This window comes from Meleagris gallopavo, chromosome 3 (genome assembly GCF_905368555.1).
Source record: "Meleagris gallopavo chromosome 3, MGAL_WU_HG_1.1, whole genome shotgun sequence".
NCBI classification, from domain to species: domain Eukaryota; kingdom Metazoa; phylum Chordata; class Aves; order Galliformes; family Phasianidae; genus Meleagris; species Meleagris gallopavo.
The window spans coordinates 15,992,816-16,136,994 of record NC_139406.1 but is presented as its reverse complement, the minus strand read 5'-3'; the positions used below and the strand labels follow the sequence as shown (position 1 = coordinate 16,136,994).

Genomic DNA, 144,179 nt, shown 5'->3' with positions numbered 1-144,179 from the left:
ACAAGTAGCACGCAAGGAGAACAAGCCAGCACTTCTCCAGAGGGCCCTTTATGCTCTCTGACCCATTATGGAGTGGAGCCTCATAAGCACTTAGGCCAAAAGACCAGCTGGTACCACTTAGTCCCTGCTTAAATCTGTTGCTCTAGGATGAAGGTGTTTTTAATTCAGTTTGATGGGGATCTATTATGATAGTATTAGATTAATAAGTTTTTATTAATAGAAAATGTACCAACTTTCCTTTTCCTTCTCCCCCTAAAATATATATATATACATACATATATATATTGTAATCATTCACCTTCTCTATTACAACATTAATGATGCACTGGAAAGGACTGCCCTTCTCTGTGGTCATGGAGTTAGTCTGTTTTTAAATCAGTAACTGAGTTAATACGGCAAAGTGGTTTTCACAGGAGCTTGTCAATTTTGACAGTTTCTTACTCTTCCTTTTGTTTGATTTATACAGCCATTTGTCTTTTTGACGTCATAAAATTTTCCCCACTTTTATTCTAAACCAAATTCTGGCTTTTACTTTATGATACCAAGGTGTTTCAGTTAGATTCTCAACTGGTATAAATCAACATCATTCCATAGCTCCATGGCCTTCTCTGGGTTTACCTCCATTATCAGTGCTTTTGTGTTAGAGTTCAGACAAAAATAAACCTGTGTGTTAGATTCACCTTATCAGACAAGTAAATTGTCAATGTCATGATTTATCCTGAATAGCAGACGTGTTTTGAAAAGAAGATTTCTTTAAAATGAGGGGGTTAAAAATGACCTAATATACTGCAGCAAAATACTGAAGACAATCAGTAAGACTGTTATTATTTCTTGAGATGGATGGAAATCTGCTATTTTCTACCTTCTCTTCCAATATCCCAAGAAATAATGATGTGATTTAAGAGCATAAAGCTTGCAGCTCAATTGTCGCAATTTATGTTCCTGTAAACTTAAGGTAAGCCTGAGCAGCCCAATTTTTTTACTGCTTATTGTAAAGGATGGCATCTTGAGGGTCATTGCAATTTACACAATTTCACTTCCAAATTTTTTTTAAGTTTTTCACAGGGAAGTGCTGAGATTAACCTCCAACACAACCTACTTGTCTCAAAACTTGATCTCTATAGAAAGAATGGAATAGATGCTCAAAGAATAAATACCTTCCAGAGCGACACATCTGAAAGACAAACCTCACATCACAAGGAGGTATAATGTATCTGTAAACATATTTCAACTCTGAAGTGGGAATGGCAAGCAAACCCCTTGCTCTAACCTTTTCTCTTTCTTCACTGGATGTAATGTTTTCAGAGTCTGTTGAGGAGTGTGTCTAATTCATTTTTCCAGCTTAGCAAGACTTGCCCCAAGTCATTTCCTATTTGCTCCCTTGCTGTGAGTGGAGTCACATTCCCAGCGAGAAGTCAGCTCTGTTCCAGTGATTATCTCTGCTGCGTGAGCAAGGCCGGACCCGGGCAATGGCCTGAAAGGATGCCTGCTCATGCTGAGAACATAGTTTAACAGTATGTTAATAAACACACAGGGAACGTGTTATGCAAACAAAGGCATACTGCCCCAAGGCAAATCCCTTATCCCCAGAGATGCAAAAAGGAGTAAAGCATTTTGGGGGAAACAGGGAACAGTACTACATTTAAGAAGCAGCCTCATTGTGAATGCATCCAGGTTGGCAGCAGGGAGAGTTAACATTGAAGACACACTGCCTATCATTTTCTTTTGCCTTTCCTTTGAAGTTCATTAGAGTTAGTATTAAGAGGTGTTATATGGATTAAAGGCAGCTAGGTCTGCTCTCATTTCCTGATGAAACAGTTACCATCACAAAGCAGCATACCTTCAACTGGCTACTAATTAAATTCCACTGAAGTCCTTAAAATGTGGTTGATTTCAGCTTCAAAACTTCACTGGTTGCAAGAGAGAGACCTTCCACTTATAGGGTAATACTAAAATAGAGCCTCCCTGTTACTGGAACTTCAAAATCTTTTGTACAATCACATTTTGTTCTAATCTGAACTCCAACAAAGGATCAGTGCCTTCTTAAACTCTCTGTATCCCCACCCCAGAAACCGACATGAATTGGAGGAATTGGCACAGGTCCTTTACACAAGGTACAATGTCACTCCCCAACCGCATGCCAATTTTACATTCCAGCCACAGTAAGACATGCATTAGAAAGCCTCACATTTTAATATGTCACCACAATACAGAAGGTAAATCTTAAAGGCATTAGGAAAAAAAAAAAAAAAGAACTCAGAAGTGATAAGAAATATTCATTCACTGATTGAAGACTATTTCAATAATCAGAAAGAAAAGCATAGGAAGACTCAGTACTTACACATATTCCTTTTATTCTTCCGTTTTCATTAACATCTGTATAATAAAATAGAGTCCTCAGGGAAAAAAAATAACAAACAAACATATATATAAAAATATATTTCCTTTAGTTCTGAAAAGCAATTGAGATCTACATATGATAGCCTCTCAACCTGAAATTTGACGTAAGCTTATGTGAGAGAGGGAACCACAATTTTTTTTTTCTTTTTAGGGGAAAAAACAAAAACAAAACAATCAAACAAACAAAAAACGCACACACACACAAAAACCCTACAAAAATTTGAAAAAAAAATAATAATATGTGGGTTTTGGGACTATTAACATTTAAAAAAATAACAACTTTATATCCCAGTAGTAAATAGTATATTTAGAAACCTACAACAAATTAAACACCTTTTTTTTTTTTTTCATTCTAGAGCTTCATCATTTACTAGCTATTCAAATTGTATCAAATACAACAAATAATCCCGTAGCATTCTAACACAATTTATAGCTCTACAAAGTAAATAGTATGACTTTTTTTTGTTGTCATTGCCTCCTGTTTGCCATTTTAATCAGATTCTGGGGACACAATACTGCATGGAAGCAGATGTAAATATGCCCATGAATTTCCAGCCAGTGGACGCAGCTACAATGCACATATTAAAGCTGAGTTTTACAACCAAATGTGAGATGCAGACTGCTCTGCACTGTTGAAATGGCACATCTCTAAGGGTGGAATTAATTCCATCTAACTTTGGCTGTTCAGAGAGCTAATGCAGGGCCCCTCTATAGTCAAATTAGAGAGTTATGCAGCTCCAGTGGGGGTTTTCCCTGTTTACTTTGGCCTTTAATATTTGACAAATGTTTAGCATACTACTTTAAGTCCAGCTTTTCTCTAAGCAGTATTACAGAATGGGCTGGCAAGGGGGAGATCAAGCAAGATAAAGTTGTGCTGAGGCCCTGCAAGAGAAATATGAGCAGTAAAGCTCTGAGGATGGAAAGCAAAGTGTTCCATCTCTTGATGATGAGAAAAAAGAAAATAGCTGTGCGCTGCAGCACTGAGTCAGTTAATTATCAAATCTCCGTTTACTTATCCTCCTTGGTCCAGCAGTAGCTAGGGACTATGGGGAAAAATGCCCTTCATGAACTGTGAACACAAGAAAGCAATGTGACAGAGTTATAAATCCAGATACTTGAGCAAAGTATGTTTGCTGCCTGCAGGGTACAATGACAAGGGGAAAATTACAGTCTGTATTGGGTTTTGCCGAAACATAAAAAGCACAGATTTTATGTCCTCATGCTCTGGATTGCTCTGCTTGACTGACAAGGTGCACAGACACATCGGTACCAATTCACACATCTTTTTTGCACAGAGGGATCTGAAGCTGCACAGCACCTGTTTCATACCAAAGCTCTTCCCAACCACACCTGCAGGGCTGCAGCACAGCTGCTGACAGGCCAGTGGTAAAAAACCCTGTAATCATTCCTTGCCCAGCACTCACATGCTGACAATTGCAGCATAACTATTACCCAGTCTTGTACAAAACTACAGTGCAAAAGGTTAGGTGTGCTGCACTGCTGGTACAATTTACATTCAGTATTTGGTACCTCCTCCCTTTCTCTGATGTGAGGTGGAAAACAGGGCACTACAGTGCTGGGTGGGCAAAAGCTGAGGGCCTGTTATGAGCCTTAGGGAAGCTGGGGCATCAGATTTACAATGCTGGCAAAGTGGTATTCAGTCAAAAATAGTTGATGGTGAACAGAGGAACAACTACTAAGCCACTCCCATCACTGGGACTCCTACAGGCTCCTGACATGCTCAGCCATGCTGTCCAGGGAGATCTGCATAGGAGCAAGCATGTGGGTTATTCTTTGGCACTGTTGCTAAGTTCCGTGTATCTTGAATGACATTTTTCAAGGGTGCCAGAGAGTGAGCAGAACAAGTGCTTTTTTGGTTTCACCTGTCTCCTCATCTAGTAATAATATCTTAGTGATTATACATGACACATAACATCCTCTATCTGAATTGCTTCACAACCCTGTGGAAAAAAAAGGAATAGCCTCTGTCTTTACAAAATTAAGGGGAAAAGGAAGGCAGTGCAAGGAAAGATGTGCTGTGGTGACAGAGCACAGCTCATGAATATTCAAGACAAAATGACCTGCAGCCAGCCCTGAGTTAACTCTTAGTTTCTCCCATCCTGCCTTCCGTTTCCCATCTTCCTTGCAATCACATTTTCCCTACCACTTCTCTCAACCTGTTTCCCCAGTAAAATTTTACCGTGTTTACATTTCTTATTAATTTCTCTAGAGTTTTATTCCTAAATCACGCAGTCTCAGCTAGTATCTTCCAGATACTATTGCTTTCAGCAGCGCTGTTTCTCTGACTGAGTAAACACATTACATTTTCTCTAGGGGAATGGCATACTCTTTCATTGATGCTCAGGACAGAAACATATGACTGATGATCCTTCCAAGTCCACCAGCCACAGCCTAAGAACATCTTAGAACACATCTCATTGAAATGACAGTCCAAATGTACATTAACTTGAGTTCCTGAAGTCTGGACATCACTGTAGGCAGCTAAATAATCAGGCCTATTACCAGACATACTAAAAGCTCTCAGAATTTCAATCTCTATTTTCTTAGTCTGAGAAAAATAAGAATCAGGCCTCATGCTCTGCAGGGCTTAGAACAAACATAAAGTAAGATGCTAAAAATGTCCTTAAAATAAATGCATCTTTGAGAAAAAAATTCATTGTTCTGAACCAAGAATGCTACCCAGTTTTGCACATAGTCCTTTAATTTCAACCTTAGATGTTGTTAAAACACAGATAGAAATATGGTTTGGAAAATCAGTCCTGAAAACATTTTCTTAAGCCTTTTCCTCCTCTTTGAATAGTCCTCATGAGGAGATTTCTGCTTGTCAAAGAGGCACAGTACAGTCTAAGTTCTCTTGCACTCATGTTAGACTGGCCAGTGTAATCAGCTAACTTGTTATTTAGCTTTTATTTACAGAGGACAGCATCTGGTACTTAATCTCCAGAGCAGAAAGAACCATTTACACAGATCTGAGATCACTTTGTGACAGGTGCCAAAGAGTTATTTCCAGAGCCCTGTGAGCTGACCATATGCTACATCTTCCCCCAGCTGGAATAAAGGCATTCATCCACCATATAACTCACCAGAAGCATAGAATAAATAGATAAATAAATAAAAATTGACAAAAAAAAAACAATATGTAGACATTTGCATATTTATGCCTCAAACAAAATAGGTAAATAACTACATGCAATATAATTGCTATAACAAAACTACTGTTCAATTTTTATGTACCCTCCAGAAAAATGTAATTATCAGGTTTTGCAGCACAATTTAATGCACTGTGCAACAAATTAAAGAGGAGTACCCCAATTCTGATTCTTGTCCCCCCGTGTGTGCTAACTGCCTTATTGCTCAAACAAGCTTGATATCAATCGTGTCTATAGAAAAATGTCTTTGAAAATGCAATTGCAAAAGCTTGAAAGATCAAGAAAAAATTACTGAAAATTCAGTGGAAATAATCAATAATAAAGCCAGTACATATTATTGAATAATCAAAGTACTTTTTAGACTAAAGTTAACCAAGATCACACCCAGAAACTGAACTCTCAGAGGTAGAAGTCTGAATACCAAAATTTTACTTGTGGGAAAGAAAAAAGCCATCAATTTTGCCAGAAAAATTACAAACTGAGCTGAGGTACAGGACTTAATTTTTCTCAGGTAGCAGATGGTCCCAGGATTTGAGTTCAGCCATCCATATTTCTTAATGGAGGGGAAAAAGATGTGACTCTCCTGGTCATCAAATTCCCTCTATAGTATGGAGAGTAGTGGCTGGGCAGCTATTTCTAGTCCTTTTTCAGAGCCACTACAGGAAACATTTCTATGTTTGTTAGAAGAACTGAAGAGAGAAGGCAGCAGAATGTGAAAGATTTAAAGGTCTTGAGGGCAAGACAGAAAAATCCTTCCTCTCGTGATTACACAAAAGGTAACTCACACATGCCATAATCCCCAGATCTAATTTCACAGACTGAGGTAAACTGGAAGTATCCTTTGATCCATGGGTGGCCAGTGGCACTGGGAGGGAGAGGATAAGGAGCTGTTCAGATTCTCCAAATAAGTCAACAAGAGTTTATCCAGAGTCATTCCCTGCAAGGTGTTTGGGGATCTGGACTACATAACCAGCATAATCCTAACGCTGACAGATTCAGCCATCATTAATTCCCAGCCATTTGGGAATAGGTGATTATTTGAGAGTAAGATGTGATCTCGGAGAGGTGCTGTTATAATGTGGAGAGAGCTGCTATTCTTGTGCTGCAGCAGAGCTAATACAATGGCAGAGCAGTGTGACTGTGGTGAAATTCACGGGGGAACAGACTTCTTCCCAGGGCTCAAATTATCAGCATATTTTCATTGCTGCCTCCAGAAAGAGACTTGTAATGCTGTCAGATGCTGTTGAGCTGGGAGTTTTTAAAAAGAGATGGAAGTGTATTCAGTAAAGAAACCAATATTTACACAAGGACAATCCTCTCATGAAATATAAATGCTGGAATTCTGCTGGTTACAGTCCTTATTTTGAGATTTTACATGAGGGCAGTAAACTGGAGAAGATTTAATGCTCCCTCCCCACTCACCATTTTGATTATCATACATGAATTTTAAAGAGAATGGGTAAAATCCAATCAAAGCTGCATTAAAAGATGCTTGTACTTTACACTGCTGTCCTTGGTACACTCATCCTTAGACCGAGCAGAACAGCTTCAACTCAGGCTACCATTTCTGGAAAGGAAGGTGACTTTAATGAAATAAAAGGCTCATCATGCTAAGCCCAGGTTGAGAATAACACCTTATCCTGCTGCCATTACAGACAGAGATAGAAATATATCAAAGTCTCCTAGACACTTAAAAGAGAATGGAAAATAAAAGGGACGTGTCCAAGCAGTGCTGGTGGCAGGTGTTGGAAAGTGAACGTCAGCAGGATCAAATAGGAGAACTTTTCTCTGTTGCTTCTTGAAAGGAAATAAAAAAAAAATAAAATTAAAAATTAAAAAAAAAAAACACCCAAGACCCATAGATTTATGTTAAACACAAAAGAAAATTAGATTAAGACAATACTAAAGGATGAGTCTGGGGGTCCTAGAGCACAGGCTTGCAGAGCTTGGATTACTCACCTCCCAGGACAGTAGAAAGAGCATTTGGCATCAAGTCTTTGCCAGCATTTCCCTACGGACTGCCTGAAAGAGCTTCTGGGTGGGCAGGGAGATACGTCAAAGCAGTTCAAAGTGCACGAGATGCCTTTTATTCTCCCTACCCTGCCACAACTCTTTGTGATACCATGCTGAAGAAGAGCAGACATATACTCCAAAGAGGTTAAGAGTTCACATCAGATGGGCCAGATTTGCTAATCCGCTATGATGTTGAGTGCATAGTTCTAGTTGCTGCTCCGGAGGGAGCTGATTTAGCTTCTGTAGTTAATGAACTGAACTAGGATTCAGGAGAACTGGCTTTATTTCTCAGCTCTGCTGCACACATCCCACATAACTTTAGACAAATCGCTTAGGTCACATGTACATCACACAATAACTGGGCTAGTATCAATCATAGCAGAAAACATTGGTGTTCGTAGAGCACCAAGCTCGGGTTAATATGCCCAACCAGGCCGTGCAGTGCCACAGAAATGCAGCTAACTCCTGTTGTTTCAGGAACAAAAATGATTCATCCAGGTAGAACTAGGTGAAATTACCAGCTTGGTGCCAAGCCAGCTTGGAAATCTTTGTATTGTACTCCACTGATCCATAAAGATACATCTGCACTTCTCCAACATGTAAGAGAAGCAGGTATTGTTTATTATACACATTAATACTGCCTACTTGCATATTATCCTATGAGTCCTTGTGTTCATCTGCTTCCTAACTTTACCCAATTTAACTTGTTTGGCAGAAATTCTACTTGCCAATTATCTGTGCAGTTATTGCTACTTTCCTGGAAAACTTCAGCCAATACTTTTCAGTCATTTTCAAGAAAAAAAAGCAAATAAGAAAATGTATTATCCTCTTCATGACAATCCTTTCTTTGGAACGCTCTCCTGCAGTTGAGCATTAGGTAAAGATTAGAAATTTGTCTGGGAAGAGAAAGGAATGAATAGGGGTTGTGCTTTTGTCTCATATGAAAATTAGCCCAAACATAGCCAAGCTAAAAGTCTTTCAATAAATGCTGTTTGTGCACACCTACAGGAATCTTCTTTGATTTTAGCAGCTGAACTCTCCACAAAGCCCATCTTCATGGGAATGCTGGAGACTTTCACAGTTCATGTGTTTGAAGAAGCCAAGCCTGTGCTCCTAAGCAGAGAACAAGGGAGCATGTTCAAGCCAAGGGTTATAAGTATGGTTTTTCCTTGTAATCACTGTGTTGGTTCAGATGCAAGGACTGGAAATGGGATCATCTTTCCCATGCACTTGCTGCCCCTCCTGCCAGTATCCTAACAGCATGGGGGGATGCCACTGTCCCATCTAATGATTAAGGAGAAAAGAGAGACAGATCTGACATGAAGCTGGTGCAGAATGCAAAGGGGTATAGATGTACAAGAAGGTACAAGGAACAGATGAAATAGGAGCACGATGGTATGGTGAGATGTAACATGAAGGAGACCTAATCCTGAATAATAGTATTACATTTGTTTTATAAACATAAAACTGAGACAGATAGTTTCTTCATATATAAAAGGTTTAAATTCTGCCACTTCCTAACAACTGAGTGTTATTCTTAACAGCTTTAATAGAAAAACACTTAGTATCATTTAGTGCACGCAGTCCACTTGGTTTAAACAAATACAAACAAATAAAAAAGAAAGGAAAAACAAAACACACACAGTTACAGATTTCGTTATCTGGCATCTTTCTAAAACACATGCAGGTCATCAACGGAGTTCAAAGCATTGCTGCCAACACAGATTTTGCCACTGAGCTAACAGAGCTTCTGGTTGCATTAATAGATTGCTGTCCTCCCTGCAGACAGATGCTGAAGGGGGATGTAACACTCCATTTTGGCAGACTGCTCCAGAGCAGAACAGTGACATTCAGGGATCTTCAGCTACAGATATCTGCTCAAATCTGTTCACAAAATACCCAGTTCAGCAAGGGAGTGTGCCACTGCAGGTCATATACATGTAGCTACTAGTTAGAAGCCTGGCTTCTTCTTTCATTAACCCAACGACCATAAGCTTGATCTTGTCTCTTCCTTGCCCTTGGCTCATCAGTCAGTCTCTACATTCATTGTCTGGTCTATTCACAACTGAGTTCTCACTTTCCTTTCACCCTCCTAGCCCACTAAGTTTCAGATTCAAAGGATGTGCAGCCTTGGGTCCCCTCTGATTTTCAGACACAGCACCTTGCCGCTTCATACCAAACAGCCCCATTCTAACCTATATCATCCTGCACCATATGAGCTCTTTGAGTGGATTTCTGCTTCTTTGTTCCTTGCCTTGGTCTCACAACTTGCTCGTTTTCTTCAATTTCCTGGTCAGACTTGTTTCACCTTCTTCTGTCACCTCTCCCAAATCTGCCCCCTACCCTTCCAACCTGTGCAGCTCCGTCATAAGCTCCATGCACCTTCCTCCCCCATGCCCAAGATCTTCTTCATCACACCATCCCTGTCGCTGTTTTCCAGCCCAGTCTAACTTTTTGCTTTACTCCTACCCCACCTCCAGCTAGTTTGCACAAGCCACAGTTCTCACAACTTCATAACAAGGCTAGATTTCAGTGTAGTGTCAAAAACATGATAGGCATCATACCAGACACCAAGGCTGTATTCCCTGTGAATTTCAAAGCCTGAAGTCTTTGTACTTTGAGATGTCTAAAACTGCCTTAAAATGATCCAAACAAAAGGTTTTTAGCAAGCTTCTTTCTCCAAACCAGATGAGCCATCTGAACACCACTAAGTCTGGCCTCTTCCTAAAAGACAACAAACTGAAATCATTGCAATGTTCACTGGCTTCTGCTAAATGACAGACTAGGGAAAAGGACTGGTCAACCCTAAAATTGAGTAACGCTATTAAGCACACTCTAAAAGCCACCGCAGATAGATTGGTAGAACCTAAGCTAAAGTATATTTAAGTCAATAGAAAAAACGAGAAGTAGCTATCCACTCAATTTAAATGTGTTTTGAATGTAGGTTGAGAACAAGCTACATCAAAGCAGACTAAATTTCATGTGTACCTCTGCACTTTGTCAGTACTACTGACAGGTTTGAAGTGTAAGTGGTTATGTACGCTAAGCCAGAGAACAGAAATAACCACTTAGGTGATGTGATTCATATAATTTATTTGACCAGTCACTATTTAACACCATCCTAAAATTGCGAATAGTTCTGTATTTAAAACAAAACAACAACAACAACAAAACTGAAAAATTGGAAATAAAAATCATTTGAAGCCCAGAAATAAAAATTTGGCTGACAAAAAAAAAAAAAAAAAAAAAAATTGCAGAAGAAATAATCTTTTCAGAAAACAAAAAGAAATACTAAATATGCAATTTGTTTCAAATGAGTCACTGAGATACATTATTAATGGTGTTAACTTTGGCTACTTAGCGCTTTTGATATTCTTTATGTTGTTTCAATTATTGTGGTTTATCTATTACAGTAATTGCATTTTAACTGTCTTTGGAGAAGCACCGTCTTGATAGGGAGGCACTAAATATCTTAATCATTATTGTAAACATAATTGTTTTGTTTTTAAACAATGAATTATTAGTGGATATGCATATACATACACACACACACACACACACACACACACACACACACACACAGTTTTCTATGACTATAGAAGAAAAATCACAATCAGAACCCCAAGATTATATTTCCAGCTCTGCCGCTGATTGCATCTGTGACTTTGAAAAGTCACTTAGTCTCGCCTCCTCCTTATCTCCATTTATTCATCTGTGAAAGGATTATCATAACACTGTCCAATCTCCCTGGATTAGCAGGAGAATTAGCTAATGTCTTTAAAGCATTTTGATCTCCTCAAATGAAAAGTGAAAAAAGGTTTAATCTTTAGATTATTAATGATATAACAGAAAAAGTGGTATAATCAACTGAGCCAGAAAGAGTTCCTGTAGTATTAATATTTTTTATCTATAATTGGTGCATTTATGTTGATCATAAACTCAAACATTAAATCTTTCATAGATTTATAAATAGCTAACACTAATAAAGACAAGTATATATTCCAGGAAGAAACAAGCAGGAAAACCCACCACCACCAAAAAAAAATAAGCCTTCCAAAGTTTCCAAGCTGAAAAATTTGTATGTCTGAATCATTTTCCTTTAAAAAAAGAAAGGAAAAAAACCTATCTTTCTTTAGAATGACCAAAGACAAAAGTTGTTTCAGTAGATTCACAACATGAGAATACAGAAAGGAAGGGGAAAAGTGCTGCAGACTAATGCTCAGATAAAAGTTCTAAGCTCTTAAATCAAAGCCACTTTGAATGTTACAAAAAAAATAAAATAAAATAATTTTGAAACTGCCAGGTTGGGCAGAAAAGGGAGGCTTAGAAAAAATTCAATAAAAATCTTAAGTTTAAACTGTTCTGATTGCATTTAAACCAAATACTATTGTTCTGTGTTCTTTACATCAGGCCTTGACCTCAGGAACAGGATTACTTTTTCCTCAGCAGCTTATTAGAAAACCTTAACATTCACAGAAAGGAGCAGTAAGTACACACCCCAGATCCCACCTGCTCTCTGGATACCGGTTGTGGTTTTCACTAATAAGAAATCCCCTCATTTTCTCTAACTTGAGCTGCTAGTATTCTGTCTCCATATTCCTCCCCAACTTCTTACATGTCTCTTCATTGTCACAATTATCAAGCACAGCTAAAATACAGGAAAATCCCTATCACTCCAAGCAAAATGAATTCATCTCTACCTTGAAAAGGTTCTTACTTCACTAGACTCATTCTTCTTCTTACAGAGCCTACACTTGAAGTTGTGATGCTCTCAGAAGTTTGTTCAGAAAACGCTGACTTGTCATTCACAGCTGTGTGGTTTTGGTTATCCTCCCCTTTTGATCTTTACCTTGCCATGCTTCACTCTCACACATTAATACTGATGCCTGTTGACAGTCAAATTGCTGTTCATATTCCTATTAATTAAAAACTTATACAGCTGATAATTTGTTAACACTAGGAATATTGCAGCTATTATTAATGACATTTGGCTTCACATCCTTTTTTCTCTCCAGTGCCATTTGCAACATTATTAATAACTGTAACAGGACAACATGAAGACATTTCACCAAATGAAATACTGCTTTTATGTAGGCTGCCTTTCTTGTGGAAAAAAATAATCCAAACACAGTAAACAAGAAATTAATACTTTACACTTATAGAATCCCCAGTGCAAAATTTTAACGTTATTATGTTTTTTGTTGTTGTTGTTTTTGTTTGTTTGTTTTGTTTTTGTTTTTTAAAATCAGGACACCAGAGTTTGGTAGATAACACCATCACAATTAATTTTGTATTGAGAGCTCAGACACTAAGATAGCGATAAAAATTTTAGAGAGGACTCTGAATACTTCAAGTGAGCCAGCTAAAGCTTACATTCCAAATGTGACAAGCCCTAGGTATCAGTCATGGTCAATAAAAACTGCAGTAGATAAACACCTCAGAAAGTCAGACCCCAGATTATTTGAGCTAGGCATCCAAAGACCCAGGGACCCAAAATCAATGACAGTTTTCAGCAACTTGCCTGAGGTAATGGAGCAAAACCTTGGCAGAGCTAGGAGTATATCCCAGTCTTCTGCTGCTCAAATTGCTGCTGTAGCTACTGTGATATCTTCTCTCCTAACAAGAGCCATGCTTAATGTGTAGTGCTTGCCCACAAATCCAGAGTCAGAGCACTCTGCACACACAGGCAGAGGGATCTCACCTCCTCTGATCCCTGCAGCTGACTCCTATTAATTTCCATCAACAGCTTAGACACATTGGTATTTAGGGCCAGAAGTGGCACGTGCCATATGTGCTGCCCAGAGCCTCATGCTCACCATGATTTCTCTCAGTCAGCATCCTTTTTAGATGGCACCCATTGTCCCAATTCCCCTCTCATGGAAAGACGAATTGAAGTTCAGTTCTCCGAGACCCTACTTTTGCAGCATCCACATCAGTTACTATCTTGTGTCACGCTGTTGGCACACTTCTTTTCCTGCTACTAGTCAGTCTGCGACACAGATTTTGCCACCCACAAGCTGCTGAAACCTCACACCTTCCCAGAATTGGCCACCTCATCACCTAATCATTCGCTTCCCCGAGACCCTCCTTTCATCTCAGTGGCTCACTAAAGTCTGCCCAGGCCTCTCCTCAGTTTAGGAACACCCAAGAAGGTTTTTTCAGGATAAACTAAATTGTAAATCTGCAGTACCTCAGTCTTCTTTCTCCACAGTCTTAAACCTACGATTAATGCAGAATGTGTCTTATACTTTCCCTTCTTTCACAGAAGGATGAAATACTTCAGATTACAATTACCATGGGGTAAGAGTGTGCATGCAAAAATGTTTCCATGGAGCTGCAGAAACACTGCAGATTCACAGCTTTTCCTCTGTAGAAACTTACTTGGGTGTCCATACCCACAGCTTATTTGCACAAGTTTTCAGAGAGCCCTAAGGCTGGCACCAAGATAATCAAACCTCCCTTCTTATTATCATGAATGGAAATTGCATATGTTGGAGTCTCTGGGTTTCTTCTTGCCTTTGAATAGCTCCCATTAACATTTATGGGGGGTAGGCATAGTGAGGCAAAGAAGAGAATAGGCCCCCACTGAGAAGAGAGCAGACTCAGGCAAATCTATTCTTACCACACTGTGTGCTTCAGTCTTCACTAATCTTAGCAAAGTATCCTCAGTAAGAGTTCTGATGGTTTTTTTCCTTTTTATCTCCATGGAAATTGCTTTTTTTTTTTTTTTTTTTTTTTTTTTTTTTTTTTTTAGTAAGAAAGGTGACAAATAATAAGCTTATGCTCCTATAAATCTGCAGGGTCAAATTATCTCATTTAAATATCTATTCAGCTCTAAAAACAAATGTCGAAGTCGAAAATTCACAGGCATATTCTCTGCAGGAATAAATAGGAGCTTCTCCTTGTCCCTGTTCAGGCTACTTCAGGGTTTGCTTATTCCCTCATCTATGTCTGAGTTCTCCTGTAAGCATTTTTACCTGTTAAACGGAGGTCTCTCCCTTTCCAACAGGCTTTCACAACATGAGCAGTTTCTCAAAATTTCTGCAGCTCTACCAACAGCACAGCCTCACCACAGGGAGGATGAGCACAGACTGGGCATTGACAGGATTTTCACTGTTGCTTGCTCTAAGCAAGATTAAAATGCCAGCAGCTAGTCCCTGTTAGACCCTCTGACTGTTGTTGTCACTGAGAGAGGTGAATCTGTGCTGCGCAAATGGTGGGAAATCTAAAGAAAAATGTTAGTGCCAGCAGATGCGCAAAGGCTTAACTGAAGTGCTGATAGAGAATACTTTAGACAGCAAGAACTGATAGCTGTGCTACAGAGAAAAGTCTTCAGAGCTTGCCTTTTATTCTTCAGAAGTATCCATGAAAATTTTCATTTAGCTAAGTCTAAATTTAAAGTTTTGATTTTTACAAGGTTTATAGTTCTCTGTAGTCTGCAAGCAAGTAATGCTGGTGTGACTACATTAATATCAAATGCAAAAGCAAACAGTTTCTCCTCTCTAGTTCACGCTCACAATTATGAAAAAAGCCTGCATGAACTAGAACGATTTTTTTCCTCTTTTAATTCAAAAGTCCCACATTCCTTTCACAAAATATCAGCTCTCAAATGGAAAAACATCCAGGGTCTCTTCTGATTCTGATGACATTTCATTTCTTACCAACTTGGGAGACAAGCAAACAGGGATAATTACTCTTTGCTAGAAATTAGTCAACTTTCAATGATGTTGCACTAGAAAGAATTGGCATCACAAGGTACAACCACCATAAGACAAAGGATAAGCATTGGACCTCGGATACTATTATGCATATCCTTTCCCCCAAATACAAGCTCTCGGGATAGGTCCCGGAGCCTTCCAAATACAACAGATATGACCCACATTTGTCCAAGCTCTTGTAATAAAACTTCAGAAGGATGCATGGGAGACTTCTTCCCAAAAAGGAACACTGTTCTGTTCATTTTGAGCAAAGAATTACAACCCCAAAACACACAGCTTGGTCAGATTGCTTTTTCAATGAGAGGACATCATATGATCATAAAATCATTTGAGTGGGAAGGGACCCCTAAAGGCCATCTAATCCAACTCCCCTTCAATGAACAGGGACACCTTTAGTGAGATGAGGTTGCTCAGAGCCCTCCCTATCCAGCCTGACCTTAGACGTCTCCAGGGATGGGGCACCCACCACCGCTCTGAGCAACCTGTTCCAGTGACATCCAAGAAGACAGAAGTGCTTTTGATGATGCAGGTGTTACAAGGTATTTCAGATGAAGTTAGCTACATTTGTGCTATGTCCTTAAAACTTATTCATTCTTCAGAGATCCTTTCAGCCTACCAGTCACTGCTGTGGAAATGAAAAGCTCTCACAGTGCAGCACTACCCCGCTCAGCAGAACAGGTGATGATGCCTAAAGCTGTGACTGAGCAAAACAGAACTGAGCAAGTTTTAGAAGCAACATTTGGTACACAGGCTCCTCATTAGCAATATTTAGTCTCCTGACACAGCTGGGTGATAAATATTTTCTCATTATCTAGAATGTGGGGTTCACCACAAACCACAGTTTTGGTGATAGAGATGAAAACCCATAACAGCTAGTTCTGTGATGCATTCTCCCATCTAGAGAAGGAAATAGAGCTTTGTGTCTGGTTAACAGGGATATTGAAACCAACTGAGGACATACACTTATTAATCAAGCAACTCGCTCCAGCCTGCAACAAACAATGATTTTATGTCATCACAAGCATCCCCTGTTGTCCTGGCGCTTCTCTTGTTTCTCGTTATACGAGTGCTTTCACTGGCAGCTGCAGTTTTGCTAAACAAACAGATGCCCACACCAAGAGGCATTCTTCAAAGTGCCTCCTGTTCCCCTTCAAAATATGCGGCTTTTTTTCCCCCCCCCTACATACCATAAACCTCATAGCCATTTTTCTTTTTATGAAGTTCTCACAAGCATTCTAGGCTGCTACATCTCCCAGTTTCTGGATTGCATGTCAGCATAACTGAGAAGAGATTCAGGGCTTTTGTCTTCAGCAACCAAGACCTTAACCTGTAAGTGGCAAATAGAAGTTGCTGTGTGGAAGGAACTTTAATTAGACCCCAAAACAGAGTGGTAGTACTGACAATGACAGATACCCTTGAGATGGATAGGTGATCAATAGATAGATAGTCTAGTTCTTTTGTTTTTAAATCATTATTGATAGTACATCTTAAATTAATCCATCATTCTGTAAATCTTCAGCTCTTTTAAAACAAAAGCATTGTGGAAGCTTAATTTGTCTTTCCTTTTTTTTTTTTTTTTTTTTTCCCATTGCTGCTTGATGCATTAAAACAGGGGAAAAATCATGCTCAGAACAAACTAGTTGTACTCAAACATTTGTAATTAAACACAATAACCAATTACAGAAGCACCTGGAATAGCTCATGATTTACTCTCTCACATCAGAGGTTTCCTAATCAATTTAAAATAACCAGACACTGCTACAGAAAATAAGCGAGATCACAGCATTTTCTAATGAGTCTCAAAAATGGATTTCGCTGCATGAAAATGTTCATTGTCAGGAAAAAGCCTGTGTTCCTAGAATCTTCAGGGTCATTTCCATTTGCATTTGATTGGGAAAAAAAAAAATCCTATTTGTTCTTTTCTTCCTTCTCATATCCTCTACAACTCTACTTTATCTTCCCCCTCTCTGTCCCTTCAGCAAGTTGGTATTATTGCATCAATTTGGTACACTAGCTGCTAAAAATATATCCAAATAAGACCCTTTGTGCTGAAGTGGATACTAGCTGCTTCAACTATTACTTAATTTCTTTATGTTACTCCAGTTTCCTTCAATATAAATCTGTAGATGTATGACTTTTGGAAAATTATATGGCAGAAGATAGAGCAGCAGAGTCTGAAGCTCCAAGCTTTATGCCATGAATAATACCACTTATACATTTGTAAAATGTAAAGCTTTCCTGAGCTCTTCTCCTCCCCCGGGACACGAACTCTTGTTGAACAAGCTGTTCAAAGCTCACCACTCTGATAAAAACTTACCCCAACAGAAGAGTGACAGTGCCTTTTTCTTTTTTCCCCTCATTATTATTATTAAATCACCATCTGAGGTTGCCAGTTGCTTGCTCTTCCTGCAACAACAAAAATTTTTTAAAAAGAAATAATAATAAAAAAAAAAAAAAATCAGGTATCCATTTGACCTACTTGTCCCTAAACCAGCAACTTGCTTCAGAGCAAGATGAGATCTGATGATAATGAACTTATCTTGAAAAAGGAATTGCAAACTATGTCCCAGACCCTGCAATCAATTATTCATGTAAGTAACTTTGAACTCAGCAGGAGTACCCACAGGCATAAACTTTCTTACAGGGGAACAGTTGGCAGGATCAAGACCCACCTCAGGAGAAAGACACACAGCACAACATATGAACCCTCTGTGACTCTTTTTATTTTATTATTTCTTCCCCTTTTTGTCCTTGTTATTGTTCAATTTCATTTGCTAGTGCATTTCCCACTTCCAGCTGGGACTAGAAGTGAAGATGCCAAAATACGAAGACAAAAGCTGCTGTTATGCTCAGCTGGAAGAGAAAGAACTAGAAATCTCTCCAAAAATAAATAAATAAATAAATAGATAAATAAATAAATAAATAAATAAAAAAGCATAGAGATTTCCAGACCAATTTTATACTCCCCAAGGGCACCAGAATAGTTCAAAGAAACTTTGTAAAACTTGTAATGGAAAGCAGAAGAAGAAAGTTAAGTTACCAATGCAATGAAATTGCCTCATCAAACCTCCATCAGCCAGATGTATATAATTTTTCTTCTTCATAAAGAAATTGACAGTCCCTACCCAGATGATGCTGGAGAGCCCTCTAGGTGCAGAAATACCCACGTCCACATGCCTTGTAGCCCTCATGACTACCACCAAAAGAACAGAATAAACCTTTTGTTATGCTCATTCTCACAGAAATAAAAGGATCTGAAATACTCCAGGTGGAGAAAACCCTAGAAAACTCTGCTGCTTTAGAAGTAGTGTTATTTTGTCTTGGAGCTCAAATAAATTTGAGAGTGGATAATACTGGCTGGTGATAAAGCTTAAATCATAACAGCCATCATTCCCTGTGAGCATCTCTTATTCCAAAACACGCATACATGGATCTAAAATGTAAAATACTGAGCTAGAGGAATTAATCTCTCACCTTCAGGTGAAAGGCAATATACAAAAGCAAAGAAGGGTAAAAATTTTAAGAAATGACAACTTTGTAGGATAAAGCTATAAAACAAATAAAGAGTGTTAGGATTGCAGATATTCCAGAAGAGTATAAAGGGAAAGACATCTCCAGCTAGAGATAGACCTTGAAACAGACCTTGAGATTTACGGCACTAAGAAAGAAGCAGGGAGAGCACCTATGAACTCCTGCAAATCGAATGACTTAAGATAACTAGGGTACTTGAAGTACAACTGCACAAGACTCACTCAGTAGAGCTAGAACACATGGTCAGCCAGCAAAGAAGCCCATATTTCTGTACAGAAGTGTTTCAAGAGTGATGAAAAGCAAATATAAACTCTTCATAAAACCATCCACAGCAAAATACCTCATGAAATGCCAAGCTATTCTGTGCAAGCTGTGTGGTAGACATTAAGAGTTTCCTAGATCCAACTCTGACAAAAGCTCCTCTTAAATGAACTCAATTATTCATGCAGCCCTTGGGTAAATGAGCAGAAGAATTCCAGCTGAGATTAAGGTATAGGATATGGGTATTTTGCATGGTGTGATCCTACAGACAAAATACTGTCCTGTTCTGATGTCCACACTACAGGGGGGGATGATAATAAATTTACAAAGATTATGAGAAGAGCTGCTTGGATGATTAAATGCACTGAAACACATGCCCTATGGTGACATTTCCTAGCCTAATGACAAGAAGATTGAGGTGTGATTTGATCAAAGGTAGGGCAGCACTACCTGAGGACTCTTTGTAAATGTCTCTTCATTATCTAAACTTAGCAAACAAAGAATAAGAAAAGCTGAAGTCTGAAAGTTGAAACTAGGCAAAATTCAAGCCAGCTGTAAGGCAGACATTTTTTTTTATAGTGAGGATAATTAACCATAGGAGTATTAGAAGTGTTACAGGATAAAATGTCCATCAATGAAAATGTTTCAGTAAGAATGGGATGTCATAAAAGATATTTATTTTTGTATATGTATTGGAAACTCAAGTACTATTTAAGTCAGTTAGGAAAATCCTACGGCCTGCATGATCAATCAGTCAAAACTCACAATATGCAGCTCACTGCCATCTATGAAGTGGGCTTGTTTTCCTTTCATTCAGTGTTATTTTCATTTGTTGAACATGTCCCTAAAGGCTGACAGTGGTTAGGTTTTATACAGTGCTTACTGGCACAGTCCCACATCTCCTAATTATCAGAATTATAGAAAACAAGGAGATGCTCCTTCCCACCATCACCCAGACTCATAAATTACTCATAACTACATATTATTCTCATTTTGGTTCTTTTCCTGGATTGAAGTAAGAAGAAATACCCCAAAACACTCCACATCTTTGAAACTGCAGCACCAATAGTTGTCCTTGGGATCGTGGCAGTTATGGCAACAAATGGTTCACTGGTCAAGGAGAAATTAACAGTTCAAACATTTATAGGACCATATGAGCCAAATAAAGCCACAGTCAGTCCTGGCAAGAACCAGATAGACACAAGCAGTCTTACAAATTCTATTAGCAGAAAGCTATTCATCTCTACTGGGAGAACTTATTTAAGTCTCTGAGAACAAATTACCTTCAAATGTCCCAGTAGTTAGCTAAAACTGCACGTGATGCAGCAACAAAGCGAGTTTCAAGATTAGACTTCGGAACACCAGTTTGAAGATCATGTGTTTGGAAGGTGATTTTCCCAGGCTAGCAGGGAAGCTGAGCACCTTCTTATGGCTGTGGCCTTGGTGTCTTTGAGCACTGATGAGTGGGACGTTATTGAACTAACCAGCTTTGCACCCATGGCAACTACAGTACCCTAAAATATGAAAAATGCTCGTATGACAGAATTATAGTATACTCTCCAGAAACAGTATAAAAAAAAAAAAAAAAAGACATTCTATTTGAAACATTTACATTTAAACCAAGATCATATCAAAAAAACTACAAACTAAAAATTCAGGTACGGATGGGATAATAGTTTTAAAAATATGGCATAAAATGAGTAGACTATGCCATATTTTGTCCTAAAATCTGTATAGATCAAAGAGAGACAGATAGACATAGTCTTAGTGTGTGGCATAAAACAAACAAAAAAGTAGGTATGGTCAAATTTGCTTAATTCCTTCATGTTCTTTTTGTATTAAAAAAAAAAACACCTAGAAAGAGCACCTGGGAAGCCAACTGAACTTCATAGAAATGAGCCTAACTGTGACAAAAATTTTAAGTCCCAAAGCAGCAAAGTATTTCCAGTAGAGCTTTATTTAAACTAAAGCTAAATAACCCACTGGTTCTCAGATAAGCTTAATGAGGCCAAAAGAGTAGTATCTCACCTCTGACCCAGCAAGAGGTAACAATATCTGTTACTCACACTAAAGAAAAGATCCTGCTGACTCTGCATGTTGGAAGCCTATTTCATTGATAAATTATGACATAACCATTCTTGCCAGAGCCTTACTCCTCAGTTGCAAGAAGTTATTCCTCAAATTATTCACGTAAATCAGGCCAGATTCATTACATGTCAGCTTTGCACAGACCACCCCGGGCCACTCATTGGTACAAGTACAAGGTACAGCACTCTCAAGATCTCTTTTTTGCTGGAAACTTTCCTTAGATCAGGCTGCGATGTTCCCATCACTTCTTAATAGCATGCACTTTGGTGGCCACTACTGATAAGAGTGGATTAAACTGCTTTACACCTCCTCCTCTTGGCTGCATGCTCACTTGCCACGTTATGAGGAAGCGTAAGGCACAACTGCTTCAGCCCCACTGGTGCAGAGTCAGCATTAATACCACTAAAATGAGCAGCTGTGGGGCTTGGAGAGCGCAATGCAGAGTTAAAGCTGGCCATATTACATAACAGCAGCAGCAGACTGCTTACTTGGATCTGGCATAGGCTCAGTTCTTGGGCTTACAAAGCTCGTGTCCAAATCGTTGAACAGCTTGGGTTCTCACCTGCAGACTGAATTGGAAAAGGAACAAACTTGTGTTGGGATTTCCAATAGCTATTCTGACTGTCAGGTGCATTTGTACAGCTAGGAACTACAATTTCTGGAAATTTAAAACACGTGCCTCATTTATCATGCAAACTACAGATAAAAGAGCTTTATCTCCACAAAATTACATAAAATTCTATTAAAGTGAAACTGTTGCCCAGACAGATCACATGTTTAGGCAACTCTAATACTGTGCAACACAAACCCAGGCAGCCTTTTCTATATTGTACTCTGGTTTTGTTTCAAATCTGTTTTGCAAAGTGATTTTGCTGTTTGTGTGGGTATTCCTCTCTAAGACTTTGCCCTCACCATAAACATGAACTTATTAGCATCATCTAGAAATATCTGACAAAAGGGAAAATACTACAAGAATCTCAAACTCCCGTCTATAATCACAAACTGAAGAACAGCAGTTCAGATTCCCAGGTCCAAGGCAGCATCATGGTGCTTTTGTAACTACTTAGCAGGGTGGTCTTCTGAACTATTCAAAAATAATAATAATAATAATAATAATAAAATCTGAGAAGGTATTTTATGAAGCTTTTAGATTTTGCAGATAACAAATGGCTTTTCTTGGCACCCTATGCTGACTGCTGCTTTCTAAGAAACTGATCCTGTTAAGACTCTTCCCCCAACATTAGGCAAGTATTGCAGCTTCAGACATGGTTTCAGCATAGTGTAAAGATACTTAACCTATTTTCTACCCAACTAATAGGAATAGCAGAGGTAATAGACTTGTCAAATTAACATCCAGGACAGCATATGATACTCATTCACAGAGAAGTGACTCCAATTCAAACTAGTTATTTTGTGATAATATATCAGATGGGCTCAATACAACTGTGCTAGCAGACTTCAAGAAATCCTAAATAAAGTCTGACTATAAATCCACATACCTTCATTTGCTCTTGTCCCTGTACTCCTTATGGACTTCAGCACATGTATTCATATATGAGCCAGTCTACACAACGAGCTGGATAAACACAGCAGGATACACTTTAGCACAGTATGCTTTCCACCTGCTTTGTGTTCCAGATACTCAGTTTGCTCAGGTGGCAATAGTCTGTATTAAACACACCTGCATGCACTCACAATCTGCATAGCTGCAGGGTGCTACAGAACCACCAGGAGTTTTAACCTCCAGTGGCTCTGCTGCACCTTTCCACCTCTGCCACTGGTGCCTCTTCCATCTCCCTTCAGCTCCTTTCTGTTATTTTTTTCATTTGAAACCCCTGGGAGCAGTGAAAATCCAAGTGTTGTGCAAACACTTTTCACCTTCCCTCATTTCTGATGCATAATATTTTGGCACCTAGGATTTGCTTGATTCAAAGTACTTGAACAAATAATGTGGGGAAAAAAAGCACACAAACAGAAATGAAATTGCTTCCTGGCTGGAAGTCCTGCAGTTTGTGAATCACTGCAAACTGACAGATGTGTACAGAACTATCACAGTTTGCACAGAAGCATTTATCTGGAAGTAGATGTTTTCTTTAGAACGGTATTCACAAACTTGTAACACACCTATGCAGTTTCCTTAGAAATTCTTCCTTTTCTGCTATTTTTATCCACGCTACTTTAGTTTATGTAAAAAAATTCTTTTAAACAACTCGGTTTGTAAAAACAGGGGGAACTTAAATCAGTGAGAGATGTGAGGGTGCTCCACTGATTCTCCCAAAAATCAAAATCTGAACTTAAAGCTTTGTTTTGAATAAGCTAAGCCAAACTACTTTCTAAGATACAGAAAACTTGGTATAAATTTGAACTTGTCAAGTGCAATCACCAAGGCAGAAGAGAAATAAAAGGAGGCTGTAATCAAATTTCCATCCCATTTGCTGCAGCCTTAGAAGTAGGACTGTCACTCTAGGCTTGCTTCTAGTCCTGCAGCTCAAAGATGCAGACTACGCCCTCCCTCCTTCAGAGAACATGCCCTTTTTTTTCGTCCACACCTGGTTCTCTTCAGGGATGTCCCAGCTCTTTGCACCCAGCCCATACTGCAGTCTCCTCTCCCCACATAGTCTCAGTTGTTCACAGGAAAGAAGCAAGCTCCAGCTCTCCCTGCAAAGAGCTTCCTCTAGCCTTGTAAGTGCCTTCCTGCAGAACTGTTACCTAACACAAAGCAAACACTCCACAAACTAGCTTTTGTCAGACAGATGATGATGATCCTTGTGGGCATAAAGATTCTGAGGAACTGTTGTGGTGATGGTTAAGAAGAGGAGCGAGAAACATTATAAATGCTGGCAGATTAATTTCTTTTTTTTTTTTAATTCCTCTGTTGTTTACCCAGATGAGGCTGTCATCTAATAATACTGGGGCAACAGCCAGCTCCCACAAATAAAAAAATTCAGATAGTTCAGGGGCACAACGGTTGTGCACCTCTAGTGAGCTTGATGCTTCTCCCACCATAAAAAAGAGCATGAATATTTTGTGATGAAGCTACAGTGAACTGAGAAAATTCATGGTACCTGTAAAGTGCTGGGATATCACGGTGATATTACTTGTGTGAATAATTCAACAGATAGATTAATTTTCTTTTTCGCAATTGAAATTCCTGCTTAGCACACACTTCCTTTTATTTCAGTTGATAACGTTCAAATCACCTCTTTTAGCAGTCTCCTATCCTTAACCTCTCCACTTAAATTTATAGTTGGAAATGACAGAGCTGTATAAATAGATATTGCTTTGTTCAACTTACTCCATGCTGCAATCCAACTGGCAGGTTAGGGCCTGACTCCTCAGAGTCCCCAGAAGAGGGGAGTGGGGGCAGCATTTCTACTCTTCCCATGAATAGGTGACAGCCGAAAGAGAAGGATAACTGCAAAATAGCATGCTTTAAGCAGGTGCTGCTCCTGCCATGGAAGAAGTGTTTCTTGTTCCTCTCTCCACTGTGGAGCAGACCTCCCTGCTGCAGCGGGTGCAGTGCCCTGAAGAAGTATGTGGATTTGTGTCTTCTCAAGAACAAGGTCTGCTATTTTAATTGCAACTTCATCCTCCTTTCCTACACCACTACTGCTATTGATGGAGTGAACTGGTCCCTACTCCATGGATGTGGAAAAGCCTTGACAGTCATTAAAAGTTTGTCACAGAACTGAATTGCCCTTGGTATGCATCACACTCGCAGTTGTGGAGCAGAAGTGAAGACAGAGTTGTTCTGAGCACGACAGAAGTGTTCCTTAGGTGAAGGTCTTTTGGTCTCAGTGTTTTAAAAAAAGGCTAATTTGCAAGACTACAGATTGTTTATGTCTTGTTATATACAAAAGCTGCTCTGAAAATAATGCTTCTTATTTTATTATGTTGGCCCACAACAGAGGCAGATGTTGGTGGAATGGAAGAAGAGATTGAACCTTCCCACAAATATTCTGTTACATGTCATTGCCATGTGACAGATGGCAGCAGGGGGGCAGTCTGACAGAATGGCATCTGACATGTAAGTGTGTATGAAGTAAAAGGGGTGTAATTGAACTCTGTGCAAAAACAAAACAAAACAAAAAAAATGGCACCCATTGACAGTCATTCATTCATTGATGCTTTCCGCACGTTTATGGAAACTAAACAGTGGATGTGAACACAGTGAGGGAGCAAATGGTGAGTTTCAGCAGCGGTGGCAGCAAAATGAAAGACAAGTCATATTTTGGATAGCCATGCAGATTTTTTTGAGTACAGCATGCAGACTCTCGTTCATCGCTAGCAAAAATGCATAGCTAGTGGTGGTGACTATGTTGAAAAATAGTGTTTTATAGTTGAGAATTTTCTCAATCAGATAGTGTTACTGTGCTCTTTGTAACTATTGCAGTTTCCACAGAAATAAATAGGAGGCATTATTTTCAGAGCAATACCTAGTAAAAGCGTAGGCCTTCTAGGAGAATAAACAATTCCACTCATGCATGCCATATTAGAAAAATAAGTTGGTACAGTTTAACTTGTCTTTAGGTGGAGATGAAAAAAAAACAAATACTAAGGCAGTTTCTTCTTAGTATATTAAGAAGGTTGAGCCCTGGCTTTCTTTGAAAACAGAATTGGTGACAGTTGGTATAAGTTACAGTCATTCAAACCATAACAGAAAGTGTGAATAAAGACAGAAATAGGGGGGGAATGGAGGGCTGGGTTTGTCTGTGTTTTTTTTTCAGATTTGAGAGTATCTATGCAATCAGTATACTATCCTACAATCCCTATCAGTAGGAACTTGCAGATACAAAATAGTGAGATGGATTTGCTTCTTACCAGTGAGTCTGTTTGAGAGACAGCACATATTTCCGAAAAAAAGATCATTGTAAGGTAATATAGAAGGATAGAGAGAAAATGATTTTTTATCTGCTACAATGTGATCATTAATATTATTTTTTTTAACTGTGATTAACAAGACAATAAGACAAGTATGTCTTGCAGCCCAAGAACACTTTCTAATTGATCACAACAATGTGTCAGGAGTATGGGTGTCTAGCAGTGTTTCTACAACCTGCACAGTACCAGGGGACAAATTACTCAGGAGGAAAAAAAGTCTTTGTCTATTTCTCAGCTTTCTAGTCAACCAAACACCCCATTAGAAAGCACCACATTTTCTTTCAGCTTTTGCCCTCTCCATACCACGTCTTTGATCCAACACTGTGGATAACTCAGTGTTTGAAGGTGAAGTGTAGAAAGTTGATGAGTTTATTCTGATTAAAAGACAATAAGGATCTGACTTCAAAGCTTTACATAAACAAAATAAACAGAGTCACTGCTCAAGATGACTGCCACTATGCTGAACTTATGATTCAAAGCAGTGACTTTCAGTATTAAGGAGGAAATAGGATGATGGAGGCCCTTCTGCGTATACCAGACACTTTGAGCTTTTTGTTAACTTTCAGAAGTTAACTTTTTGTTAACTCTCTTCTGTGTGGTCTCAGAAGAGAGAACAAACAAAAATAGTATTATTTCTGCTGCAACTGCATCAGTTACTGCAATTGACAATGAGAGAGGAAAAGAAGAGTGACCTCTTCTGCCCACTGCTCATCAACAGTATAAAGGCTTAGAAAGACTGAGGAAGGGATAACATGAGATACCGCTTTGCTACCATCAGATCCAAAAGAAAGAAAATCATCATAGTATTACATGCCCCATTAAGAAAAAAATATTAAATGTTATTCATAGGTGTATTATATGAACTGTGGTGTGATAAAATCTGTGATAAAATGCAGAGTTGTTACACTATGAAATGAAGAGTATCTTGATCAGCTCACACATGAATTGGCAGATTACAACCAGGGGACTCTGTATGGAGCTAAATATCAACTCCAGTGCATTGTAAACAATTGTGGCAACATTGAAATATCACTGAGTTTACACCAGGTGGATCTCATGAATGCTCACACAGGAACAGAGAGAACATCATATGCAAGTTTGTCAGGAAGTATTGAACCATATGAGGCTGAAGATTACAATTTCCTGGATCACATTATTACCAGAGATGAGAAGTGGTGTCATCACTACGAGCCAGAGTCAAAATGGCAGTTCACAGAGTGGCAACATGTGAATTTCCCCATGGAAGGAAAAGGTCAAGACACAGCTCTCTGTGCATAAAGTGATGTGCACTGTCTTTTGGGATAGGAAAGTTGTGATCCTTCTGGATTTCCTGGAACCTGGACAAACCAGCAGCTCTGACTGCTAACATCATGATGCTGACTAAGCTGAAAGATTCAACTTCCAGAGTGAAGTCAGAGAAGACAACCTTTCTCATGCAACCTTTCTCATGTCCTTCATGTAACTCCAGATCCCACACTAGTTTGAAGACCATAGAGCATATTGTCAGTCTTGGCTGTAGTGTCCTACCACATCCACGCTGTGGTCCAGATTTGGCACCTTCTGACTTCCAGCTGTTTGTGCTGATGAAAGATGGACTGCATGGGCAACATTTTCCTAGCACTGACACTGTAATAGCAGCTGTGAAACAGTCGTTCATCTCCACTAGTGCAGATTTTCATGAGCGTAGCATGCGGATCTTCTTTGCTGGCAAAAGTGTATAGCTAGTGGTGGTGGCTGTGTTGAAAAAATACTCTTTTGTAGCTGAGAACTTGCTCTATCTAACAGTGTTATTGTGCTCTTTTTATCTGATGTAGTTTCCATGGGAATAAATAGAAGGCATTACTTTTGAAACAATCTATGTACATCAGAAAATGAGTGCCTTTATTATTCCAGCTAGTTTCTGTGTCACTGCTGGAAGATACTAATTTGAGATCTAATAAGAAAAATAGGAGAAACAATTCCTTTGCTGAAAGGATGACGAACAAAACTGGTAAAAATTTATTAGAATAAGCAGAAATAACTACTTTTTAGCCTGTTGTTATGGCTAATTCTTTGGGACACTGAACACCCAGCTTCCAGTCTTTGTAGCCCCAAGCAGAAGATATGAGAGAGAAAATTCTCAGCAGGGGAAATGCGATGTGACCTCACTGGGGCTTTCCAACAGAGATGATAACACCAGCTTTTGATCATGACAAGGTACCCTGCAAATATGCTAGTTAGCTAGGATCTGCTAAAAATTCTATGTTTGTGAGTGTGGCTTTCTTGCTTTGGAGTGCCAAGATCACACAGAGTTGTAATTGCAGTACTAGTGGGAGAATTGTACAATATTTACTGGATTCCCATAACACAAAAATCAGGCACAAAGAAAAAAATCTGGAATCCTGGGGTTCCTTTTAAAAAGGATGAAAGAACAGTTTAACGCCCAAATAGCACTAAAAGCAAGAGAAGTTTGGCACCCAAATCTAACTAGGGTAAATGTTTATGTGCAGTCACAGGCTGTTTTAATTGCAAAAAAGTGGGAAGAGTCATAGACGAGCATGAATCACAAATTAAATACTACAAGATTAATTTGCTCCATCTAGAGTTTTTGTTTTAATGTAAATAAACATCTCTTATCCTGCTCAGCCTATTTTAAGACGGAGACTGTGCAGTAAGAAATGCCAGTGTGACAGAGCACTGTTCTGAAGATGCTTATACCTCTGGGAGCGATGCTGCAAATATGCACCATATTTATCAACTCCGACAGGGAGGAGTTGCCAGAGAGCTGGAGACACGGTGGTGGGGTCAGTACAGTGCCCTGCTCTGCCTGCAGGATGCACGGGGAAAGCTGGCAGCACGCGCTCTGTATCACATATGCTCATCTGTAGGAGCTCTTGGTATCTCTACAGTAATGGGTAAATTGTCACGCAAGTTGGGGAAAGGATTTTTGGCCGGCTCTAATACTGCTTTTCTTTAGCAATTTGCCCACAGAGTGAAAGTGGCAACTGGCTGCTTCTAATAGGCAGCTGTTACAACTGGTAGATGTCAACAGGAAAAAGCTTCTTGGGGAGGGAGAGCTGGTGTTCTCTGCCACCCTAAAAGCTGTGCCAAGAGAGCAACTTTCCCATAAAAGGGAATGCCGCAGCTCAGAGATTCTGCAGGAAGATTTTGTGACGTGCCTGGCACGGCATCTGCTAGGGTTCATTCCCAGTTGCAAGACAGTGCTGGTGGCTACCAGCAGGGGCCAAATTCGGCTGGGTGTCTCAGAAACATCAGGGCAGCCCCTTTTAGCTCTTAGCTCAGTTCATGACACAGATAGAGATTCCTTTGCACTTTGAGAAGCAACTACTGAACACGGCAGCAGCATTCACCTCCTTAATTGATGTAAAGTTTTTGTACATGTCATTTTTTCATTTCAAGGTTTTGAATTTCTGAAGAGAGCTCACCTGTCTCCTCACTGTAATATTCCTGAACCTCTTTTTCTATTGATTATTCCTCTATTTCTCACAGGTTTCAAAGAAGAGAAATGCATCATCAGTTTTTCTCTTGTGAAGCTCCCAAGAAAAGAAGTATTTCCTAAATCCTGAACCAAAGAAGCATAAACTAGTGAGTGCAAAGGCAGAAAAAAGCAGTAACATTCTGGAGATAAAATGCAAAGGTAAGAGAAGGCTCCTGCATGTGTTCTCTCCTCCTAACACACATAAGAAAGTCATTGCAGTCTTTAATTGCTGCTAAAGGTGGAGAAAATAGAAAGGTTGAAGAAGAGTATCAAGAAAGAAATAATGGAAACCTGACCAGTGACAGGAGCTGATTACAGTTGGCAGACTGTATAGTTTCAGATTCATGCTGTGATTTTGGAAATAAGTCCTGTCCGGGATGCATTTTTCTGGAATATCCCTAAGGAATATATATCAGTGATTCATCTAAGCAGCCACTGGATATCATTACTGCTCTACCAAAAATGAAGATAAAATAACAATCTGGAAGAAATAAAAGAAACAAGTGTCCCAGATTTTCTCTCAAACTGTAGCAAAGAGATCATAAGGGTGAGTAAGGAAAGGAGGGGGGAAGGAAGAGAGGGCTGAACTTTTCATCTGCACATCCTCAGTTTGCCTTTAAGCTGTGCACATCTAGTTTACTCTTGTCAGAAGCCAACACCACTGTACTTTGTAGCTCTTAAAGAAAGAGATAATTGCCTTTTTCTCCAGTCACATGCTCTCTAATACAGAACTTTACTTTTTTTTTCCTCAGTCCTACACAGTAGGACCTCCATCACTCAAAATAGCATAAGCTTTGCTAGAGATGTTAATGTACTAACCAAAGCAAACACAATGCAGAGGCTCTGACAGGTTTACATTTTGAAGTTCCTTTTAAACTCAGATTTATTTTTTTTTTTTTGTCGTATGAACAGTAGCCAATTATAAATTATAGCTCTCTCTTAATGCCCCATCCCAGAAGTTCCTATGGATGAAGTTTCTATCGAGCGTGTGCTATAGTAGGTCGTTTTTATATCTCCGAATAGTTGTTGAATATTTTCCCTATCGTGTAGTTCAGCTAATACATACTAGTCATTTGGGAGAAAACAGAAAAAGGGAATTAATTCTAGAAAGAAAGAGCTTTATAAGCTTTTTCTTCCTTTTTTTTTTTTTTATTATTCTTATGAGTCAAAGACATGCCAAGAAACATATTTTAAACCGTAGTATCAGATACTCAGCTAGACCTTTAGCAACAGTTCACTAATGTACATCAGGTGCCCCATAGGCTCTATCTAGTTTAGCGACCTGCAAGTTTAAGTAGAAGACTGTTATTGAAATCAGTATTCTTATATATAAATGTATAGCTGCTCCAAGAGAATATAAATACCTACTACAAACCAAATCCAGCCTAGACTCTCTGAACCTTGTAGGAATTAATTGCAAGAATTACACTTTGGAGCTTTTAAAGTAAAAGATAATTGCCTCTTTTTCTGTCACGGGCTTACTAATACAGAACTTCAGTTTTCCAAATCCTCCACAGTGGGACCTCCATAAGTCAAAGTAATGTAAACTGTGTGAGAGATGCTAATGTTAAGCACTACAAAAATATTCAAATGGGCTATACAGTATTTCAAGTGTGAAAAAAAGCCTGTGGGTTCAGGAAATATTTCTTCACCCGATTCAAGGAGAACATGTAAACAGGATTTTTTAACCCTCCGCAGTTCACAAGGGGCTTACTGCAAAGCATCTCAACATCCAATTCAAAGATGCAAACAGTCATCCCAGCCTTGGGGGACTACTCAAGTGCCCAAAGTTCAGCCTGTTTCTAATTAACTTGCAGAGCTACAACCCCAGTCAATAAACCAACATTTTAGTCACAGATAAACTTATCATCCCCTGAGTGTGAACAACTCATCCTTGCCAGGAATCCAAGAGCAGCTGCTGCCTTACTCTGCTTTACCATGGGTGCTTGTTAGTCTACTTATTTTCACCCAACTATATGTGTCCTGTTCTTACAAAAACCCACTCGCATCGCTCTAATTCCTGCTAAAATGTTTCCCACACTGCTAGAAAGTCCACTGAATAAGAGATTAGGAAGAAGATCGGCTTGAGGATGTTTAGCTCTCTCCTTCCAGTACAGTAGCTATTAACAGTAACTAGGTATATCATGCAGTATTGGAATTCCTAAAATAGCTATAGGCTGAAAAGACAGTGAAATGCAGAAAGCAGAGCGTTAACTCCCCTATGAATTACTATCACAGTTTGCTACTAATTGAGAAAGCAAATAAAAAAGGTCCTGACAATATGCTCTTTTCTAGTGGGGGCTATTCTCATTAAAGGCAGAATAAAAGGTTGCCGCTTCCCCTTCCAACTGCAAATCCTTTACTGCAGAGCAAATGTTTCTCTTCTTCTAAGGAGAAAAGACCCAAAATTATACTAATACCAGGCTAGGAAGCCAGCTGTATTATGCAGTCTCAATATTTTTGTTTGACTTCATGGCAACTTGCAGTGAGTTGCCAATGTCCTTAGGGGCTGTACTCCAAATGTTGCCCATAGGTGTAGTTGTGAAACTCTGAATGAAAGGAATCATAAAATATCCTGCCAAGAGTTTGGCTCCTGTTCTTACAAGTTCCCTGAAAGGAACAGGGCTTGGGGGAAAGAGGACCCAGGATGAGTGGGCAACTGTGCATGCAACACTAAAGGGTAAGGAGGATGGGATGCAGGCAACAAGCAAGGGGCCAAGTAAGCTGGAAATTTTCGAAAGGCTGCTGCTTCCAAGGGAAAGCATATTTATTTAAAAATACTGCACAGGCATTCCTAGCCTTTCTGTTGCAATCCCACCTTCATCTGAAATGCAGACATCCACTTAAATTCAAAATACTCCTGTCTTCTTAAGATTGAGATTCAGATTAGCATCTCCCTCTTACAGAAGCAACTTTTACACTTAGAAGAGGTAGAGACAAGAAATTTATTACAGTATTCTGGTCACTGGACTCCAAAAACTGGGATCACAAAGAGGTCTCCAATGTCTAGTCCACTTAGTAGGAGCCAGGCACAAGGAGCTGCAATTTCCACACTTCAGATGAAGGCTCTTGTAAGGAAGGAGATAAGAAGAATTTTGAAAAAGAAGAAAGCAGAAGAAAAATGTTTTGTGGAGAATAACAAGGTAGCCCACATACATTTCATCGTTAAGAGTTCTGTTAGCTCCTTGCCTTCAGCCAAAGATTGGGAACACCAAGTTACGTCACTTATATAAAGTGTCATGCACAAGACCCAGGAAACTGCAGTGTAAAAGGTGTTTGTTTTCTCTGGGATGGCAGTATCACTTGGCAAGTAGGAAAGGGAGCAGTATATCTGCTGATTAGCTCAAGTAAATGCTACTACAGAACTCTAGTTTATTTTGTAAATTCCATATATAGCTAGCTATTCTAGAGAAATATCTTTCACAAATGTCCTGGAGTCTTTTCATCATTTTAATTACTGTGCTGCTATACGGTTTTTCCAAAAAAAGTGAATGTATCATTTAATGTGTTATTTGATGTTATGTTTTTTACAGTAATATAGTCATTTAAGAGGTTCCCCAACCTCTTCTCACCCACACATACACATTTCTATATATATAAGTGTATATGAGCATGCATATGTGCAGGTATATACATGCAATTGTTCATTATTTCCTCAGATTTTCCACTGTACTTAGTGGAACTCAGAGTACTCAAATAATCTAAATAAAAAATGATCATAGCCAAAGTTAGGTTTCCAGTGATTTCAGTCTCAGTGACTGATAATACAGTACATCCCATGGGTAGTTTTGGTGACAGAAGTCTGGAGAAACATGAATTGGGGCAGAGGTAGGAGTAATTAGACCCCAGATAGAAGAGAGAAAAATGACATAAACTATTTTGTAAAGAAAAAACGTAATGTGGATGTAAAACTTTAGCCTAAGGTGCGTAGCGCAGAATTCAGCCTTGGTGTAACCTCTAAGGTCACTGCAATCACACAAGGCTATATGAATCAAAAAGTAGAGAAGATGGGGGAATGAAAAGCACCGCTTTTTAGAAAACTACTCCAAACTGATCTGGTATTGTTTGTGTGGATGAATTAACCTCGTACATGCATATATGAATCAACAGTATTATCAGGAGAAATTAAGATTTGGAATAAGTCATACTCCTGAGAAAGAGGAATTGATGTACTAGGGAGAAGGAGTGACCTGCAGTTCTCAGCATTATTTATCTGAAAAGTGAGAAAGATATGCCTGCACTGAAACTTTTGGTTGGAACCAGATGCAGCAGGGCACTGTGAATAAGAGGATAAGACACTAATGTGAGCTGGAGTGGAACAGGAATGAAGTTTGGATTTCTCCCCCAGATCTAAACTGACCTGCTGCATGAAGTTTAACTCACTTCACCTCTTCATTTTCCTTTTCAGCATTTGCCTTTCAGCTCTTTTTAGGTGACAAATCCTTCAGGCCAGAAAGTGTGTGAGTGAATGCACCAGGATTTTGATGTATTAATTATTTGAATCACATTTTTAGTGCTTTTTATCCCATTGTGCTAGGTGCTGTGCAAGAACAGATTGCAAGGATTGTGAATTCTCTAGAGGTTATTAAAATATAAAGTATGTTCGTGTCAGACTCACATGCAAGTTATTACTGCACAGCAACTAGCCTACATCAGCTGAAGCATAGTCTCTGCTCATACAGGCACACTTTGGAGCAAATGGAAGATAATTCTTTTTAGCTTAGTCCAGAGTGAACAGGAATGACAAAATCACGTTACTTGGTGTTCTCTGCCATCTGAGAGTGCACACAGCATTACTGCAGCTCTGGCAGCAAGGAGAAACTGGTTAAATCATGGTAACTTACACAGAAGGTTTGACCCCTACAAGAGGAGTGAATTGATGGATATAAACAGACAAGGAACTGCCAAGAATGTGAGCTTCGCAAAAATAATAGTATTCATAGGCCAAGTAGAGCACATTGATAGCAAATGCTGCTCTGCAGAAAAGATCTGTGAGTTCCACAACAGATTAAAGGGAAGGTTGGGTTTGTTTTTTTGTTTTTTTTTGTTTTGTTTTGTTTTTCCAGAAAATGAAGCATTTATTTAAAAATACTTATGTGCATTTTGTAAAATACTCCCAAAGCACCCAAAATTTTGACAGAGCTGGCAAAACAGCACTGGCTTCTAATTTTACTGCAGTGTCATCACACGTGGAAAGAAGTAACAACAAATTCTGACTAGTGCCTATGATTAACACCTCCTACAGCAGCAACATCAGAGGACCACTGATAACATTTTTCATCAGTTACAGGGAAGACATCAACATCCAGACTGTGCCCAAATGACCTACAATGAAACTTGGTCACGAACTGATCCCACTGTGTAAAAACTGCTCAGCTGAAGAAATGTACTCTTGATTTTCATTCACCACTAGCTCACTTACCCTAATCATGAGAGATTTTGGTTTCAATGACCATAGTGGTTGTGATGTGTTTATTGCCATCATGTTTTGAATAGAAGATACTTCTGTCCTTTCAGATCTCTTCTATGGCAAGCAGAAATACTAACTGCTTGTGGGAGTGATGATTATAGAAGTTATAACCTGTTGAGGCAATGAAACTCCCAAGGCATTAGCTGCTATTTACACATCTTGTTTGTCTATGCTCACGTTTTTATGCTTCTGTCAGGAATGATCAGTCAGGTTGGTAATGCAGAGGTGAATGACTCCTTACTGTCATGCTTAACAGCAGAGTCCCCTTGTAGTTTTTGCAATGAGTGAGGGCTGAGACCTGAAGATCAAAGGTCTGGTGCAGCTGAACATACCTAAATTATATGTATATAAAATATATCTTCCATTCTTTAGATTATTCACAACACAATTCTGTAATTACCAACTCCATAAAAAACAACAGCTGTTCTTGTGATATTTCACTACCACAGGAATTAGGAGAGGTAAGAAATTCAGAGGTGCGTGACAGCTTTGAAAATATCTATTTCAGTATGAGTTTCACTGAACTAGAGTTTGTTTTTACCATCCATAGACAAAAAAGTAATAGACTGATGCCAGAGCAAACACTAAGGGAGGTCCATGGTGGCCAGGATTATTCAGTTTCAAAGAAATTGCCATTTTTTCAAGAATAAAAGGTGCTAGTTTGAACAGTTCAGAGGTGCACAGAGTAGCAAAGAAATAGCTAGCATGGTAGAAAATTGAATTTCCAGAACATGGTTTAAAAAAAAATCTCATCTAAAATTAAAACTTAACAGAAATTCCAGGTTATTAAGAGAAGAAACCAAAGAAGTAACTCTTTTCAAGGAGAAACCAAAAGTGTTATAATTTCCTAATTACTGTTATTTCCTGACTTTCACTACTGAAATGAGAAAAGGTGCTCAAGAGGCCATGACACTTTGGGAACCAAAAGAACTTGGAGTTTTGAGTGTATTATTTGGGAAACATCTGAAACATTCAGACAGCAAGTATGAGGAATCAGGCAGATTTCATAATACTTCCATGAAAACAGCAAGAGTTGATGAAAATGTGGCTTCTTTGTTCTTTTATGCCTTCCAATTTGAAACCTTTTCACCATAAAATATCAATGGCATAGGAAGGATTACTTCCTCACAAGCCACAAATCAAGTAATCATCTACTTCAATAGTTCTTGAAGGAGGTAGAAAATATTACAAACTCAGCTTAGAATGAAGAATTTAGAGTTGCTGGAATAGTCTCTTTCTTCTGTTTTGTGAACATGATTGCAAGAAGGATGTCAACTAAGAATGAAACTATTGAGAGAAGGAAAACAAATATGCAACATAGAGTTGTGAGCCATCACTGGGATACATCCTGCAAACCATCATCACTTTGCCAGTGGTCCAGCAGACCACAGGTATGAACAGGAGAGGATCAGAAAGAGGCTGAAGTTTATGTTTTCTTTGTATTTGCAGTGGATTAGGAATAGAAACATAGACAGGGTCAGGTTCAGTGCTGTGAGAAGCATGTTTAGATTGAGAAATAGTAAGTGACAACATCTTATCTTGGCTTCTTACAACTGTCTGGCTAATCTTCGATTATTGCACATGGATCTACAAAACTGGATTTAGAGACTTAGAGAATATGCAGCATTCAATCTTGGGTGGGAAAAAAACTGAGAATAAATGAAAAAAATATATGGTTTAGGCTATCCAGGAGCTCATTATCTTCTTGATCCTTAATTTAAGACTCTGAAATTAAAAAGCTGTGAACGTAAAATGAACAAACAGAAAAGGACACAGCTATGCACCATATGGTTTACCTGTGGAACTCATTAACACAAAAGGTCAAAAGTGTTAAAATGTAGATTTTTAAAGATTTTCATGGTGACCATGTATAGCACCAGTAATGACGTGATACCAAGTTAATAGTTTATTCTATCTCAAAATTTTTAACATCAGCTGATTGCTTACCAAGTTAACACAATTTTCTCCCCTTCTCTTGCAGTGCAATGATATTGTACCTCTATTTTGGAGGGGATTATTTTTTTTTTTCCTAGAACCAACAACCAAACATCTGAAAATAGTGAGAAGTTCTGTTAGACTGAGGTTTCTCCTTTGCAAAGTCAAAAAAGATTCCTACACATTTTTTGAAAATAAAAAGGGCTGTGAAAATTCTGAAGTGTCTGATTCATGTGAGAATTGACAAAGTGATACATTCAGATTGTTTCATAGATACTGCAGTTGCTCATGAACTGTAGGTGGCTTTTCATCAGCTTCAGGAAGTTTCTTCTTAGTCCTTAAAGCCTACAAAGAAATCTTCTCTTTTTGAAAGCATGATTTCTGTGGAATAGCCTAGACAAAAACATTATGCTCCTAGATCATGCTGCATTTTGATTTTTTGTTCTGATGGCTGAGATTCGTGGATATTTTGGCCACAACCTGTAGTGTTTGGTCATACCATAGAGACTGTTGAGGCAGAAGTTGCCACTTTGGATCTTCATTCTGGCTAACTCAAAGTTGTGTCTATACAAGGGCAGGAATAGTTGCTTCACAAACAGCCACAAACAAGATAGGTTTGAAATTGCATGTTTTACATTGAGTATGTACTCTGATTTTCAATTATTAGACTGGTTCAGGAGCTGGAAAAAAAAAGGTTTTATCTAGTTTCCAGAGCTTTATTCATATGTATTAAGTGTAACAACTCTAACCGCTCTTTGTTACACTCATAAACATTCAGTTCTCCTTTCAATCTTCTTAAATTCTCTACTTCATGACAGGACAGTACATTTCAGCCACTGCTGATTTTGATTAATTTTCATAAGCCAAGTTGAGCATTGCTCTCAGCTAATGTGTCAGCTACTGGACATTTCATGGGCTAATGGCCTGATCTGGTCTGGGAATTCTAATATCATTACAGCTGTCAACAGAGGAGGGTCGAAGAGGGAGGGCGTCACCTTGACAATGTCTCTCAAAAATGAAAACAAGTCTTCTTCACACAGCTATAGATATAAAACGGTCACCCACAAATTCATATCATTAATGAGAAGATGTATTTAAAAAACCAACAATAACAACAAAACCAGTACACACTTTGGAGAATACAACAGACCCTGTATTAATCTTTCCTTCTTGAAAAAAATACAGAAGTCCAAATAGGATATAAATAGTCCTGTTCTGAGAGAAAGAACAAAAAGAAAATAAAAGCCTAAAGCAGCCTTATTAAGGCTAACTATAATGAGACACATCCAGGAATGAATAATGCCCAAGGAGACCTCAGAGTCAGAGTGGACACTGAATCAAATGTTGACAATGCAATATGGCAGGGAAAAAGGGAGCCTGCAAATGTGGTCTGTCATGAGGGAGAGAAGGACTGTATCCACGAGGGACTCCTGGGAATAGTCTGCAAATGCTCACCGAGCTCCCGAGCCATCAATGCCAAAAAAATCATAATGAGGGAACTAGAGGAAGTTCAAAGAAGAGCACACAGTTCAGAATGATCTGTGTGCTGAAATTAACCAGCTGTATGGAAAGACGGAAACATCTGGAGAAGTGCAGGGCTACCAAGTGGCATAAGTTGAGTCCCTAAGAATACAGAAGGCAGAATCCAGCCTCTTCACACAGCTTTGGCTTTTGTAGGCATCATGCAGAGCCCTTACAAGTCTGATTTTGTGCTGAGGAAGGACTCTGTCAACAGAGCTACTGTAGGGAATAGCTTGGAGGCTGCCTTAAGGAGCCCGGACCCAGAGTCAGGGATAACAGCTGTGCTGTGGAGATGGTGCTGCAGCACCACAGGAATTACAGTGCAAGCAGAAAGACAGTTACCTGAACTTCTGGTGCTCGGTGTACTTAAATTACACTGAAAGCCTTGAGATGGTCCAGGAAGGGGAGGACACAAAGGTGGCTGAGAGCCAGCACAGAGCCATCCTTAAGATATTCAGCAAGCAGCAATTGTGAGAGCTGGGTAAGGGGGTGGGAAAAAGAAGAGGGGGAAATGAAGGCTTACGATTAAGTAGCGAGGGAAAAAAGCACATCATAAAGGTCAAACCTAAGGCTGTGGAGAAATGGTGAGGGGAAAACAGCAGAGCTGCGCTTCCTGCAACACTGGCCACGAATCTTAAGGGGACGCTGTGCAGCTCAGCTGCAGCGGACTCTTCTCAGGTAAATACTAAATTGGTAGGCGATTTCCTTTTTGCCATTTTATCTTCAGATTAAAACACCTAAAGCCTTGCCGAGGGCTGGGGGTGCGTGTGCGCAGAGGGGCTGCACAGTCCCTCGGAGGAGCCGAGATCTCCACTTTCTGCAAGAACGCGCGCAGCTCGGGATGGGGGCCCCCAGCGAAGGAGGCACCGGGCAGCTCTCCCCCCGTACTTCCCATTCACATAGAGACCGCCACGTGCGATCACCTCCGCGAGGTGCGTCTCCATTAATAATTCACTGCCATCCTTGATTCATCAAGTCCGGGAAGTTCCCAGCAAGAGTGGGAAAAGAGCAGGCGAGCATCTCCGCTGCCAGCAGAAGGACTTAGGAGCGGCTCCCGGGATGAGAAACCGCACGACGCGAACAAGCGAAGTGCGGTGCGCCTCTCTCTCCTTCTTACCTCCCCGCCCCCATTCCATTCTGCTTTTCACTCTCACTACGAAGCCACCACCTCACGCACGGAGCAGCCCTCGGGTGGACGGGGGAATCGGCGGCACAGCCCCGACCACATTGCTCGCACACCGCTGCCTGCCCGCTGCGCACCTCCCGGCCCCGGTGCGGCAGCTCCAGCGGCTCCGCAGCCGCATCGCCCGGAGTGCGTGTGCGCGGCTGGGTGTGAGTGTGTGCGAGTGTGCGCCTACCGGGGAGGCAGGCAGCGAGGGAGGAGTTTGGCTTTTTTTTTTTTTTTCCCTCCCCCTCCCTCTCCCTCTCCCTCTCTCTTTTTTTTTTTTTTTTTTTTTTTTTTTTTTATTAATCAGAAGCACTGAATGGAAACCAATCAGATAGAGAGCCCCCTCGGCTCGGGCTGCCTGCATGCGGGAGTTAAAAAGTGCTGCCGGTCGAGCGGCAGCCCCAGTGAGCGGCGGGGAGGCTGAGAGCGGGCAGCAGGGGCCGGGAGCCGCCGCCACCCATCCCAGCTCGGCCCTGCGAGCCGGTAAGAACCGGGCTGCGCGCACCGGGCACCGAGCTTCGGTCGTCACCAGGCGGCCGCCTGTCCCTTTCTTCTTTTTTTCCTTTTAATTAATGTATTATTATTATTATTACTGCGCTCATTGGAAATGCTATTGGGTGGGGGATGAGGGGTATCCATCACTTCTTTCGCAAAGTTGGCGGCTGTCTGGCGGGGGCTCCGCGGCTGCGCCGGGTTTCGTCCCCCGGGGGCTGCGGGAGCCGCGCTCGCGTGCGCTGAGTCGGGGAAAGGATGCGGCGCTGGGCTGAGGGCTGTGATGGACAGCAAGCGCTGGGGGCGAGGGAGGAGGTGAAGGCGGGTGGAGGGGTCGCTTGTGGTTAGAAAAGTATTGATAATAATAACAAGAATGATGATGATGATGGAAAAGAAGAAGCATGATAAGAGCCAAGGTTGTTTTCTTTTTCTTTCTTTTTTTTTTCTTTTTCATTTGTTTTTAAAAAAAAAAAAAAAACCACTGTGTTGGCTTCTTGGCGCTGCCTAGTCTCAGTGAAATGGATACAGGGCAAAGCCCTTCAGATCACAAGCAAAAGGCAAAGTGCAGAGCTGGATGCGGAACAGCGCTGAGACGAGCGCTCCCCCGGCGCAAAGAAGGGGCAAAGGGGGGGGACCTGGGGATACTGCAGGGATTGGTAAATGTGAAAGGCTTCATCTGGGGAAGGAAGAGGTTGGGGAGTGGTGGAGGTGGGGGAAGAAAGGGGGTAGGCGTGCAGGCATTTTGCAGAAGAAAAGTTGGATAATTGCAGGGGGGGGGGGAAAAGTGTTGAATTTGGTTGTTGTCAATGTTTCTAAGGAGCTGGTAGCATACTTTGTATGTCAGATAGATTGAACTATTTATATACTCACATGTATCACCTACATGCATGTGCATGCAAACCGATACACGGGATATAGACTATATATGTATTCTTATGCAGAAGGTTGAGTCAAGAGATAAGCAATAGTGGTAGAGGTCAGTGGCTAGGGAGAAAAGTCTTGTCACTGCTGCAATAAAATCCATATTTTATGGAGAGTTAAATGCAGTACTTTGTAAGTGCAAATGGATGGTCACCTAAATAACTCCTGATGACATTCAAGGATCAAGAAGTTTAATGACCAAAATTACTCCCGGCACCGAGGTTACTTTTGTACAAATCAAGAGGATGGGGCATCTTTTTCCTTGCACTTCTGTATGACATGAGAATTTAAAGTTTTGATAGCACTGCATGGGGAGATTATGTAGCAGAATTTACTCACCTAGTATAAGGTCAGTCCTTTCTCCAAAGTGACAGCTCTTCAAGCACAGCTGGAATAGAGAGGATTGGATGGCTATTGCTGTTAGTCCAGGACTTGGCAAGAGTAGTACATGCATCCACACGTGTACTTCATGGTTTGCGTGCATAGATACATGCACAAGGAGGGCAGTACAATGAGAGCAAGGTTATTTTCATTTCCTTTTGTCATTGTACCCATGTGTAATAGCGCCCTGGAAATAACGTAATTCCAAGGGAATAAAACTGCTTAAGTGCGCAGACCTCTTTGGTTTTAATCAAAATAGACATAACTCTCCCTGTCAAGATAAAGGCTTATCTCATGTATTTGCTGGGCTGAAATCTCTATTATGCAGTCAGTTCTGTGCAAAAGTGCTTGCATATTACTTAAAGCATTCCATAAAATTGATTAACATCTGTTCTTGAGCAATATAATGCTATGGGTAATGGTGCATCCCTATTTGTTTCTTTCTTTCTAATTCTTACTTGAAGGCAATAAGTTTGCATGTCACAAGAGAGTCGGGTAGAGCTTGGAGGCTTCTGTAGATTCCTTTACCATGGATATATACAGTTTTTGAGGCCTGGCAGCAACAGCACAATTGGATAGCTCCTTTAAACAGCCCAAACATGCTAATAAAGACTGCAGGGCTGAATCCCTTTTTCCTCTGCTCTTTTCTCTTTTCAGATGTTATCTGACACAGCACCGGTAAATATATAATCTCATGTGCTTCTGGCTTTCAGCTGCATTATAATCTTTCTGGACATATTTCTAGTGGCTAGCAGTTAACTTTTGAGGTGGGGGAGGTGGAGGAGGCAGGCAGCCGGTCTTTTCAGAGCAGCATAATCAGAGGCAGCAATGCTCCTTTATTTATTTATTTTTCCCAGGGAAAGTGGCATTGATTCAGTCCTGTTGTAGTTGTCTGCAATTATCCTTTGCAGCCATCCAAGGACCTAGCAAACTGGGGTCCCCATGGGGACTTATTAGTCTCTGTAGGTATTTTAGCTTTCACACCAATTCAAAGCTCCTACATATCGCCATGCCAGCTATATGTAGCTGTGGTCGTCATTTTCCAGCCAAGTTGTTCAGACAGAAATATGTATTATAACTTCTGGCTCTTTGCTCTCTCCCTCCCTTGCATAGCATTCCCATGCAGGCGGTAACCTGCCGCTCAAGGCATCTTCTCCTTTCGGAAAGTTTGCGTTTTGCCATCTGCTGTTTCAAAAATATTTAGTTGAGAGACTTCCTTGAAAGCAAAACACATGCATTAAAAAAATGTTGTGTTTTTTTCCTCCTTTCTGCTGAAGATCTTGAAACTGCTATAAACTTGATAGAAGTTCTGGCTGTGCTCCCCGGCTGCAGTCCTGCCTGCACTGCTGTGCTCAGTGTGCTGCCCAAGGCACGCTGGGTTCCTGGGCAGGACCCTCCCCGAGCACTCTCTCCCCTCACATCTGCTCCAGAAATTTTGCTTTGACTGAAGATTGCAGCGTACCAATCTACTTGTTGTTAGCAGATCTCTGCAATATTTGGGGGTTTGGAAGGAATCGCTGTTGGGTTTTCCAATGGATGCCTGTGCTCTCTGCAGTAGTCATGCAGATGTAGAGGGCATTGACATTTATCCATGGTTATATGGTGGGAACAGTCTCCTGCTTAACTTTTTACTGTGCCTTCTGCCCTTTGTTGACTACTTTTAAGCTATGCTTAGTTGCTAGTGTGATCTTGTAGCATTATGGCTCAAGATGAGGAGGAAATTGCTTATTGGATCTCCTTGGAAATGCTGGCTAATTACCAAAATGAAAGGTAGCTGAAATCTATAAAAATGAGTGGGTAGAATCTGCTGGAAGCAGCAGGCCCCACCGCGATGGTGCCTCATCCTGCGTAATGGTTGCAATTCCTCTGGTGGCTCTGTTGCAATTACACCAGAATAAAGCAGAATTGGTTTTCAGTATCTTTTGATTATCGTGCCCGTGCGGGAAGTGCCGCGGAGGGGCCCTGTGCTGGGAGCTGAGTGTCAGGGAGACTTCTTAATTAACCCTTTCAAGATACTGCAAGCTGCACGCACTGTGCTGCTTTCTTTGAAGGCTTTGAGTCATTGGGGGGGGGAGGGGTGCTTCTTTTTTCTTTTCTTTTCTTCTCTTTTTTTTTTTTTTTTCCCTAAGTAATTACTTTGGTTCCCAATGCTCAGAAATAAGGCAGACAAATGTCATTATCCTCAATGCCATTTGGGCCAAATTCAGGTCCTCTCCAACAGAAACCTTTGAAGTGAGCCCCCCATCCTGCGCATGAAGTTCTGCATGCTGCTGAACCCAATCACTTCTGCAGACTCAGTGCAGGGTTCAAGTTGCAGTATAAATGCCTAAATGTGCATCAGTGGAGATTTAAAAAAAAAAAGAAAAGAAAAAAAAGGCAGCAGCTGGTTTGTTCTGCTGCTTGCTTAGTCATGGCAGCCCTTCCAAGGGGTCTGGAGAAATTAGGCACTCTGAGGAGAAAGATCTTATGGCATCTCAGCTTGCTTCATTCGGGATGGAGAAAGAGGAGACATAGAAGGGATGTTTTGTGTAATTAAACTCAGCTGCTATCTGCCTTTATTTGCTTAACAAAAGGTACAGGGCAGATTATTAGTCCCTGTTTGAGGTTTAAAGACACCCTTGAAGAATACATAATAAATGCAAAACACCAGCAGTCTTACACTAAGCAGGGAAGTGACTGAAAAAGTCATCCTCTTTGTTTGTATTGCGAGTGATGCTGCAGGAGAGCTAGATGGAAGAAATGCTGTATAAAAGCATTTTCTAAGTTTGGGTTTTTCGTTGTTTTTTTTGTTTGTTTGTTTGTTTTGTTTTGGGTTTTTTTGAGTGCTCCTCTTCACATCCATTTGGGTTCTTCTTGTGGCACATTCCACCCCAAGAGCTTCTCTCATCCTCCCCGAAGGACTGTCTAATACCTGCCAGGGGTCCATCTAGCATTGAGTTCCTGAGCTTCTACAGGCACTGCTGTGTGTCCTGATCCTGATCACTCACCAATACCTTCCCCTCCCCAGAACAGGCAGCGCTGTCTCACCTTGCACCCATGACCATCCCCTGTACTTAATCCAGGTGTGGCTGGCTGCCAACATCTTCTCTGGCTGTATTTATTTTCCTGGCTGTTTGCTTGGCATTGAAAGGCCCAAACAAATATTGTGGAGATTTGTATTTATGCTTTTGTTTGTTAACAGGAACATTCCCTGAAGAAATTAGGATAAACGTAGTTCAGGACTCTTTTGAGTGGTGTCCTCCCTGGGTTACAGGGCTGGAGATCTAAAAAGAAGCTGGAAGCAATGCAGTGATTGCTTCACTATGATAGTGCCAAAGCACCTGAAACTGTGCTGAAACATCCACCCTCACCCTGGTATTGCTCCATCTTTCTTCACACCTAGCCCCAGGACACTCTCCTCATGCTGTCCCATATGCCAAGCACACAACACAGAACATATACATTTCCATCTGGTCGCATTCAGGAACGGTGCCAGCCTTGCAGCGTTTTAAGTAACCTGCTCAGTCATGGCTTCATTCTGGCATTGTGGGCAGATATTTTATGGATTGATTAGCCTGCCTTTCCAGGATATGCATATATCTGTATATTCAAAAAGTGCTTTGTTATAGTCAGAATATTACTATTAGATTTGATTTGCAACATAAATATCCATCGTATCCCCACAGCTCTTTTCTAATGACATACCGCAGTACACAGAGATCACTTTATGAATGGCATCGGTCCTGTGCTATCTGGGTACCTTAATTCCTCTCAGTTAAACTAATTCTATTATCTTGCTGTAATGTTTACAGTTGCCTGAGAGATAATAGGTAGTGTTTCTTTCCAGCATTCCCACTTCTGTGTCTAATGGCAGAACTAGAGCAGGAGCACCCAGGAGAAGGGTCAGCAGGAATTGGAAATTAGCACTGAAATTAAACATGAGTCAAATTTCTCCAGGTACTGCAGGTACGTGTTCACCTGGGTGTGAGGCAGATCCACTTTTTCCCTAACTGCTGCATCTCCATTGTCAGCCAGTCATTCCAGTAAGTACAAAGACTGCTTTATCAACACAATTGTTAGCATCTAGCTCTGTTTTAGTGGGACTAGACTCTAGTAATAACCCTGTGTTGGGTTCTTGAAGGTGGCGGGACTCCAAGTCTGTTGTGCATATGGGTTGGTCTGGTGGTAGGAGAACCACATGTGTCTGTGTGTCCCTGCTGGGTGCTGGCAACACGGAGCATGAGGACTGGTCTTGGCATTGATGCTCTTGCCAAGGGAAAGCCTTTTTACTTAAAAGAAAATCCACATGTCCTCTTCCCTCTTTCTCCTAGTTCTACTGCATTAACAAAAATAACAATTAAAAGCACAGTTGCTTTACGTTTTGCCCTAAGCATTCAGGTGAAAACAGTTTCCTTGCTGAATTAATTATCTTTGAGTGCCTTGTGGTTTGTAACTTTAGGGTGTCATTAGTCTGGCAATCATTATTTGACAAAAGCATCTTCACAGATAAAAAGGAAGTGAAATAGCTCCTAGTATCATGTCACAAAAATATCAATCATTGTGAGATGCTGCGTGGACATTTGGTGGTCTTGCTTCACATAAGAGACAAGATATCATTGATCTGCGTGGGGTGTTCATTCAAAATCTGTTAAGTATTCCATCATTTCTAAAATATTTCTTCACCATGCAGACCCCAGTGAAGCTGGCCTCTGTGTTTTGCCTTGTTTTGCAGAGGGGGTGAAGCAGATCACAGTGGAGATGTGCGACTTGCCCAAGGTCGCACAGGGAGTTGGCAGCACAGCAGGGATGCTGAACTAGGACCTACAGCATGGACTGCTTGCAGCCAAGCCTCCTGCATCTCTACTGCTCGCTCCAGTTGTTGGAGCTGATCAAAGAATGGATGGAAAAAAATCAGATTTGGGTCTTCTTTTTTCATCCAGAAGACAATTATTCTTCTCAAGGACTCCTTGCAGCTGCTTTGACAGTCCCCTCCCAAAGGACTTTCTGGATGCCTTTTGCCTGTTTGTTCAGTCATGTTCTGTGTGGAGGGGAGGAGAGAGGCTGGATAGATCCATAGCAGTCCAGGCTAAGACTCAATATTTCATTCTCAGGGGACAGTAATCTGAGCTGTCCCTAAGCAAGGTGGAGATGACCTTCCTCTCAGTGTTGGCCTGGTTGAAGCAGCCATGGAGATTCTTCACAGTTCCCTGCCTTGTCCATTTCCACATACTTTTGCCTGCAGGAGAAAAGGGGATAAAGAAGTCTCAAAAAAGGTTGCTAGTTCTGCATACTGCTGCCCGTGGCTTGGGGCAGCCAGAGGTCACTCTCCACACTCTTGTTCACCTCCAACCCTGCAGGAATCCATTTCAAAGCACCCCTGCTTTGTAAACATCTAAGAAGCAGTATTCCTAGTGCATAGCTACAAAGGTGAGCCAAAGAAAAGTTTCTTGAGTAAGGATATGGCATACACCATACCCCTGTCATGGATATCAATTCTGGTGTAAAGAAAGAAAGAGAACTAGGAAAACATTAAGAAAAAAAACTCCAACATTGCATTGAATTTGCAAATTATATGGTGGGTCTAGGTCCAAGTCCAAACCACTGTGCTCTAATGTTTTTAGAGCTGGCCTCACAAACTGAGTGACTGCGGTAAGGATGCAAGAGAGCCCATTTCCTCATTTTCACAGTACGAAAAGTGCTCTGGGAGATCACAGAGCAGGAATATAGAGAGCTAGAATCCCTTTCAGGGAGCAAATTCCTTTTGTGAAATTGGTGCTCAATTTAGCTGTCACTGCTGAAAGGGAAAAAGATGCAGAAGCAACTTTTAAGTTCACCAGCCACATCCCTTTAAGCGATCCATGCTGTGCCAACCAGTTTTATAAAACTCTGTATTTCATCTAAACTCCATTTAAGTCTAAACAATATGAATGTCTTGCTACTGTATTTCCCTTCTCACTGCTGATAATTGCCAAGTTATTTCTGCTATAAACAAAGCAGTGTTCTCCTCTCTCTCTGCTTAATCATACCTGGTCCCAGAGCAGAAAGTTGTTAAAGATGTTTACTTTTAAACAGAGAAATAGACTGCACCAAAGTCCACAAGACTGTTTTGATACTTAAGTGCTTTCCTGGATCAGAATGTCAGGATCTTATAATGCAGTGTTTATAGCTAATTCTGAGCTGACCAAACAGTGATCTCCAAAAATTTGTATATTTGGTGTTTCTAAGCAGTAGACTAAGAAAAGTAGGGATGGAAACAACCAAGTAAGGAATGGTCATAATTTCCCTTTGAATCCTCTTTAGTATAATGGAGTCCTGGCTCCTTTGCACAGCATGGAGCTGCATTCCCCGCTGTGCCTCTGCTTCCACCAGTGGCTGGAAGCACTTGCAGGGGGATGCAGTGCAGGGAAGCCAAAACATCGCAGGAGTGCTGCACCTCTAAGGGCAACTCTTAGCTCAAACCATTTCTTCGAGTGTTTATGTCTTCAGGTCTGTTCTCATGATAAAAGCAGTGCATGCTAATCTGAGGGGAAAGTGCTGGCCCACTGTATCTTATTTATTAATATTTACAGCCATCAGCACAATTCCACAGACAACCTAATCTCAAGCAGTTTTTGAAATTCAGTGCTTTTCAGAGCAGTGTTTCCCATCAGAAACAGGACAGTGCACTCTGATCTGTAGAAAGGATTTGTCTTCCCCTTAAAAAGAAAAAAAAAAAAAAAAAAAAAAAAAAAAAAAAAGAGGCTCCTTCTTTTCTCAACATAGAGTTTATATTGTTATTAAATGAAATGTATTATCATATTTTAGCATTTTAAGCTGTCTTTTACAGAATTTCTAAAACTGCTCCTCATTAATCTCCTGCAATCCATTTGTCAGATATCTCAAAGCTATTTGATAGCACAGTTACTTTAAGGTATGATAGAGTTTTCCTTAGCAACAGGTTGTAATTTCAACCAGGCTGGTAAATGTGAGGTCAGAAGCTGGTTGTCACAAATCTAGGTTAAGATATACTGCACGTTCTTCCTTCCTGTTGAAATACCATCCTGAATCTTGAAGGAGTGAAAGTAAATACTGGGGTTACTTGAGGACAGCTTTTGTCCACTTGAAATGGCTTGTTTAATTAAGCATATTTTGTGTTTATTACAGAGGTATTTATCTTTGGCCAAACTGGCATCAAAACCTGCCTTCACGTGGTGCAGGCCTTCAGATGCAGATTCAGTTTCGAGTCCTTGCCCCAGCCAGTATCTGTTACTTCTCCATGGCTCCGGGTCACAGGGAACAGAGCTGCTGTGGCAGTGATGCTGCCTGATGAGTGAGGGAGATTCCAGCAGCCCCCCTGACCTGGGCAGGCTCATGGAAATCTTCCTTCTGGAGGCCAAACCTGGAACGGTGAGCACATAGGCTGGATGGCTACCAGAGATCACAGCTTCAGTAAGTAGTTGTCTTGAGCCAGGTCAGCACAATCCCAAATAATGGGGGTGTTTTGTTAAGTCTCAGACTTCATCTACTTGGCTATGGCAGTGACAGAATGTCGAATATTATGGCAAGCGGTTTTCAGCTCTGTGAATGGCGAGGTGAGCACATAGAGGAGATGCTCGGCCAGCCATTGCTTAAAGTTCTTCATTTCCTTTGAAGGTGGCATGGTAGAAAGTTTGCTGTTTTATATACACCACTGATGATAGTGCAGGAATCATGTTGATTCCAGCTTTATTTATAGGATGCTGTGTAAGGGTGATGGGGACATGTTTTCAGGCACCACCCAACTTCGTATTTTCTCTGTCCCTTACATATTTCTTTTTCTATTGGACTGTTTCATGCTCATCTGTTGTTTTATAACAAAACGATCCTTTGCCCAGCTCTTTGCACATTGCCTCTGGGAAGACAAGACACATGAGGAAGCCAAAAGTTCAGTAGACATCATTGTGTTAGAAATAGGTTTCTGTCCTCACATGCTTTGTCATGGGGGTGGATGAGCTTGCTCTGCACCTACTGGTGTACCATGGACTTGGACTGACTGAATGGAGCAGAGATCAAGCAGAATTAATCTGCAAGTTGGGATAGGATGAATTATTGTAAATAACTGAGCTGAGCCATTAGAAATAAGTTGCTAATGTAAGCAAGATTAGCTTGATGTGCTGCCTGAAATGAGATATTAGAGATGATAGTGAGAGAGAGAAAACTTTTCATTTAGATGGAAACAGGGCTGATTAATTAAGCAGTAACGAACAAGGAACCTTGCTTTGAATTGATATGAGGCTTGCAGTGCTAATTTAACACAAAGTACAGCTCCCAATTTGTTATTAAATTAAAATGGCTTTTAAAATTGTTTACAATTTTTTTCCTTATCTTCTTCTGTGTGGCAAAATGATTATTCTGGCTAGTTAAAGAAACCAATCAGAGCCACAGAAAGGGTAGGTTGGAGGGGGAAAAGATTGTCCTGTTGTGTAATTAAGAAATATACACTAATATCCATGACATCATGAATAAGCACTTCAAAGTAGCAAGTGTGCTCTGTATTGCATATTAAACTAAACAATTAGCATGCTAACAAACTGCTCTGGACATACAAGGAAAAGGCATTTCACTTAAGGAAATAACTGATTTTTCCTTTTATTTTTGTCAAAATATCTGCTCATCTTACTGACATGTATCAATAAGGGATAAAGAAGGAATGTTTCTCCTTCTTCTGCCTTTCCTCTTTCTTGCAATTTTCAGAACAGTTTTAATTTGGTAAGCTTTGTAGTTACCCTGTACAAGAAACTTTCATGACCCCTCCCTGTGAAGGCGTGTGATGGAAATGCAAAACATTGCATGTGATAGACAGATCCAATGGAACAACGGGGAAAATAACCTTTTAGTGACATTGCTTTCGCAAACAAGTTTTACTCTGACAAGAATGATTTTATGTAATTTATCATAGGATAGCTCAACAGCAGCAATTTGTCATGCATTGTGATGTCATTTGATGGGTTCATTTCTTAAATGAATTATGGATTATGGATTACCTCTGTATATCAACAACAGAGCTGTATCTTTTATGTAAATATTCCCTCAACTTCTTCTTCCTCTTCCAATCCATTTTCCGTCATACAGAGATGACTTTTCTTCCATCTAATCTTTCTACTAATAAGGTGTTTAATAATTTAGCAGCCTAAAAAATGAGCATATTTCAAAGGAGTTAGTATCAATGGTAGTGTAAGAGCCTCAGGCTACAAAAATGTGGATGAGGCTACCAAAGTTTTGGAGTCAGGATCCCAACTGTCTTTCTGCTTCAGGCAGCTATTTTATTAAAGTTGGTATTAAACAACACTGCCTAGGGTCTGATTAACAATTTATGACTTCCAAAGAAGGATTAGCACAAGCCTATCATTTTTATATTTAAATCTTAATTTGCATCTAAGAGAAACCATACTCAGGTTTATATTTTCATTGTTGATTATTTTTATTATTACTATTGCTGCTTCAGAAAAATTGCTTATGTGAACATACTGGCACCAGTTTGTTTTATTGAACTCTGAGTACTTCGTCCCTTTGTATGTGTCAGAGGAAAAGCTGGCCTCTTGTATCATGTGATAGGTCTGATCCTGCAAAATGATGGATATTGTCTCTCGTTGTGCTCAGTTGCTTTTTAGTGCCATTGGGATGGATTGGAATCAGCACTTGGCAGAGTCAGGCTGAGATCTGCAAACGTAGGAGCTAAATGTTGTCCAGCTAATGTTATTTTAGAGGGTGAAATCCAGATACACATGCCGGAGGCTTGCTTTTCCAGAGAGGAATTTCTTTCTTGACATTTACTCTGTGCAACTAGTCACATCTGTCTCAGTGATATTTTTCAATGAGCCTCCCTGTCCTGCTTATTAGGTTATTGCTGGGCACCCCCTGCTAGAAGGGAAGACAGAAGGTGATCCTGATGCTATATGCTGGGAAGCTATATGCTGCTTTTTGCTAGGATGCTAGCAGGTAGAAGGAAAGGTGAGTAGATACCATTAACATTGCTGGCCAAACTTTGCTCACTTGCATTAGTACAAAAGCAAGACAAACACATACACCTTAGTGGGGAAGAGTAGAACTTATTCTGCTGCAGGCAAGGCTATTTTCAAATAGAAAATAACAACAATATATGTTCTGTTATCTTTCTATTTTCAAATTGACCTAATGTTCCCCTTGCCTTTCTCTTCTCCAAGTTCAGTTGCTTCAGGAAATTGTATGGCATATCTTTTTTTTTTTTTTTCCCCCCCCCCTCTGTTTATTTCCATTTCTAGTACTTTTCAGTGGACTTAACACTCATTTCATCAAGGCTTGAATAGGGTGGTTATAGCCTGTGGAGCTAAGGGAAAAGACTGTCAACAAGGGGCTGTGAGCTCTACTGGTTCACAGCAAGGAAGATGGGATTTTTGTCCTCTTGAGCTTTCTTCATCAGTAAGACATTAGAAGCCTGAAAAGAAATACTGATATTTAAGCATTTTCATTTCTTTATCTAAACTCTCAACATCTCCATGGCTTTTCTTTTAATCAGTAGCTTACTTTTTGTCTTGGACTCAAGGGCTTTAAGTTTTAAAATACTAGAGCCATCATCTGAAAACTGCTGGTTCTTCAAGGCAAAAAATGAGCAACACAATCAGAGGAAGATTTCTCAGATGCATGACTTTTTAGGACATGATGTACTAAATTTCCATTGTAGGGCTGTATTCATATTTCAAGCAACTACTGTTAGAAGAACTCTGAGTATTTCAATCGTAATGTTTTTTCATGGCACTCAACATTTGGTGTGTGCTTGTGGGCCATTACTGTCGGTGGGATATAAGCAAAAGCTTAAAAGATTGTGCTGAATCAGGGACTAAGCAGTATCTGTGAGGAATAAGTCCCTTAGATTCAGGATTAGCAACACTCAAGGTTTCTATCTTATTCTTCAGTACTGGTTGAGATTTTAGCTAGTCAAATTCTCAGTCAAAAGAGGAAAACAAATCTTATTCCTTTGACTTCCAGTGAGCTGTTATGATAAGCAGGAGCTGAAAAACTGGTCCAAGAAATCAGAAGAAAATGCATAAATACATTATCAAAAGCAGACATGCCCAGGAACTGAAAGCAGTCAGCTCGCCTCCTCTCTCCCACTGAAAAATCCTCAGCCATACAGCCAGAGAACAGAAGCAATGTCATGGGACTTCTGAGGCCAATGACACAACAGCATGAGCAAATAGTTCATACTTAATCTGTGGGATTAATTATTTATCCAAACTATTCTACAACAACATATTATTATTTATCGGTTTTACATTAGTGCCTACAGGTCCTGATTGCATAAAGCAATGCTCTAACCTAATAGAGTCCCAGCTGAAAAATATGTTCAGAGAAATCAGTCTTGAGTGTAAGAGTATTTGACCAAAATATGGCTAACTTTGCAGCAAATTATACTAAAACAGAGTGGCTAAGTAAGCTCTACCCTGTAATAGATGTGTAAATTAAACACATCAAATATGCTTTCCTTCAATTAAAGCATACTTATTAAAAAATAGATGAACGTCTGGTATACTATGATTCAGTCTGTAGTAACTAGAATGATTTTTAAAGTCTTCTGTGTACAGAATTTTCAGGTGATGTCAGTGTGATTTTTCACTCACAAAGATGACTTCTTGGTTCACTTAAATGAATTAAATGAAAAAAAGCAAGATAAGTAATGCACAAAAATATATTATCTTGAGAAATAACATTAGGTGCAAGATGAGGATATCACAATTCTTGGTTGAAGGAAAGAGAAAGAACTACAGAATAAACAGAGTTGTACAGAGCATTCACAAGACACTACTAAAGGTCAGGGGAGGCTGTACTATGTGTCTTAGTGGTCTTTAGGATAAATTTTGCCCTGTTTTCCCATATCTTTCCACTGTATTCATAGATAGAACTGTTACCATTAAAAAAGAAAAAAGCCCTATGCTGATATGTTTTGTTAACTGTGATTCTTCAAATTTTTCAAAACTGTATTTTATTTCTATTCTATTGCTGCACAGTCTGAACTAGACAGTAAACTGCCCAACTTCAGTCAATAGAAACTTTATGGTTATTCTGGGTTACTTTCTGCAATAACTAAGTTTTGTGGGAAATGTTGACTTTGTTCTACATCACAGCAATAGCACGGCACAGTTTACAGATACAGACAGTGTTTGTGTCAAAACAATTGGGAAATGGAAAAAAACCTGTGGAAATTTGTTTCGTATACATCTCTAAACCTCTACCATTAAATGCTGATTACTAATCAAGTTCCACCACACACCAGTGCACTTAAATTTGATCATGCGGACATAATTTCCAGGAAAATATGTGAATATCAGACTGTGGTGGAATGTCAGCTGGCCTGAATCCAATCCATGAAGTCAAATACCTTCACGTACTGAATGTGTTTGGATACTGAACTGAAATTACGTTGTGCTAGTGACTTCATCTTGACATGAATGAATGAGAGAAATGTATGAAGCAGATCTCTTAACATCTCCTCCTACCTTGTTTTCTGAATTTCTTCAGAATGAGCACACAACCACCCCTGCATCCACACCCCAGCTTTAAATGGGTTACTGATATCCAGCTCTGCACTTTGCAGCTTGAGTCTTTCTGCTGCTTTGTCCAACTCTGAAATGTGTCCCTCCATGTTAGCTTGCATAAACATAAAGCCTCAAACTAGCATAGCATGCAGTCATTGCTCTCAAAAACCAGTAGTTTGGCCACGTTCAGTGCATATTTGCCATCTGCTAATGCATTAAAACAAAAAACAAAACAAAATAAGAATCTGGGCCAGGTCCTTAATTGGAGTAAATCCATGTGTACCTTGAGTAACTTTAAAGAGCTGTCATCACCTTTACCATCTGATGAACTAGCCCCTGTGACAGCAAAGCAGTGGATGCTTTGGAGCACTTGGACTATGCATGGCTTCTGGCCAACTAAAAGGATGCCAAGGGTAGGGAGAACATTTTCACAGAGACAGCCTTCTGGTTGATGCTTGCTGCAGAGAACAGGGTGTATACCTAGAAACTACAAGCCTTCAGCACTCCTGAATATTTGGATCTGGGCACAACTCACATACCCTCTAATATCAGTACTCTTTATAAGATCAAACCCTTTCCTTGCAAAGTCAGAAGTCTGGATGATGTGCCAAAAATAGGAGGCTGAACTCGTAAGTCCCATAAAAATGAACTCTTTAAAAACTCTGAGCAAAGAAGGAAAAGGATGTAGGAGCAGCTCACACCAGAAGGGACACTTTGGTTGGTTGTGGGATTTTTCCTTTATCAGACATGCAAACAACAACAACAAAATACTAGAGTTGGCATTTTGACCTGACTTCTGCTCAGGATAGGTTACATGCAGCAGCCTCACTTGTGGTGCCATGCATGCCACTGGCCCTTAAAAGAAAAACTGTAAAAGGAAGAAATGTAGAGTAACACTTATGGAGAAAACTACATTAAGTACAATTATACATGATATGATTATATCTGCTTTTAACAGCCTTTAAAGTTCTGTCTTTTTTCAAAAAGAAAGACATACAGCATTTATCTTTTCTCCGCAATGCTGTGGATTGCTAAATGCCTCTGGAGGAGGGCTATGAGGGAACAGCACAGAACACTCTCCAAAAGCTTTTCACAAACATTATTTCAAAAACATAATTCAGTAAGAGTGTTTATAAGACCTTGCAATAGAAATTCTGCATCTTTACTTCATGCTCACGTACTTGTCTCATTTGGTAAACTATCACTCTGCACCTGGCTGGCTGGCATCACACATCTTTCAGTATGTTGATATCAGCATAGATAGGATACCTCAGGGGACTGGCAAGCAGACAGGTTTTGAAAGCCTTCTACCTTCAAGGCCCCTTACTCAAACCTCAGCTAGAACAGATGCCAGTAGTCAAAAGCAGCATCAGTACCACCTAATGGCTCTTCAGAGGACTGTGTAAGCAAAACAAGTATTTTCATTCCCTTTCATATATAAAAAATAAATAGTAGGGGTTGTAGTAATAGCATCGTCTCTTGAGACTTTCAGTGGCACTGTGGCACCCATGAACCAGTAGCAGAAGTGGTATGGAATCTATTGCTGCTAGCCTGCACACTGGCACAGCCCCTGCAAAACTCAAGGTGGAGAAACTTTCATTGCTGTTGTTTATCTGTTCTGTGGATACGTAAAGGTCTTTGGCTTCCACAACTATCAAATGTCTACACTGTAGAAGGACTGCATCAGTAAAGGGACTGAGAAAAACAAAATGTTCATCCCAGAGTAGCTGACTTGCAATGGAAGCAAGCAAAGTAGGGTTAGGTGAACCTCTGTATCTTTGTACAATATATTGAGTTACTCAAAGAGGTCATAGCCTTTGTTTTCTCATATCTGCAGAGAAGTACAGACAGGGCAGTCTCTTATCTGAGGGTGGAATAAACTTTTCTCACACTCTAGTTTGCAGTGAAAGATCTACAGCAATATACCTAATGTATTCAAGCCATGTGTTGAAAATTAAAACATTGATTTGTGATATCACCTACCATGAAGGGGGAACAGAGAGAGGGAACCAAAGGTACCTTCAGTTCTACAACTACCCATTAAAGAACAATTTCTAAAAAAGAATTGGTTAATTTAAGCTTTGGTAGCAGTATCATGCCTTTCATAAATAATTCTTACTTGTGCTGAGTTCAATTTTTTTTTTTTTCCAATAAAGAGTATTGTATCACTAGTTTTTATGGTCTTTTCATGGTGGAACAGATCATTTGCTCAGTTACAGTGGACAAGTTACTTCATGAAGTCAATCATAACTTATTTAGGAACTTGCAGAGCTACACATTGGGATCTACAAATTCTGTAAGTATTTAGGCACCTTAATAGAAGCATAAGCTTGCAAACAGACCATGTGACACATATCCATAAATAGAATAAAGTAAATGGATTTTACCCTCTTATAAATAGATGTTTATGCATCTAAAATGAATATAACTGTTCAGATCATGCAGAGATCTTTTTTTTCCAATGAAGTCTAAGTTAGACCTGAAATTCAGCCTTGAAGTTTCATTTCACCAGACAGCCAAATCAGCAAGGAAAAAAAAAATCAAAGCAAAACCATGACATTTATAGCAGATGGGGATATGTTCTAGTTTTCAGTCTGGTCAAATGACAGGGCTTACGTTTACTCTTATTTGCACAGGATTGTTGCTCTTTCCTTTCCGCTGAGGATCCTGGCAGAATTTTCAATGGACTACATGAGTTTGGGAGGTTGATATCTCACCTGTAGATTTTAATGAATTTTTTCTCATCTGATGTATGAATGGTAGCAATGAATCAGACCCCTATAATTTTTGATGGTATTTGTTTCATTTCTGAAACCCTTGTATACACCATTCCTATAGTCCACTCTTAGCTTTCATTTTCTTTAAATCTCTGACTTGTTAAGAGAAATATGTTATTATACAGGGATTTTAATTTTCACTTAAAAAAAAAAAAGTAAAATTTCTAGCTTTTGGATATAAAGAAAGCCTTGAAAACCTTACCTCTAACAAGGAGGAAAAGATAAAAGAACAATCATCTTAGTTATTTTCAAGTCAGTCCAACTCATGATTTATTTAGACATGGAATTGACAATAAGTTTAATTTAACTGCAATAATTTACTACTTTGTTATCAACTTGTAACTTATTACAGTACAAGCAAACTTACCTCTCAGCTTTACAGATCAAGGAAGGCTTCAGGTCCCCATCTCTCTGTTCCTGAAATCTCCACTGGCTCATCTGAGTACGATCTGGCCAAAGGCACATTGACTTCTTGGTCAAAAACAGCTAAATAAAACAGAAATGTATTGGCTAAAAGTGAATGATAATGATTGTAACATTTAGCATTTGCACTGTTCCTTTCTTCCCAAGTGTTTTACAAGAGGGAACTAATTAAAATATGCATGGTAATAATGGTTCAGAGGGATGCTAAATTGTGTTCTTACTGTAATAAATGGCTGTGGTAGGGTGGGAAATTGCTACATTTCCCACTAGGAGGAAGCAGCTTTAGGATAATTCCTCTATATCCTCATACATCCAAGTCCCTCACTGGAGACAGCATCCATCTAGACTTCTGCATGAATATCAGTTGGTTTTCTTTGGGAGAGGTTTACACCTTGACCATATTGCCTTTGCTTCAGCTATAACGGTACAAAGGGGCTGCAGGGCGACAGGACCTTTTCCCTTTGTCTGTTCATGACCAGACACAGAGGGCTGGCAAAGCACTTATTAACTGCCACAGGTTTAAAGAAAGATGACTAAGCCCTAAAGCATTTTTAGATGAATATTGCAGAACAAGAAAGAAAAAAAAATCCCCTCTTTCTGCTCTGCTGTAGCACCATCATTTTGTGTTTTGCTCTTGAAGTATGTGATGCCACAAGAAATTAATTACTTTAGCAAAAAAAGAAATAGGATTGTAGGGGAAAAACAGATTTGTAATATTATCCTGATTATAGCTACAGGTAAGAGATAATCTCCTGCTTTCTCTTGTAGGGGAAAAGATACTTTGTCTCGAAAAATTACTCAAAGAAAATCCATTTTTTATGAGACCTCTAGAGATAAAGAAAAGGCAAAAGCAAAATCTCTGGACTTTTCCATTTACTTATTTGTAGAAAAACTTGTAGGGATAATTTATTTCAGCATCTCATTGCTTATTAACTTCAGCCAATACCTCTTTTCCAGGAATCAAGTCCAATGCATGGTGGTGGCAAAAGTTCCTTAATAGGCAAATTAATTGTGTAGGCTGTACTTGTGCCCTCTGAACTGAGGTCTCCCTGCACTCCATGGTACTGCCACAGAGCTGCTCCCAGGGCTGCCAGGACACAGTTGCTGTTCTCTGTAAAACAGCACTGCCCACCAGGCAAAGACTGGGTCATTCAGGATGAGAGAGGAAGCTATTAACGAACAAAGTTTTAGACATTAAATGAACTTTGGAAATGAGCAGCACATTCTGTTGATTTGGCCAGACTCCCATACAACTAAAGGTCATGGCATTTCTGAGCTTGCCCAGCACACATCATTGAAGGTAATTTTGGCTGAAGTGATCTTAGGCTGCTTTTCCTTGTAAGGAGTGGGGTACAGACCAGCTTCCCTCTCCACCTTCAGGCACAGAAGTTTGTGAAAAAATATGTAGCTATTAAACAGTAATGGTGGGAATCCTAGTTTCTGGCAATGTTCAGGGTTATAGAGTAACACCCATCCCAACTTTAGCTTCCTGACATTAAAAAAGTATAGTGAAATAGCAGCCCTGTAACAGCCACTGATTATTTGTTCTAATGCAAGAGAAGAGGACACCGCTGAACTTCTTCCATGTTTATAATACAAAGTTGGTGACCGCAGATTTTGCCTCTTCCATGGCTTCTCTGTTCACCCTGCTGGTCATCACATATGTGGTATTTGGTGGCAGTTTTCCCAGGCTAAGCTGTGAGCATCTATTCCCCTCTCAGCTTAACTGTAATTCAACCATCATCAAACTTATCCTGCAGATTACAAGACAGCCGAAATCCCCATTGGTGCCTATTTAAAGAGAGAGGGGATTATTCTTTTCAAAGAAATCACAAAAAATGAATTGTTCATTTCTTGCTTTCCAGTACCTGCTCTATGGATAGTAAGATCACAGAATTCTGGAAGCCATTTTTAGAGGTATTGCAATACAATTTTACAACACATTGACATGCTTAAAATCTTGTTTTAGTTTTGGCAAAACCTTCCTGAAATCATATATCTGACCTAAGCTTTTATGGTTAGTAAAACACTAAAAATATAGAAGATACAAGATTATTGGCATAGGTTAGCATAGCCCGTAGTATATTTAACTAGGAGAAATATTTTCTGAAATGCTGTCTTAAGGAAACAATAGCAAACAGAAGGTGTTTACACTTAGAAGACACGAGTAAAGTATTTATCAGAAAAAAAAAATACCAACAAGATGAGGTTGGAAACAACCAAACAAATCAAACAAAGCAAACAAACAAAAATCCCTAGCTATCAAAATAAGCTGTGGAAAATGGGAATGATTAAAAAAAACTGATCAAAAAAACATCTGCATGCTAATCCTGGTGTTTTCAAGTGGAACAACAGTGCAAGGAGAAAAAAAAAAAACACATTTAAGAAGAAATATGAGAAGCAAACAAAAAATAATTATGAATGGGGAAAAAAAACATGACCAAGTTAGAAAAAATATACAAAAAGAAACAGATTGAATCTGTATATTCCTTTACAATGAAGCTTTTGCTGGTGTGACTGCATATTCAGCAGTGTGAATATAATTATTAAAGAATGTCAGTTCAAGCAAAATGTTTTAAAACCTTCCTGTTAATAAACAGATAAATTGCCTAAAAATACTGATTATATTAGGAAAAAGGGAAGTACTGGATTTTTGTGCTTCAATTCCTTTCATCTGACACAACCCGTTTAAAGAGCGGATGTCTCTCCCAGGCACTGTTTGATAGCAGTGCTGCTGATTTCCCTTTTGAGGTGATGAGAACATCCTTACAAGGTGGGCTGACACCACTCTGCAGACCCCAGCACTTGCTGGTACCTGTGTAGCACTGCATCCCACCAGAGCCGTACCAGCCCCATTCCACCTGCAGGCTGGTGAATGCTGCCTGTCAGCAGGATGAATTAGGCAAGCTGCTGGTGCAGCTCAGTGTCAGGGCCACAGCAGGGAGGGCTGGAGGCTCTCTGCATCACATTGCTCAGCCCTGCAGCCGTGCCCAGATGGGTGCAGACTGAGCTTGGTTCCATGCGAGGCAGGCAGAAAGCACTGAGCACTGCTTTGCACCAGGCTCGGACCACAAATGGAGGAGTGCTTGAAAGCTGTCTCTTGAACAATGAGATGCAAGTGCTAGTTCAAGGCAAGTCTTCTCTGGAGTTTGGAAAAATATTCACACTGAATTACAACTAAACTTCCTGCTTATTTTTGTTTTTTAATAATAGCGAGAGGAAGACATCAGGGTATGACAAAGAATAGTTATGAGTGCAAAAAAGAGAAAAAAAGCTAAGTTAAAAATTGCTTCGATGAACTCCAGTTAGCAGAGATGAGCCCAGTCTTGTAAATACTTACACATGGGTGTATTTTTAAGGTCACAAGGAGCCTCAAGCACTTACACATGTAGCCAAGCTTAGAACTTTGCTCATCATTCAGAAAGGTTTAAGGAAGATGGGATCATTACAGGATCATAAGGAAGATCGTTACAATGTACGTTGAAAACAACACCTTTTTAGGTTTCTTTAAGATACTGTTCCAAAACAAATAACTCAAAGCTGGCTGGCCTGTGAAAAGTGGCAGTTGAAAAATAACCACTGGTGTATAGATTCATCCTAGGCTCCCAGGAAAACATTTGTCATTCGGAAAGCCACTCTGAGCATGTTTTTTCAGCACCCAAAAGCATCAGAACATCTTAAAATTTTTGTCAGGCTCTGCCTGTGAGACTGCAGTGCACTTGTCCTCCCCATTACAGCTACGCTCTGTTTGGCGAGCCAGACAGTTTACCTGCAGTGTCATTACAGAGTGGGAGAAAATTGTGGTCATAAATCATCCATGTGAAAAATAAATGCAACCTTTGGGATTGCAGAATTTCATCCAAAAATTTCACCTTGTTAGGAAGTACACTGTAATCTCGCACCAGACTTCTGTCTTTCTTGGTTGCTGGAGCATTGTTCCTATTGCTGGGCTTCCAGCAGATTTCCATGGCAGTCGAGTGTGCTAACCCTGCCCTGCAGTGCAAACCACAGCACAAGCATTGCTCTGAGAGTGTCTGCAAATACCAACTCATCAGTCTCAGAGAAACGCAACACACCTTCTCCATTCATTGAGCGGGATGGAAACTTCAACTTCTATTCCAATTGCTTAGATGCCAAAGAGATTAAACGTTATAAAATGTAATTTAAAAAAATCTAGACTAATGAAACAAAACTGCAGCCCTGTGAGACGGCTGATTAGTTGCTTTTCAATCAGTCAAAGACAAAACTCAATACAGTTCTCTCCATGTCAATGTTTAGTTTGGTTCTGTATACAAATTTCCTTGAAAATGACCACTCTTTGGAGTTTGCAGATGGGCAGAAGGGAATTCGTCCCACTGGGCTGTGTAAAGGGAGGACATGAGGTGATACAATCCACATTCAGGCCACCAAAGCCCTCACGATTAACAAACAGTATTTGAAGAGAGCAACATTTAATAATGCCGATCCTCAGCCTGATTTTCCCTTCTTATCCTTTCATCCAGTTGTTGCCTCTCTGTGCTGTAGCAGCTTTATGTTTTGCTGTCGGAAAATTATTAAATTATTTACATCCGCATGCCAGGGTCAGTGTCTCTTCAGTGTCTCTTCATCCCACAGTCAGGTCATAACCGCATTATTTTGTTTTAGGCCACTTAATAGGAAACAGTTAATTGGACTTGCTGCCTTACCGCAGCGAAAATAACTACCTCAAACTGCATTAAGCCCACATCAATATTTCACTTCTTGCTAATTTCTGTAACAGCTCAGCTGGAAGTACAAAGTGCCCAAGAATTAAAAAAAAAAAAAAAAAAACTTTTTTTTTCTTTTTTTTTGGGGGGGGGGCGAGTAGGGGGGGAGTGAGGGGAAAGGGGGCTGGCACATTTAAACACGCTCTCCGGAAGCGGAGCCCAGCAGCAGCAGAGTCCCCCATTCCCCCCGGCCCACCCCGGTCCCGATGCCGCCCGCCTCCGCCGAGCCTGCAGCGCCCCCAAGCGGCAGCCCTCTGTTACCAGCGGGAGCCGAGGGCTGCGTCGCGGTCCTGAGGGGACGCGGCTGCGCCTCCCGGCAGACTTACGGCCGTGTCACGTCTCCTGAGAGCACAAGGGGCAGCCCCACGAAGGAGGGGTGCGTGTACCGGCAGCGTGCAGGCCACACACGGTGAATAGTTTTCTGACAGCGCCCTGCACCGAGCCAGCCAGCACAAGTCAGGGGCAGATAGCATTGCCTTTCTCCAAGTTGCTCTGCATCCTTCTTTCAGTACATATAACAAGGCAGTGTGCTTTTATCTGCTGCTTCCTGCAGCTTCAATTTAAACCCAGTTAATGCTGTTTCAAAACCCCCAGGTTCAGAATCACACGTGAAAGCGCAGAGCTGAGTGATTTTCCCTCTCACATTCAATCCTCTCTTTACTTTTTACTCATCCCGGTGGGAGAGGTGAAGAAGCAGGGTATGACACTCAGTACATTATGCTGTGATCGGACTGACGGCAGAGTCATACAGACACCATTTCACCCACCTGCCTCTGTAAGGAGGCTGCTTTCACCTCTTGGTGAAAGAACACACACAGCTGAGTTGTATTAATGGGGACTGCAAATGGTTTAATGAATGGGGGGGCAAATCAAATGCCATAAGGCCCAGCCTCCAGACAGCCAGGTTGCAAATATCAATCTTTAACCTTAAATATTTCCGCTATTATTATTCCCCCTACACAGTCTATTTGCATTAGTGCTGATTGTCACCATTCCTCCAGTGTAAATCTGTCCTCAGCCTAAACTCAGCCCTGGAAGGCTTATCCCAAAACAGGTGCATTCTCAGATTGAGCAGAGCTTTCCTAGCAATTTCTTTTTATCACACTCTCTGTAGAGAGTATAAGTCAGGACTTGGTCTAAAATGTCCTTTATTACCCTGATGAATCCCTGCTGTGTTTAGCAGCTGGCATACCTTAAAATAGCCTTCAGGCTACTCTAAATATTGCTGAGCTTCCTGGGAATGTAGCGCTAGGAGGAATCATTTGGGGCACTGAGTCCCTTTCTCCCACAATCACAAGTCTCCACAGAACAGATACCTACTTTGCAGGAGTGCACTGTGCACTTCACCCTTCCCTGTGTCCTGTGACCCACCTGAGACCTGGAGTACAACATGCAGAAGCAGCTTCAAAATGGCAAAACATGGGAATAAGGGAAAGGAACAGATCAAGGGCACGATTTGGCAGAAACTACGTGAGGAATAGTGGTGTAAGCATGTTAAAGTCACCTTTAATCTCACCTTTGCACCCCAAGATGCTCTTAAGCCACTGCTCCCATTGTGTAACATCAACTTTGCAGTCCTTTCTAGAAGTACAAAGCACTGGCAAAAAAATGCATGGCACTCATTTAAAGCCCGAATGCTTTGCCAGTGTGTAGGAGTTTGTACCATATGGTTTCTGTAGGGTCGTGTAGCATCATATTGAAGATCTGAGAGATGCATTATAAAAGAGTGGCCAAAAGCAAGGTCTCGTTCACTGTAGTAACATAGTGCTCCAAATCATATGTCCCATCAGTACATTCCCCTATAAAATACAAGCTTTTAAGGCACTGCAGTACCACCTTTCTAATGCATTAAAATAACAACTAAAGAATATTGTCTCAAATTGGACCAATGTTTTTTCCTACTTTCTAATTACATTTCCATTTAAAAAAAGAAAAAACACCATGGGCAGAGTTAATATCCTGACTGCATTTAGGAACCTCTAAAAAGGACTGTGATCCTGTCAGTCAATCTGGATTTTTTCAATGAATAATTAACCTGAATGTGAAATATATTCATGAACTATTTTCAGGAGCTTGAGTTTTACTTGCTGCCCCACAACCCCAGTTTTTCAATTGCTTATTAGTTAGATTTTAGATTGACAATTAAGGTTACTGCTCACCCAATAGATTTCTGTGCAATACTGGATACAGTGGCAGGGCACTATGTTTCCCAAGAAAGGAGTAATCCAAAAGCAATAATAATTGCTTTTCTTCAGAAGCTGAGTTGTTTTCAGCAGTCTGGAAAACTCTATGTCCTCATTTCCCAGTATATCCACAGTTCTGTGCTGCAGCTGAGCCAAAAAAAAAAAAAAAAATCACAATACATGTTTAAGTGCATTAATACGTCCAAGAAAACAGTCTCATCGGGCTGCGCATAGCTGTTAGAATAAGTGGTAGCAAGGGAAGGATCTTGAAGTCTTCTTGTGTAGGAAATACAGCAGCCGGAAGGTCTTTGGCAAAGACAAAAAAAAAAACTACCCAAATCTTTGTATTGGTATTTGTAACATGCAAAAACCTTACCCCTGCTCCTATCTCCTCTTTTCCCTCGTGCAATGCGCTGCAAGGGTGCAAGTGCAAACAAGCACGCACACAGAGTTACATGTAGGCAGCACAGACACACCTGCCACTATTCCTGGTGCATATTTTCTTTTTGGTGGCCAAACATCATTATTAGTCTGTTATCATGGAATGAGCTGGGGAGAAGGTTTTGCACCTGGCATGTTATTGTTCACCCTGAAATCTTGCAAAGGTGTCGGAAGATATCACTGCAGAAAGGTAACGAGGATCTAATTTTATCTGTGATATGAACTCAGTTTACATGCTTGGTATTATATTACACCAAAAGCCTTCTTTGTTCACACCCTAATATAACCGTATTCTGACAGTCATCATTCATTCAAACAAAATCTTATAAAAATCTATTTTATGTGAGAATATGAATCATTTCTGACTTGTTGGCTTCTGTGATAGAGCAAAAGATCCTATACAGCATTGTTTGTTGGGAGGGGAGGGAGTAGGATGGAGGATGGTGGGCTTTTGTTTGGATTATTCTGACAAGTATACAATGTTTCACATGTTTTATGGACTTGTCTCGGGTATTTGTGCTACACTGTAGGATCAGCAGAGACAAACATCATTTGTCAAGTGATTTATCAGTTCTCATTCACGTCACTGTTGTAATTCCTGCTACCTTCTGCTCCCTGCTATGGCTGCTTTATAGTACATCCCACAACACAAGGCTTTGTGGTCCAGCCCCAGCATGAATAAACACAAAGGAGTGGAAACGTTTTTTCATGCAACATGAAGCTGTTGTACTGCAGGAGACACTGCAATACATAATCCTGCTAAGCCCAGCTTCAGTAACGTCCAAAAAGGAACTGGAGATGTGTACAGACAGAAACAGTTGTGAAGGAGATTACTCCAAGAAATAAAGATCATAAATTTTCAGAGCTCAAAGCAGTTGCTACCTGTAGCGGATCACGTAGAAGGCAGATTATCCCCACCTCAGCCTGTTTGGATCTTTGGCCACCCCTCTACACCACCCAAAACCAGCCACCTTCAAAGGGATTCCAGACTACATCTCCCACGTGTTTGCTCTCATGCAGCAACGTGGCTTTAAATCTACGCTCCATATATTTTTTTCAGCACTTGTTCAAATTCTGACTCAGGTTGAACTGTGTTGTAATAAAATACCTGTGGTCTGCGAGTGTTATGATGCCCAATCTTTTAACGCACCAGCTAGAAGAAACAGAAAAGCACAGATGTAGCAAATGCCACTGCACAGTATGCTCTCCAGTTACCTGGAGGCGTTATGAGCTACAAAAGCAGAATGTCATCAAGCACTTTGGTGATTCAGGTCCTCCTCATCCTCAGTACTAAAAGGTATAATTGAGATCTTTTTTCCTTTCTTTTCAGATCTGTTCTACGTGTTTTTGTAAAGTCAAACAAATAGGAAAATTAATGACAGCACATGAGTGCACCACACAATAACCTTACTCAAGGACTGCTGTGCCCTTGGCTCCAATTAACCTTAACATTTGTTATAGGTTGAACCAGCTGCATCAATCACATTTACTTTGCTTGGGAGGGAAATCCATCATTATTGCAGCCACACGCAGATATATACATTATTTTCCTAAAGTATCATAATCCTCCACTTACCAAGGAGGGCCTGTGATAGCTGGGAGGAGATGAAACTCGATTTTCCTTCACATCTGTTGGATCCTTTCGTATAATCAGCACCACATGCACCAGGCAAGGTCACAAGCTATGGCAATGTTCATCACAACATGCAGTCTCCCCATTCTAGTGCCATTAACTGCTCAGCAACCTCTCCTTCTCCATCCTACTGTTTTTAATCTGCTAGAGCACGTCAGCGCAGGAATGGGAGAGCTCGCCTTGCAGAGTCCCTTCCAAGATCACTGTCACTGACCACACTATGAGAAGGAGTCAGCAGTGAACCACTGTCCCATTTGTTTCAGTGGAATAAGATAAAGAATATCACAGTGGGATTTAATTTCAGGTTTGCTGGCCAACACCTGCATCAAGGAAGAGATTCTGACATCACTGGCCAGCATAACAGGATTGCTGAGTAACGTCCCAAAAATCTGTAGGCACCAATAGCTGATCTAGAGATAGTGGCACCAAAAGCATGGTTTATTTTCTTCCCTTTCTTTTTCTTTTTTTTCTTTTTTTTTTTTTTTTTTTTTAAAGGGTAGTGCCCTTTGTTATGAAGGCAGTTACGTACAGAATGATATGATATGGTCAACTTGGCATGGTCAAGTTGACTCTGATTTTCTGAAAGCCTGTTTGTTTAACATGCATATTTTGGGCTGAAGTTTTGTTCAAAAAGCATAGTTGATTGAACCAGAAATTAAAGCAGAGTATATATCCCCTGACACAAGGTTGGGATGTACTGGTGGGTCCTACTTCATACTGTTTCATATGAGTCTGGCCGTCTTGCTGCCTTCATAAAAGCAGACCTTTCCCAAGCCACCTCCCTGCAGATCTGATGGGACAGTTGCACAACGGCTCTGCTGAGTACCAGAGGGCATCTCCCAGCTCTGACTGAACTCTTCTTCCCCAAATAGGTCCCTCCCTGCCCTGCTTACAGGACAGCACCATGGCTCTACGTTGCCTCTGTGCTCCTAGGGAAAGGTTTGCCTCACACAAGGGTTAGGGCATCTGAACGTTAACTGCTTGCTTTGAAGTTGCTCTTAGCTCAAAAAAGGTGAGGTAAAAATAACAAGAAGTATTATAACATAGGTGAGATAGGCCACAGGTACATGGAAGTAAAAAGATAACCAAGTCCCTGTCTTCCAAGTAGCAACATCAGCTCTAAATAGCTCGTTCTGTATGCATCCAGCTGACAAGTTGACAGATACTTCACAGCCTTCTGGCTGAGGATTTGGTTCTTACGCAAACCTATGACTTTAGATTGCATTCATGCGAGAGGATCCGGGATTTTTATAGAACCAGATGCATCTTTTGGCAGGAGGTGTATGTGTGTGCATGCACATGAGCAGGGGGCACATTCAGATTCAAATTCTCCCTTCTCTCTTCCTGCAAGGGAAATTGTTAACTCAGGGAAGACATTTATGCTACCAGGCATTGTTTGCTTTTCCGAGTTTCAGAAATGCTGTGGTGCTTTAGGAATGGCAAGGTGCAGGGATATCCTACGCAGCTGATAAACAGAGGCACTTCATGCCTGGTCTGTCAGACCACTGTAAAGCTAAACATTCCTTCCCATTTGTCAAAGGGGAAATCTCAGTGCAAAGCTTTTCCTACATGGAGTCTTCTACCACACTGACAGATGTGTTGCCGAAGGAAAAAAAAAAAAAAAATGAAGGCTGCCCTGAACTTGTGGAACAATTTTAAGAGTTCCTTCACCTTCTTCCCTACTCAGTTCAAGTACAAAAAATTTGTTTGGGAGAACAAGTTAAGTAAACTTGCTAGAAACATAAAACCATTTATTTCAATGAGCGAGAGATAAGATGCAGAAATCCATTCCTCACCTGTAATCCCTACTGTTTTTATGTGCATTGAAAAAGTACTTCTATCAGCGTGATGCCAGCCCATCATTTCTTAGATAATGATCAACATTTTCTCTGTTATGCTCTGCTGCTTAGGCCTTGATTCAGCAACCGTTCAAGTACATCTTTATCTTTAGGTCTGCTAGTAGTTTTCAGTAAAAGTATATACAGCTTGAAAGTAAAGTGCTCTGCTAAATTGGGTCCTTCATAGAACTAAAGTGAAAGCTCACACAAGAGCAAAGCAGCATTGCCCTCCTTCCAGTTACACTTGTTTTATTCACTTGCTCTCGCTGTGTACAGCTGTGGATTCCTGGCAGTGAGTTTGGATGGAATTTGAGGGATTCACAGCTTCAAAGATGAGATGTGCCAGCCTTTAAAACAAGCTTGTATAAACACAGGAAACAAAAGCATCCATGTAAACAAAGGGAGGCAATGCATATATTCACACCTGAACAAACACACACACTTCTGCACGTAGCACAGTATCAGCAGTGCTCCAGCAGATTATATAGCACTCACTGTATTAGCAGTCATTGCTCTCATTTCTGCTGTTGCTTTTCTCTTTGCTTCGTGATCAGAGAAGCACCAGGGCCAAGCCTGCTGTTTCTGCAGCACACTGTAAAATGTATGAAGAGGTTTCAAAACCTCTGACAGTGTCTCATCTACAGCAAACTAACATTACAGTTGTGCTCAGGGGATGCAGCAGGCTACGTATCATTGGATTTCTATGTTATTTTGTGTTGTCCACATATTTTTCAATTGTCTTGCTGAGATGTTACAGCAAGGGAGATGTTGTTTTGCTTTTGAAAAGACAATGAGGTTTTAAAACATAGCATCTAATTCAAAAGGTTTATGTAATTGTGAAGATCAAAGGATAGGGAAAAGACAAAACATGACATTGCAAATACTGGGCATTTCTGAAACCTCTGCCACAACAGAGCATCAGGTATCTCAATACTTCATGGGAAGCAGGCTGCTTCCCCATAGCTTTTACCACCCCAGCTACTTCCCTGCCACAAGCAGCGCTAAGAAGATGCACCGTCTCCACAGCAGGTGTGAAATGAGCTAGATTTTATCCCTGCTCCACTGTGTGTTGGCACATGCAAGTCCCTACAGAGATGTTCATCTTTTGGGGGCTATCCAGGGCCACTTTCAGAACCAGGTCAATAACAACCCTGAATATGCACGCATTGCCTGTTGATTCAGAGCACACTCAGCCAGCTGGTACATGGGGCTGTCAAGCCTCTGGATTATTCAGGCTCAATGTCATTCCCTCAGAGATGTACAGGCTGACCCCTTGTATAGCCCTAAATCCCATTTACTTCAATGAGAAGTAGAAATGTTTGGTAATACTCACAGCTGGCCCAGGCTTGACAGAATCTTCTGTATGTGACTTATAAAGATATAATGTTAGTTCAAGAGACCTGCAAAATCCGCTGAGAGATCATCCATGGAAGCTAGATGCCTTCATGGGATGCATTGAAGTCAGAAGGGTGCCTAATTCCTATTAACTTAACTCATGCAAATATTTTTGTAAGTCCCGTTTGGCACTAATCCCTCTTGGCTTCATTTTCTTCTTTTCCTTCCCCTTCAATCTTTTAGATAAAGTTAGCACTTATCATAAAGAAGTGTTGTGAGGCTTCGCTCAGTGCCTATAAAGTGCTTTTCAACTCCTCTGGCAGGAGTATGTAAGTGTGGAGAATGCAGTGAAACAGGAAAAAGTGCAGATTTTAAAGGAGATGATGTGCAGGCTCTATTCTATCAAATACATTCATCTCAAATTTCCCTGGTGTCAATGCTGTATGGCTAGAAGAGGGTGCCGAATCCCCAGGGCTCTCTGTGCCTTTTGGCACCGTGATTAAATCCCCCAAACTGATTCCCATTTCATCCATTTCTGCATGACTGAAGCAGGAGATGTGGTTTGAGGGATAAGAGAACAAGAAATATTTTAGCTAAAGCAACGTAACTAAGTCTGAGCTATATTTTATCTTCAAAGAGAAGACAGATAATACACAAATCAACTGCATTACAAGGAAAAAGGGTGGAAGCATACAACTGACAAACCAGTAATTTGGTAACAGGGTGATGAAATGCAACAACTGATTTGTTTATCAGACCATTCTATTAACCTCTAATGTAACATTTCATGTTTTATAATTGAGCTTTCCATTTTGCTATTAGAGCTTAATAGCTAAATTGGCATCTTGCAGACCAGGCTAGGAAATAAAAGCAAGCACAGAGGTTCAGCCACAATTCAGTCTCTCTGCCTATCCTACACAAAAGCTGCATCAGCCTCCATTTTACAGTGTGGCCAAGGTCTTGTGTCTGCATCCTCCTCTGGCTATAGCCACCTTCCCAGAGCACTTCAGCTAGACCCCTGCTGAGAACCCTGCCCAGCTCCTTTGGGTCAAGATTATATGGGTTCATTCAAGATCTACAGTGAGCTTATTCTGACTGAAATGAGTTAAGCAACTGTTTAGCTAACAACCTGCTCTCCTGTCAGGATGTACAGATGAGTGTCTGGTGACAAAAAAGCTCTTAAGCCAACACAACTGCAGTTGAGAGAAAACGTGGACAATACCTCACTCCCTCATCTGAGCCTATTGTGATATGTAAGGTAGAGCTGTGATGCACTTCATGCTGTATCCATTTAGGAAAGAACAGGGAAGATGGAAGCAATCAGACAGGAGAAAGAACTTGAGCCAAAACTTTCCCTTTCTTACTGAGCCAAAGAAATACTGGAAAGGAGGCTTATGTGTAGTGGATAGAGTGATCTGGGTGCTAATCTGTCTTGTGAGTATTATGGAATGATACACAACCTCAGTACAACAGATTGAACAGGATCAAGCTTGGAGAGCCTCATCAGAGCATAGGGGCTGGAGGTAGGAAACAGGCTAGAAAGCTCTGCCAATTTGGTAGACACATTTTGATATCCCAGCTGAGGTTCCTGAGGGGAAATGGGAGAAGGAGGGTCTAGCCTGTGAATTGTGCCAAGCATTAGCTGCCACATCGCCTGCCTGCATCAGATTTGCATAATTTTACCATTTCTCAGTAGCAGAATTGCATGCACCTGGAGGGCTCTGATGGCTAAATCATGAGTGCCTGGGGAATTCTGGCATCACTAGGGTGAGCTGGCAGCTGAGAAAAGATTCAGAGGCTCTAAATCCTGAGCATCAAAGCCCAGGTTCTCCTGTACAGGAAAACTTATACTAGTCACCATCTTATTTCAGTGGTTGGACAAATATGACTTCCATAATGTGAAAGTTTTGAGGTTCTCAATCCTCTTTGTCTCTCAAATGTCACTAATCTATTAAAGATCCCAAATAACAACTACTCATATTGCATTCCTTTTGCCCCCCCTCCCCTTTCTGATGCACTCATCTTTTTAAAACATCTTTTTAAATAAAGCTTTTTCCTCAGGCTCTGCCAGTTATGTAAGTAAAGACTTATTTGCCACATTTGGGAGAAAATTTCAAATTACCTATTCTGCCAGCTAATGCCTGAGCAGGCTATCTATTAAACTGTATACATTCACACCAATGACTTGGTACAACAAAATGAGCAAGTCCATGGCTGTACATGCAGCAGGGTATTCTTAATGAAGTAGGGAAGGAAAAAGAAAGCAGCACTTGCTAATTGGGAATGGATCCTACCCTACTCTTACAAAAGACCACGTAGGAATTCTTTGAACATAAGGGGAAAAAAATAAATCATAGACCAATAATAAAATATCATTTTCTAGCCCAAAAGAGGCTCTTACCATCTCTACCATCATTGGGTAGCAACAAATAAACATGAAAGCTAACAATGCACTTGGAATGAGTCTTTAAAAAAAATAAACAGACATATTTGATTATTTGTAATCCAGTATAATCCCGTGTGTAATGTTAAATATTTAAGAGAATTTTTCTTCCATTTGTTCTCAGCTTGGTTGGCCTGGAGCCAAAAATCTGTTATTTTAAAAGGCAACACTCTGGTACAGGTTTTGGATTTCTTTCATGTTGGCTCTTTTTATAGAAATCTAAAATTAGCTGTGCATAGCAAATTCACAAACAGCAAGAAGCTGTGGTGTGGGAAAACTCCTGGCCTCACGTCCCAGGGTTCTGCAGCTGCTAATGAGACCCAACAAAGTAGTTGCTAGAAGTAGAGTACATGTAGAAGGCCAGTTAAAATCCTGCCTCCACACCTACAAAGCCAAACTACAACCAGCTCCTTTGTACCTCCTCCAGGGAAGGAGAAGCAGGCAGGTTCCTTAAAACAATACAGAGCTGAGGGTGCTGCTCGTGAAAGAACAGGACTGAGCCATGGCAAAGAGTCTGGTTGTGTACAGGCAGAAACGAGGACTCATTTTTTGCCAGCAGTTTTGCATACAGTGCTAAATGGGGTTTTCAACCAAAAAATGAAGTAAAACCAATCTCTAAGAAACTGTTCTCTTCAATAGAAGGTAATGCTGCAATTTTTCTCAGCTAGTTTTTCATTCTCTGAGAGAGGGCATCCCTTTGCTCCCCCTGCAGATGCAGCATGCTACAAGCCTGTTCCGTCCACTATCCTCCCACAGCCTCTTCCTACCACTGCTCCCAGTACATTTAGATCTTCAATTTAAATGCCCAGAATTAACCACTCCAAACTTGAAAGCGTGGGGTCTGGCCCCAACATGAATAAGTCAGGCTTTCAGCTCAGGAGGCATTGCATCTCAAACAATGAAAAAACATCCTAAGTGCAGATTGGCTTTCATTGCATTATAGCTTTGAGGTAGCTGGGACACAGGTTATATTTTCCAGTGATATTTGGCAAACATCTGAATAGAAACATGTTTTCCTAAATGAAAATAGAGATCTGCACACAATTACCTGTCTCCAGGAGCTGGGGCTTTAATTAAAATATCAATTATTGCAAGACTTGTAATGAAATTGCCAGTAAGCTGTGCTAAATGTCTCTGTTTCCTCCTCTACAGATACAGGTTTCTAAAAGAGGTAACATCCCTTTCTTCCTAAAACTATCAGCAATGTAAAGAAATAAGCTGTATGAGCAGTCCAATTCTCTTGTAAGATATTTGTATAGGCCTATAACCTCTTTCAGCGATTTCTTCTTAATTTGTATTCATTCACAACCAGCAGAGAGAATGAAAAGTGTGGCAGGGAGAAACTCATTCCAGGAGTTCTGCAGCACCCTGCAGCTTAGCAAAAGTAATTTGTGTAGTTACAGCTCCTCTTTTATTGAACACATCTGCAGCAGTCATTGGATTGGGATGTTTCCTTTATGCCTCCTTGAGAGCTAGTACATGTCCTGGGTGGAAGGGTGAATTTGAAAAATGTTCATATAGTTTCCAACCAGCTATGGGAATACAAAAGCCAGACTAGTTTGATCCTATCAGCCCCAGGAATGCTACAGTGCACACACAGAAAAGAGAAACAATAGAAAGGACTCATGAGTAAACAACTATTTATTTGTTATTATCTCACCCTAAAAATTTTCTCATTAAGACTTAATGTGGTTTGGTACAGAGGTGAGCTGGGGTGTAGGTTGGAGATCAAGTCTGTAAATAACAGCAAGAAAGAAAAAAAATGGCTTAAAAAATTGTTCAGAGCTTTTTTCCTTGTCTATACTAGAATTTATGGATTTTGCCCTGCTGCCATCTCATAATATTCTTCAATATGAGAATGAAAAGAAAGTAAGATACAAAAGTTCTGAAGTGCAATTAAAAGCAATTTAGGGGAAAAAAAACCAACAAACTAATAATGACTAAAACAAGTACAACTGTAGGCAAAAGGTAGAAGAGGACCCACGGCCACAAGGTTGATATTACCCAGACAAAAGTATGAGAAATAGGGTTATATACTCAAAGGGCGCTCAGGGTAGTGTCCCTCTACGGTGGCTGAAAGAGATAAAGTGGAAGTGTAAGCTCCCTTTTAAGCCCCAAAGGAGATTGTATTTGACCAACCCTGAGTTTTTTGCCACTCCCAGGCTGTGGAATGCTAAGTAATAACACAGCAACCCATTCCACTTCTGATTTTCTTCTTTTTCCCCTACATGGCTTGCATGTAGGGGAGAAATCTCTGAATTTCATAGTGGCTTTGCTAATTTTAACTGGAATGGGGATTCTTTTCCCCCCGTGTTTTGTGCTAGTCTGTTCCTTCTAGGACATCATATCTTGTTCTCAGTTTCCTGCAGGTACTCGTGCAGATTACTACAGGTCCTTCCAGGAGAAACAAATTGGCTCTGAAGAGACACACACTTTTTGTAGGGAGTCACCTTCTGTGAACCTTGCCTGCCCATAACGTATGCATAAAAGCACAGCTCCTGGGAAAAAGATAGAATTCTTATCCTGGGGGAATGAAGGAGGGAAGGTGTTCTATTAATAAATCCAAATGTTAGGTTTAACTCAATATGCAGAGTTAAGGCAGGGTGATATATCTCACTCCTCCATTAAAGAAGGGGTGGGAAGAAAAGGCAAGGCAGGCCAGATATGACCATTTTTTCTTAGAGACAACGTGTTTTCCTTATGTGCTGATTCAGGATGTGTGGCCCAGGTGCTTTCTATTGGGAACTTTAATGGGAACCACATCGTGGCCCCAGTTGAACAGGTGCGCAATACCACTGCAGTAAAGAGCTCAAGACTCTCTGCCCCTCTTAAGTTTTAAGCAGCAGACAGATACATGAGGTCTGGAGGGCTTTCTTGTTGTTGGTTTTTTTTGTTGTTGTTGTTGCTGTTTTTTTTCTTCCCACCCCCTCCACAACTGAGAAAACCAACTTGTGTGTCACGTTGTATGTTGAAATTGGACACAAAAAGGGAGTCATCCATCACTCTTCCAGACCCCCTATGTTTACTAAAGCATCTGTTTAAGGAGTCATTAAAGGAGCCTTAAAAGCTCCAGGCACAGACAGGAAAGATGTTCTCCCCCCAGACTTCACCACTGGCACAGAAAGAGAGCCCCAGCAACTGCTTATGTATCTATGAGCATAGGGAGTGCAATTCTGCAGACATTTTGGGAGGTGGAGGCTAAGCAGCAGACAATGTAGGGTCTTAGAGATCCTCAGGACTGCCTAAGCTACATGAGGAGCCACTTCAGGCCTGCAGAACATCAGAAAAGAAGGCTGCTTGAAGTCACCCTCATCTACATTTCCCTCAGGCCTTTAAACGATAGGTTGCATCTTAGAGATGTGACACCAAACTTCGGTCAGCCTTGACTAATGAATTGATGCTGTCAGTTCTGGCATGGAGATCATTCTGATGGTGTGAAACTGCTTGGAACAGGGGGCTGCTTCAAGAAAAAAAAAATCAATGCTATGAACAAGGCCATTATAGCAGTGTCCCCAGGGACAGCAGGGAGAAGGACACCCATTCAAATCCCTTGGTGGCCTGGAGTCTAAGATAATACCTGACCTCTGAACATGCTGGTCAGTATGTTCAAGTGCCACCAGCATGGACTCAATACAAATGGGGAGAAAATGAGCACATGAGAGGGTCCCAAGCCCCCTTTGCCTGGCTGTAGCCCAGGCTCACAGATGGATAAGCAGCTGTATCCCAGCTCTGAAGCACTGCCAAACAAGGAACCTCTCTGCTGCTGCTCTTTTTCTTTCTTCTTGCTGTTACTTCTCATTATTTTCCCTTTCTCCACACTTCTGCTGCACAAAAATTGCCCATTTGACAAACAGTATTGTATTCAAAGTCTCATTATGGGCACAAGGGAACACACCTTATCTGCAGAGCCAACAATTAGAAATCATTGTTAGCCTGATTAATGTTTCAACAGCAAAATCAAAATGAAACAAACACCTATTCATAGTCCTGTTACATTAATACAGACATTTTTTGTTCGTATTACTTAATTACTAATTATCATTAATAATAGAAGTTGGTTCATCACCAACTTCTTGCTACCTATGCCTTTCTTTCTTGTTATCCTCACATTTCTTCTAAGTAGTACCAGCAAGTCCTACATTCTACTTCTTGAGGAGCATACTGTTGGCAGTGAGAATTTCTTAGGTCTGCTTGAGGTTTTCAGACAGTCTGACCAATTTTTAATTGGTCTGCAAGCTCAGTTACAGTAATTTCTTTAAGGTAAAACCATACAGTTTCACAGGGTTAAGCTAATGCAGGAAAGTGACATTACTTACCTGTTGGTTTACTGCAGGTTCAGTTAAAACAAGCTGTAATATGCTTCAGACCTGAAGCTGCCTCTGTTAAGTTAAACTAAAATCTGCACTTTGTGGGTAGCAATGGCAGGATTGTGTTTCCTGAGACATAGGGCTGCAGAGGCCGTGTTCACACTGGCAGTGCTAGTGCATATGTACTCTCCTCTAAACAGGCATACATAGCAATTACCTGTTCTGTAAATGCTTTTGTCAGTAAAACTCTATTTAGCTGATCTTTCCCCCAGTTAAGTCAAATTAAATGCCATCAAAGTGTTGGATTTTATTTCTCAAAGCACCAGAGCTTTTCCTTCAAGCTGACATTGCTCAGCTCCATTCACATTTGACAGAGCCATACTTGATTTTAAGGAACAGAAGCTTATGGTTTTAAGGCTCAATCCTATTCTGGATCCTAACACCACAGAAATGCTTTAGCCATTCAGCATTGAAATCCAAGTTAATTCCCACAGGTAACTAAAGTGTTACTAAAACCCTTACCAGTTTAGATAGTATACAGCACACAGATGCAGATATATATGTGTATATATACACACAAGTTCAACACTTGGAAGACGGTACTGAATGCAATATATCACACTTTCAACAAACTTTGGGCACTTATAAACAGAAAGGAATGGAAATCTAAAATCATAAATCTCAGATTGCCCACTTAATGAAATACCATATTTTTTCATAGGATTGAAGCTTGGATAATCCCCACTGCTTTGTAAGTACCCACGCTCAAAATAAGTCCCCTTAGAACCTGCAGTGCAAAATAACCTGCAGTAAATCAAAAGAAAGGGGTACTGATTATGGAGAGGGAGCAGAGGCAGATAACTCCAGGGTAATCTTCCCCTATATTACCTGCGTGTGCCTCACACCTGCATTGTTGCTAAGTTGCAAGGGCTTGAAGTGGGAGAGAGAATCTAATTTCTGCTTTAAAACTGATACTCTGTGGATTGCTTATGTAACTGAAGAGACATCATTTCATCACAAGACAATCAATTCAACAGATAATATGTAGATAGAGGTAATAAACTGCTGGTGTAATTTTGATTTTGTTTTTAAACTATATTCATCTAGCAAATAAGAAATATAATAAGGAGTAAATGTCTTGTGGCTTATATATGTGAAAAAAATACTAAAAACTACTTTGCCGAGACTTGAGCAGAAATATGTGAAATCTTACAGAGAAATGAGAAAGATAATGTGTACATACTTGAGTTTATTCATGTTCAGTGGTCGATGATTGCCCAGATTTTATGGTGGCCATAATGTCTTCTGCTTTTGAAGAAGTGCTAAAGTATCGTACGATAAGAGGCTTACGTTCCATTGACCTGGTTGCAGTAAGAGTTAGGCTTCTAAATGCTTTTGAAGGTCTGGTCTTTACATTTATTCTGTTTCCATATTCAGAAATGATAGCTTTGCAGTTCTCACAAAATGACTCTGAGGATAAACACAGTAAAGATTCCTAAGTGATCGAACTCCTTGGTAATTGTGACTATGTGAGTATCTCAAAGAGGTGAATAAACATTCATGTTAGCCTCCAGGGCAGTTTGACAATTTTCAGCTTACATCAGTTTGCCCATAATTAAAGGTAAGAAGGAAACAGGAAAGCAGAAAGTGGGAGGACTTTAGGATCAAAGCTAAGTGACCTTGACAGGAAGGAGGCTTTCATCTCTCCAGAAGGAAGCAGTCACAGTTCACAACAGTCATGTTGCTCTAGAAGTACATGCAGTATTTAAGATTTTGGGGTAGGATATTATTTAATTCTAATAAAAATGAGAATAAAAGCTGCTGAAAGGAGTAATTGTAGAACTAAGAAACATTTAAGGAAAAGAAAAAAAAAAAAAAAGACACGCTAGCTCCAATGACACAAGCTTCTCATCTGTTTCAACGAGACTAAAGCTGGTTGTTTCTGTATGCTACTTTCTTTAAGAGTTTCAGAGAAGTTTAGTTTTGGTTCAAGAAAATATTTAAAACATATAAGAGTAATCTTTCCATTAATGGATAAACAGCAGACTTGCCCCTCTCTGATAAAAAAGAACAGTGGCAGAGAGGCTGTACTGACACCTCAGTTGGTCAGCTTTCATTTCTTACTAGAACTGCTTATCCTCAGCACTCTCTGCCCAGGGGGAATACCTTTTAGATAAAAAGAAATGCCAGAGTAAGAAGGTAGTCTCTCTTGTCCAGGTAAGTATCTCGTTGTTTTTTAAGCAGAGACACATATTTACAAACATGAAAATATAAGTTACGCAGAAAGTGATTCATTTAATTCTGCTCCTCCCAAACTGCTTGCTTATTTTTATTTTTTATCTTGGCTACTCCATGGGATTACTTCGGAATCTGAACCAAAGCTTTACCTCACAACAGTAGCCAAATTCAAACTCTTTAGTAGCTTACACAGAGTAATATTCCTCCAAATCTCAGACCAAAAACAAAAACAACACTTATATCACTCATTCTGTATATTTGGAATTAGCTCCTTCAGTTGTTTAACATATAAGAGCAGAGCTGTTCTAGAAGTTTCTAATCCACAGTTCACTGCATATGTGATCACACAGTTGTTCAGTATTAACAACGTACTTAAGAGCTGCAGCATGACTCCCAACTCCCTTCTCTAGAAAACAGCAACAAGGAGTCTGGCTGGAACGGAATTAGAAATAAAGCACCATATTGAAGCCTCCATTACACAAGGGGATGTCTTCAGTAATTGCATTAGAAACCTTGCTTCCAAAAATATATACTCTGCTTTTCTCCAAAGAGATTCCACATATTACTGGAAGGAATTCAACAACACTACAAACACTGATTGTTTCAAAGCAGACCAGAACATTTCCTAGATTTCTCCCCTTTTAAGAAGCAAGGTGTTGCAGGGATCTTATCATATCACTGAAAGGAATATTTTCATTGGGTTCTATGCCCAGAGAATATCTCAGTAAAACAAGCAGAGTAGGTCATCACTTGCATAGTATTTGTTAACGGTGTACGTATACACAGCTGTATACACCAAGAGGAAAAAAAATATATAAACAATTCAAATTTCTTGCATATTCCCAATTAAACAACTCATTAAGATTTTCAAAGAACTAGTGACATAGGTGGCATTATTAAATACTTCAGAAGCTATTCAGTCACAAGTAATGCTATTCTTTCATACATCATCATATTCTAAGAAACATAACACTACTAGCAAAAACTTTTTAAAAGGCTCCTTTCAGAGAAGAAAGCCAGATTAGTGATTTGAAAAGCAAGTATACATGTTTCCTATTCAAGAAACTTCAAGAGTTTTAGAAACATCACTCAGTATTCACAAAACCTCAGTTATTTAATGAGTAACTACATATTGATGCTGGGAAGTTTGCCTCACCTGAAGTCACAAGCAGCTTTCCATACAGGGTAGCTGTAGAGAGTAGATGGTTCTGGTTTGAAGCTATACTAGAAGTAAAGATCAGCATGTTTGGATAACTGAGTCCTAGTGGCAACCCCGTATGAAAAGCAGGTGTGCCTCATTCCCATTTAACAGCGATTACCCAGTCCTAATATCTCCAAAGTCACTCAGAAATAGCTTAGTGTTCCTAAGTGCCGCAGCTTCTTTTTGTTGACTGTGAGAAGAGCTCAAGAGGACTTACGATGAGTATTTCTACTTTCTGCCATCTCATCTAGCTTTGCTTGAGAAGATCTCCTGGCTCCTTTAAGATCCCAAGTAGGATCAAGAGATCTGAGAGAAGGAAAGCCTGCAAACCTGCATTAGTTCTCTCGCCTTTTGCTATAGCTTTTTAAGCTGTGCAGTTAATAGGGGCAACATTAAGAGGCTTTTAAAAAAGCATTGCCTTTTAGTGCAGCCTGTTACTATCATGATCAAAGAAATAAAAGACTCTTTCATCAAAAAAGAGACATGACCTACTAATCTACAGTTCTTTTAATAGCACATTTGTAATGAAATGAGTCTTAATGGGCATTCCTCTATTTCCCTCTTAATTGCTCCCGTTGGAGTATATTTGCATAAATGGAGTTCACTTGCCCACAACATGCTGAGCATTACAGACATTTCTGATTGGTAGTAGTCTGCATCCATTTCTTAGTGGTAAATAGCCATGAAACTCCATGAGAAATAAGAAAGCCCTAGATTATCAAATGCTAAAGTAAAGTTTAGCTACTTCTATCCTTCCCAGGTCTAGTACATTATGCTCCATCTACTAATTGTTTTCACCTTAGTTCAGAGTGGTAAGTTACCATATGTTACTTACAAAATGCACAGAAAAACATAGAGAACATAAAGCTTCTAGCAGAGAGAAAGAAGCAAATAGCATCTGGTGAATGGAAAACTCCTAAGAAAAGACAAGTGCTTTGTTCTACCACAGATATAATGGGGCATGCTGGCAGTGGGGGTGGTGAGAAAAGTCCTTGTAAGGGAGAACTGCAAAAGGCAAGCAGAAGAGATTAGGGTCACTGAAAAAAAAAATAATAATAAAACACAGCAGCAGTAAAATGTGGGATTGCGGCTTTCCTAGAAATTTACAGATGGCTGCAAGTTTAAAACAGAGAATAATAATCCTTTTTCACATATGCAAACTCTAATATGCCTATATTAGAATCAGGCGAACTCTGTTTACCTGTTTGCCCTTAATTATACTATTTACTATAATAATTTTGATATGTCTATCATCCTCCTCTGTAGGAAACAAATAAGACTTTAGAGATTAAGATTGCATTTTACAATGATTTACTCTGCCCAAAGTACAACCAAAATATTCCTTTCAATGAATTTTCTTCCATTTATGTTTGTCTTTGAACTGTCTAATTATTACTGCCAAAACAGTGAGTCTTTGATACCGATATGCTGGTGCTTGCTGAAAACGTGCTATCTCCTGCTTTCCTCTACTCCTGGCTACGCATGTGGCAGTACAGCCTCTGCCTTCATCATCACACTGCAATATTTCAGGGAGAACTGCAATGCTACGAAAGGAGCTGCAAGCCCAGGCTTTTTTCTTGTGTTTGGAGAGTACCTCAGACGTGCTGCTTTGAATAATTGCTGGTCAGCACAGAAAGAATCTGTTCTTCTCTGGTTCTGCATCGTTTATGCATATACGTGACATCAGATGCCCCTGATAGCGTGGGGGTAGGTGCTGAATGGTAGTTTGAGTAGGGATGGAAAAATAAAAACAGGGCATCTCATCTAAAAACAACAACAAAAAAAAAAGGTTAGGGAAAATCAGACATTAAAAACATTATGTTTGATAATACTTTATTGCACCTCTGAAAACCATAGCAAATTTCACAAGATGGTAGCAAAACTGCAGACTTCCAGCAAGTACTGCAATATGGTTTCCATAGTGGTAAAACTGCCACTAAGTGCTACATACCCTGGAAAAAAATGTTCTCCATCTCCCTTGTAATACATACAATTAAATAATGAAAGGCCCCAGTGAGGTGACCCCAGAGCTTTCTCTTCTCTATGCTGAACGATCCCAGCTCCCTCACTCTCTTCACAGGAGATATGCTCCAACCCTCTGATCATTTTTATGTTCTTGTCTGGACCCACCCCAACAGCCTGGACACAGTACTCCAGGTGGTGCTTCACAAGGGTAGAGCAGAGAGAGGGAGACAATCACCTCCCTCATCTTGATGGGAAAGTTCCTTTTTATTTGACCCATGGTACAATTGACTTTCTGAGCTGAAAGCGCACATTGCCAGCTCAAGTCTGATTTTTCATCCACCAGTAACCCCTTGGTCTATCTCTGCAGGGCTTCTCAGTGAATTGATCTCTAGTCTGTACTAATATTGGTAATTACCTCGACCCAGCTGCAGGACTTTTATATTCTTGAGTGATCACAGATTAGTCGCTTACTGCATCCATGCAATGGAAAAAATAAGATTTCCTTTCCTTTAACATTCTTGTCTTGTTTTTCGAGACAGTTTATGCACAGTGGATGAAAGGTATGCTTCCAGTATTTCTAAATACAGAGACTTAGATATGGCATTTCTGAAACAAGATGGAACTGAGGCTCTTTTAAAATGGCAGGTAAAAAAAATCAGACTATCTGAAAGAGAACAAACCACATCATCAGTCCACTCACCAGCTACTGAATAATCTTAGAGTCATACAGTCACCTGTAGCCACCACCACTGAGGCACTAACAAGAGAGATTTACCTCTCACTTCTTCTGTTTTGTAGGCTTGTGCTCTTGTGAAGGCTGATGTTTGCGTGCATTCTGGTTCACTGGGATTAAAGCAATCACATTATGCCAAAGTGCCATGTTAATAGATCCCAATGCAGGATTCAGGTAGTAGTTATCTTAACATTTCTGCTGCTTTCAGTTATTTTTATAGTTCTGGACCTTTTTTCCTGCTGAGAGAACTGAATAAAAAATGGCTTTCAAAGACACTATAATCAACCACTGCTGGCTGCAATTACATTATGTACTCCATGTCTTCAGAAAGAACCTACGGTTTAAAACCACATATCTTTCAGTTTGAATTCCCTCTTGGCTCTGTTCTGTTTGGAATTTCAGAGGTGTTTTCAGAAATGATCACTAGGGCATATGTTTATATAACAAAGATATTAAAAAGAAAAAGTGAACATCAGACTAAAATTTCATCAGCTATCTTTAGTCTGCAAAAAAAAATAAAAAGTCTTTTTTTCTGTTTATGAGTGATATTTGCAAAGGAGTGCCTCATGGAGAATGAAGGGAAAAGAGCATTTGGATTTCGGAGCAGTAAAAGCTAATTTACACTTGAGACTTTCAGATCTTACTGGTCATAAGAGAAACATAATTGTAAAGTAAGCTCAAACTCAACTTCTTTTTAAGTCCAAGTCAATTATGGACAAGTCTGCAGCATTACAGCTTTTGAGTACATGAAATTTAGCTATTACTGAAAATATGCAGCAAGGAATTCTTTACTATATATGAAAATGTATCAATATGATATATTTGAATATATGAATATGACATTGAAAATAAATGAATATGATAAATTTGGAAGCCTCTATTTTCTTAGGTTAGATGGAATACTGTCTTTTCTTTGTGTAGTGATTGCTACTTTAACCTTCCTCCCCCCCCCCTCCATGATGAGAAAGTAATTTTTTGCAGATTTTCCTTACAGCCTTAATCCTCTTCTTGCAATCTTTCCTGCGGGGTAGCAGAACTGTACACTTTGTCATTGTGAGGACAGCTCCAAGGACAGCTTGAGGTCCTGGCTCTTCTGAGTTGTCCACATTATTTTATGGACTGGGATATTGCTTCCTTGACATGGCTTTGCAGCAAGGTAAAATCTAAATAAATAATCACCAGATCCTCACCTAGCATGCCTCCTTCCAAAGAGCAGCTTACACAGCAAAACTAGGAATCAATATCTGTCCATTCTTCTTCCCCCCATTAATGCTTTCCCCACCGTTCATTCCTCAGGCTTTGACAATGAAGTGTTGATTCTTTCCTCTCTCTCTGAAAAGTTTGACAAATTAAACACTTGTACCTGATGTCAGCATCAGAGTACTGGTAGACACGACACAGGTGTTGATGAACTAGTCTATACTTTTTCACCCCAACCATAAAACAAGTTTGATTTTGTGCCAGTAGAGGCACATATGCCAGAGTGTTCATTGTGTAATACTACTTGAATTAAACAGCAGGTCTATTTTCTGCCTTTGTGTTTATTTTCCCCCAAGTAATTGAATATCAATGAGGACAGATACAGCTTCTCCCCCCCCCCATCCCCAACCATGCGCCATAAAGAACTGAATAAATAAATAAATCTTGTCTGAATATTCACATCTGCAATTAAATCTTGCAGGGCATATCTGTATCATTCTCCATACTCAGTTCCCTCTGTTACTATGTCACATCATCTATTAACTTACAACTCCTCACTCACTCTTCATATGAGGACAGCAGTAAATTATCAGTTCTTGAATACAATCAATGTTAAATCATATGTACTAATGGACCTTATTCCTAATGTCTGAAGCTTTGCACCTAGCCCTCAAAGAATGAAACTATACTTAGGTGAATAAGAAATAAAAGATCTATTGCACTAGCACTTGTTTGAGTAACGGTTATGTCAGAAATTTTAGAGACTCATGATTATTGACATATTAAAAGGATACTTAACATCTAATCAGCTGCAGCCCACAGTGCCTGACATACATACATTAAATATATATATATACAGAAACATCACTGAATGCATGGAATCTGTAAAGAAGTAATTTTCAAGTCCTGGTTCAATAACAATTTACAAATCATATTTCCTTGAGAGTTTACTGAGGGGGAGATACTATGGGAATGAACGGAAAAGAATGAAAACCTCTCCTTTTCTCTCTCCTTACTGATGCCTCTGAGAGGAAGGCTCTTTTGTGGTCTGGTTTATTGAACCACCACCTACAAAGTGCAGTACAACCTACTACACTGAGTGGGAGTGGAGGTGCAGACCTCTGGTATTCTTCATGTCAAGAACCTGCACCTGGTGGTTGTCACTGTGCTGGAAAGCCATCTCCAGGACAGTGCTCCCTGATGCATCAGATAAACCCCAACAGATACATTCTCTCATTGATTTCTAGTTGAAGTAATGAAGTATTTCTCAGGAAAATTATAAAATTGCATTGAATTCTCACATCAGTGACATGAAGACATCTACATTAATGAGATACTGTGGGGAAGGGTGAACAGAAAGGTTGACTATGAACATCATCACCTAGGGGAAATAATTTTCAAGTAAGTTGATATTTATAGTGATTAAGCAATTGTCTAAGGTTTTGATCTTTCAAAGAGGCGTGAACATAAACTTCATATCTGCAGCTTGTCATACCGAAGACGCTTATTTCACTGTAAGTGACACTGCTTTTATGTTAACAGTCATCATACCTAAAGTTAGACTGGGATTTTTTTTTAAGCTTGGGTGTGCAGATTCCTCCTTCTCCCATAAAAATCCCAGATTTGATAAGTATTTGAGCTGACAGAGCTAAGTCAGTTGTCTGAGAATGTTGTACAGTGAAATCGTTTTTCACTCTTGACATTTCAGTTGATTAACACAGTGCGTTCCCCAACCAGCTGACCAGCTGAGGGTTGAGAAAAGTGAAATGTTTAAAGTACTCTTTCTGTCTTACTGCCTGTCTTCGTATGATGTGAAGAAAACACAAATTTTAGCCCCCATCCCTTGGTGGAGACCAAGGAAAACATCCTGTCAATTATATTTGCACTCTTCCAATTACAGAAAAAAGCATCCCTGGTGAATGACTTGTTTTCAAATTAAAAAAAGGAGTAAGCACAAAATTGCAAGAGAAGAGCTACTACATTGCAGAGACCTCTCTGCAGCATGAGACGTTGAAACAAAAGCACAAAAGCCATTTAAGAGACAAGGAGCTAACTCTTTACTAAAGACTCAGCTCAGGGTATATTGCTCCCATTCTTTTTATTCATGTCACTAAATTTATCATTATGACCCATAATATAGTTACCAGCAAAGGTAACTGTAAAAACACCCTGGGCTTCGGTTGATACTCATCTCACTTGCACACTCAAGTCAAGGTCTGTAAAAACATGTCTGCTCTCTTGCTGTACACACAGAATTTGCTGGGGCTTAGCTGCTCGGCTTCTGCATGGAGACCACCTAGTCAAGAGGGACATTATGGGATCATGCCCCTATTTCAGCTTTTTGGACACATCTCTGCAAAGAAGAATAAAAGGCTATATTTCACAGCTATGATATCATTCTCATGAGCTATATTTCAGCATGAGCCACTATAAAACCTTTCCCATGACATCAGAGCTGTGAAATATAGCTGACTTCAAGTGCAGAAAATTCCCCTGTAGGAATAATTGTTTCCTGGCAATTGGCATTTGAAGGACTGATCCTTTAAGAGGCTGGCACAAATCCTGTCAGGCAATTCCGCTCCAGGCAGCACTGCTCAGGAAACATTAAATATAGGAGCAGAGGTACACAAGCTCACTGTGGGATTTGGCTGTGGGGGCAATGAGATGAGCGCTGGTGGAGCCTGTGGAGTGATGATTTTCACTCCCTCATGCCATGCAGACTTCACTAATAGCAAAATAATACGTTTGCTTACACACTGTACTCCCTATCTCAGAGCCTTCCTCCCCAGCAAGGTGAGCCATATGCACACAGCTAGAAATTAATTCTCCTGTCTTTTCCCATCTTCACTCCAAGCTAGCTTCACAACAGGTATGCAGTTAAAGGGCAGCTTGCCAGGGCTGCAGCTGCCCACGGCACTCATTAACTCACCCAGGCAGCCAGCAGCCTCCCTGCAGAGCAGATGGGCAATAGTGTGGGAGTCAGAAGCACCGTGTGCAACATCATTTCTCCTTTTGTGTCTTATCAGAGTGCAGAGACTCGGAGCTGAGGGGTAAGAAGGAGGGATGTTGGCAGAGCCTTAAACGAGAGCCTGAGCAAGTCAGAAGGGTATAGAAAGATAACAGATGCCATAAAAACAGGAAGAAAGCTGAAGCCACCTCAGCTCTCTCTTGCCTGGTGCCTGAATCAGCCAAACACTTCAAGTCTACTCACATTTAGCCTTTTCTGTTCCTCTCACACTTTTCCCCTTTCCTGTGAATGCCACCTTGCTGTGGGCAGTGAGTCTGTTCTTACTGTGACTCCTGAATGTGTGCATGTTCAGATGGGTGTAAACCCATGGGTCTGAGCCTGCCTCACAATGCTCAAATGTTTACGTAGGCACATCTCCCAAGCCCTGCAGGATGGAGGTGTTTTTTGCCTACAGAAGGCTTACTGGTCTTAAGGAGATCTAACTGGGAACCTTCCTTTTTCTCCAGAGGAAACATCATCATTTCAGAATTAATTGTATCTTTTCCACCCCTCCTCTTAATGTTAAAAAACTGACTTCTCCTCACCCAGAAGCTACCTTCTTATGGTATTTTACCAAGTGAAGCTGTAAAATGATATAGTTTGAACAGCTCTTTTTCATTACCTACCACTCATATAAAAGTTAAGTGGTATTTTTTTTTAATGGAAAATGATTTACTAAGAGGAACTACAAGAGACTCGAGGTTATTTTATACAATGTATTACTAAGAACAGTGACAACCAGCAGAGCTGCTAAAAAGAGGCATTGGAAGTGTTCTAACTGCATGGACGTACCCCAAAGGTTAAATTCTGCCTGATTTACACCTTGACAAACCCAACATAAATTACATACAAAAAATGATTTTTGATGTACAATATGATCCAAATAGTGATGCATGAAATGTCTAGAAAATAAAATAATATCTGTTTTGGATTTAGTATAAAGTCAGATTACAATTCAACAATTTTATTTACAAACACTGAGAGCTGCCTTGTTGAATTTTGAGCTGGTTCAGAATGATTTATAGCTTCTGATAAGAATATTGAAAAAAATAACTTCTCCAAGGAGCATCTGTGCAAAACAAAATGAAAATCAAGCAAATAAACTTTAAGAGTGGATCTGTTTGAACTAAAAAAAAAAAAAAAAAAAAAAAGAAAAAGTTTATGGAAAATATTCCTATATATAGGAATATATATGTGGAATTTTTTCTGTCAACTAATTCTAATTTCTTCAGATAATAAATTGTTCCAAAGCTGTTAATTGGGCATTTGGCTCCTCATATCATTTCTTCTTACTTAATAAAAGCTTTCAACTTCTTTAAAACAGATGAACTGTCAGCACCAAGCTATAGTACTGTAGTACTGAATGTATGATATTCTCCACGATGAAAGTCATGCCATCTTCAGCGATATAGGGATCATTTTCATAATTATTTTGAAGGTGTACAGATATTTAATATTTAAAATAGGAAGCGGTAGTTAGTAGGAGCCTAGAGGCAGAGACTAACTAGATGAGTGCTAAACTTTTTAATTAATAATAAAAATATTTACATATATAACTATTCATTTAAAGTTTCAAAACTCAGCACATAACTCAAGCAACAGGTAACAAAGAAAACAAGGACTTCCACTTAACTTCAAAGAGGTCCAGAGTGTGGGAGATATTGGCAAATACATACATCTACTTCACTAACCTGTTTACTTGACCCTTCCTAAATGAAGTTAAATACAAATTCCTAAAATTTGAAGGTAAAATCCTGGAAATTTCAGGCTCTTCAGCCCATAATTATAGCAATTGAATGTCCTCGAGGTGACAGTATGCACTCTTGCTATTCCTTCTTGAGCGTAATAAAGTAACCACATCAAGATCCCCAGTCAGAAATTAATCAGCTATATAGCAAAGGCCAGGCTGTAAAAATGTAATTTTTTTTTTTTCTTTAATTCATGAATGAAAGTAAATGGAGGTGAAGGAAAAAAGACACCACCAACATCAAAATACATCAGGACTACCTCCTTCTACTCAATATACATTCACTCCAATTATTTAAAGGCCTGCTTGCAATGTTTTGAACCAGGAATTACTTTTCAACAAACCCTCTTCTAATTTTTGATTGCTCTTAATTTTTGGATTTACTTACTGTAATGATGATTGTTAATACTTTTGAAAATACTTATAACATTATTACTTCTCTTTTCAGAGATTCTCTGAGACTGCAAAGACTACTTAAAGAACGAAGACGGCATGAGATTGGATTTGATGCATTAAAATAGGTTAGCTTGAGGACAAGAAAAACAGTTGCTGTTTAGATCTTCTCTTGTTGCCGTGATGAGAACTTACCATTGCTTCTGGTTGCTGTTTTGGGCTGGCCAGCCCCACCAAAGTTTCTTAACTTTGCTGTCCAAAAGGACTAGTGGCTTTCCAGAAAAGGAAAAGGTTTTGGTACTGTCTGGAAACAGCAGGAGAGACCACAGTCGTTCCAAAAGGAGTTGGATGTGGAATCAGTTCTTTTTATTGGAGGAATATACAGGAACTGACTATCAATATGTTGGCAAGGTAAGATTCTTTTAGATATATTTTGATTTTAGAAGAGTTAGATAGCCAGCAAAAGCAAATAGGTAAGAATGATGCCTGCTACAGTTCTCAGTTCTCACTGCTAGCTGCCCTGCTTCAGCTGACGAGTAATTCAGTAAAAGATTAGTATACTTAAGCTTCAAATTGTAATCAACTATGAGGAGTTCCTAGTTTAACTTGCAAGTCGCATGGTCAATCATGCTTCAAAGAAGCTTTAAAAGCTTCTGGTTTTTAAAATTATTTAATGGATGTGATGCAGCTCAATTATAGGATAGTCTAGCCCACTTTTTATCTTTAAAATGTGTTGTCCTTTACATTCTTTAACTATATAGAGTCAAACTATATATACTTGAAGAGGGTTATTCCAAGGTACCTAGGATTCATAGTGCCTATACTTCTGTGAGGATTCTCCCTATCCCATAGAAGGCAACCATTTCATTGCTTATTCTCCACTGCACATAACTTGAGGTTTTGTGGCACCATGGAAGACTTTGTGACATGACCATGATACACAAGCCATGCTATTACAAAGAGTTGAAGAACACTGTGCTTATGTGATAAGTAATAATCAGGTAAAAAGCACTAAGCTCAAAGCATGCCAACAGTTAGAAAAGGGTCTTTAGAAAATAAAGATTACATCTGAATTCTGAAAATATCCACCTCCCTGAGGTGGGGTGAGGTGGGTGGAGAGGAAAGTTTACAAAGAGGAATCAAGATCGAGGGAGGGAAACAAATCAAATATGGGGAGAGAATAGAATTCAGGAAAATAAGGTTACCTAAAGAGAACACAATAAAAACAGAAGATGAGAGAGTAAAGGAAAACCAAATAAAAAAAATCCAAACAAATCAAACAGACAAGAAGTATGGAGCCAAGGAAAAAGAAAGAACATGAATTGGAAGACAGCAGTTCTCCACACACACTCTTGTTTTACAGAATACTTGTGGGGGTTGAGGTAGGGAGCTCTTTCAGCAGCCTGTCATTTTCACAGCAAATTCTGACATTAAACCTTCTCAGTCCCAAGTCTCCCATTTTCCACACTGCAGAATTCAAGTAGAAGTTATTGACTATAGAGGGATTGTTAGGGGAGCAAATATTCCTTCAGGATGATTTTGCAGTGAGACAGCTAAAAATGATATAGTTGGACCAAAAAAACCAAGAAAGTTTGAAGTGAGTGGAATCACAGAAAGAAAAAAAAACTGTGGTTGTTATTTTTAAGTTATTCTTCTGTTTATTTGTACTTTAATACGTTTACTATTACAAAGCATAGCAGTGACACATAATGTATAAATGTCATTGATTCTGTGTCCCTGGGCTGTTCACAAGTGGCCTTTCACACGTCTTTCAAATGCCAGAACTGCTCACACCCTTGTAATTTAACAATTAGCCAAAAGGCATGGAACAGCAGCCATTTATTATTATAGAAAGTTGAATATTGGTGTGAGGATAAGTGATAGAAACAGTTGAATGTCTCCAAATTGAGGTAACCAGGCAATTTAGCTGAGCAATTAAACTTGATTGGAGTGGGCAAATGAGGATAATGAACATGTTTATGAAGCATATTTTGTCTCAGAGGACAGAATGTTAACCTTAAATATGAACTTAAAGTGATAAGAGTTTTTGGTTATCATATTTTTATTTCCTTATATCATAAGGAAACATGCATAGGAAATTCTTCGAAAACAATAGCGATATATGCATGTAAAGGGGAATTGTGCTTTCTTTTTACTGCATAGGCAGTCGTATCTAGCTTTTTTGCTTTTTGTGTTCAATAGTTGAAGCTGGTGAGCATTAACATCAGAATCATTTAAAAAATCTTCTAAAAAAGATAAAATCTTTTAGTCTGCTTTTGCTGATGTCTTTTCTGTTCATTGTTAACATGTTTAATTCAAACACCTGTATGAAAAGATTAGACATCACAAGTTGGCTGTAAAATATTCTAACAGCATTGTTTTTATAACTGCCCATATTGCAGTCATAAAAACCTGTAACTGTTTGTGCTACAGAAACCACATTTATATCATAATAGTTTTGGAGAGAAGAGGAGGAAAAGTGAAGAGGAACATATTCAGGTTTGAGATAATAAAAAAGGTAATCTCTCTGAAGATATCAAACAGCAGTAGAGCTCAGGGCGGTACTGAAGGCAACACTGAAGCATCATGAGTCATAGGCCAGAGCACTACAATGCTATATGCTCTGTGTACTTTATCTCCAGCAAACCCAAATGCTTCCATCCTTTAGGAGATAATTGTCTGAGCACATCTAAGCACACATAAAACAAAGTAGTCCTTTTCTGGTGGCCATAGGTACCATGAACTATTAGAAACATGTCCTCCAGTTTTGTTTACTACAGATTTTACTATCAAGTCAAATATGCTGCTGTATCTTAGACAAGAATATGCATCTGCCATGAATCTCTCAGCATTAACAACAGAAGTTGATTGTATGCTGTGGCACTGACATCAGATCCACCATTTTATCATCCAGTTCTATTCCTAATTTTCATTCCTATGTATTCACAAAATAAATCCTTTGAAAAAGAATAGAAATAGATGCCCTCTAGTCTTGGTTAGGCTCAGTAATATAAGGAACTGGTATAAAAGTTCTAGACTGGAATTATTCATTGCACTACTGAATAACTTGTGAGCTACAGCTATTCATTGAAATGTGATTGATGGGTACAGTGACATTTTAACCTGAACACATCTTTTCTTCTGGTTCAGAAATTACAACACTTGCCAGAGACTCAATCCAAAAATAAAATAAAAGGATTACATGAATATCGAAGTGGAGAGGTTCCCAACACTACAATCCAGAAAAATCTGCAACACCTGAATTAGGTTTTTAAAAATTATCTACTTGTACCAATAGCTGTTTAGTAAAGTTTTAAGGAGAGGCGTTCACCTCAGCCCTAAGTCACAGGTAAAAGATAAAGTGGTACTGTGGCTGTATATAGAAATATATGCTGTATTCCTCAGAGGTCTTCACATATTTCTGAGCAACAGAATGAAAAAAAGCTGTCGTTACAATAGTAGACTCAAAGGTACAGTAATCATTTGTATGCATCTGATGTCTTTACACAGCTATCCCATTGGCTGCATGAAATCCATGTACTAGCATCCATCACTGAGTGGTCTTGTCAGAGCACAAACCTACAACTCATTGTTATATAAAGGGATAGTATGCCTCTTTCATTTAGACTAAAGAAAGTTCTGAACAAGGCTTAAATCTTACTCATTAACCTGGAAATAGCTTCTGGCAGCCTGCAGTAGAAAGGAGCAACTTGCTTTCCTGATAACAACAGGCAGAATGGTTGTCTCACTGTCTGTCTGATAGTGAAAGGAAACTTCCAGACATACTTTTCATTTTTTCTGTGTCTTATTGATGCTCAAATAATTCAAGCTTTATGCTTGCCTGGAAGCTATCTGATGTTTCTACCTGTACCACCCATCATAAACAATCATCCTCTGCTGACAACTCAATTTTTCAAGGAAGATAAAAGTCAAAGTACTGCTGCTATGTGTCTTGGCAAAGGAGAAAGAATACTGCACCTAGGCAAAAGTAGAATCCTTCTGCTTGGTATTTAAAAAAAAAAACAAAAAACAAAAAAAACAAACAAACAAAAAAAAAAAAACCCACACAGTGAAAGATTCCTTATCCTCTGTAAGGAATGGTTCAGGTACCATCAATCCTGCTTTTAGGGAGGACGTGATAAACTGAGTGGTACTCAGTGTGTTTCCAGTAATATTTTGCTTCCTTTTCCCTGACTTTACTTACAGCTACAACTGTTTTGATGGCAAGCATCACCAAATCAAAAAGAGAACATCTCCAAACCATTGCAAGTAGGACTAAGTTACATTGTGAGAGATAAATGTACAGCTGTGACATGAGGAGCTATTTAAAGAATGAAAATTACTGTCCATGCAGTTTCAATATTTTGATCAGCAATGGTTCACATATTCCAATGCAAAAAATTTATGACATCTTAATTGGACAACAGTACATTTAGCAAGAAAAACTTCCCCTTTCTCTCAGATCTTTAATATGCTAGTATTCTGTACTTATCACCAAAACCTTTGTTTTCCAAAAAAGTCAAGATGTGTAAAATCAAACTAAAATGACTGTTAGCATCTGAGCTTTTAGCATTCCTTATACAATTCTACTGGCAAATATTGGTTTTCTTTACCTTGTAACTAATGCTCTGATAGCCTCATGATGCCTTCAGTTTCCTATTCCAAACAAAGTGACCATTTAATTTCTTCATGAAGCCTAAAATTAAAAGTTACATTTGTGACTTCTTCAGTGAGTCTATTCAAAACAGCTTTCAATTTCTTTTGACATTCAGAATATCATTTATTTAGGAATAGATTCTACTTTCTGATTTTCCAAGAGAAATGCAACCCAAGACTCAGACCTTATGTCTTGCAATGACTTTGTTCTGAGCAATTTCTTGTCCTGGAGTGGCTCGCAGCAAAACTGAAGAGAGCCATCAGTCATTTCTCGGTTGCTTCAGTCAAGCTAACTGTAGCACCACCCACAGTGTACACAGGCCTCAGGGCTGGACCCTCCATCCCTGGCAATTCTTTAGCATTCTTCTTTCACAGCCAAATGTGCACAGAAAACGTGACTCCGTGATGTACCTCTCAGATGATACCACACCCATCACCACACAGATGGAGGAGAAGTAAAGCCTTGTATCTTTCCAGATGCCTTCTCCCTCCACCTGTGTGAGGGTGCCAGAGTCCTTAGGAAGCTATCAGCAATATGCTATAGTGCCTCTTTTCTCTTAGAGGAGCATAGAGCTTTTGTGTTTGTGACACTCCTGCCCTTGCTATTGACAAGAAAGTCACAGGGTCCTTTATGAGTACCAATATTAGTTAATTGCAGTGATATGTTTAACACTGCGGTGAAAGAAGCATTAGCAAAAGCCTATTATAGAAGAGAAATCTGATGTACAGGCAGGTTAAATGACATAATCAGAGCTAAAAATCAGAAATTTCTAAACCACAAATGAATAAAATAATACTGAAAAAAAATCAGAGTTCTTAGCTTCCACCTGCCTATTGCTTCAACAGGCTGAATATATGTCATTCTTGTAAATAGTAGAGCAAATGCCATGGCATGTGTGCACTGCCTTTATTCCTCATCCATCATTCATATTTTATGTTCTACCACTTGACTTTCCCAACTGCCCTTCATTCTTATACTGAATTGCACACACATACACACACTTGTCTTATATTCCTCTTTGAAAGATTTACTGACACTGATAGAAACCCTCTATACTGTTAGTCTCTGCAGAATAGAGATAACTGAAACAAGGGACCGCTGAGAGGTTAAAGGCCCAGGACACGAATCCAAAAACAGGCTGCAGATTTTAAATTATCATATGGGGGCTAAGAAAGGAGATAATGAGAAATGGGTGGGATGGGCAAGAATGACATTCAGAAAATGAAAGGCTGGAAACAAAGCATGTTTAACATTTACGATTCTCATAATTGTGAATCTACTTGGCATCATTCTTACACCCAAATATATTACACAATAATAGAACCTTACAACCATCTGTCTCTAACATTCCACATCTCCTCCTTTATGGTACATGATAGTACTTAAAATGCAATGGAACATAACCTCCTCCTCTTCTTCTCATTCTACCTAGAGAAGTCAAGGCAAGCAAAAAACTCCCAAGACAGTATTTCTCTCTGGCTTGAGAAATGAAGTGAAAAATTCTTGATTTTTTTTTTTTTTTTTGGGTGCCCTGAACTACACAGTTTTTATTTCTATATACTAACAATCCACTCATACCAGTGCTTACATTTTGGGCCACATCTTTCCACAGATCATTCTGTCCTCCCTTTGTCAGCAATCTGCCTGTCCTCTTGGACTGTGTGCCCTTAGACTTATAGCTATACAAAAATAGCTTAACACATTTATTTTTCTCCCCAGGGAGAAATCACAGGTGAAGTTCATGGTTTATTTTGGGTTACTTAAATTACTGATCTTTGGAGCTGCGATTACCATTTTCCTATTTGTTTGTACAGCAAAGTAAAGTCTTCTCTATAAAGCTGCAGTGTTGTGAATATAGAACTTGCAGGCTAACAACAGCTAGAAAAAAATCCCTCTATCAGGCTTACGATAAAGAACTACTGTTATTCCGCCATTTGCTATTTACAGTTGGCTCATCAAAAATATTAAACTGTAAAACTTACGGAAACCTTTTTATTAAATGAAACTTATCCTCTGTGACTCCCCTTGCTTTTGCTGCTGTTTCTCTCACTGGTGAACATAGGTTCACAGTGGGGCAGCAGCAGATTGAGAGCTGTGGCCAGTCAGCATAGCATTTCAAAAACAAACTGAAAATGTGTTGTGATGTGAATAGCTACCACTGATCTGTATGTGCTAATGCAGACTGTGGCTTGCTTTCACCATTAATGGGGTGAAGCAAACCTTAGCATGCACTTGCAAATGCTTCAGGGTTCAGTGAAGCTTGTACTCACCGTGAAAGCCTGAGGTGGCAGATGAAGGAAAGGTAAGAATTGCCCTCTGGAAGAAAGAGAGAAAGGAAAAAAATCATTTCTTTCTCTTTCTAATTTCATACATACACAAAAAAGGGACATCAAGAACAATAAAATTTGTAGAGAAATAAAATGCTAGGTGAGTTGGGAGCTAAACTGTACATTACAGAAGGGGAAAAACATATCAGTGAAAGTTTATTCTGAATCTATAATTACTAGTGCTTTCTTTTCAGAGTTGTTTACTTGGGAAACACATCATTCAGACTGCAGCCCTGCTATCCCCAGCTGAAGTCTGCCATGTTGAATGGAGCAGAACTATACGAAGGTCTAGCTGGAATGGCCTTTTTGCACAGAGATACTGTTTACCCAGCACTATTTCTTACTTCTTTGTGAAACGTTGTTTCACTGTTAATCATCTACTGTAACAAAGAAGGTTTTACTGCCCTGCACTGCTTTGTTACTATCATCCTGTTTAGTGTGTTTGGCAGCTTTGAGCATACTGCGTCTTCATGTTGGTAGGCTACATCTACTCAAGTCATGTAACATGTAAATGTTGTGTTTGCGTTATGTTATCAAGAATAAGAGGTCAAATTCTCCCTGAAATACAGAATCGAAGAGTATAACTGTATCTTTGGCTCCATGACATGCTTCTACATAGCAGGCCCTGCAATCAAGCTAACTCAGGCACTAGATTTAAAGGCCATGCAAACAGAGGTGTCAGAGCATTAATAGATTCTTTCCAGCCGATGCTCTTTCTGTGGTTTTACACATTTCAGGTCAGTTGCTTAAAGGAGAGTTAATGCAACTTATAACTGCTAAAATTCCTCAGAGAATTTCCAGTAGACACAGGGAATAACAACCTCCAAGGGGGTTTCAGCCAGAGAATTAATACAGGAGCGTGAGCCTCGTGTTACTTCCAGGTAACACAGACTACCAGGATTTACACAATTCACCCCGATTAACCCACTTCATGCAAATATTTACGATTTTACCTGCAGAAAGTATTTTCTGGAAAACTCCTTTCAGATTATTTATAATGATTTGACTATATCAGTAACATGTTCTCCAGAAATACTTTTCTTTCTTTTTTTTTTTTTTTTTTAATTCCACAAATACTAGATAACAATTTGGAGAAAAATATTCTCACCAAAAGAATTCCAGTCTCTCCAGTCAAAATTAATCCTCATTCCTAGACAAGCAGTGTTGAATCTTGAACTGTCCAGCACTGTCCTGACAAATAGAACCACAGAATAATTTAGGCTGGAAGTAACTCTTAGAGGCATCTTGTTGACCCCTCTGCTCAAAGCAGGTCCATTTAAGAGCATGTTGCTCAGGACTCAATCAAGTTCTATCTCCAAGTTCAGAAATTCCATGACTTCTTGGGCAGTTATCTCAGTGCTTAACCACCTCTCTTTGATCTTTATTTTTATTTTTTCCTTCAAATATCTAATCAGAATTCCCCCTATTGCAATTTCTAACTACCGTCTTTCATCTTTTCACTGTCTTCTCTGTCTTTATCTACTCTTTGCCATTAAATAGCTGTAAACAACAGCAAACTTTCTCTTCTGAAATCTAAACAAAAACATTTTTCTCCTCTCCACATACATCATATGCTCCAGCCTCCTTACCCTTTTGGTGACCCCCGCAATAGACTTAATGCTGTATGTCAGTGTCTTTCTTTTACAGAAGAGGGACAAAACTAAATGCAGTGCTCCACTTCCATTCTCACAAGCTATGAATAGAGGAGAATGATCTGAGCCTCTGAGAGTAGGCTACACTATTGCTAAAAGAAACCAGTGTTCAGTTGGCTTTCTTCTCTGCAAGGACATTTTCAGCTTATTGAAGTGAAATGTCCCGATCTTTCAACACAAAACTATTTCTCCATCCAGATTGTATTTCAGCACAGATAAAAAAAAAAAAACTTATATTTGCCAGTGCTGAACTTCATCAGTCCATTTCTCCAAGCTGCTGATGACTACGAGACAGCAACTCTACCTTCTCAATATTGAAAGCTCTCTATGCAAACCACCTCCATTCTTTTTTTTTTTTAATGACTTAAAAAATTGTTGAGAGTGCATCCCATCATTCAAATAATTAATAAAGATATTAAGTAGTATTAACTCCCAGTATCAACCCCTGAGGAACATGACAAGTAATCAACCACCAGTGGGATACCTAACCACAGATCATAACCCATTGTATTTGTCCATCCATGAAATTTTCCACACATTTCACCATCCATTTTTGGAGTCCATATTTCACCAATTTGTCTATCCAGATTTTATATCAAAAGCCTTCCTAAAGTCATGCAATAATCCTCTCTGCTTTTTCACAATGCCATGAAAGGCAACCAGGTTGGTTAAGCAATTTGCCATTGTTAAACCCATGCTGTTTCCATCACCTTGGTTTTCTTTGCTTGCACCTAGATTTACCTTCCAAGTGGATTTGCTCCACAGCTTGGGACTGAGGTATACATGGCTAGTCTTTAGTTCCAGATCCATCTAGTCTGTGGCTTTTCCTGTTCTCAGAGATTAGGAACCTTCCTCAATAACTTGTCAAATATGATAGCAATAAAACATTTTGTCACCATTTTTTTTTTAATGCATCCCACTCTGAGTATGGACCTGAGTTCACCCAAATTGTTAAAAAAACAAGTCCCTACATTTTTGTAGTTTTTTTTTTTGTTGTTGCTGTTGTTGTTTGTTTTGTTTTTTGCTTGCTTGCTTGCTTTGTCTGCTGTGAATAATGCTTCACTTCGCTAGAATTTGCTGGTAGGCTCAAGAACCTTTGAGACCTGAGGGTAAATTTTACATTCACATTCATCTAACATAATGCATCCTTTGGTCAACTCGTCAATCACTTGTGTGAAATTTTCTTATGGCACTTTGTAGAAACCTGGGTTGCTTGCATACAGCCATATTGCTCTTCCAGCAGACATCAGAATGATTGAAGTCCTTCATGAGTACCATAGCCTTCAGTTGTATAGCTTCCTTCCTCCATCTGTCTAACAAAGGCTTCAAGTACTTCATTTCTTTGAGCAGGCAGTCTGTAGTGGATGTGTACCATGATATCACTCATGTTGATCTGTCCTTTATCTGCAAGCTCTTGACTGATTTGTCACCTGTTCCAAAGCAAAGCTCCGTCTATCTGAGCTGATTTTTTGCTAATCCACCCCCTTGCCCTCCTGAAGTTCTAACACCTGTTTATCTCAATATTTGAGCCCCGTGACCCATTCCTTCATCCAGGCTGATATTTTGAGGAATGCTCTTTTGAAAGAAAAACTTACTCAATGGCAGCCTTGGCCAAGTTTTCCCAGAAAGAATTTTCTAGCTGAGCAGCTTTCCAGAGAGAACACAGTTAAGACTTATATATGTGGCCTTTTCAATTGTAACTATTGCCTCACTCAGTTTTCTAGTTATCTCTTTATGCAACAGAATTATTTTTTAGAAATAAATTTGGGAAGCATGGCAGTGCAGAGATATTTTTCCTTTCCTCACTTTCTGAATCACAGAACTAGACAAGCCAGATATGCAAACAGATTAAAGACTCAACTAAACTTGTGGCTATGAATTTATTTCATTCTTGTTAAACATTGATTTAAATCAGAATATGGTTCCTCATTTGTTTGAATGTTTCTCTATAGCCTCACTTCTCCAATCCCTACTTTCAACCCTGCCACACACTTTTATATAGCATATAAAATTCATACACATACTTCTGGATTTGATTGTCAGCATCAAGTGCAGCTCAGAATATCAAGGGATCACCTTTGTCAGTAAGCAAAGGATGAGCATTTGCTTTCAAGCACATCCATCAGGGAACAGAAAAAAGCTGTTACTGAAGAAGCCTGATGTTTTATTCAACCGTATCCCAGTAAAGACATTTCTGGATATTAGGCCAAGCAATTTTTTTTTCCCCCTAGTTCACCATTAAGGAATATCTTCCCTACCTCTCTTCCCACTCAAGGAATAGAGGTTTTTACAGAATTAAAAATGCATTTCTTCATCTAGCTTTATGAATCTGCATTATATCTACAAAGAAAGAACAACGCTGATGTAATATTAAATTCAAGCTGCTTTTATTTTTTTCTATAAGTTTTTGAGTCTAAGAAAACGCTTTTCAGTGAAATGGATAATTCAGATCTCTGATAAAGAGTAAGCAACTAACTCTGGGTAAATTTCCTAAGATGATAAAGGCAATTAAAGCTGGATATATAACACAGATTGATTTCATTCACTATACTAATCAGGCAAATTAAAGATTAAGGAATGTATGCTAAGACAGTCTATTAGTTACAAAAGTGCATGTAGTCATTTTTCTGGGGGAAAATAAGTAAAGCAACAAAACAAGAACAACCAAAAAACTCCTAATTTTGGTAAATGTCTGCTGCCAGCTGCTATTATTCAAGTTCCCTTTTTTTGACTGAGTAATGCAGTACATTATAGAAGTCCCATTGAAGTCATTGGAAACCTCCACAGGTATGTAGATCGACCCATGAAAGTATTCTGCCATTAAATGGCTATGCGCACATACAAACTCATATGATACCTTATTCTCATGTAATTTTAAAACAATGTATCTGTGTTAGCGTCTTGGCTCAGTGAACATCTTTTCTTGAAAATGGGACACAGTTAGTACGTTAAATAAACTTAAAGAGTGAAGGCACATTAACTGTGCTGTAGACATCTGCTCCCATGCACATACCTTTCTTTGAGATATAAAAGGATGTCAGGATAAGGGAACAAATTTGTTCTGACTTTAAAAAAAAGCTGCGAGGGAAGCAGGTGGTCTTGAATTGTTTTCACAACTCCCATTGAAAAATGGGGATTTAGGGAAGAGATTTCCAGGGAAGCGTGCTTTTCTTTCGAGACTCATTGCACTCCCACTGAAAGTCATTACAAATTAGGCATTTAACTTCCCATAACTCCACAGCTTACCTGACAGAAAACACTTATTTATTTTAGTACAAAGTCTTAAGTTTAAGATACCTCCAGATGCTATTGAGCTAATATAACCAGCCCAGAGTGCAGAAATTCCCCCATCTATCCCTTCTTTTAGTTAATATAGTGACAGTGACCTTCAACAGGTAGATAATAAACACCAGAGCAATGATATTTTCTAGCATTTCAGCATTTTCTTTGCTTTCACTTAAACAATCTTTGGTATTTCCACAAGCTAGCATAGAACAAATTACACCTAAGATTCAAATCACATTATAATAATTATGTACAGAACTGAACATTGTTAACAACCCACATTTTACTGCAAGAAGAACATAGAAGCATCAAATAGCAATATAAGGTCAGCCAGTAAGACTTTGAGAGAAACAATATTAAAATCAGTAAATTCTGCATTTCCAAATACAAGCCTACTTTTCCACTGCATACCTTGTCTTTTGTCAGAGGTGCACTTAAACGAGCTTCACTCATTTGTATTTTATTTTATACCAAGGAAGTCATTAGTTATGCATCAAACTCATCTTTTCATTTAGTCCTTAAGACTTATATTTGAAACCAATGACTGACAATCCAGTTATGGTAGGAAATGATAATCTGTCTCCTGAAATAAAATGACTTGTACACCTCTTTATGGCTTTCAAAGCTTCAATGGATTGAATTTTCATTCCTGACCACTGAAGTATACACATCAGTTAATAAAACAATTTTTAATCTCTCCTAATCTTCTGCTCAGATTTACATGCAAGAAAGTATTCTTAGTACCTCAGCTAAGCTATGACAAGTCTAGGGTGGCTAAGCCCTTTATGCCTTTCAGTCACTAGGTACTGATGACTCAGATAAACTAGTCCTCCTGTCTCCCAGGTTCTAACAAATGGTTTAAAAACAAAACAAAACAAAAAAGTGGTAGTCACTACAACAGAGAAATGGTAGATGCTGAAATAGATGAACTAAAAAGCAGATTGTTTAAACAGCTTCGTCTGTTCATAAAGAATTGAGAACTGGCTAAAAAAAGTTCTCTAAGCTTTTGTGAAGGTAATTCTAGAAGTCTGTACAATGCTATTTTGTTATGACCACCGCAGTTTAGGTGAACACGGCTCTGTAATTTTTCAGGCAATGGCTTGATGAACCAAACAGTAAGCAAAGCTGTAGAAATCATTTTACAATATATATACGTTCTTTTTTAAGTGAGAGAAATCAGTACTCGGAGACATAATGGCTTTCAGTTCTTTAATACCTGCAAAGTGAGATTGGGTCTCTTTCTTGGGGTTATGTAATAGAACAAAGAAAGCAAGAATTTTGATAAAAGAAAGTGAAAGTCAAGGACCGTTATGCATAGAGATGATCCAATGAGACACAGAAGTCTATTGTGCTTTATAAATTAAAGACCTATTTGTCTGTTGTAACTTAGTAAATTCTTGTTATAATTGTGTTTAGAGATAATAGCAAAAGGGACAAATAAGACTGCATTACCAAAGAAGGGCTGAGCATCTTTCAGCCCAAGAGAACATGGAGACACCTTTACTTGGTTTGCAGCTTTGTTCAATAATCCTTAAGATCTGATAGAAAGTTACCCCCTAGAGAGAGGGAGCAACAAAATAAGGGATCTTTCCAGCTTGATGTACTGCAGTTCAGGACAAAAAGCTTTTGTGTCACTGTCCCTATTTAATCAAATTGAAGAGCAGCAGCAGTTGTAGAACCCAAGAGGGATGAGTTGATAGGCCCTAGGCAATGTTGAAAGGATTGACACTTCTCAATTGATTTTTTGCAAAGCTGATTAGCTGTGGCTGCATATTTGCACTTCAGGATAGAAAACTATTTGTGATCTTGAAGGGTGTGTAACAAAGGTGTGAGTCAGTAGAGTATGGGTGTTTATTCTTGATTTTAGACATTTTAAATAGGACAGTAAGTTCCTGGCTACTGTTTGGGCAGCCTGTCCCACATCCCCAGGATCACAGTATCAGACAAGTTATTTTCAAGATCTACCTCAGACCACACAGTCTCACCTATAACCCTCACAAAAGAATAAGAGCCTTCCAGCCTACCTGGAGAACACAAGCCTGGAGGGGTCAAATACAAAAGCACTTTGTCTCCTGACCCTGGTCAAATGTTAAATTATTATTTCAGTGTCCTTTCTGCTCTATTTCTTATTCTACTTTGTTTTTATTCCAACATCCTGGAACCCCTTACAGATTAAAGAAAAATTCCAATAACTCTAACCATTCACATAAATTTTATTTATCCTTAGTAACTCTTCAGTTCTCTGTGTCACTAAGTTATTACTTCAGTATTTGCATGCTTGATTTCAGTACTCTATCAAACCTTTTACTGTTGCTATGCGATGGAAAACACAGTAATGACAGTGGAATAGCTAAGTCCTAGACTACAACATGTAAGGATTTGCTCAAAGATAGCAGCCATGGACACAGAAACAAAAGAGAAAAAAAAAAAAAAACAACTGCTTACTTTTAGAAGACACCAGGCAGGTAGGAATCTACAGCGAAATACCCTTGCCTCCATTGCCAACCCTTCAGTGAGGTCTGGGAAGGGGTGCATCCTGGCTCCACCCCTTCTGGTCATAAGGCACAGTGCTTGCACATGAGCTCCGCTGGGTTGGCTCTGCTTTTCCCACCAGGTGCTCAATCACTGGGTCAAGCCCTGATTTAGCATTTCTGCTATAACTCTTTCCAGAATATCTTGCAGGAGGAAAGAAAAAAAAAGAAACAGGATAGGAATAAAATAGGAGTTACCAACAAAAAAATATATTCCAATATGCTATTAATGGTCATATATTAGAAAAGCCTTAATGTTAGTCCTGAGATATTAGGAAGAAGCTACCTAAACATGCCAACAAAAATGACAAATGTATCTACTTATTTCTAAAAGATATAGGAGGATACTAGCATTGCTGTTCAAGACCTGTGTGCGTTCATACAGAAAGAAGGCCAACTGAATTGGACCAATTACAGGAAAACTACATGGAACTACTAGAAACAACACATCTGGCCTTCTCTTCATGGGATCCTTTTGGAATCTACTAAACTCAAAAAAATGAAAGACTAGCGTTTTAAACAGGATTCTACTTGAAGACTGAAAAGTGACCATTTTACACAGGAAGAGTGCATGTAGGCTGGCAGCCTTGCAAAGAAGAATACTGAGAGTATATATCATTATTATCCATAGATGTTGGAAGAGAAAGAATATAAGCAAGTGGAAGGAGGTTCTTGAAACAGAAAAACAGTGTTGGTGCAAGAAATTAAAATTGTCTTAAATTCAAATACTCAGGAATCAATCATACTGAACCATATTCAGGCTTATGCTATTAACTGCAGTAAAGCTAACTATAGTAAACTAATCACTGAAGTAAAGTAAACTAATTCAAGTACTCTGTAAACTGTAACGTGTGAAATCAAGAAAGTGACTAACAATGAAGATTGTTGATTGCTTAGAAAAACAGATCTTTGGTTAGTGGGGAGATGTAAAAAAGAGGGTATCTAATTTTAAGCACCTGTCATTTGAAAAAAGCCTCTGTATGGGAGTACGGAAGTGCTGTTTCTGGCAGCTGTACATTTGGAATTATGATGCTATGCTTTGGTAGAGTCTCTTTGCATTTTTCTTTTCATCTTGTCAATACTTTTTTTTCTGTTGTTTGTTTACTTTCTGTGGAAACAAGAAACTCCTATTTTGAGGCTGTAGAGTATAAATCTTCATATAATTTTCAAATTGCTTTACATAAGAATAGAAAGGAATCAACCCTTAGTTTCTCTAAACTCTAAGAAAATTTGCAAGTAATGTAGCACCTTTCTCCCATTTCTTCTGAATCCTTTTTTAGAATTCTCCCATTTTTACCAGAAATTTGAGTTAAATTTTTGAAGTAACAAAACAGTGAAAGCGTAGCTACCTGTATCTTAAATTAACCTTCCATGTATGTGACCTGAGCAGATAACTAAGCTCAATGCTCTGTACCCTATCCATTGGCCTTCTCGGATTGATTTTTAAATCCATTAACCACTTCTAATTAAATTTTATAGAGGAATAAAGGTGTTGAAAACACTCATTTCATTACAGTTTGGAAGAACAGTAGCTGCATAAGGTAAAGAAACCTACATTTTTTCATGACTGTTCAGCTGGCCGTGCTACAAATATGCATACAAACCAAGCTACCACTGACCTCAGCACATTCTATCTTTTTTCAAGTCAGAATTTATGGGACATGAGAAGGAGCTTAGCATTTTGCAGTCAAGAGGTTCTGAGGATAGAGTAAGAAGTATAAAATACCATGTAGTAGTAATTTTGCACTAGAGATGAGTCAATAGAGTGGTTATGTGGACCAGGAAAGGAGATGATGCTTTTCATAATTGATGCCATAAGAACGTGGCACATACATCCATAGTAAATTTGTCATTTCTGGTGATGCTGAATCTTCCAGAGGATCTTGTGGAGTATCTTCTTAGAAGAAAGGCTCTTTCATGGCTTGAAATAACTTATTTCTATAAGTATTTGCCCCAGTAACACATGACACGGTGTATGCATATATAGATATATGAAGTACAAATAGTGTTTTGGGAGTATTTTCAGAAGCAAATAAAGACTCTACTTAAAGTTTCAGAAATATATATTTAAGTCCTTATTACCTAATGAACAAGAAATATCTTTTTCCTTTAAACACTAAGTCACTAAGCTCAGCAAAGGCTTTAGGCATGATTATTTGATGATACTAATGGTGTTAACTATTATATTAATTGACAGTGTTTGTTGATTTTATAGGGATAGATAGGGAAGAGTTCAAGAAAGTTATTACTCTGAAAGAGAAACTGTGCAATATTATAACATCATAGTATTTTTAGTGTTTAACTGAAGCATCACACTGTGTGACCTCAAGCAACACATGTGGTTGAATTTGTTCATTACTTGACAAGAGTAGAGCTTTGCTGCTTGGATCTATTCAATTTGGAGTGAAATCATTGCTCTGAATACTGCCAAGTGTAAGCCACCGATTCTTTATGTTAACTGCATACCAACTGCCCACATGCCACTTTAATAATTGGTCTCTATTTCATTGTGGTGCTAGGAAACAAAAACGTGGCCACAGCAGTCCCAGAATAGCAAGTTCCTTTTATAAATACAAACAAACAATAAGACATGAGGCAGCTTATTTCTGGATAATTGTAGGCTGATGATTTAGTATACACATCCCAAGGTCAATTGGCTTGTGTGATTGTAGAGGTTCAGGGACTGCTTTCAAACTGAGGGAGCAGGGGGCTGTATTCACGACAGGAATTGGAACTTGATTTGTAGGATGGATGGAAATCACCTTACCCACCGAATTTCCAGTTATCATAACCAGCAATACGACATTAGTGGGAGCTAAACTGCAATTTACAGCTGTCTTACACAACCTAAAGCCATTTCATGAATGAGATTAACTATGCTGTTTAAATCAGTGTTATAGAGCAAGGTAGGGGAGGGATGTTATTTCATTCTGGAGAATATCCATGGCCTGTAATTTCAATTTTTTTTTTTGAATTTAATTACCACAGCTATAATAGTACATTCTCAGTAAAACCTCATTACAAATATGTGTGCTGGAAAGCTGCCTCTGTCTAATGCATTCCATTATAACGCACACCAAAAAAAAAATAATAATAAAAAAAATAAAAAATCAGAGCTTAATTTTAACCTCACCTTCATTATCAAGTTTTAGTACTGCAGTGTCATATAGTTTCATATCAAGGTGAATTTAGTACGGTTTGTAATTGGGCCCTTCCAACCCCACCCACCCCTGCCCAGGCAAGACTACTGAACAGCTGGGCTCCAGTTCCTCACAGCCCTGTCCAGAGAGGCCACCTGCAGTCCACAGCACAGCCTTGCCCTGAGGGAGATGCTTGGTACCCCTGGTGCCCTACTCTTGGTGAGACCCTGCCTGCCTAGTGCCCCCTGGCCCACCAGGGGAGCCTCTGGCCCTTACCAGCATTGAAACACACTGACATTACTTCTGTTGTACATACTCTGACATTTTAGAGAACAGCTCTTGTAGCATAGAATACCGAAAACACTAATGAATTGCACTATTTAATGCCAATTTGATCTGCTGCTTTCATGCCATTTCAATTTATAATCTTTTTACAAAATTACATGAAAGTCATCCTTAATTTTTTCCCGCACTTTGCTCAAATAATTCCTATTTATGTAGCATAGGCCTGATTCAATTTTTGAAACCCTGGTAAAATTTTTCTGGAGCTCCTTTGAAGTTAAGCAATACCATGTGTTGGAGATGAACGCAAATGCTGTATACAAACTCACTCCAAAAAAAAAAAAAATTAAAAAAAAAAAGGTGCTCACAGCACAAATACTCTCCAAGCGACCTCTGTCACCACCCTTGTCGCTTCTGGGGCTTCTGTCAGTTACACTGGAAAAAGCAAGGCTGCTTCAGATTGGGACTCCTTGTAATAAATAAAAAGTTTTCCTTTTAAATTAATTATGTAGGTAACAATGAGTACAAAGTCAAATACAGGTAGCTAATGCTGTAGTCCTGCAGTCTGTTTAAACAGCTGTATATTTCTTACCAGAGCAATGAGGCCCTACCTTCTTTCAGGCAGCCATGTTTGAATGTCTTGGGCCAGAATATTGCCAAGGAGAGAAGAGAGAAAAAGACTGGATGGTTTTTATCTTACTGTAAATCATTAAAAGCAAAGAAGATGGTTCAGATAACAATGGCATTAAAGTAAAATGAGTGAAAGTATGCCTAGGGCATAATAAAATCTTTAATTTGTCGTTCATCCTCAGCCTTAGCCAGTGATTGATAGGTGATTTCACAAAAATGTCCAGAGAACATTCTGAGTGAATCAATTTACTATAATATTAATATAGTTCAATTGCAGAAGCATTTGATTTTTATTGCATCTTACTACTTCTCAATTTTGCTTACCTTTGGGGTATTGCTCAGTTCTGTCACCAAATTAGATGCTGTTGAGTAACACCGAGTTCCTCCAGAAATAAAAAAATCTAACTTGAAGTAGAGCCTTAAAACTTTTGGCCATAGTAAATTTGTATCGAGGAGCAGTAATGCAGTACAACCCAGCTGACATGAATATTGCATCCCACGATATTTTATTCTATCTCATGATTACCTGCCATGGTCCATTTATCTGGCCCATGAATAACTTTATGCAGAGGATAATGGACACTCTTTTGCAACATGAGTTAATACAAAGAGTGAAACTATGATGTCTCATATCTGTCCTGCTGAAAGTACTTGCAATATATTTTCTATGCATATTTCATTACAGCACACTTCCTGTGAAATGAAGGGTCTGGGTAGTGAAAATACCGTCAACTGCAAAGGAAAGCAGGGATGTTTCCACTACTCATTTTATCTTCATAACAGCTGTATTAAGTTTTATATACAAAACCATCAGCTGCATTTTTAAGTGCATCTCTCCTCCAGGCCCATCTTTTGGTCTAAACTTGCACCATTTATTCCTCCTTTCAATTTTATTCCTAATTATTTTTTTTAACATGGTTGGAGTAGCAATCTCTCACTTCATATAGCTCACACAAACAAAATATTGCTTTCAAGATAAATTGACACTTAAAAAAAACAAAGCTGAATGGTTTTGCCTGGGTAAAATTCTATACAAGCAAACAGTCGAGCACAGATAATATAATCTGTACTAATAAATTGTTTTTCTAGATATTTTCCTCATAGGTAAATGTTGCAAATTTATCATCCATAAGAAACTTTCCTGGAGATCTGTTTGTTTATTCTACCATATAAAAGCAACATTTAATTTTCTGAAAAAGAAAGGAACAAAATTCAAGCTACTTTAGCCTAGTTATTAAGCAGTTCATGCTGGTGTTGTGATTTTGTCCTATCCCACAAAAACAAACACATAACAAAACGGAAAATAAAACAACTCTGATGTTCAGTGGTTAAATAACTATCATAATTTATTTTAATCAAGAATTATAATCATACTTTTACGGAGAATTTTTATGAAATATGTTCTTCAGGCCACATGTGGTGGCACACTGGAAGGTCACTGTTGGGACTGATGAGTAGACACTCAGACAGCCTTATCTCTACATAACATACATGGGACATGACTTCCCCGAGATCTGACTCTTAAGCAGATAAGCCACTTACTTTCTGGCCAGCTGAACACTTACTCTGTTCTGTAATGTTTTAGGAAAGTGGTAAAGCTGAAGGTATTAGAATATTAGATCTGGAAAGAACATGTGATAGGAAATGTTTATTTTCAGAAGTTACTGCTTTTGATGAAAAGCTAGAGATTGAACCTTCGATGAAAATCACTTCATTCTCAACGTTAGTGAGTCAGTACATTGAGATATACATTGTCTTGATATTCAAGAGCCACAGTTCATCTTACACTGATATGTTAGTTGTGGGAGAAAAGTGGAAATTTCATAAACAATTGACTGAAAAATCACACAAGTTTTCATTTTTAGCTCTTCAGGTATCCAGACTCTTGAAAGAATACTTGGGAAGACAATTCCCAGTGGTTCCAAAACCCCTTCTAGCTTGACCTTTTTTGCTACTTTGTTCCTTGAAACCAGTTTTAATTAAAATGGTGATAAAAATGAGTTTGAGAGTTCATCCTATAACAAGTCTTACAACAGCACTATTCCATGATTTGTGTGAATTAATGATAGTCTGTTACCAAGGGCTGTTTTTCTCCCACTATGATACAGAAAAAATTAAAGTGACTTTCAAGGCAAACAAAAATTGAGTATCTTGTTGTGAAACAGTCATAAAAAAAAAATACATATTTTTAAATAAGAGTTATTTTTATGCCTTTTTTTGCAAGTTGCCTTTGAGAAAATTATACTCAAATATCCAATTACAATTACTTTCCACAGTAGGCTTCTAGACTGATTTCTTAACAAGCAGATCTAACATATTCTTCAGAGGCTTAAGCTATATCTGGTAAATCATATCATTTCTGTAGGTTTGATGGCCAACTGACTAGTACTCAGGAGATCTGAACTGTATTCCGGGTTCCAAGACAGTCTTTTTGGAAACTCTAAGTTTCTACACTTTGCTATTTAGAAAAACAAAGCAAATGTAATTGACTGCTTTTGTGAAGTGCTTTGAAATCTCCTGTTGAAATGTTGCATACAAGCTAGCTATCGATATTCTTATTTTCAAGAGGAAGGCTCCGTGCAAAATTACACTGAATGCCCATTTTCTCCCTGAAGGAGATGTGCCTTGGCATGCCTGGTAATGATTTGCTGGTTTACAGGCCATATATTTTCTTCTATTTAACATTTTTTTAAATTATGTTTTATATAAAAACATTTATATAAAAATATTTGTGTAAAAACCTTATATAAAAACACTTCTGTATAAAAACAGAGAGTTTTACCCTTATAAGATGGACTTGTTGCATTGATCATGCTTTCTGTAGGGACCACAGGCATAAGTACCCATGAGGGAGCACCATGCCACCAGGTGGCTGTCAATAGGCTTCCAGCATTGCACTGGTCTCGATAGAAGGTTGGAGGATACCCAAAACATTGGATATAGAGTCACACTGGAGGCTGCCCTTCCAGTGTGCCTGGGGAATAGCCAAGCACTGGTAAAACCTGTGAGGATCATAATACTCTATATTCATTCAGTGTGCAAATCTTACTCTTCTACAAAGCATTCTATCCAGCAATGCTAAGTACTTCACCACACATTCAGATACATAAATATATATATATATATTTCATATTTGCATGCAGAAAGAGAAGCAAAGAGTTGGTTGAGACATTCTCAATTCTCTTCACATAAACATCTTTGCTATGAAAACAACAATTTGAAGGAATCTGCTGCTTTTCTCCTATGAGTTTTGTCACTGATTCCCCAAACTTAGAAGTCATTTCAATATATTTTTTTATTTCATGTAACAAGAAAATAAAATACACTTGATTAACATTTATTTTAAGGCCAAAGGAATAAATATACCTTTACCAAAGGAACAGCCTTCAGAGTAGTATTTAATCTGCTGTATCCTGTATATGCATTAAGCAGACTTTCAGTAGAGGGAAATTTCCTGGGAAAGCTCATGTGCTGTATGCTAACTACCATCATTCTCTACTTTCCCTTGCACTCACCTTGTTCTAGTTTGGTCGATGTCCCTTTGGATAAGGTGACTGATATCTTCATTGCCAGTGCTGGAATGGCCTTGTACATGTGCTGTCTCTGCTTCTTGCTGCATTTGTGAATTTGTGTATTTTCACTCTTATTTGTATGTAGTCCAGAGTCATAAAAGTACAGTACACAGAATTTGAACTCAAGAAGTGACTGCCCTGGCTACTTTTTCTTTCTTTGAACTCTACAATTCATGATTCTGCAGATTTTCCAACTATTGGAAATTACTATCCTATATATTCAGAGAGTAACACTTAAACCCCTAGTATTTAGTTTTGATTGATATATGTTCAGCTTTGGAAAGTCATCTGCAACTCCAGTTCCTAGGTTTCACCAGAGATTTTTTTTATAATACTGAAAACAACTTCAAATCCAACATCAAGATACCACTCCATCCATTCAGTGCTCCTACTGAGGTATCATCTTATTTCCTAAAAGAAGTGTATAGCTTTTTGGCTAGGTATTAAAAACCTGCACCATGATAATGAGAGAAAATATGTAGAATTGTGTCCCAGTTATTTATTTTTCCCCCCTTCTTGATTATTCTCACCACCAGCTGCATTCAGACCAGGATAAAGGAGATGGATCACTTAAGTACATCCTTTCTGGAGATGGAGCAGGAGACCTCTTCATTATCAATGAAAACACTGGTGACATCCAAGCCACAAAGAGACTAGACAGAGAAGAAAAGCCTGTATACATACTTCGTGCCCAGGCTATAAATCGAAGAACTGGAAGACCAGTGGAACCAGAATCTGAGTTCATCATCAAGATCCATGATATCAACGACAATGAGCCAATGTTTACAAAGGATGTTTACAATGCCAGCATTCCAGAAATGTCAGATGTTGGTAGGTGCTAACAGTTAATTTCTGTATCTGATCTGAATTCTTTCGTGGATTTTATTAAGGGCCCAAAACTGAAAGGTAATGAATGCAGACATCTGGTGTTTGTGATGAGTAGAAGCAACTGAGCCATTAAAAAAATCTGTCTCCAGTGGAATTAGTGACAATGGTTTGCTGAAAACTTAAGTATCAGATGAGTAAAATATGCTTCTTCTGTTGTGCTACAGGAAAAGCAAGTTAATGCATTTTTGTTTAGTTCGCAGTGAAAGTAAGCTGAGCTGACCTGTTACAGGACACCTTCAAAGAATTTAGCATACATTGATAACATGATTTAGTTGCAGTGTAATAGTAATTAAGATAAGATCACCTACGGGTCAACTAGAACTATTCAGTTAACGTTGTTTAGTTCAAGAAGGTAAAAAAGAAGTAAAAAAGGAGAGATGCAGAAGTGAGTGTACACGCTTCAGGAAAGAAAACTATAAGCCAAGTCATCTCATCATTAATTCTAAGATATGTCATTACTTTCCTATTAATTTTGTTGCTTTTCTTAGGCAAAAAAAAACTGAACTACAAAGTCCACTGATGTCCATTTAAATCTTTCCATTTGTATCAAAGATATTGAGCCATCAGAATGAATTAAAATAAAAAAGAGGGAGAGATAATTCCTTGAAATATGACTTATGGTTGGATTTCTTTCAGGAAAGTTCACAGGTTTTGAATTTTTCTCTCAGATTCTTATGAAGGTCATTTTGATTTTTTTGTCAGAGAAAAATGGATGGTTGAATGGCAAGAAGCACAGTTCTAATCTGAAAAAATACCCAGAGACAGAAATATTAATTAATCACAATCAAGAATGAGATTAAAATAAAGCTCAAGCAATATGAAAATAAAGACTTTAGGGCATACTCTCTCCTCTCATTCATGGGACTTGTCACACAGAAATAACCTCACCTGGTGAAGATAGAAACTAAAATTCACATTTTAGTATGTAAAGTGAATGCTTTATTCACAAATTTGCTTAAAATCCTAAAACTTAAGCTCATTTATCATGTTTGTTAACACTTTGACCAGGATTCAAAAACATTTCTTTCTCTAAAAAATGTGTAAAAAAAACAGATTTACATTCTGATGTTGAACACCTTAAAGTCTAATATTGTTCTGACTGTAAATTTTAGTTTAACCTGTTACAAGCATGAGTAAATTTGTGAAAGTATATTCTTGAGCCAGAATCAAACTCTAAACACCTTCCATATCTAGTGAAAGCTGGGTTTCTGATTTGTTCCTAAAAATTATGATAAAGGAATTATGTATTCAATTGATAATTGCAGTTTAATGAACTGAGAAAAAGCCAGCTATTGTTTTGGTTTGGAAACACTGTCTTTTATGAGAGCAGAATAACTCCTACCAAATAAGGATATCTCTACTTTTTGCCACATGTTCGACTTGAACCTCAGCTATGCTTTTCTACATCATAAACTGTCTCAGCCATGAGAAAGAAAAAAAAAAGAAAAAAGAAAAAAGAAAAAAGGAAAAAAAAGACTTTTACCTTCTTTTATCATTGCAGGTACCTTTGTTGTACAAGTCACTGCAACTGATGCCGATGATCCTACATATGGGAACAGCGCTAAAGTTGTCTACAGCATTCTCCAGGGACAACCATATTTCTCCGTAGAATCCGAGACAGGTCAGAAGACCTTGTCTGTCATTCTGTGACAATGTCTGCAATTTAAAATGACATGCTAAGCCAAGCTAGGACATATTAGTCAAAAACTTCAAAGAGATTTTATCTTATTCAGTGCAAAATCTGACAAACTTAATTGAGCGATACATCTGTAAACATGACACCTACAATATTTTAATCTAAAAGCAAAATCTAATAAATATGATTAGTACTGAATGTGAAACAGTTTTCAATCATTTTTAACAAGCAGTGGTACAGAGACTGCTTAAATTAAACCAAATAGGTTGGCTTTTAGAAGAAAATGAGAAAACAGGTGGGTGTGCAAAAAAAAGTGCTTAATCCCCATGTATCTTCATAATGGCTAAATTAAGACTGAAGGTTTGCTTGTTTTTTGTTTTCTTTTTTCCTCCTGCTTCTTCAAAACTTGTTTAAAGTAATTATAATTTCTGTACATCTGCAACATATCACTTTAATGCTAATTTTATGAAAGAAATCTTAATTATGAATAATGATAGAAGAGGTAAAATTGGTTGTTGAGCTACACTAGCAGATCACAGATAGAATTGCAAACTGTTCTGTTTTTGGAATATATTTAAATTACACAGAGTGACTAGAATTTTTTATTTTTTGCAGCCTGTGTGTGTAAAACATGTGAATTCTGACTGATCAATTCTGCTGTACTATTACACTATCCCACTACACAGATACTCTCAGGACTTATGTCAAACTTCTACAAGTAACAAAAGATTTCAAGAGGCTCCTTAAATAAGAATATCCATTCTGATAGGTTGCTTGAAGCCAGAGAAAATGGTTCTCCTCAACATTCTTACAGGAAAAGAATGGTATTCCAGACAATTAATCAGGTTTTAGAATTGTTTCTTATCTAAATCTTAGAGAATTGGGCAAGGTAAAGATGAGATATGTCAGAGAAAAATGTGAGGTGAAAAAAGATACATCTGAAAAAAAGGGAAGCCAATATCAAAGGGAGCTTCCCTTTCAAGCATAAGGTATTAGATAGTACAAGAAAGAGGATTTTTGCACTGATGCATGCATTCTCACTTGGAAAGTATAATATCTGTTCTTAGAGTTACAATATGGATAATGCACCCAGGAGTTCAGCAGTGATAACCTTTTAGCAAGAGGGTTATATGAGGAATGGAAGGGAAGCAAGGTAAACCACAGACTTGGTTGTGCTCACATGGAAATCAATTGCAAAACTCCTAAAGTCAAATAAGTCATTGTTGAAGCTGTTATGAATTTTCCCATGGATTTCAGTGCTTGGATTTCATCCCTTTTGTCTACAAAGGAGTCAGTTTTTAGCCTTAAGATACCCAGTCAGAACGTAAACATTTTGCTTCATGGTAAATCTAAATGACTGAATTTCAATAGGAGTTGGGCTTAAATAGACTTTGTACCTTTGAAGAAGGAACAGACTGGCAAAATCATTTCAATCAATGTATAAATAGAAATATATATACTTGGGCATGCTTGTATGCTTACAATATTTTTAATTAACTTCTCCCATTTTAATGTTGTCATATAGCCCCTTTAATGATGTATTGCTGAAGTTAGCTTTTTTCCTTATTTCTTTTCTTCCTTTTTTTTTTTTTTTTTTTTTTTTTTTTTTTTTTTTTTGTCTGTCAAAATGAAAATATTGACAGAACAGGAGGGAAAAGACGGAGCGCATTATAATGAACAATGAGCCTTCTTCCAGTTCAGTGAGAGACTTTAGCATGGAACTGAAAGGGTATAGATATTATGTAAAATAACACTACTCACAGATAGGTAGAACATCTTTCTGGGAATGCCACTACTGTTGTGTCTGTCACATAGGCAGCAGCATGAGATATGATATGACAGGTCTGTAATTCAATGTGCCATCTCATAACAGTAAATATTTGTACTGGGCTCTGTTACACAGGGATTGCTTTGTTCTTTAGGCTGTGGGGTTTTTTTTAAATATGAATTTTCAATGAAGTCAGTACATTACTTGTGAATTTTACTTTTTAATTTTCACATTTTAGGCATTATTAAAACTGCTTTGCTAAACATGGATCGTGAAAACAGGGAGCAATATCAAGTGGTCATCCAGGCTAAGGACATGGGAGGCCAGATGGGCGGATTATCAGGAACCACCACTGTGAACATCACACTGACCGACGTAAATGACAATCCTCCTCGGTTCCCCCAGAGTATGGAATATTTATATTCTAAGTCTTTACAGTAAAATAAACAAGAATTTAGTATTTTCTTTTTTTTTTTTTTTAAAGTCAAGTTTCTGCTGTCATGAATTTACAGAGTACTACAAGCAAGCAGTAGCATCATGTTAAGGTTCACTACAGTCATTAGGAAACTTACCTTTAATATTTTTACTACATCTGCAATAAATAGTCCGAGAAGTGAACTAACAAACAACTTCTATTTTTGGCTACTTACCTATTAAACTATAAGCTTTGACTGATACAATCTATATTTTATGATCAATATTGTTTTTATAAAAGACCTTGTGGTCAACTGCATTTTAAGGAGTCTGTTCTAGACTAACATATTTAATTTTTGAAGTATTTATTTAAGAATATAAAATGATCCCCAGAGTAACTCTATCAAAATGAGTGTTTTTACCCAGGAAACATTTGCCTCAATGGGTTCTCCTATATTCATTGCAAACAGAAACAAAAGCACATATATAAATATACCAGATATTTCTGCCTATTCTCCTCCTCTTGCCTCAGATCATTTAGACAGCTGTGTAATATTTAAAGGAAACAGTTGAGTCAGATCTCTTAGAAAGCCATTTGTATTAATGATTGTTCATTGCCATAAGTGATTCAATGTGATTCAGCGTTCATTCACTTTTCTTCCTCTCTTTTTCCCTCCTTCATCTTTGCTTCATCTTACACTGCTGTGTGTGTGCATGTATGTATCAGAGTGTCAGTGTGTGTCAAAGTCAAGAGCAGCTGTTCAAGAAAATAATTGCAGATACTATCAGACAAATCAGCAAGCTTTGGCGGTTAAGTCACTGGGAATGTTATTGGAAGCAACTTGTCATTTAAGTTCAAAGTCTGTTCTTAGCTGTGGGCAAAATGTTTCCATTTAAATTTAAACAAGTTAAGAGGAAATATAGCACTCTGCCTCCAATGAGTTAATTATACATCTCTGGAACTGAGTGTCTTCAGTATAAAAGCCAAAGATATAGCCTCATAATGCCAACATTCCCCAACCAGTTTTTTCTCAGGGGACAAATTCAGTGCAGCATATTAGTAATAGGCATTTGAGCCAGATTTGCTTTTAGTGGGCTTTTAGTGATACTAAACTGCATTGGCCTCTGGCAGGTCTTAATATTTTATTTGTCTTTTGACCTCAAAACATTTTTCATATAGTGTTTTGTTACTGTTAACACAGACTGATAGTATCTAGGAAAGGATATATGTTGCTAAAGTTGCACATATGTAGGAAAAAAAAATCCCTTCATACCTGAAAAAAAAGGTAGAAGAATATGTTACTTTCATCCCTGTGAAAGTTAGGCAGAGGCTGATTGCTTTTGCACCAGGAAAGTACAAAGACAAATCTCATCTGTTCATGCCCAACAGGACAGTGGGTTCAGAAATAGCATCCAAAATACCATGAGTTCGACTGACAAAAGTTTCCTCCTCTGTCTACTGTAGGCACCTACCAATTCAGAGCTCCTGAGTCTACGCCACCTGACTCACCAATTGGCAGGATCAAAGCTAATGATGCAGATGTGGATGAAAACGCAGAGATTGAATACAGCATCACTGAGGGGGATGGATATGACATGTTTGGAATTACCACAGACAAGGACACACAGGAAGGAATTATAACTGTCAAAAAGGTACACATCCTAACAGACTTCATACCAACCTCAAAAATGCCAGAAAAAAATGTATCTACATTTTCCATTGTTTTCCATTTTTAGTGCAATGTGTAGTTTATCAAATTGGGTGCTATCCATTAGGAATCTCTACAACGTTACCCATGTAAATTTTCTTTTATACAATTAGGATGCTTTCTCTTTCACAAAAATAACGCACATGATTTGAGAGTATATAATGTATGAAGTGAGATAGAATTGAGAAAATTCTGTCTGAACGTGTCTACAGGACAACTCAAGGAGTTACCCAACTGTGATATTGTCTCTATCACGCATACAGGATTTGTTCACTCCTTAGAAATGTGCTGTGTTAACACCACAGTAATATTCAGTGTCACACAACCTGCTTTGCACCATCAAAAGATATTGAACTGTATAGCTATAACATATCAAAATACAAAGACAAATTTATTTTGTCTCATGCTATAAAGATACAATTAATAAACCCATTAGCATGCTTTTCCTCCAGAAAACAAAACAAAACAAAACAAAACAGTGCTGTATTGGATCACAGTGGACACCATCTACTAGGCTGTACGTTGGCTGTCAGAAAAGGTTTGAGAAATATTGTTTACAGTGGGCTATCAGGCAAGCTTGATAAGGTTACAGATATCATCCTCCATCAGTTCAAGTTCACTCATCACTAAATAGACATTGTGTAGATTTTCTGAACATAACTTGCATTTGATATCAGTACAACACCTGTCATTACTTGTTTTTTAAGAGATGCCTTTAAGGGGCTGATTATGATATCAGTCTAGCTCTGTTTGCATTTCTGTCTCTTGGTGACTGAAGCTGTGAATCTTCTACAGCCTAAAAGAAAAGTGGGATAACTAGTCTCTCCCCCAATTACTCTAAGGAATGTAAGAAACAGTTCCTAAATCCTTCTTCTTCATATTTTATCAGTGTGATATGGTAATAACCTTTCATAAAATCATGTTTTCCTTGGGTGGCCCTGAATGTCTTCTGACACCAAATAACACAGTGATTCATTTCAGTGATGGAATGTCAACATGTTAGAAAAGAGCTCCTAGAGAATCCCCTTTTAGTGTATGGTGCTTAAGGTCAAGAGTCCAGGAAGCAACAAAATTTCAAAACAAAACAGGATAAAAAGCATGAAGAGTTGAGGCTATTTGAGAAAGTACAATTAATTTGAATTTAGAAGTTCTTGACACAGAATTCCCTGCCAAAGTTGTGGGGTTTTTGTTGTTGTTGTTTTGTTTGTTTGTTTTTTCCTAGACCTTACCATCAGTACAAAGAGCCCCAGCTTTCTTCTCTCTTCTGGCATGTTAATTCCAGTTCAGGCTCCTGTAACCTAGCACAGGCTTCCATCACCCAGTTTATTTAGATACCCTTGGCTGCTCGCCACAGCTATCCCCATTGACTTCTCAAGTTTTTGTTTGTTTCTCTTCCCAGGCACTGGATTTTGAAAATAAAAACTTGTATATTCTGAAGGTGGAAGCCACCAATACTCACGTGGACCCTCGATTCCTCTACTTGGGGCCATTCAAGGATTCAGCCACAATCAGAATTCAAGTGGAAGATGTAGATGAACCCCCTGTGTTCAGCAGACCAGCATATATAATTGAAGTGAAAGAAGATGTTCCAATAAACAGTGTAATAGGAACAGTAACAGCGCAGGATCCAGATGCTGCCAAGAACCCTGTCAAGTAAGCATATACTTTCAGCTCCCTCTGAATTCTTTTACTGCTTTGATTTTGCTTTTTTTTTTTTTTTTTTTTTCATGTGAGTACACACAGAGAAATCCATTTTGAGAATGAAACTGTTTGGGTATGCTTATATATGAAGTAGCATAGCTGGTAAACGATCTGTCTTACTTGAGCATATCTGTGTATGTGTGATTGTGTTTGCATAGCCCTTGCATCTTGAACTATATCCTAGCCTTTTCAGTAAATAATGTTTGTGGTTATCTTTACCATGGAAGAGTTTACTGGGAAAGAACTCTACAATGATGCTAGTGTTCTCCTTCCACCTCCAACGTTTTCCAGTGCAGAGTGGTGCACCCTTTTGGCTATATGACAGGGAAGTGATTCAACAGCTTCTCCCATCCATTCATATCTGCTTATCAGAGGTCACATTTACCTTCTATATACCACAAGCAGAAATGCCTTAAAAGCACTTGGTACACACAGACTCTGTTCTCACTTATATCAGTGTAAGGATACAAATCAGGCTCATGGACTTCATAAATTACAGTTGCTATGACTCAGTAAATTAGTCTTAGAGGAAATGGAGTAAATGCTAACATTGGTGTAGCTAAACCTAAGTCTTCATTTTTATTTTTATTTTTTGTAAATTAAAAGGTCAGTTGTTTCAGTACATCTGAAAACTGGAGTACTGAAATACTTAAGTGATATTAGATGGATATTTAGAAGTTCTTTCATATTCTGTGTGTTTTAATTAGAGTTCATTGCTGCTGACAAGGCAGTAAGAGGAGGAAATGAAAAAATACAGCAATATTAAATCCAGGTCAATTTTTAGCATGTCTCTAGTTTAGGCATGTTGGAAATGCAATAGTGTATTTAGATCAAAGATAGAACAATACAGGTTTAATAAAAATCCAATCCGTCAATACTTTGTACATCTGCAAACAGCTATCTTTCATCAAGATGTCTTGCAGTGCTTACGAAGCATGTGTAAGTTTTAAGCTCTCAGCTCATCTTGTGAGATGGGTAAATACTACTATCTTAATTTCCTAGAAGAAGAAACTATCTGGCAGAAACACTCTCTGTTTGAATGCCTTGCCCTGCACGTCAATTCTTGTTCAAGACTAAGCCTTTTAATTTTAATTAAGGTTTGCTTTCATTTATATCATTGGTATGCAACAACTATAGTAAGTTCTGGATTAGAAGAGAGAGTATAGTGACTTGAAGGGCAACACAGGATTTTGCTGACTGTGGTGAGTTTCAGGGAAAGAATAAATACCATCTCTAGCATGTCTTCATGGGTACACTAGCATGATGATGAAAAATTGCTTGAGGTGAAACCCAGGCAAAACCCTTCCAGTCCTCATCTAAACATACTTTTTCATATCTAATGGCACTAGAGAATGAGGGGAACAGTTCTCTGATTCCCTCTGCTCCCCTGTTGTGATAACTATAACCACTTGAATTTCACCCCAGCACCACCTCTTAATTGTTAAGCGCTTTATAGTGGATAGGGATTATACTGTACACTGAGTGTTGCCTATTGGCTCTTTTCTATTAATTGAATGTGTGTGATAAAATTTATCTAGGGCAGTCATTAAGTACTATACAGGTACTCTACATATTAAAATATAATTGCTGAACAAATTTGAGTAGAAATGTCAAAATTGATGCAGAACAGCAGAAAACTTGTCTTCTTTACACACTAGTAATATGAAACCATAAGAAAGAAAAGGGAAGAAAAATAAAAATGAGAAAGAGGTTAGAGTAACAGAAGCAAACATAGAAACAGTAAATAGGAAAACCAGTAAGAGGGAGAAGAATTCAGCAGAGAGTAGCAGCCTGTGAGATGTTATCTTACAATAAATGCATATAGGTTGCTCCAAAAGTGATGCTTCTTATTTATTTCTATCGAAACTAGAACAGATATAAGGAGAATAATAATGCTGTTTAATAGAGCACATTCTCAGCTACAAACCACTATTTTTCAACACAATCACCACTATCAGCTATGCATTTTCACCGGCAATGAACAAAAGCCTGCATTCTGCATTCATAAAAATCTGCACCAGTGAAGATGACTCACTGTTGCTGTCTGCATTGCCGAAACACACCACCCACTGCCTCACTCTGCTTACTGTTCGGTCTCCATAAATATTCAGCAAGTATTGATGAATGTCAATGACTGCAATTTTTTCCTCATGGAGGAGTTCAACAACACATCTTCGTTTCATATGCACTTCCATGTCAGATAGCCCCTCTGCTGCCATCTGTCACATGGCAACTAAATATAAAAGAATCTTGATGGGAAGGTTCGGCCTTTTACTGCCGTACCACATTCACCTCTGACACAGTGGGGCAACATAATAAAATAGGTGGCATTACTTTTGGAGCAGCCCTCGTAATTTTATTAATTTTATGGTGCTAATGCATTGGATATCTCCTAGAATTTAGGGTCAGAGATTGAGTCTGCATTCTTTTGACAGGGTGATTTTTTCCATCATGCAATGGAGGTGTTAAATCTGATTTTCACTCTGAGCTTCAGGGAAGATGCAATTAGACTGTATATATATGGCTTGTCACTCGCTTGTCAATTTTCCTTGACAGTTAAAAATAAAATCTTTAGATACTTGATATTACAATGAAAACCTTTCATTTTCTCCTCTACTTGAGTGAAGATTTCTTTTTTAAACAAACTGAGTCCTAACTCTGTTAGATGAAAGCCCCTTTGATCTTCCATTAAAGGAAACTTTCACAATATCATTATGAAAATGCATTATGAAAAATTCACACGCACATCCCTTCCTGACCCACAAATCTTCCTGACTTGCGGTTGCATTAGACAGCAAGCTGCTGGGCGTCAAGAGACAATGAAGCAATAGACAAATATGAAGCGGATATCTGCCCTGGTTGAAGAGTGCATCGTTGTCTATGACCTATGTATCAGTAGAGCATCAGTCCAGCTCTTATAAATTAGCTTTTCTGCTATGTAACATTAAAGAAATATAAAAATACATCAATAAATATTTGGCTCTATGTTTAAATAACCATCCATGCATAGCAACATTCATACGCTCCTGATTAATATTCCACTGTCCAGCTGTGCTATGAAAAAAGTTTTGCATTCTGCTTTTCCTTGATCTAAACAGAAATGATGTTATGAACCACTGCATACTGAAAAAAAAAAGAAGAAAAAAAAAAACACCCTGCAATTGGCATTGCTGTATTGTACATCAGATCTCTGTAAACTGCTAGTTGAGTTGTTTTTGCTATAGTACCTCCTTAGAGTCATAATGAAGTTCATCAGTCACTGGAGCTGTCTCCCTGCTGTGATTTGATTTACAAAAGTTTCCTAGATTAAACTGATCTGCAAACAAATGTAAGGCTTAATTTTGTTTGTGTATTTTAATGACAACATATTTGCATGTGTTAGATTCTCTCTTTCACTTGCCCCTTCTTCCTGTTATGTACAAGGAGAGAATGGAATATATATAGATAGCTTTTAACTTCCTAGCTTGTCAATTCCTCAAGGTTTGAAAGTGATGAGGTCCTGAAATCTGACAAATATGCACCAGTAATTTTATTAAATAAATGTAAAAATGAGTTTGATGTTGTCTGCTTAATTCTTACTGTATTTTGATCCATAAGTCAGAATCACCACCAGTTCTGCATAATTAACAGTCCTTGACAAAAAGAGACTGGATTATACAAACTGAGAAACAGAAGTGACAGTCTGGCTTATTAAAATAATCTTTCTAGTCTAGGGTTAATGATATAATTAGAATATGCTTTAACTGCATTGACCTTGTTTGTATTTTCCCTTGAATATGAAGAAATAAAATTAACATTTCATTAAGAAGCTGTTCTCTGGTTATTTTTTTTTTTTTTTCTGTTTTCTAAGTTTAACTTTCCTCTGCACAAACATCTGAACATACATTTGGTTTTACTAGGATTTACGTTTTTAAATTCTTAATGTTTTGAGAAGAAATCTTCAAGGTATAAAGCTCCAGAACATTTTCTTTTGTTTCACTTAGATACTGTAACACAGATGAGATTGAATCTGGGCAATCTTAGAAAGTAATGATAGTGATTACAATATGTCAAGGCGTTAAAATATGCTAAGGCTGTAAGATATATTAAGTCCATTCATAATATGAAGCATGTGTGAAGGCATAACTGAAGAAAAAAAGAACAACAGACAACTCATGCCTACAGCTAGATGCTTTCTTAAATATCTTACTGAATAAGAAACTGAAAAATACTATTAGAGTTAGCCAGAATAGCTAATCTATGGAAAATCCTGGTATTTTCATTTTAAACAAGAATGAAAAATCTAGATGTACTGTGAAACGGAAATACTGAAGTATTTCAGCTGAAAGATATGGAAATGAGCTGCAGAATGTCTGAAAAATGACTGAATTCACAAAATACCAACATAACATCATATAAAAGCCTGAATGAATGAAAGTTAAAATGAAATGTTTACCATATCAAATACTTACTTTGTCAAAATATACGAGAGTCAGACTGCTTGGTATAAACTTGTTTCCATCAAACATTTCAGCTAAGTCAACAAATTCATGTGTAATATTTACATTTGGACAAAACTACACGGTTTGCCGGAGCTGTCCCATCACTCAGTGCTTCCTATTCCATACCTTTACGCATACTTTGTTCAAGCTGTCAGTAATGTTATAATGGTGCACTGAGAAACTAGGCTAGTGACATCAAAGTTGTCTTCACACAGCTAAAATTTTTGTATTGTTAGTCAACTGACAGTGAAGAACAAGGACTAAATCCAATCTTGAAAAATTAGTATAGTATGCCTGTGCAAATACTATCAAATTAGCTTGCTCTCTGAGTATCTTTGAATGTAATTTGGTTGTTTCCATAGAAATTGAATGTGTAAAATGAAAAGTAATTATTCAAAATAATTAATGCTTACTACAATTTTAGGAAGGTACTTTTCACTAAATTCTCATTTAAAATAAGACTAGTTTAATTTGCTGTGGATATCATATCCCATTTTTTTTACTTGAAAAGAGAAACCACGAAGTTACAAAATAATTAGTAGGTTAGTGTTTTCAATTTAAACCTTTCTTAAAATCATTTTTGAGCTAGTCTCTTCCATCTATTCCTATCTGCGTGCAAGATCATTCTCAGAAGTTAAGAAACTGTACAGGCCCTGGGAAATCTGTGCAGAATAGAGGACATGTCACAGAGCTGTGCCTGCAGCAGAGAAGGGAATGAAATTTTTTCTTCATCCTCTGCATTCCCTTCAATTCTATAGTGAAAATGAACTCTGCCAGTCATTCTCCTGGCCTAGTTTTCATCTGATTGCATACTACCTCAGCTATATCTCAGTTTTATCTTTGCTTATACATAGCAGTAGCTTCCTTGCCTCCACTGATGTGGAGACCAAGAAAGGACACTGGGCTTCATAAGGTTCTGTTCTGGATTGTACACCAGTACACACTCACCTTGCAACAAGAGCAGAATAATACAATTGCATTCTTGTTTTCGAAACATCAGAAACACACTTCTGTCAAAATCTACATCATTTACGTGAAAATTTTTTCTTCATGAGAGATAAAATGAGGTGACAACATTTGGATTAGGACAGTTGAACACTGTCACTGAAGAGTTTTGCTTTTAAAGTTGGCTTCAGATTAGCAGGAAAAGAAAGAGTAAGATCAGATTGAAGAATTGTCCCGGTATTTAGACTATGAGCTCCAGAGCTTGTTAGCATTTGTTTTCACATTTGGATACCATCAAGCAGGGTTGTGCATGTTAGTTTTAATGAATTACAGGAAACATTTATGTGATATACATTGTGGAATAATGAATCTCTGTCCCACACCAACTTGTTATTTTGGGGGCAGTTTTTTTTAACCCTGGAAAGTGAAAGGCAGAAATGCCTCCTGGCCTTCAAATTTCCTATCAGAAATTATTTGGAACAGTTAGGATATAAAACCATTAAAAAAGGATTTGATAATGGGAAAGCCAACTCAGCCTCAAAAAAAATTTCATATCTTTCAAGACACAGACTTCACATTTCTCACCAAAAACAAAGCTTTGATGATTCTCAGAGGTATGTAAATTCCACAGTAATCCATTCATTCAATGACAATGCCCCACCTTCTAAATCAAACCTCCAATGTGTCATTATCCAGAAGCTCAGAACAAGCTCTTTGTGTGAATATATAAAGACACCAAAGCCTGCGCTGAAAACAAAAGGCAACCCCATTTAATGGGTGTTTCATGTCTAGTCTTAGAAAATGGTTTAAGTACATAGAAAATAAATGGAAAACAATCTTCTAACTTCTCTCTCTGCATTTGCAGGTATTCTGTAGATCGACACACTGATATGGACAGAGTATTCAACATCAACTCAGGAAATGGTTCGATATTTACTTCAAAAACTCTTGACCGGGAAACATCGCTATGGCACAACATTACAGTAATAGCAGCAGAGATCAGTAAGTCAAACCTAAATACCACTGCTGTCCCTGATGTAATGAACTTAGCCTTCTAACTGAGAGTGTGGAAAGCACGGCTGGACAGATGTCAGGTTATATGGATAGGCCACTCAATACTAATGAAGAAGTGGAAACTCTGAAAAAAATGGTCTGCAGTTTTATGTTTACTAGAGATGCAGTGCATGAAGAGATAACAGCTGAGAAGGGAGGAAAGCAAGAATTCTATATTTTCTGATCAGTAATTGCCACATTGACTCGATGAGTTCCAAACAGTGGGATGCAGCAAATAAAATGGCTTATGGATGAATGGCATTCCTTTAATGACTTTGTTCTCATCTAGACTGAATGGCAGGATGTTTTCAGTTAGGGATGAGGTGGCTGGGCTGAGCTAGGTGCCCAAGTTTTAATCAGCTTTTTATTATTTCAATTTCTAACTTCTGTATTTTTTATTTTTTTTTAATTCAGAACCCCTAATTACAAACCTGTCACTTAGTTTAGGACTGGTCAGAAAAAGTAATCTTGTGGTAACAATAGTCATGTTTATTTTATGAACTGACATGCCAAGGATCTACATAGAGCCGTGTATGCTAGGCAGCCTTAATAAGCTTCTTTATTTTAATGTTCCACCTATAAACATATGGCATATTACAGAATACAATTCCATTCACCTTTGCAGACTCCCAGTGCCTATGACAGTGAAGCATGACAGAATGGTAGACTGATCTAGTATTATCAGTTCTGGGACTGTCCCAGAGGTTAAATGGCATTTTTTTTAAAACGTGATCTGAGAGAAATACAAGTTCTACTTTATCATTTTGAGTGTATGTTTGTGTATGGCTCATTCAGCTGGTGAATGCTGAGAAGAATGTAACTAAGAGGTACTTGACTCCAGTTTTCTTTTCTTGGTAGAGTTTTTTGTTTGTTTGTTTGTTTGTTTTTGAAGCTGAAAACTGTGGTGATACATGTGATACTAGTGAGGCAAACAGATGGCCCTGTGCACATAAGACCAGTGCACTAGGGCCTACAGGAATTATGTTTGTTTTTTTTTTTTTTAATACTTTTCTCTCTCTCTTGAAAGCTTGCATCTTTTTATGCCAGGTATGTGGTTTCTGCATACCAAACACTGACATCTAGCTGACTGTTAGCCAGATGCTTGTGTTTCTGTTAAGTCTTTGAAGGAGTGGTCTAGGGTCAAGAATTGTACACTAGAGACAGCGCTCCTGGACAGGAGAGGAGGGAAAAAATAAACACCTGAAAAGGAAATATCAAGAAGCGCACTTACTTTGATCCCAGTGGAACTGAAATAACATGCACTGCATGTTACTGTGTAGTATCTGAAAACCAAGTTAGTATCTATATGAAATACTCATTTCAGTCCTTGCCTCCTTCCCTTAGGGCAGAGCTTCTACTGGGCCAAATGCTCTCAGCTAAACCTTCTGAGTCTGAAACAAGTTCCTGCCTTAATTCCAATTCCTCTTTAGTCTGAAACATTGCAGGCTGCAACTGTCTTCCCAGGTGCATCTGAGCCTAGACCAAATTTGGCATAACTAGGGTAGATGCCTTCCAAAGGCAATTTTCTTGGCTGAAAAACAGCTACTACTGAAACAAGGCTTAGTCTGATTCAGGCTACCTCACTAATTTTACTCTCAAGAGACTAAACTGGAAAACACCGCTGCTTAATGCTCCCGGCTAAAACTAGACATTTCTAGCAAGGCTTGCTGAATTTCATTCTGCTAACATTAGTTGCTCTCAGTAACACAACATCACTAATTTAGATTACTAAAGAAGCAAACTAAAGGAAGGATCCATGCCAGTTACAGGCAGGACACACACAAAGAGATGGATGCAAAAAAAGTGGTAAAGTCATAAAGAGAAACAACTTTCAGTGATGACTGTTCACAAGTTCGTTTTATGGTATAAAACAATCGGAAATACAGAAGTTGTTTTGCCTTGAATTTTCTAAAATTGTAAGTAAGTGTAGATAGCTGCATTTTTTAATGTTCTCCTGTTTGTATTTGTATGAGCTGCAGTTGCTCAGCAGTCCTGAGAGTTATGCTCTGAATGTTGCAAACAATTCATGAAACACGGGATCACTACATCTGCCACAGTCAGAGGCAAACTGATAATGAAGCTCGGTACACAGTGCTCCTGACTCACAGCTGCAGAATCACAGCTCACCAGAGACAGTTCTGAGGGTATTTTAAAATAAATATCCTTTACTTAACACTTAAAGCTAAATCAACATTGGCAGGACATTGGAGCAGCATTCAGAAAAAAAATGTTTAGCAGTTGATAGGTAAACATAAAACATACTACTATAGAGATGGATTTTAAGCAGATATGTCTGTTTCATATGGTAGAACTTCTTCTTTAGAGGTGGAGCTCAGTAGTAATTAAAGGATAATGAAAAGAAAGAAAAAAAAAACACCCAAAACTTATTCCAATTCATTTGCAAAAATAATTTGAAAGAAGACAAAAAGATCTTTATGATATATAAACATATTTCAACTCATGTTTCCATAAAATCAGAAAAAAGCCCCCCATTCATAGGATATATTGGCTTTTATATAGCTTCTATTTATTATACTCTCATTTTAAATTGTGAGGATCTTAAGCACCTTGAAGTAAAATGAAAATATGTAGTTATTAGTTCAAAAAAGCAGGAAAGAAAACAATTGCAATTTTGGGGAGGAAAAGAAAATTGGCAATATATTTGAATGCATTTTCTAGAAAGGTATGTCCTTATAAATAGTCTTGCAAGTAGCCCTGCAAATTCAAATGAGTAATTTGATTTCTGCCTATTATAAAAATTCAACATTCGTATTGATGTATTTTAGCATAAAATTCAGCCTAGTCTATATTGTACATAGATATTTTATACGTTGAATGAATTTAGCTCAGTTGTTTATGTTAGGAAGTGTTTTATGCCTAATGGAATCATATTAACTTCAATGGGACTGTGGAGCTTTAAAGTGCAGTATTTTGTCCAAATGACTGAGCTCTGTAATACGAATATACGGTGCCAATTTTGGAGAATGCATTTTCAAATTTATAAAAGTTTGATAAATACAGTAATAGGGCTTTTATTAAAGCTTAACTCAACAAGCTACTATAATGAATGCCTGTAGAAGCTTGCAAACTCATAGATCTATATTTTATTCCCTGTGTGTTTTTTTTTACTTGGATCATAGATTAGATTAAAATGTATTAATAAACTATATTTATATGGGTTGGAAATTAATGTAGCAAAACACAGTGCGAGTCCTCATGAGTGGGAGGAGGTGGGGATTTATTTTAAATAAATGTCATTTCAGTCCCACTCATTCCCTGATAGATTTCATTCTCACACTCCCACACGCTTCCAAGTACTACGGTGGGTATGCCTAGGTGAGCTGTCCTGAATAGTTTTTGCATCATATGGAGGACATGGGGCACTGATCAAGTCTGGAAATGTCTCTTGGTTTATTCTTGATTAGGGATGACAAATTTGCTCAGGGGTGGGTCTTATACAACTTAGGAGCCGATGGTAATTATGATGCATCCTTTTGACTCAGAATCTTGCCTGTTTCTTCCTTCATGCCTCTCAGGCAAGGTTGCTGCACATTGCCTTTCTTTCCCACTTTGAGTATCTTTTTGATGAAGATCTGTCTCCTTTCTAGTCCATCAGGAAAATAAATGGTCTGCACAATGTGCTGCATTTCCAATAATTTTCATTTTTGTCTGTTAGGATAACAATGTTTTTATCAGTACTTTATGCTCAGTAATATCCTTGTCAAATTGTCAAATCCAATCTCTTGATCCTACCAAGTCCTTAAAGAAAAAAAAAAAAAAAAAGCTTACATACAGGAATCTGCAGATTTTATATAGTGCTGGTGTTCTTCAGCTGATATGTTTTAAAATCAACTCTAGAATATTAGCCAAATCAATCCACAGAAGATTAGAAATGCCTGTGATCACAGCAGTGGTTATTTTTTATGTATAGTAATGGTAATCATGGTAGCTTAAGGAATCTGTCACGAGATTTGCAGGGGAGGGAGTATTGCCTCTTATAGGTGGAGAGAAAAAAACCCACAACCCCATCTTCACGAATATTCAGTCTTCCTGTTTCAGAGTTATGGAAGTGAATATGTTCTGAGAACATTGTTACGACCAAGCAGGCTAATAAATAGATTTCATTTAATTCTGGCATTGTGTTTTTATAGATATTGTACATACATTCGTAATCATGTTCAGAATGTCCAAAGGAACCTTGAACTCCTACCCAATATTAACTGTAATGTTTACACAGAATCAGAGTGTGATAATACAGCACAGTTTTGTGGAATTCATCCCCTAATTTATTTCCCCAGGAATTAACGGAAAATAATGAATGAGAAAGGAATGAAGGCACTGAGCCCTTAAATCTGTCCTTTTCTTCTATACTGGGTCAGTAGCTGGGCTAAATAAAATCTCTGTTTTTTTCTGGTTTTATCATTTCAGACAACCCAAAACAAAGCAGCCGTGTCCCAGTGTTCATTAAGGTTTTGGATGTAAATGACAACGCTCCAGAGTTTGCCATGTTTTACGAGACCTTTGTCTGTGAAAATGCAAAGGCAGAACAGGTGTGTTGTGTGCTTGTACTACGAAAATATTCAGCATGAATTGAGTTTGCTTCTTCTCTTACACCACCTCATCAAGAGATATACCTTGCACTGCATCAGAGTGTCAGCTTGGCAAAATTAAACTAAACAGTGGCTGCACAGCATCTGATTACACTTAGTATTCTTGCAGCTAATATGATACTATGTTTTACACTTGTTTTCTGTACTGTGCCTTGTTATCTCTGATTCATTCTCCCTCTGTGATTTTCTGCTATATTCAGGCACCTCTACTGTCTCCTTCAAAAACTATTAAAGGTCCTGTCTGTGAGATAATTATTTTCTGCCAGATAACTCTCACTCTACCAGCGCTATTACTAAATGGTTCAAAGTAGCACATAATTTGGAAGAGTCAGCCAAACAATTCTAGTTACATGGGATTTGGTTAGATGAATATGTAGCCAGACTGGACTGCCTCATCTTTCATTTCTGCTGCCTGTCACATGCAAAGCTTTCTACCCAGCTGGAGTGGCGTCAACCCAAACCTGCTCTCAAAGTCTATTTGATTTTCCTGCCAACTTTCAAATTCATTATGTTATTGGCTAATGGTATGGGATACAATAGCATGGTGATCCAAAGCAGCATCAGTAGCACATGCATCACTTTTGTTATGCTTATGACAGCAGCATCAGCTACATTAAAGCAGGAAGAAAAAAAAAAAAGAAAAAAAAAAGTAAAATCGTAAATAAGCATAAGGTCCACTGACATTGAAGATAATTTTGTTCTTATTGTTTCAGCTGATACAAACACTGAGTGCAGTTGATAAAGATGACTCTTACAGTGGACACCAGTTTTCATTCTCCATAGCTCCAGAGGCAGCCAGCAGCTCAAACTTTACACTCCAGGACAACAGAGGTAAATTTCTAGAAGGACTTTTCTTATTTATCTCACTCTTGCTTTCAGTCCTCAGGTGAAGATAAAATGTGTGCTTTATGATTCCAGACAACACAGCAGGGATTTTCACCCGAAAAACCAGATATAACCGGCATGAAATGAGTACCTACCTTTTGCCAGTGGTAATATCAGACAATGAATACCCTATCCAGAGCAGCACTGAAACGGTGACTATTCGGGTATGCGCTTGCGACCATCGAGGAAAGATGCTGTCCTGTAATGCAGAAGCCTTGATTCATCCTACTGGTCTTAGCACTGGGGCTCTTATTGCCATTCTTCTCTGTATCATCATATTACTTGGTAAGTGGCTCAGAGGTATTTTGTTCTTTACGTGGTTGAATCGGTTTTGAGCATTTCAAACACACACATGCTCACACACACACACACACACAAAAAAAAAACCCCACCAAACCACATGGAAAGTTTCTCTCCTTAATACTTTCAGAACAATTAAGAAATTCAAAAGGCTCACCTCAAAAGAAATGGTGCAAGGGGTTAAAACTTTCAGATCAAAGCAGTCGGTATCACAGATGTCAGCGGCTTATTTTCTACTGCTGCAAGTGGTTATACCAAGACTAGAAAAAGAACAAAGCAGAAGCATCCACGTCTTATCTGACATTTATATTATTGTATTTCCTCCTGAGAGGGATGCTGGCGATATGGTGTACAGAATACATCCTACCTAATCTCAGCTGTCTAAAAGCTAGAGACGTCCAAGCAAGATGAGACAGCAGGGCTACACCCTTTGCTCAATGGAAAGAAACAGGCACCTCCAGAAAGTCATCCATCCAATCCCTTTAGTAGTATTTGAGGTCAATTAGACTATCTACACTCTGCAGAGGGAATCTATCTCTTCCTGTTGATCTCAGAAGGGGTCCAGATAACTTAGTTTTAAACAATTCAGTTCCCATGTCTAACCTAGGGGCAAACAAGTCACACCTGGGGCTTCTGTTCCACTGGAAAAGGATGCTGAAATGGGGTGGCTACTAAAGCATTCTAACATCTCAAGGACGTGCATCTCTAACATCTCTGGCTACAGCATTTACAGGTGGTCAGCTTTTTGTTTATTAGTTGAAAAATACAGCAAGTTTGCAACATCTCTCACAATCCTCTCATGCAGATTTCACTCTTCTTGTTCAGTAAAATTGAGATGTGTACCATCTACATTAGAAATAATCTATTAATCTGTGGAGAATTGTACAACACACAAAATCGACTTTATTAGTCACGATTAGCATCTGACCAGAAAAGAAGGGAATCAGACCAATGTCATAGCACTAGGGTCAAGAAGGGGAGATGATATTCCCTAGTGATTCCACTTGTATCTTCCTCAGACATACTCATCACCATATGCTCCTCACTGTGAGCATTACAGTTGACAAATGATTTTTCCTTCCAGTGATAAATCAAAGACCAAATAGTGGCACTCAAACTTCAACAATATAATCACGGCTTGCCCAGATAAGCGCTATCATCTCTTCAGAAAAAAATTCCTAGAAAAACAATCTGAACCCTAATTTGCCATTAAATTTATTTTTCAAAACATGATATCATGGCCTTTAAGAGTTGAGCTCACTTTGTATCAAGTTCCTTTCCAGAAAAAGAAATCAATCTAATGCTGCAGATAGTCTTGCACTAGTTAATACAACTGTGCTCATTAATATCAATCTGACATTAAACGATTTCCTGTTTTATGTCAATCGAAAATAATTGATTCTGTGTGCTAAGCAGCACTTTATGTCAATTACTGCTCACGCCACCATGCACCATAAGCAGATTTTCAATTAACTCAGCTATATAATTTTCTATTTTCAGGCTGGTTGCAAGGTTTGCATGTGCAATCACTACTGAGTGAAAAACAATACTCTGGGCAGACCTGAACCACAACTTAAAGTTTCGCAGCAACAAAAAGTGCCTGTAAAGTGCTAGGTTTATTTTCAGACTGAGTAGGTCTAGTGGCTTATCAGGAGGCCACAGATATTCCTAAAAACTGACGTGCATATAAGAGCGATGTACTTTAATGTATAACATCTAATGTTGAGTTGTTTTGTTTTTGTTTTTGTTTTTTTTTTTTTTTGCCTACAAGTTCAGTAGAAGATCCAAGTATCAGAGATGTGACATAATTATTAAGTATCATTCTAGAATATTCAGTATAACATAATGTTTGTTGTAAATGAAATACTTTAGAAACTCTTCCATGGAAAAACTATCAATCCTATGCTTTCTCAGATAATTCTGACAGCCCTATAATAGAAGCATATTCAAAATTGACTCTATTTTTCAAGTTCTCCACAATTTACTCCAGCTATCTCTGTTCTCTAAGATAGATCTTTTCCTAGCCCTCTTTTATAGTATCACAGCTTTATGCTCATAAGGACAAGAGTTCTCCATTATAACACAGCTGCACAAATAAGCATCACTCAAACGAGGGTCTTTATGTGACACCAGAAATAAATCATCACTGGGATATGAACCCAAAGTTTTTGCTGTCTGAAGCATTCTTCCTCTTTCAGTTTCTCCACCTTACTTATTTTTCTGACTTCTAATAACAAACGTTCTTTCCTACTCACACTATTCCTATGGTAAATATACAATAAGAATTAGCATATTTTCCTACTTTAAACTATAGCATTGGAATCTCTCTATAATCAAAAAGAGAGAAAAAGTAATGCTTCAGCATGCCTACAGATAGCATCTAGCTCTGAGCCATTCTCCATGGAAGCCTATCATTAAAAACAAATAAACAAAAAATGACAACAACGACAACAAAAACTCATAAACAAACAAGGACAACAAAAAGCAGATTTTTGTCTGTCAAGAGACACCAAATTTCAATGGACTAAAATTTTCTTTTGGGGATGTCCTCAGTCTTTGGCATTGCTCTTAACAGGGTTACAATCACGGAAGGGACTGAAAAAAAAAAAGAAATTTGTTACTGTGCTTTGACTCACCAACAGATTGACCATTTTAGAAATACAGTTTTAGAAATACAGCTGACACGAAAGATAACTTTGATCTACCTTATTGTCTCATATCAATGGGCTTAGGCATTTTCTGATTTGTTTTGCTTCACTCTGAAAGAACTAAAGACCACAAAATCTGTCTTTTTTTCTCCAAGTTTGCACAGCAGAGCTGAAATATTGGGTACTGTGGACTTCAGACTACCAAGCAGTAATATATCCCTGCTCCTTGCTGCTGTTCATTTGTAAATATTTGGTCATTTACCATCTCAAAGTAGAATCCAGCTAAGAAATATCAAAAAATCAAAAAAAAAAAAAAAATCAACTTCTAAAAGAAATAAAATGTTTAACATATCACCTCCTACCCTCTGTGCATACTTCTCCAGGAATTGTTATTGAATAAAATTATTTAGGTTTGGATCAGGGCCTTTGAAAGAATTCCTGACTTCTGAATAGATTATATATATACACCCACCTTAGAATGAAAAGTATAAAATACCTTTTGAGAAACATAATCCTTTGGCAGATCTAATAAAGCCATTGCCATGTGGCAATGTCTCATATGTCACAGGCTTTCACTTACATACTTTATAAGGCAAAGCTATACACTTTAAAACACAGTATCCATTGTAAAAGTGTGCCAGGAACGTAATGAAATCAACTTGGACTTGGAGTGAGTTGAGAATCTACGCCATATCCTAAATTATTCCAAAGAAGGAAGGACTTGAAGTACACCTTTGCTAACCTTTTGTTAAGCCCAGTAGATCCTAGTCTTGTCCTTAGCATAAGTTTCATCTCATCCCAGATGTTCAAGGTATATAACACATATATAATGAGTTTTGGTGCAGGTGTTTCTCCCTTCCCAGCTCTCACGGAACTACCTCTGTTCTCCAAGCAACAGAGTTGCTATATAATTCTGGGTAAAAATAGGCCAGCTGACAAGAAGGCACTTCTCAGCTTCTTACCAGCTTGACATCTCCTTTGTCTGCTGCACACTCATGCCACAACATCTCTCACAGTGCTCACAAGCAGAAGAAGTATAGTCTAAAAACCTGACATGCACATTTGCAGTTTTGCAAAACATCTTTTCAAGCTTAGAATTTAAGCCCTAGCTCAGCACTTCATCTGGGTTTTAATGGAGCTGGGGGATTAATTTTTCTCTTCCTCTCTCCCCTGTTTTTGTTTCCAGTTACAGTGGTGTTGTTTGCAGCACTGAGACGGCAAAGGAAAAAAGAGCCTTTGATTATTTCCAAAGAAGACATCAGAGACAACATTGTCAGTTATAATGATGAAGGTGGTGGAGAGGAAGACACCCAGGCATTTGATATCGGCACGCTGAGGAATCCCGAAGCCATAGATGATAATAAATTACGCAGAGACATTGTGCCAGAAACGCTTTTTATGCCACGGCGGACTGCAACAGCCCGAGATAACACGGATGTCAGAGATTTCATTAACCAAAGGCTAAAGGAGAATGATACAGACCCAGCAGCCCCCCCATATGACTCGTTAGCGACCTACGCTTACGAAGGTAATGGTTCTGTGGCAGAGTCCCTCAGCTCCTTGGAGTCGGTGACCACAGATGGAGACCAGGACTATGATTACCTCAGTGACTGGGGGCCGCGGTTTAAAAAGCTGGCAGATATGTATGGCTCAATGGACAGTGACAAAGACTCTTAATATGTTGCCTTTTTTTTCCCTCCTTCATTTTCAGAAACAGCATTGAGATACGTGAAGTGGCTATTTCTTTCTATTTCTCCATAGCTCTGTGAAAGGGTTCTCTGTTTGAACGGTTCCAGTTGTCTAATGACTGCAGTGTGGATCAGCTGTCAGAAAACTTTTTCTAGTATCAATTTATGAGCTTCCAAGAGGCAAAGTTCTTATTTTTTAGGGCATCCAAGTTTATCAAGCCAACCTTACAGGCACAGCAGTGGTGGAGGGGAAAAAAAAAAGATCAGATGGGGAGCAATATTTTTACTTGTTCTGCTTATATTGTAAATTGGAGTATATTACTGTTTAAGCTCACTTGCTCTTTTTACTTGTATTCAGATTATTCAGCTCAGATGACTGCTCTGTTGATTGTGTATTGCACATCCCAATGTAATGAGGTACCCTAGTTTAACCTATGTATTATAGTCAAAAGTAGTGGTGATGGAATGAAGGTTTATTTTACAAAGTAGAGTCAGCTGAGAAAAAACATCCAACACATTTTACTCATGAGGAAGTTAGAGAGGCCTAATGGTCATTTAAATCTAAGTATTTTTTCAGAACTTGCCATTGCCCCCAGTGCACTGAATCTATTAACACACATATATATAGTTCATTGACTGCTATGTATATATTCTTCTGCCCTAGCATTGCTGGAGAGATGTGAGTGCATGCATGTGTGTGCGATCAGTAGCCCCAGTACCTTGTTTTTAGATGGCTTCTAGGAACCTAGACTCCATATTAGACCATGACTTGGAGGAAGGAACAGAAAGTAACCGTGCTTTTCTTTGTATTTGCGATGGCTGCCACATGCATGTCAGTGGTGAAGGCCATTGTGCTGGGGAGGCAGGATTCAGGCTTTTCTACTTCTGCCTGTTCCAAAGTGTAGGAGGGCTGTTGTAGCTCCAAGGTCATCGCCGACCATTGAGTCAAAAGAATAAACTGCAAAGAAGGAAGGAGAACTTCTATGTCCTGAGCTCCCCTGGTGGCAGCCCAGGGTAGCTTCTCACTGACTCTGCCCAGTTTTGCTATCTGTAAAGTAGGGAAATAATGCCTACCTCATCAGGATGTTGCAAGAATTAGATAAGTCACTCAGAAAATGCTTTACAGATGGAAAATGCTGGCACTCTGCCAGAGGAAGTAATTTCTTATGCTTTTTTTCCATTTTTTTTCCTTCCCCCTTCAGATTCAAGCCCTGAATGCACAAATAAGCAAAAATCAATTGTCATTCTAGTGGACTGAAAAGCAGGGTATATAACTTTGGTGGGTTTTTTTCTCTTTCTTTTAATAAACTACTCAGCCAGTGTTGTTAAAGACTTCACCAGAAGGTGACATTTTAATCACAAGTCTCTCAGTGGGTGTGCTTATCTGCTTTGCCAAGCTAAGTAATTTTTGTCCAGCGGTGGGAGCAGGGGGAGATGTCATAGTCTCAAGCCAGAACAATTTCCTCTACAGCTTGTGTACCATTTGCTCTATTTGTTGGTTTGTCACACCTGTATTATGGCTGTTCTTTATACCCAGTCATCTAGGAGAGGCTAGATGGAAAAAACCCAGAGGGGTAGCCATCAGACATATCCAATTCCAGGAGCTGAAAGCCCTCCTGGGTCCCAAAACAGGGACATGGCCTAAAGCAGAGTGCTGAGGGAAGATGGATTTTTTTTTTTTTTTTAATATACCTCATAAATAACTGATCTCATATACTTAGTTTTGAAACAGTATTTAATACTAGAATTACAGGCATGGATCTATTTCCTTTCTTCTCCCCTCTCAAATCTTTAGTGAATCAATTTGAAAACTTAAACAGCTCCAATTTACTCTAAAAATAAAAGATGAGGGAAAAAAGTTAATAAACAGAAAATTAAAAGGGATTAAAAATTAATCCCTGGAATTCATTACTTTCAGAGAAATAAATAAAGAGAATGGTAAGATTCCAGAGTTTTAGACACATCCAAGCACGTTGACAGAAATTCTGATTTTGTGGGCCCACTTGCAGCTCAGAGGAGTGAATTGCTTTGCAGTGTCCAGCAGTGTTGGGAAGGACACTTTTGCAGTGGGAGGCACTATGTGTCTGCAGGTGTAGGGAAAGGCAGCTGGTGCCTGCTTTGTAAGTGCCCACATTGTAGTTCCAGAGCAGAGGAGTGCAAGATTTCAGAGGGAGCTGAACCTTCATCCTGCATCCTGTGGGTTAGGTGCTCCAACGCGTGGTGGGGCAGAGCCTGGTGTGCCCACATGATGACAGAGACACAGCTAGGCCCTTCTCGTGTTCTCGTGTTCTCCTCAGTTCTCCTCCACAATTTGAGATTATGAAAACCTTTGAAAGCCTGTCCCTTTGTGGCCTCCTGGAAATCACAGCATCCTGCCCAAAACCTAGTTCTGGCACAGGAGAAGAAATGCCTGGTTCCTCAATAGCTTTCAGACATGTGGGAGGAGAAGCAGGAGCTCAGCAGTACCTGCCACAGGCTCCTCAGCACGAGCCACTCTCCTCATACATCTGCTGCAGATGCTGCACCCTTCAGGGGACCCTTTTGCCACAGACCTGTTTCTTGCCCACCTCTGCAGGGGGCTGCCTGCAGCAAATCACAAGCTGGATGCTGAGAGCCAGTCAGTGAACCCTAACCCTCCTCAGACCATTGGGGACAGCAAGCCTTACAGGCCTGCAGTTGAAAGGCATTTGGCCCCACTAACCACCCTCTACTCACTGTTTAGAGGGGACTGCTGTCACATATCTGCAGCTGGGACAGGAGTGGTCCCCTACGAATACTGCCTCTGTCAGTTCTTGAGGGAGCTAACACAACAGAGGACCATGCACCTCCACCAAGTCAGTACAGTGACTTGGTCTGATCCGGTGATTTGTTTTTTTTCCCCTCTTCTGCCTCTTTTTTTTTTTTTCCTTTTCCTTTTTCCTGTTGAAAGCTGGCTCTATCTTGTCCATTGAGCATCCCAATATATAACAGAGAGGTTGATCATGCCTGTTGTGTAAATGTATAGTATATAAAATTATGTAATGTCACCACAGATATGCTGTCTCAATAGCAAATGGATTCTCCTAGGAAAACTCAAGGCAAACTCACATCCAAATTCTTTACTATGCATCTAGGTCTTAAGGTCTATTTTTTTCCTGCAAATTAGACAGACTTAGCATCTCTCACAAGAAAAATTCAATTCTGTCTTTTCTTCTTGCTTGGCAGTACCACAAAGTGCAATTTATAAAGTCAGTACAGCATATTAAGTATTGAAAGTGCCATATTGCAGTGAATACAAAACTTTGCAGTAGTGTTTCTTTACACTTTGTTGCATGTTGGTGTGCTAGATGATAGAAACGAGTATTTAACAGTACTTTCACACAATGCTAGAATTGTCATTTATAGATCAGCAAGTGTTAGATTAGGGGCTATGAAGTGAGTTTCAAGGCTGTTATAAGCCTGCTGTTCTTAGAACCACACCCATTTGAAGAGAATAAACATTATAAGCAAATTTAGCCAAGCCATGCAGAGATGAATAATGAAGTTGGCTTTTCACTTGAAAAAGTGTCTGTTCTAACAACGGGGGAGCTATTAAAAGCTACCAAGGAACTCAGTGGAGTTAACATAAAATAGATACCTGCTTACATGGGAGATGTTTCCAGCCCTTCTGTCGCAGAACAATAGCATCTCTACACTTGAGATAGAATAAGGTTTCTAGTATGTGGCTATTCCACCCAACTCCCAAAGCAGCTACTGTATTCTGTAAAATGGATTTTTACTCAGAATAATGATTGTTTCAGGTTAAGAATCAGTCTATCCCACAGCAGCAACAGTATGGTGAGATACAGCAAACCAGATGCTCCCAGACATGCTGCCAACGCAGTTGTGCCAGGACATCTCCCTTAGTAGACCAGCCTATGGAGGAGAACCAAGATGGAAACTTGCAGTGAGCTCTGAACAAGGGAATCTGGGGGTTTCCTGAGAGCTCAGCTGGCAGTACCACAGGACTGAAATGTGTTCTCAGACTTGACATGGATTGATACACTATCTAATCATGGAAAGAAAAAAAAAAGTTATGCATTCCAGACACTGCTTGTAAAAGATGTCTAAGAAAATCCCAAGCAGAAGAAAAACACTGCACATGTACCAACACCAGTATTTTCTATATTTGGCCTAAACAACATATTTTTTTCTGATATTTCTTAATTTTGTTAGCTGCCAGACTTAGTTCATTCTATGGAAATGTATTTCATAGTTGTTAAATGGGAAGGGGAAAGGCAACCTGCAAATGATCCAGTTTTGGAAGCAATAGGCTGCATTACAAGGCATAATGTTTCCATTTCTCTGACAAAAATAAACTAACAAAAAACATTAACTGGACATTTCTAATCCTACAAAAATTCAGCAGTCACAAAGAAGTAAAGCAGAGAGAGATGGCTTTTGGAATGTGTGTACACAGTATGAATAAAGAAGGAGAGAAATGAAATTTTGAAGCTAGGCATGTTTTAAAGTCTGATTTATCCACGTTGATCAGAGACAACAGTACACAGTAACTCTGCCGCTTCCAGATTGCATATAGAAGCCAGAGGCTGATTTGCGTGGATAGCAAGACAGACACCATCTTTCTCAGACAAAGCAAATTAAATCAAGGCTATTTCCATGCAAATTTCTAGAGAAGACAGATCCTTTCTCATGATGATTACTAAAACATGCTAAATTTCTGCACCAGATCTAACTTGATGATCTTCCACACTCTTTTCAGTGGGTTATGGATAGTGATTCTAAGCAGGTAACTTCTGTGGACATTATCAGCTCTTCCTGCCACCATCTGTTTTAAATCTCTCCACATTTCATTTGGCTATAAGTAATACTGAACTGTTTTACACGATCACTATCCCAACTGGGTGTTGCTATCCCCTGCCCATTTGTGTTTTAATTAACACTGCAGTCTGAGCTCCTCTGTCAAATAAGAGCTGACAAGTTCACAATCGTTATCCTATTTCTGATGAGTATGAACTGTTTTGTAAGTTGTGAAAGGCAGGGTATTTCTCCACACCTATGAAAACGCAACCTCCCACAATAAATGTCAGAGCTACAACTGAAGAACTGAGCACTGCGCAGGCAGCAGAGCACTGGCACAAGTTGCCCAGAGATGATGTAGAATCTCCTCCTTAGAGATCTTCAAAAGCCACCTGGACGTGGTCCTGAGCAGCCGGCTCTGTGTGGCTCTGGAGGGTTGGACCAGATGGACCCAGAGGTCTCTACCAACCTCAACCATTCAGAGATTCCGTGATATTTTTTTTTTTATTAGAATTGTTTCCTTAGAGGTTGTTTCTCTATTTAAGAGAGATGAAGAACAAAAGTATATTTAATGCCTACAGCCTTGTGCATTGCTCTGGGAGGGGAAAAACACAGCAGCCAACTCCATGCTTTAATGCCAGTCTTTCCTCTCAGCAGTTTTATTTAGGCACAGCTGAGACAATCTTGATCCTGCCCATCATTTTGCAATATTACACTTTTCAGCCCAGACCTGCACTCATCATATATGAAACACTTCCCTGAACAGTTCATAAATTCAGCAGGAGGTAACCAAAAGCCTCTTCTGGAGTTACAAGGAGTTCAAGAGTCAGAGAGCCGAGAGTTTCAGGCAGAAGAACGGAAAATGAATTGCACGGGGCGGGAATTGGGGGAGGCAATCACTCACATGCAAGGCAGGCCCAAGGCACTTAAAAGCCACAAAGCTGTCACATTATACATAAAGTTGCTAGATTTCAAAGGAGCTTTTACAGAAGTTGCTCTTATTTTTTTCTGCATGTCTTCTCTCTTTAAAAAAGAAGAGGGAAAAAAAAAAAAAGGAGCTGCAAACTTCACATTTCTCCTTTCACAAAGTTAATTTGACCAAGAAGGCGTAAGTCTCACACATAGATTAATCCTTTCCACTCCCATGGGCTTTTGACCTTTCCTATGAGACTGCACTATTTATGTAAATACACCTGGAGACACTTTCTATAAGCTTTTAGTTTTCTACAATCTATTACCTTAGTGTTTATTAAAGGAACAAATGTATAGTATTATTAAGCATTCAGGTGAACAGAACAAAGAAACAACAGTGCAAACATGAAATTGTTCTGGATTTTGACATATAAAAACTCTTCAGAATCACTGTACTGTTTCAATTCTGTGATTACTTTCATTGCTTTGAAAATTAAAAAAAAAAAAAAAAAAGAAAAAGGCCTTATAATAAATGCTATGTGCATCTTAACTGTGTTACTGAGCTAAATCAATCTGGCAAACTCCTATTGCGATTTGTGATTTTTAAACCCTTAAAAAAAATTCTTTTCGGTATTGATTTTTTTTTAATTAAAAATACATCCGAGAATAAATTGAAACCAGTGCCATGACCTGGGAAGATTTACTTGCTGGTATGCCCCATCTACACAGTCTCTCGCAATGTCTCCCCTCATGTAGGGGGAGCCTCAGCATCAGATGGACCTGGTCATCAAGGAGGAACATCTGCGGGCAATAATATTTTTGGCACCCAAGAGATTTACACCTAGAAGCTTCCCTGTATTACAGAGGGATCCATGCTGGAAACATCACCTCTTCTGCAGTGTGAATGGGCAGTTTGTTATGGTCAGATGGCAAGTGTGCACTCTCTCCCTTATATTTCTTGTTCACTGTACTGGCTTCTTTTTGGGGGGAGGAGGGCAGGGGGATTAAGGATTTAATGAGAAACCAATTTGAACAACAATTTCTCACAAACAGAGTGAATTTGCCTTTTTGCAAATTGATTTTTGTAACAAGTTATTTATATGATGCTACTTAATAAATTGTTTTTTTTTTTCTAACTTGTTTTTTTTTTTTCCTCCCTAATTCTCTCAATCTATGGTTTGTATCTACACAACTATCATAATGCTAAACCTTCAGAAAGATTCTGCAACCGCATTAGAGCACAGAGGTAAACTGGCTCAGTCTTTCAAACATCATTTGTAAGTGTCTGACTTGCAACGTGCTGTAAAAGCAGTAGGATCACTGCCCATGGTTAGTGAGGCATCCCAAAAGAGCGATATAATTTCAGAAAACATCATTTAGAGATGCTTACTATCAGGAGGATATTAATCCATGAAGACAAGCCAAATTTTAACTAGCCCAGGCTTCCCTGGAAGCCAGAGGAACCTTTACCTGAATTAAGCATGTAGAATACCCTTCTTGTAGGATGTAAAGATCATATAATTTAAATGGCACTGTTATATTTCTTTCATTGTATGAGGTCCAAGAAAAAACAAACAAACAAACAAAAAAACCTCTAAGTCTTCGTTCATTTAAGGAGAGGACAAATGTCATTCACAATGTCTTTCTACATAAGTAGAAAAACCTCCAGATAGAATTATTCATTTAACATTTCCTAAAGGAAATATCTGAATATCTGCCTACATCTCTAGAAATTTGATCATATTTAAAATTTTTCCTAAATACAAGGACAAAGATAAGAGGAGGAGAAGTCACAGCAAAGCAGTACTTCACCAGAAGTATTAAAACTAGCCAAAAAGAACAACCAGTTTAACAGTGAGAGCCACCTGTAGCTTGTAAATGAACTGAGAAATTTTGGTAACCAATTAAAGTAATCAGCTTAAACATTCACCTGCAATCTTTGGTGGACTTCAGGAAGAAAACTTACATATAATTAGCCTGAAACATCTTTTTTGAACATTCAACAGTAGTTCATAAAGCTATAAATATGCAGGTCTACATAGTAACTAAAAGCATTCAATTATTTTTATCTCATTATCTGAACACCAAACCACAGAGAGAAAGCCTTGCAGGTGGAGGACACCTTTCCTTCCCTCACACCCTGTGGTAAGGTCATACAGGAGCCAACATAGAGAGGCTTCAGATGTTCTGTTTCTTGGTTCTGCTACTTGTTGTGTTTAGAGCAGCCCTACAAGATTTCAAAAAACGTAAGCTTGAGTTCTTTTAAACTAATACACTAGCAGCAGCAGGAGAAGGAATCCTGGTTCATGGAATCATTGATTAATTAAGGTTGAGAAACAACACTAAGATCATCTAGTCCAGCCTTCAACCTATCCCCGCCATTCCCACTAAACCACATCCCTCAGTGCCACATCTACACATTTCTTAATACCTCCAGGGATGGTGACTTCACCACCTCCCTGGGCAGCCTGTTCCAGTGCCTTACCACTCTTTCAGAGAATTTTTTTTCCTAATATCCAACTTGAAGCTCCCCTGGTGCAGCTTGAGGCCATTACCTCTAAGTCCTATCACTGTTACGTGGGAGAAGATGCTAATATGCTTCACCTCACCACCACCTCCTTTCAGGCTGTTGTAGAGAGTGATAAGGTCTCACATGAGCCTCCTCCACTCTGAACAATCCTAATTCACTCAGCCGCTCTCCATAAGACTTGTACTCCAGACCCTTGACAGCTTTGTTCCCCTTCTCTGGGCATATACCACGGTCTCAATGTCCTTTTTGTATCCAGGGGCTCCAAAGTGAACACAGTACTTTGAGCTGCAGCCTCACCAGAACCAAGTACAGAGAGAATATCACCTCCCTGCTCCTGTTGACTACACTATTTCTGATACAAGGCAGGATGCCACTAGCTTTCTTAGCCACCTGGGCACACTGCTGGCTCACATCTGGGGGTTGTCAACTCACACCCCCAGATCCTTTTCCTTTATGCAGTTTTCCAGCCATTTTGCCCCAAGCCATTATTTCATGAGTATCAGTATTTCATGAGGTTGTTGTGACCAGAGTGCAAGATCCAGTATTTGGTCTTGTTAAAGCTCATAGAATTGGCCTCAGTCCATTGATCCAGCCTATCCAAGTCCCTCTG

At 39.0% G+C, this 144,179-nt stretch overlaps 1 protein-coding gene across 4 annotated transcripts; it reads left to right on the top strand.

Annotated features, from left to right (window-relative positions):
- The first annotated feature begins 29,237 nt into the window (after positions 1-29,237).
- Positions 29,238-142,175, top strand: CDH6 (cadherin 6). 4 transcript variants are annotated; one of them, XM_085220356.1, is made up of 13 exons: positions 29,238-29,425; positions 29,552-29,699; positions 88,602-88,957; positions 111,159-111,453; positions 113,012-113,131; positions 115,153-115,320; positions 116,794-116,981; positions 118,437-118,690; positions 125,030-125,166; positions 129,646-129,767; positions 130,541-130,658; positions 130,746-130,997; positions 134,847-142,175. In XM_085220356.1, the coding sequence occupies exons 3-13, from the start codon at positions 88,730-88,732 to the stop codon at positions 135,335-135,337; spliced, it is 2,373 nt and encodes a 790-aa protein (XP_085076482.1). In that variant the 5' UTR covers positions 29,238-29,425; positions 29,552-29,699; positions 88,602-88,729; the 3' UTR covers positions 135,338-142,175. The 4 variants fall into 4 exon arrangements, with proteins under 4 accessions (XP_085076482.1, XP_085076483.1, XP_085076481.1 ...); XM_085220357.1 differs by lacking the exons at positions 29,238-29,425; positions 29,552-29,699 and adding exons at positions 39,893-40,117; positions 45,365-45,450; XM_085220355.1 differs by lacking the exons at positions 29,238-29,425; positions 29,552-29,699 and adding an exon at positions 39,894-40,117.
- The last annotated feature ends 2,004 nt before the right edge of the window (positions 142,176-144,179 follow it).

Coding starts and splice junctions, on each gene's coding strand:
- CDH6 (XM_085220356.1), top strand. CDS start 88,730: ATGAGAACTTACCATTGCTTCTGGTTGCTGTTTTGGGCTGGCCAGCCC. Junction 113,132..115,152: donor CTCCGTAGAATCCGAGACAG/GTCAGAAGACCT, acceptor TTCACATTTTAG/GCATTATTAAAACTGCTTTG. Junction 116,982..118,436: donor GAATTATAACTGTCAAAAAG/GTACACATCCTA, acceptor TTCTCTTCCCAG/GCACTGGATTTTGAAAATAA.